The sequence below is a fragment of the Equus quagga genome, chromosome 4 (assembly GCF_021613505.1).
Source record: "Equus quagga isolate Etosha38 chromosome 4, UCLA_HA_Equagga_1.0, whole genome shotgun sequence".
NCBI classification, from domain to species: Eukaryota; Metazoa; Chordata; class Mammalia; order Perissodactyla; family Equidae; genus Equus; species Equus quagga.
In genome coordinates, this window is record NC_060270.1 from 49,733,880 (window position 1) to 49,878,058 (window position 144,179).

At 40.6% G+C, this 144,179-nt stretch overlaps 5 protein-coding genes and 1 non-coding gene across 10 annotated transcripts; 3 read left to right on the forward strand and 3 right to left on the reverse strand.

The window, feature by feature from the left end:
* Window positions 1-5,671: 5,671 nt before the first annotated feature.
* On the forward strand, window positions 5,672-36,446 carry LRRC31 (leucine rich repeat containing 31). Of its 2 annotated transcripts, XM_046659431.1 has the most exons (10): window positions 5,672-5,760; window positions 7,309-7,562; window positions 12,724-12,867; window positions 20,998-21,165; window positions 23,599-23,766; window positions 23,992-24,159; window positions 24,960-25,127; window positions 27,779-27,946; window positions 31,755-31,922; window positions 35,383-36,446. In XM_046659431.1, exons 2-10 carry the CDS (start codon window positions 7,373-7,375, stop codon window positions 35,727-35,729), a joined length of 1,689 nt encoding a protein of 562 aa, XP_046515387.1. In that variant the 5' UTR covers window positions 5,672-5,760; window positions 7,309-7,372; the 3' UTR covers window positions 35,730-36,446. The 2 variants fall into 2 exon arrangements, with proteins under 2 accessions (XP_046515387.1, XP_046515388.1); XM_046659432.1 differs by lacking the exon at window positions 27,779-27,946.
* Window positions 36,447-38,147: 1,701 nt separating this feature from the next.
* Window positions 38,148-47,533, reverse strand: LRRIQ4 (leucine rich repeats and IQ motif containing 4). The gene is made up of 5 exons (XM_046658110.1): window positions 46,511-47,533; window positions 44,114-44,287; window positions 43,519-43,657; window positions 42,285-42,481; window positions 38,148-38,300 (listed from the first exon to the last, which is right to left on the reverse strand). The coding sequence occupies exons 1-5, from the start codon at window positions 47,531-47,533 to the stop codon at window positions 38,148-38,150; spliced, it is 1,686 nt and encodes a 561-aa protein (XP_046514066.1).
* A 7,187-nt stretch (window positions 47,534-54,720) lies between these two features.
* Window positions 54,721-76,778, forward strand: LRRC34 (leucine rich repeat containing 34). Of its 3 annotated transcripts, none has more exons than XM_046657650.1 (11): window positions 54,721-54,822; window positions 58,291-58,411; window positions 59,539-59,657; window positions 59,756-59,820; window positions 60,816-60,899; window positions 64,069-64,197; window positions 66,441-66,536; window positions 69,795-69,949; window positions 70,557-70,712; window positions 71,341-71,467; window positions 72,817-76,778. In XM_046657650.1, the coding sequence occupies exons 1-11, from the start codon at window positions 54,732-54,734 to the stop codon at window positions 73,018-73,020; spliced, it is 1,347 nt and encodes a 448-aa protein (XP_046513606.1). In that variant the 5' UTR covers window positions 54,721-54,731; the 3' UTR covers window positions 73,021-76,778. The 3 variants fall into 3 exon arrangements, with proteins under 3 accessions (XP_046513606.1, XP_046513607.1, XP_046513609.1); XM_046657653.1 differs by lacking the exon at window positions 54,721-54,822 and adding an exon at window positions 54,835-54,982; XM_046657651.1 differs by lacking the exon at window positions 66,441-66,536.
* Window positions 76,779-80,521: 3,743 nt separating this feature from the next.
* MYNN (myoneurin) lies at window positions 80,522-95,808 on the reverse strand. 2 transcript variants are annotated; one of them, XM_046659141.1, is made up of 8 exons: window positions 94,920-95,808; window positions 93,768-94,064; window positions 88,090-88,883; window positions 87,188-87,347; window positions 85,875-86,053; window positions 84,904-84,987; window positions 83,775-83,861; window positions 80,522-82,106 (listed from the first exon to the last, which is right to left on the reverse strand). In XM_046659141.1, the coding sequence occupies exons 1-8, from the start codon at window positions 95,135-95,137 to the stop codon at window positions 81,844-81,846; spliced, it is 2,082 nt and encodes a 693-aa protein (XP_046515097.1). In that variant the 5' UTR covers window positions 95,138-95,808; the 3' UTR covers window positions 80,522-81,843. The 2 variants fall into 2 exon arrangements, with proteins under 2 accessions (XP_046515097.1, XP_046515098.1); XM_046659142.1 differs by lacking the exon at window positions 84,904-84,987.
* Window positions 95,809-96,868: 1,060 nt separating this feature from the next.
* On the reverse strand, window positions 96,869-96,941 carry TRNAV-AAC (transfer RNA valine (anticodon AAC)). The gene has a single exon. It is a non-coding gene; the product is annotated as a tRNA-Val (tRNA).
* Window positions 96,942-98,170: 1,229 nt separating this feature from the next.
* On the forward strand, window positions 98,171-100,182 carry ACTRT3 (actin related protein T3). Its single transcript, XM_046659376.1, has 2 exons — window positions 98,171-98,527; window positions 99,100-100,182. The coding sequence occupies exons 1-2, from the start codon at window positions 98,328-98,330 to the stop codon at window positions 100,016-100,018; spliced, it is 1,119 nt and encodes a 372-aa protein (XP_046515332.1). The 5' UTR covers window positions 98,171-98,327; the 3' UTR covers window positions 100,019-100,182.
* Window positions 100,183-144,179: the final 43,997 nt, after the last annotated feature.

Here is a 144,179-nt window from a genome sequence, read left to right on the forward strand (position 1 = left end):
TCTGAGTAGATGGTCTAATTATAGTTATAAGCCAATGTCTAAAATGGATAATTTTATTTTGTAACACTGCATGGCCACAATATTCTTTAAACTCCAGAGGAAAAAATGGCCAAATAATAAATCCTTAAGTTAGAAAATTTTTAGAGAGCTCTTGTCATAAACAGCTGTTTTATTGGTACCTATGAAAAGACCAAATTCAAAGGAAAATACAATGACTAGTCTTAAAAAACTTAATCGAACTTGGGGTCTCAGCTTCTTCTTGTGGTTTTACAGATGCTAATGAAAACATTAAGTTAACAAAGAGAAATCAGAAAGAGAAGAGTCACAGGACTCATCCCAATGGGATGAAAATCTTTAACTAGTTATTAAAAAGGAAAATGGGATGAATAGAACAGACACAAGTTAAAACAAAGGTTTTAATAAAACACTGCCTAAGGTTAAATGGGCTAAAGGGAGCTCTTTATTGGCCCCTCAACATTAAAGGACATCAGACAAACTTGTTCTATTCATCTATTTGAAAAAATTTTTAAAAATCAGGAGGCAAAAATCACAGTGAGAAACCTGATTAGCAATTGTTTGGGGCAACAGTTAGGCTGTCGGGTTAATAAAACTATAAAGATTCAAGTGTTTTAAGCTAATATCATGTGAAGAGGTTACATCAATTTTGCTTGTATTTTTGGGGGGAATAATGTTATGTCTAACTGGGAATGCTTCCCCTACACAACATTGTAATGCCAAAACCTGTTAATGGAATTCTAATATAAGTTATAATTAGGAGTATAAGAGTTGGAAAAATTAAGATAAAGGTTTTTAAAAATTGGTATATTTAAATGGGGCAATTTTAGTTTACCCAAACTGGTGTATTTACACATGGAATTGGAAAAAGCCAGCTACAACAACAGGAAGCCTGTTTTAATCTTTTGAGCCTTCTAAATAAAATCGGAAATACTTTAGTACCTCTTTAAGAGAAAACAATTAAATAATTAAACATGCCAGCGGCCGAAGCCAAATCTGCTGCTTCTCTCGTTGAGATGCACCACTTCAGCTCCCCCGAAACTCCTGATCTAAAATTAAACAAGTGAAAATAAGTAAACCTTTGAGACAATTTGGAATTGTAATGGCCATTGTGGGGAGCCTCTGTTTCAGATGAGTCCACCTTAGGGGTTAGCCTTAAAAGAGAGGATTCAAAATCTCTCAGAATGCAGTCTTTGATTAATATACAAAAGCTTATAAAAGACAAAGTTATTTAACATGATATAAAATGATCTTTGGTAAATAAAAGCCTGTTTAAGTTTACCGGTTTGATTTAAAATAGACATGTCCTCTGAATTATCAGCATTGGATATGATGCAGACAAACAGCCTGGGTTTACTGGTCAAATGAGCTCATATTATCTCTGTTACAAAATTTATTAGCAAAACTAATAACTCAGTATAATAGCTGATTTTATTTAATGTCTCATGAGGTTTTTATAGACGATATAAATATAACTGTTGAGAACAGGTAAACTAATTAAATGTAAAAGGATAAATGTTTGAGGAGAAATTTTTTAACAATAATTATGTGTTATGATGTATGTACTTAAAACAACTTAAGATAATGGCTAAGTGATTTAATGTCATGAAGTTTTTGTGAGTAATCTAAACCTAATTCTTGGGAACAAATAATTTAGGTAAATAAAAATGGGCAAAAGTTTTTAAGTACAGTAATTGTGTTTTATGGTTTGTATACTTAAAAAACAGCTTCCAAAATCTTTTTGGTAACTTTAAACTTTAGAGTTTTACTAAGTTAAGCTAAGTAACAAAATCTGTTGAGTATCTAGGTCATTTTTGGATAGGATGAAACACTGAAACATTATTGCTAAACATGTCTAAGTTTATTTACTTTTGGCTTATTACAGAGAAACTAAAAGGTGTTTGGGTCTGTTAATAAACACATCTTGTGTTTTATTACTATAAAGTAACATGTTTCTAAAAATTATAGAAGGTATTTGAAAATTTGTCAATCCACAGAATGCTCATGTAAAGAAGGGTTTACAATTGCTTACTTGGTTTTTACTTAGAAATTAAGGTTTCTAAGGGTTAAAGATTCTAATTAACACAAGTAATCAAAGCTACTAAAAATTAATAATGAAATGTCTTTGTATACAAGGAAAATAAAGTATATGTTTTAAGTAAAAAGGTCTAAAAAATTTTTTTACTTGTTTTGTTAAAAAATAAATAAATAAATAAATAAATAAATAAATTTGTCCTAAAGTACTAAAAGGGAAAAAACAAAACCTGGGACAAATTCTAAATGTAAAAAATAAGTGACAAAAAGTTTATAAAAGTAAACCCCTGATGAGTTTTATGTATGGTCAAGTTGGCTGAGATTAAAATAAATTTACTTAAGTAAATAAGTTTTAATGTCAAAAGTAAACTGTTACAAAATTAAAACTTGGTTTCCTCTTTCATAAAAAGATAATTTTCCTAAACTTTTAGTCTACCCTTGATAAAAAAGATTACAAAAGGTTTTTTTCTTTGAGTAGTCTACCAGAAGGATAAGGGTTTTATGTTTTAGCAAAATAAATTTCCTACATTGTTTTTATCAGGTCCTTAATCACAGATGCTAAGGTTTTTCTTGCAACTATTGAATTCTCTGCATTTTCCTAAAATTCTTTAACTGTCATCATGGTTAAAGGGATAAATAAACATTGTTTCATAGGGATCTATGATATTATATGGGTAAATGTCATTGATATAAATGTTTTAAAAATTGTATAATGTTAGGGTCCGGCCCAGTGGCGCAGCAGTTAAGTTCGCACGTTCCGCTTCTCTGTGGCCCAGAGTTCAAAACCCATGCTGTGGCAGGCGTCCCACGTATAAAGTAGAGGAAAATGGGCATGGATGTTAGCTTAGGGCCAGTCGTCCTCAGCAAAAAGAGGAGGATTGGCAGCAGTTAGCTCCGGGCTAATCTTCCTAAAAAAAAAAAAAATTGTATAATGTTACTAAAATTCTGATCTGTCCTGGGTATCAGTCATAATTCTGGTTAGTTTAAAGTATTATATGTCACAAAAATGGTCAAGTGTCTTTGTTAATTTTAAATGTTTATTATTTACCGACAGTTCTTATTTTACTCTGATGTTTTTGCAATTATGTTTCATCTTCAGATAAATTCAAGATTTTACTGAACCTCCCTTTCCAATAAGGTACTCAAGACATAAGCAGTGTCTCTGAGTCTAGATCCTTATGTTTCAACCTGTCCCCAAATAAACTTTCTATCTTTTGCCAGGATGGGGAAGAGACAGTCTCCAGCCTGCCCTGGGTTCTCCAGGGAATCCAAAGACCTATTTAAGTAAGGACTTCAAATCTATGACAATGAAAAATGAAAGAAATGGGAAAGAGGAGAAGAAGCAACAGAAGAAGGAAGGAGATGGGGAGAGAAAAGGAGAGAGACAGAGAAAGGAAAGAAGGAAAGGAAGAAGTGAGGGAGTAAGTTAAATTTAGAATGATTTCAAGATTTGATCTAAAAACTAATTTAATGGTTTAACTTCTTACAAATTTTTAACTAATCATCCTGTTTTCAGCCCCCCGCCCCCTATACCCCTCTCTTCCTTCACAGTCAGCTGGTACCGTTACTGGTTCACTTACTGAGCCTTTTGGGATTCTGATATTGGAAAAATTTGTCCCCCAACCCTTACAGGTAGTCAACTGTGAAGTCAGTCAAACTCATCCTCATGCTCTCCAGATTCCAAAATTTTCTTGGCATCTATCCAGTTCTCTTGATCTTTATAGATTTATGAAGCGCTTTTTTAAAAAAATCCCTTAATTCTTGTTTAAATGAAGTTCAAAAGGAGTGGAGATAAACACATGTTTACCTCTACCATGCTTTTTAATAGAAGTTCTGTCATCCTTTTGATAAATTCCTTTTCTGCTTAAATTAACGGAGAATAGTAGTATCAACTAAAATGCTAGAAATATATCTACAGTAATGCATTTTCAAGACAAGAGTTTTGAATAGGGCTGAATTAAGCCCATCAGACGCATAACTCAAGACACTGCCTGCCACCCGGTTACTTTAGAACTGAGTGACTGAGGTAAGGTTTTAAAAATTACCTAAGGTTTTTACTTTATACTTATTAACCTATTCAGACATATTTAGGCAAGGATTTTAAAAAATAATATCATACTTGTATATACATAAGAAGGAAAGTAGAAACAGAAATTGATTAAGGTATTCTTCCTACAACTTCTTTACATTTAGAGTCCTAGTCCTCCGGATCACATTTTTTAATATATATATTCTTTATTTTCAATTGTGGTAAAAAAACTCTCACATGACATAAAATTTACCATCCATCATTTTTAGATGTACAGTACAAGAGTGTTAAATATACTCACGTTGCTGTGCAACAGATCTCCAGAACTTTTTCATTTTGCAAAACTGAAACTCTGTCCCCATTGAACCTCAGCTCCTCCGCCCCCGCCCCCGTCCCGCCCCCTCCCCGCCCCCGCCCCCGCCCCGGCCCCCACCACGCTCCTTTCTGTTCCTGTCAGTTTGACTACTTTAGATACCTCCTGTCGGTGGAGTCATGCAGTATTCGTCTTTTGTGACTGGCTTATTTCACTCAGCGTCATGTCCTCAAGGTTTATTCATGTTGTAGCATGTGTCAGAATTTCCTTCCTTTTTAAGGAAGTAAGTTTTGTGGAGAAAGGAAAGTGCATCTCCCTTTAACAAGCAACGCTGGAAATATATTCGCTCTGAAACGCTGGATCAAAAACTTTAACGCTGTTGAAAGCATTCCTCAAAAATTTTAAATATATGTTAAACCCAAACCTAAGGACAGAAAAGAAAGGAAGGGTATTCCTCACTTTTGTAAAAATAAATAAATACAAGGGAAATACGATATCAAATATATATTATCCTTGTGGTTTCACGGCAAATAACCTCACCCACAGATAATGTGGTAACTATCAGAAGTAACTGCTTAACTAGCATTGTTAAGTGGAACTGAAATGCCAGCCCTTAGTTTTCCCAAAGGGCTATTAGTGCCTCTGAGCCTGGAAGGAGAGACAAAGCCCAGCGTTTAGCTGCTGTCGCCTGGTCGTTCTGTTGTGATCTGCAGATTTCCTCAAAGTCGGTTTCCAGGGTTGACTGTCACAGAGTAAAACCGAGTCCAGAGACATGGTGCAAACGGAAATTTTGTGTGAGCCGTGTTAGAGCTTGAATTGGCACGGGAAGCCTGGGCACTTGTTAGAGTTTGTATATAAAGAGGAATTGCCCAAACACATAAAAAAATATATACATATTCTCCCGGCGAGAGCATTAGACTCCTGTGTATTAAGACATATGCAGCTGCTTGGCCCTTTACACTCACACGGCTGCTCCTTTTCGGGGTCCCTGGGAGCCTCCTGGCTCTTTGCTCCTCTTGCATTTCTTTCCTTCCTGCCCTCCCTGGTTCTGCCACAGTTCTTTTCTTTTCTGTTCTGTTTCTTGGGGCCTGTATTGTTTCCTGCCACCCCTGGCTCCCTGGCCCTTCCCCTTCTGCCCGCAGTGGATTCCTCTGCACAGAAAACTCAGCGGCCTCCCAAGCTGGGTGGGGTTCACTTGAGTAAATCACCACATCCTGGAGCTCCATCCAGCAGTGTTTTCTTAAGACCTGGAAGCTGGAGTCAGCGCATTAGGGGGGAAAAAAGTGAAACCATTTACTGGGATGGCTTTCCAGAGAATGTTTCTGTATAAATCTGCAAAAGGTGAATTTGACTGAAAATGGCCATGGAGGTAAGTCTTGGGTGGGGACCAGAAAACCAGTGAAAGGAAAATAGCCCACGGGGTGAAGGTGGAATCCAGGTGGGGCAGCCAGGCCTGCAGGTTGTGGCTGGATTCGTGAACTAATGGTCTTTCTTTCTTTCCCATCTAACCCACTGAGTCTCGGTCCGCTGTGGGGCTGTGGCCTAGGACAACTGTCTGGTTCCATTGCTGTCTATTCTTGGGTAAACCTGGGCTGGAATCTGCTCTAATTTGAAAAGGATATTAAAAAAAGAAAGAAAAAGAAAAGGATGCCCAATTGTGACTTCTAAAATAGTACTCCAGGTGTATGGAAGTTTCTCCCCAGGGGTGGAGGCCGCTCTGCAAGGTCATTTTCAGGAGCCCCTGTGCAAATGTTTCTCAGCCATTCTGCAACATAGCGTTACAGAAAGACCTATTTTATAGGGAGGAAGCCATGAACATTGTAATTTCAAGAATACCTATTAAGCCCTGGCCCAAAGACAGGATCTAAATTTTGTTAACAGAATCTGAAGTTCCATTACACTTTTATCCCTTTAGTTTAAATCTTTAACTCTCCCTTAAAAGGTAAGCAAATCCCAGGAGGGATAACAGATTGACCCTTAGGAATCAGACCAGACCACGCCCCCAACCTCTGTCCCCCACACCCCTTGCTCCGGGCAAACCAGAATTCACTCCTGGAGCCAAACCCAGGCTCTTTTAGTTCTTCATGCCTGGGAGCTTTTGAGCCTGTTTTTTCTGCCTGGAACACTTTCCCTTCTCTTCTCCTTTTAGCTAACTCCCAGTTCTTCAAAACCCAGGCAATGTCAGTCACTGCTCAAAGTCTGTTCTCCAGGCAGCCTTAGTCCAACCGTGTGTTCCCTGACTACTTGGGTCTCTCCTTCCTGACAGCCCTTATCCCCATGTCATCACTGACATAGAGGTCCATCTTCCCACCAGGTTAAGACTCCATCAGAGATATGAGCTGTGTCTTGTTCATCATGGAATCTCTTGCATCTGCCCACAGTATGTTCTGTTTCTGGAGTGAATGAAATCTTGATCGCCAATGTGTTTTCAATGGTGGGGGAGAGGGTTGCAGGGGGGTGCAAGGCTGGAGTAGAGAAAGTGAAAATGCCTGGAGAAAAGGAAGCAGCATGCAAAGAGAGGAGGCTGGGGTCACTGAAGGCAAACTCCTCTGGGTGACAGTTTTGCAAAGGGCCAGACAGCTTAGAGAACATGCTAAACCCTCTTTTACTACCGTCTCTTAGAAGGTAACTCTCATGGCTGAAATTTAAAATGTATTGGCACATCCGATGCATTTGCCAAAGTGGTGTTTAATGACTTGTATCTCATGCAATAAAATAGGGCAAAGTTAAAAACTCAAATTTGCTTTAGATCTCTATCTGCCACCATCTGTTGGTTCCCGGATCCTTGGTTACATCGTTCTTATTTTTACGTTAAACATTACCAGTAATAAAAACACAAAGAAAAGGGGGAAATAAAAACTCACATAGGGAAGTTCTGATTTCACACGGGCCTGACAGAGTCTTACTTTCTTCTCAGAAATCCTAGAGAGCAAAAAACAACAGGAAGATGTCCTATTGAGAAACACCCCCTCAACTTGACCATGAGTCAGACAAGCAAGAAAACTCCCTCAGATGGAGAAAGTAAATCCGAGACTTCATTTGTCAACAGATTCCTCAGGGGCTCAAACCTCGGGTCCTCCAAAGCTGACAGCAGGAAAGAGAACAATGACCCTACAACAGCTGATTTCCAGCCCAGCGACGAGACACGGAAGACAGCCGCCTTAGACACTGGTAAACTCCTGACTGCTATTTCTTTGTTTTTTAGAATAATGTTTTCCCCTAAAGAGATCATATGGGTTAAACCAAACCTAATATGAGTCTCTGTTCTAAACATTTATTATATTACATAAATGCTTTAAATAGTTCACTAATTTTACTTTTGAATTATCAAAAGTAGTATACTACTACAGAAAGGTTTAGAGAAAATATCTTATTTCCTTTCATTCTAACATGAATGCCCATTTCTTTCAGCTTCTTTTCAATCTTTTGTTCGTATGCATGCATTTATGATCAGTCAGTCAGTCAAGAAACATTGATTGAGTAGCTACTATGTCCCAGCCACTGCTGTGTTAAAAATATAGCCATGAAAAACAGGACCTCTAGTACACAAAGAACCAAATGCAGACATAATTTCAGTGTGATGAGTGACATGAAGGAAAATAAAGCAGGCTCAGGAGATGGAGGGTGACGGGAAGGGGTGCTCTTTTAGATGGTGTTGGAGGAAAGGAGTCTGATTTGTTGGCATTTGAGCAGAGATCTGAATAAAGTCAGCCGTGGAGAGTGAATGAAACCAGCCACATAGATATCTGTGGGCATAGCTTTCCAGGCAAAGGGAACTGAAAATGCAAAGGCCCAGGGTAGGACTGAGCATGGAGTACCTGAGAGCCAGCCCGGAGGTCAGGGATGCTGGAGCAGGATGAGAGATGGGGAGAGGACCAGGGTAGTAGGAAACAAGCCAGAGAGGCAGCTGGGGCCAGAACGGGCATCTTTTGCACAGTTATTACAGCTTACAAATCCCTCTTGAGCTTACATGCAGCTGTGATCCTACTCCTGGAACGAATTATTATACTGCTAAGTTCCCACGTTGCTACATGATGTTTGTATTCCTAATTTTATCAGCTGCAAAATACTCCATTGCACGCATCTGCCATAAGTACTTTAGCTCCTTCTTGCCCTTCGTGACCATCTTTCCCTCTCCCCTATTTCCTGCTTACTGTAATTCACCTATGTTTTTTAGTATAAATTCCTAGAACAGAGATTACAAATCCAAGGATTATGAAAATAAATATTGCCAAATCTCTAGTTATGTCATGCACAATGCCATCAATATATTTTCTGTTAGCTTAAATATATTTTTAAAACATGTTAAACTTTCTATGCAAACATATGCAACAGTAGAGAGAACAGCATGAGGAGTCCCCATGATCACCCCCCTCGAACATTATCAACCCAGGGCCAATCTTGTTTCATTTATACCCACCCTCATTTCCATCACATTATTTCCATCAAATACCGAAAATAATGTCATTTTACCTGTAAGGAGATTAAATATATTTTAGGAAATAGAAAGCTAAAGTCTACCTTTAAAAGAAAATCTCTATCAGAAAATTGTTGTTTTCTGGTCCAGAGTAGGATTTGGAGCTTCAGGCACGTGGTTAATGAATACCCAGAACCATGATTAAAGTAACAGTGCCCGCCCAGGCAGCGGGTTATTCTGGCTGGGCAGCACCAGCCACTCAAGCTGTGCGTGGCATTTCTATTTCCATTTCTCCCAAAATTCAGTGGCTCCTGGAGTCACATTAATTCTGGTTCCTCCTCTCCGCTGCTGTTCTGCTCTCACTGCCTTTGCCCGGACCACTGCACCAGCTCCCCAACTGGTTTCTCTGCTTCTTGTCTTGCTCTTTAGCCAAGCTGTCCTCCACACCGCTATGGGAAGTCTTTCTAAAGCACAGATACGATGGCGTCTCTCACCTGCTTGACATCCTTCACTGAGTCTTTCTTGCCTTAAAGAGAAAGACTACACTCCCAAGCTCGGTCTTCAAGGTGCTGGCATTCAGTTGGCTGCCTCTTCATGACCTCTGCATTCCTCCAACCTCACGTTCATAGTTTGCTCCTGACCTTCTGATTTACTTGCAGTTTCCTGAACTGGCCACGTTTCCCCAAGTGGTTCCCTCTGCCCAGGAAGACCTCCCCTTCCCGGTTTATCCCTCCCTCACATCCACCTACCTGGCTGACTCCCACTCACCCTTTGAGGTGCAATTCATGCCCCGATTTCTCTTGGAAGCTTGCCAAGACCCACCCACTGGACCTGAGGTGCTTACTGTCGCCTGCCTGTGCTTCCATGCACTGGTGCATGCCTCCACCATTGCACGTCGCCTCTGTATGGTGACTGTGGCTTTCTTGTCTGTCTCCTCCATAAGACAGGTAGCTCCTTGAAAACAGGAACTTGTTGTCTTGGTTCCCTGTACAGCAGCACCCATGTTACAGGCATGTAATAATGTTTTATGAAAGCACTGAGATTCTTGGTCGTAAACAGCAGAAACCAACCTTATACGTTTAAGTTGGAAGAAAACTTAATGAGAAGATACTGCTTAGCTCCCAGAATCATCCGGAGAAGAAGAGCTTGGTTCAGCGGTAAAGCAGCCAGGAAAAGACCCCGAATTACCCCACAGAACTGCTCATGTGTGATCACCTTGTACCCTCCACTGAGCACCGGCCCTCCCACCTCAGCTGGCCTGTAACAGCTCTGCCTCATCTGTTTTATATATTTAGTGACATAAGATATCTTTTGAAGAAAGAGTTTCATAGATTAAAAGAAAAAAAATGTATACACACACACACACACACACACACACACACACACACAGTCTGTAAGGAGATGTGTAGTTGGTACTCACATTTATACTTAGGTGTTTTGATAAAGGTTCATGATGTTGATTTATTTTGGTAGTTGAGGAAGGAACTGTAAAGCTAATATTCATTCACTCATTCAGTGATTTATTCACTCAATTATTTGTTCATTCAACAAATATTTACAAAGTACCTCTCATGTATAAGGCAATGCAGAGTTCCATCTCCCTGGGAGGCCCCAGTAAATTTAAGTCACTACACTCCTGAGAAATGAACCAGGCAGGAATTATAGTCTCCATTTCGCACATGAGTAAACCAAGGCTCAGAGAAGTTCAGTGACTTGCTCACCCGCTGGACCCACGATTTGAACCAGGTCTCCCGTTGTGCTGTCCTGGACTTTCCAATCATATCAGACATTACAGAGCAACCAAGTAGGATGTGGTCTGAGAAGAGATTTCTGAGTGGGTCAATTGCTAGGGCATTGTTGGTGACCTTTGAGAAACAATTTATTTGGATAGGTGAGTGTGGCAGCCAGAATGCAGAGTATTGGTAAATGCGGTGAAGAAGCGGGGCCAGCAAGTACAAACCATCTTTCCAAACATTTGACAGTGAAGGAAGTTATTGACAGAACAGTGACTTGAGGAGAAAACAAAGAAAAAGAAGGTGTGGTGGGGCTAGAACATGAGCATGATTGTAGGTTGAGCCCATAGAGATAAAAAGCTTAAAAACAAAAGAGAGAAAGCAATAAGATAACATGCAGAGAAGTGTTTTGAAACACAAAAATTTTAAACAACACCCACACTTAATGGGCTTTGGTACAGACTGTTCTGGGTTCAAATTCTGGTTCTGCTACTCACTGATTAAGAGTCTCTCTGAGTCTCAGTTTCCAAATTTATGAAATAGTGTAATTGTGACTTCTTGCATTGCGTTTACACAAAATGTCCTGTACTCTCTGGCATGTGAGAGGCAGTCCCTCCCCGTCCCCCATCCCTACTCTCGTCTGCTCCACTCAAATGAGGGTTGCCAGATGAAATACATGCACTATTTGGGATATACTTTTACTAAACAATGATTCCTTGATTAGCTGAAGCTTAAATTTAATTGGACGTGCTGTTTTTGTTTTTCCTAAATCTGGCAACCCTCCCCAAAATAAAATACCTTGTGTCCAGTGTGCCGTGATGAGAATGGAAGGCCGGGGGGAAGATGTCAAATGGTGGATGCTGCTGCCTCCTACTGGTGGAATGTGGCAACACCAACCACCCCTGCAAAGATGTGCACTCTGCAGGCGGACAGTACACGCTGTGGAGGAGAGGTGGAGTTTTTATTATCCTGCTAATATTTTGGTCTAGATTTATTACTACTGTAATCCTACTATCTTTTAATTTTCACGACTACCAATATATTTCTTTTTAGCTACGTCGTTTTACATTTTTTGGTCAGGGTTAGTAGATTAATCACTGCACCTTCAGAACTATACTCTTTGTATGTGTTTTAAATTGTACGTTTTCACTTTCAGACCCTCTTCAAAGTCACTATCAGCACATGCACATTCATTTTTCCTTACCGCGGGATAATGTGTTTTATATGTGATATAAATGCTGGCACATGAAGGAGGTGAGGCGCTTGTGCATAACAGGTGCTCAAGAAAGTTATAGCTGGGGCCGGCCAGTGGCAGAGCTGTTAAGTTTGTGCTCTGCTTTGGTGGCTGGGGTTCTCCAGTTTGGATCCTGGGTGTGGACCTACGCACCGTTGGCACGCTATGCTGTGGTAGGCGTCCCACATATAAAGCAGAGGAAGATGGGCACGGATGTTAGCTCGGGGCCAGTCTTCCTCCAAAAAAGGAGAAAATTATAGCTTTTGTTCTTATAGTGATGTCATGCTAATGTAGCATTATTACAGAGGAACTTGGTGAGGGTGCCGTGTCAGTGGTCCCTAATAAAAAGCAGGGCAAATGAGGCTTTCTGAATGTATTCTTTGGCAAGAGTTGAGGAAATGCAAAAGCTCTTCCTCGCACTGCTCTCTCTGGATTTGTCACCTGAATGCTCTAAGAAATGGGCCTCAAGTGCTCCACCCGCTGCCTGTAGCCATCTCAAGCTCGTGGGCATGACTGCACTGCTTCCCCTCCTTCCTCTGTTTGGTCAGGAGGCAAATTCCTGTGCTGCCCCCCAGCAGCTGCATTCACCAAGGATGTCTGTGCAACGATAGCCAGCAGCGCTCGTCTTGAATGCTGTGCTAACATGTACACCTCTTCAGCCAGGAACACAACTCCGTCTACACCCTGAGGAGCCCAGGCCAGGCCATGAAAGAAAAGCCATTGAGCTCCTCAGGCTGCTTTGTACGAAAAGGGTCCCTGGAGAGGTCAGTGTCGAGCACCTGGCAGCAGGAGCAGAGGTGAAGTTTGTCCCTGGTAAAAGCTTCTTCTTCCTCTTTGAGCTTTCACAAGGGGCCAGTTCAGGGTTGTCGTCCGTCATTCCACTTGTCTTCTTGTGCTTGTTATGCATCTGTCATTAACTGCAAATTCTTTTTTATTCTTGTAATACAGCTAAGCTTCTCACCTCAGAAATGGACTTGGGATCCAGAATGGAGAAAAATGAGCAGTTCCTGCAGAAGCTGGGCAAAAAGGCTGTTGACAAGTGTCTCGATCTGAATAACTGCAGATTAACAACAGCGGACATGAGGGAAATGGGTCTGTATGCAGCTGACTTCACACAGAGGAACATGGGGTCTCTAGGTCAAGATGAGCAGGGAAAACACGCTCATTACTCACTTGGTATCCCGAGGTCTGCAGGGGGCACTAGACAACTCAGGAATAGTGGCTGCACCACTATTTGTGTGTGAGTGTTTATTGAGGTTATGATAGTTTACAACTTTTGACACTACTTTTTTTTTTAAAACAAGTTAATTAATCCTTCCTCAATCTTCAAAGATTTGAGCTGGGTCCGGCCCAGTGGCACAGCAGCTAAGTTTACACGTTCCACTTCTCAGTGGCCTGGGGTTCACCGGTTCAGATCCCAGGTGTAGACATGGTACCGCTTGGCAAAGCCCTACTGTGGTAGGCCTCCCACATATAAAGTGGAGGAAGATGGGCATGGATGTTAGCTCAGGGCCAGTCTTCCTCAGCAAAAAGGGGAGGATTGGCAGTAGTTAGCTCAGGGCTAATCTTCCTAAAAAAAAAAGTTTGAGCTGAGTTTAGGAGGAAGCATTGTTTGTTTGTTTGCTTTTTCTGAGCAATTTTACCTCCCTACTAATTGCCTCTTGCTCCCTGAAAAACATCTGTTCTCGTATATGATATGAATTCATGAAACTCATCCATAAAATTGAGCCCTGCTGGGAATATAAAGGGCTTTTGTGTTGTTTAGTTATCTGTGAAATGAAAAGTATACCGGCAATTATTGCTTACACCTTTTGTGCACAAAAGTGTAATTACTATTTGTTAAAGCTGTGCAGGAGTTTGGTTGTGAAGAAATCCTTTCTTACGCCACCATCACCACCTTTTTTCCCCCTCTTTTTCTCAGATACCTTAAATCAAGCCTTTAATCAAATTAGATGTGTTTACCAACAGACAGGTACCAAACGAGCTTTGTTTTGAGTGTATGTGTGTGTGTGGGGGGGTCCCTCGACTATTTTAATTGAAATCCATGCCACTATATTTGGAACACATGTCTTAAAAGGGGACCCTAACTGTGCCTGTGGTTCCCAAATCCCTGTGTGTCTCAGAATCACTCACAGAACTTGTGGAAATGCAGGCACTTGAGTCCACCCCAAACCCACTGAATCAGAATCCCTGAGAGTGAGCCCCAGGAATTTTGGGTGTTTTTTTCCTTCTTAATGTGTTCAATGGACTTTTATACTTTAGAAAGTTAGGATCATGGTGAACAAGACGAAATTGCTTAAGTGCTTTGAATGCTGGTAAAAAGAAAACAATTTTTCACTTGTAAGTGTGGCTTTAGGATGTTGGAAAGGCTGGAGGAGCTGCAGCTGTAACTATGGAGGCTCCCCATGCTCCGACTGCTGTCACCATTGTAACGTCCAAGACACCGTTTAAAAGCAAGCAAGCAAGATGTTTACCCCTCTGCTTGGGCATTTCCGCTCTCAAGTCTTGTTGCTTCAGGAGATGAAAGTGGCCTTTGAGAATCTTTTTTCACAGAGAGTGACTTCACTTTTAACGAGCAATGGCAGACATTCAGACGGTTCCAATCAGGCTTTATGCCTGTCTAAACCTCCACATGTTGGTCCCTTTAAGTATAATGGGAGCTTTTTAAGGTGGTGATAGCTGGGTAATCAAGATTAAAAAGAAAAGTTAACAGGCACCCTCACTTTCAGCAGTCCTGGCCAACAGAGTGTGCCCCAGGCCTCCAGCCTGAAGATCCATAAGATGACAGGGTGATGGACATCAGAGGGTTTGCAAAATAAAAGGACTCGTACATGCATTACAGTGACAGTGGTAGTAGAGTTGCAGCAGTAGTATGACCACTTCCAATGCAATAAAGGAGGTCCTATGAAATCTTATGGAGACACTGCTGCATTTTCAGAGTGCAGTTACTTGCAGAAATAGAAAACATCCTGAGGAGGTGACATCAGCATCATAGCAGAGTAAGTTCTCCCAGTAATCTCTCCCCTCCGACATACAACAAAAAGGACATTCATACTCCAACAGAGGACATCCAGGCAGAACACAAAAGATGCCTGAGAGACCCACGCAGCTGTATGATGGAGGGTGGAGGGGCTGGAGCATCCCTTGGAGGAGGTAGAACAGGGTAAGATGAAACTTCCCTCCCTCCCCTAAAGACTTTGATCTGGACCGCAGGAGGCCTCTGAGAGGGAAGGAATGGGGGAGGGGACGTTTGTTCATGGAAACATCAAGGATTCCCTGAGGGCCCTTGCAGCCTAGAGGGAAGCCCTCTACCCAGGCGAAAGATTTTGCAGGGGGTGACCTCATCAAGCCAACACCCCAGGAAAACGGATAGTGAGAGCAGACCAAGAAAACCCGAGAGCATGAAAGAGAAAGTACCCCTCTCCCTCCCCCCCCCCACCAGCACCTGGGATCTCGCTGAAGGCAGAGGGCTCAGAATATGCAGCTCTTGACCCCCTGGCAGTGACAATAGGCAATAACTGCAACCAAACAACACCAGGATGTGAAAAAACAGAGCCACTCCCTCTAGCAATATCAAACATTTTATCGGATATCCAGACCAGAGAGAAAATAACAAGTACCCAGAAATACGTCCTGAGGACACAGAAATATGTAATCTAAATGACAAAGAATTCAAAATAGCTATCATCAAAAACCAGTAATACGTCCTGAGGACACAGAAATATGTAATCTAAATGACAAAGAATTCAAAATAGCTATCATCAAAAACCTCAACAAATTAAAAGAGGATGTAGAGAAACAACTCAATGACTTCAGGAGCTACTTCACAAAAGAGATCAAAACTATAAAGAAGAATCAATCAGAAATATTAGAGAGGAAAGACACAATGGAATAAATAAAACAAAATATGGATTCCCTGAACACTCAAGTGGACATCATAGAGGAGCATATCAGCATAATCGAAGATAGACATGTTGAAATGCTCCAGATAGAGGAGGAGAGAGAATTAAGACTAAAAAGAAATGAAGAAAGTCTCTGAGAAATAGCTGACTCAATTAGGAAATGCAACATAAGAATTATAGGTATTAAAGAAGAGAAGAGAAGGAGAATGGAGCAGGAAGCTTGTTCAAAGAAGTGATAGCAGAGAACTTCCCAAACCTAGGGAAGGAGATGGAAGTCCATGTGGAAGAACCTATCAGATCTCCAAAATATGTCAGTGTAAAAAGACTTACTGCAAGGCGTATAGTAGTGAAACTGGCAAAAGTGAATGACAAAGAAAGAATACTAAGGGCAGCAAGACAGAAGAAAATAACCTACAAAAGAACCCCTATCAGGCTTTCAGTGGATTTATCTGAAGGGACCTTACAGGCTAGGAGAGACTGGAATGACATATTCAAATCTTTGAAGGACAAAAACTTTCAGCCAAGAATACTCTATCCAGTGAAAATATCCTCCTATATGATAGAGAGATAAAAACTTTCCCAGACAAACATAAGCTAAGGGAGTTTGTAGCCATGAGACCCACTCCCTCAACAAGAACTCCTCAAGAAGGCCTTCATACCTGGAAAAAAAAAAGGGAGAAAGGGGTTGCAAAGCATGGAGGAAGGAGATAAGTAGGTAGACAGAATCAGAACAGGATAGCAAATACTCAAGCATAGCATTAAAGACAAAGGGAAGGAAAACACAAAAAACAAAGATAATCTTGTCATTTTAACCACAAACTCATAACACAAGATGGAATAAGATGTGAGAAAAACAACTTAGGAGGAGAAGAGGAAAGGGACTGACTCGGTTTGGTCTAAGGAAATAAGAGGCCATCAGAAAAGGGACTTTTCTTATCCACGAGATTTTGAATACAAACTTCATGGTAACCACCAAACAAAAAAGCAGAACAGAGATGCAAATAATAAATAAGGAGAAAACAAGGAAACACAACATAAAAATCTACATAACTCGACTGGTAGACCAAAATACGCATGATGAGAAACAAAGGAAATGCAAGAGAAGTAGAAAATGAGTGATAAAATGGCAGCATCAAGCCCTCATACATCGATAATCACCCTAAATGTAAATGGATTGAATTCTCCAATAAAAAGACACAGAGTGGTAAGATGGATTAAAGAACAAGACCCAAAAATATGCTGCCTCCAGGAAACACATCTCAGCTCCAATGACAAACACAGGCTCAGAGTTAAGGCATGGGAGATGATACTGCAAGCTAATGGCAAACAAAAGAAAGCAGGTGTTGCAATACTTGTATCAGACAAAGTAGACTTCAAGATAAGACAGGTAAAGAGAGACAAAGAGGGGCAGTATATAATGATCAAAGGGACTTTCTATCAAGAAGAAATAACTTATAAATATCTATGCACCCAACACAGGAGCACCAAAGTACGTAAAAGTAACTATTAGCAAACCTAAAAGAAGTTATTAATAATAACACAATAATACTAGGGGACCTCAACACTCCACTCACATCAATGGACAGATCATCCAGACAGAGAATCAACAAGGAAACAGTGGAATTAAATGAAAAGCTAGACCAATTGGACTTAATAGACGTATATAGAACACTCCATGCAAAAACAGCAGAATACACATTCCTCTCAAGTGCACATGGAACATTCTCAAGGGTAGACCATATGTTGGGAAACAAGGCAAGCCTCAATAAATTTAAGAAGATTGAAATAATAACAAGCATCTTTTCTGATCACAATGCTGTAAAGCTAGAAATTAATTATGAGAAAAAAGCTGAGAAAGGGACAAAGATGTGGAGACTAAACAACATGCTATTGAACAAGCAATGGATCATTGAAGAAATTAAAGGCAAAATAAAAAACTATCTGGAGACAAATGAAAATGAAAACATACCATACCAACTCATGTGGGATGCAGCAAAAGCCGTATTAGGAGGGAAATTCAATGCAATACAGGCTCACCTTAACAAACAAGAAAAATCCCAAATAAGCAATCTCAAACTACACTCAAGTGAATTAGAAAAAGAAGAACAAACAAAGCCCAAAGTCAATAGAAGGAGAGAAATAAAAAAATCAGAACAGAAATAAATGCTATGGAAACAAAGAAGTCAGTAGAAAGGATCAATGAAACAAAGAGCTGGTTCTTTGAGAAGATAAATAAAATTGACAAACCTCTAGCTGGACTTACAAAGAAAAAAAGAGAGAAAGCTCAGATAAATAAAATTGGAAACGAAAGAGGAGAAATAACAATGGATACCACAGAAATACAACGGATTATAAGAGAGTACTACAAAAAACTATATGCCAACAAAATGGACAATCTAGAGGAAATGGATAAATTCTTAGACTCTTACAACCTCCCAAAGCTGAATCAAGAAGAAATAGAGAATCTGAATAGACCAATTACAAGTAAAGATATTGAAACAGTAATCAAAAGCATCCCAAAGAATAAAAGCCCAGGACCAGATGGCTTCCCTAGGAATTCTACCAAACTTTCAGAGAGGATTTAATACCTATCCTTCTCAAGCTATTCCAAAAAATTAGGGAAGATGGAATGCTTCCTAACACATTCTACAAGGCCAACATCACTCTGATACCAAAGCCTGACAAGGACAACACAAAAAAGGAAAACTACAGGCCAATACCACTGATGAACATAGAGACAAAAATCCTCAACAAAATATTGGCAACCCGAATACAGCAATACATCAAAAAGATCATACATCGTGATCAAGTGGGATTTACACCAGGGACACAGGGATGGTCCAACATCCGCAAATCAATCAATATGATACACCACATTAACAAAATGAGGAATAAAAACCACATGATCATCTCAACAGATGCAGAAAAGGCATTTGACAAGATCCAACAGCCATTTATGATAAAAAACTCTTAACAAAATGAAGATAGAAGGAAATTACCTCAACATAATAAAGGCCATATATGACAAACCCACAGCCAACCTCATACTCAATGGGGAAAAACTGAATGCCATCCCCCTGAGAACAGGAACAAGACAAGGATGCTCACTATCACCACTCTTATTCAACATAGTACTGGAGGTTTTGGCCAGAGCAATTAGGCAAGAGAAAGGAATAAAAGGAATGCAAATAGGGAGTGAAGAAGTGAAACTCTCACTGTTTGCAGATGACACGATCTTATATGTAGAAAACCCTAAAGAATCCATTGGAAAACTATTAGAAATAATTAACAACTACAGTAAAGTTGTGGGGTACAAAATCAACTTACAAAACTCAGTTGCAGTTCTGTACTCTAATCACGAACTTACAGAAAGAGAACTCAAGAATACAATTCCATTTACAATCACAGCAAAAAGAATAAAGTACCTAGGAATAAATTTAACTAAGGAGGTGAAAGACTTATACAGTGAAAACTATAGGACATTATTGCAAGAAATAGATAATGACATAAAGAGATGGAAAGAGATTCCATGCACATGGATTGGAAGAATAAACATAGTTAAAATGTCCATACTACCCAAAGTAATCTACAGATTCAACGCAATCCCAATCAGAATTCCAATGACATTCTTCACGGAAATAGAACAAAGAATCCTAAGATTCATATGGTGCAACCAAAGACCCTGAATTGCTAAAGAAATCCTGAGAAAAAAGAACAAAGCTGGAGGCATCACAATCCCTGACTTCAAAATGTACTACAAAGCCATAGTGATCAAAATAGCATGGTACTGGCACAAAAACAGGCATACAGATCAACGGAACAGAACTGAAAGCCCAGAAATAAAACCACACATATATGGACAGCTAACCTTTGACAAAGGTGCCAAGAACATACAATGGAGAAAGACAATCTCTTCAATAAGGGGTGTTGGGAAAACTGGACAGCCACATGCAAAAGAATGAATGTAGACCATTATCTCACACCATACACAAAAATAAACTCAAAATGGATTAAAGACTGGAAGATAAGTGCTGAAACCATAAAACTCCTGGAAGATAATATAGGTAGTACACTCTTTGACAATGAACTTAAAAGAATCTTTTTGAATACCATGTCTTCTCAGACAAGGGAAAGAAAGAAAAAATAAACAAGTGGGAGTTCATCAGACTAAAGAGCTTCTGCAGAGCAAAAGAAACAAGCATCAAAACAAAAAGGCAACCCACCAATTGAGAGAAAATATTTGCAAATCACATATCCGATAAGGGGTTCATCTCCATAAAATATAAGGAGCCCACACAACTAAACAACAAAAAACAAACAGCCTGATCAAAAAATGGGCAGAGGATATGAACAGACATTTTTCCAAAGAAGACATACAGATGGCCAATAGACACATGAAAAGATGTTCAACATCACTAATCATCAAGGAAATGCAAATCAAAACTACACTAAGATATTACCTTACGCCTGTTAAATTGGCTATAATCACTAAGACTAAAAATAACATGTTGGAGAGGGTGTGGAGAGAAGGGAACCCTCATACACTACTGGTGAGAATGCAAACTGGTGCAACCACTATGGAAAACAGTATGAAGATTCCTCAAAAAACTAAAAATAGAACTATGATATGACCCAGCTATTTCACTACTGGGTATCTACCCAAACAACTTGAAATCAACAATCCAAAGTAACATACGTGCCCCTATGTTCACTGCAGCACTATTCACAATAGCCAAGACATGGAAGCAATCCGAGCACCCATCAAGTGATGATTGGATAAAGAAGATGTGGTATATATACAATGGAATACTACTCAGCCATAATAAAAGAAAAAATCATCCTATTTGCAACAACATGGATGGACCTGGAGGGTATTATGCTAAGTGAAATAAACCAGACTAAGAAAGACAAAGACCTGATGATTTCACTCATATATGGAATATAAACAAACACATGGACAAAGGAAACAGTTGAGTGGTTACCAGGGGAAGTGGGGGGCTGGGCACAGGAGGTGAAGGGGAGTGCTTATGTGGTGACAGTCAAGAAATAATGTACAAATGAAATCTCACAATGATGTAAACTATTATGAACTCAAATTAAAAAAAAAAGAAAGCATCCCAAGAAATAGGAAATGTAAATGTCACAATTTCCACAATTGCACTGCCGAGAGATCCCTGCTTTGTTGAAAGTCAACATGCCTACCCCTGCTCTATTCTCTTTCAGCGCAAAACTGTATCTTGTGCATATAGGCATGGAATCCTATTTACTACAAATCACGAATTACAGATGCAAATATGTGTTTTCTTTTCTTCACTTCTAGTTGCTTTGCTGCCTTTTCTCCCAGACTTGGAAGAACTGGATATTTCCTGGAATGATTTCATAGGAGGAACCCTCCATTTAATCACCCAGCAAATGCATCTTGTCAGCAAGTTAAAAATCCTAAGGCTGGGTAGTTGCAGACTTACCACTGATGATGTTCGAGCACTGGGTATGATGAATGCTTCCCTTAAAAGACGGCTTCACTTGAAGCATCTTTGCAGCCTGACCCCCAGCTGCCCCTATGGGTGCTCAGAGAGAAGAGCACTGTGCATGATGCAATGCTATGCTGAGCACTTGCATAACTTGTAAGGTGCTCTGTAACCTGTACCTGCCATTGTGCTAAGTCCTGGGACAGAGAAGAGAATAAGGCTGACCAGCTGCCTGCTCTGATAGAGTTTAAGTGGAGATAATTGTAAAACTTGCTCACTCGGGATCTGTTACCTCATCTGCAAAATAGAGGAGTTGGGGTAGATAATAGTTAAGTTCTTTTCCAATTCCAAAATAATCTTTTCTATCTTCCACTTCCATTTTAAAAAATTTATCAAAACAAGATTTTCAATTAAAAGCAATGGTTTAAGTAGAACTAGAATCTCAAGTTAGTTTATATACTGAACATAGAATAACATAGAACATAGGGTAAGATGGGTCATGCTACCAGCCCAACTGCTTTACTAAAAGGCTTGCTGGTTTTTAGATGTCATTAATGTTTTTTTAATTCTCTTTTTGGTATGAAGTTTTTTATTTCAATGACGTATTTTGATCATTTACATCCTTGCAAAGATTTCTGCAAAAACAACATAATTCATGCCAAATGTCTTCTCTCTAGTCCCTCCCTAGGAGACGGGGGCCAGCTGATGGCTCCTGGCCCTCCCTTCCTATAGTTGAGGAAAAACATCATACATCTCAGAGCTGGCCAGATCCTAGTCCCACTTCTAACTAGCTTTGTGACCACGGACAAATGATTTAACCTTTCTGAGCATCAGTTTTCTTATCTCTGAAATGGGGGTGAATTCATGGGGTGGTTAAATAATTTCTGTGAAGTACCCACTATATGCCTGGCACTTAGTAGGTGCTCAATCATTGGTAGTTCTTCCTTTCACTATTCCCTTATCCAAAATTCCCTTTCTGTGGTTTCACATGATTGATTTAGGCCCCCCGGTTAGCAGCTGGTTATTGTGTAGCAGAGTCACAAATTTAACATACTGTTACTCGGGCATGAAAAGAAAATGTCATTTATTTTCTATGGTTAATCTTTTTCATGATCCTCCACTCTTAAGAAACCAGGAAATGGACTTTCTGCCCTGCGCCCCACTCCACACTTCTCTGGTCCAGGAGAGAGTCTGCACCTTTGTCGCTCTCATGTTTTTTGCTCTCTCCCCTCTCCCAGAGTCTTTCTCTTCTCTGGAAGGACTTCTGCATCCTCTCCCATCAGAAGGGGCTTTCGTTAGCCTGACTGGCAGATGGAGTACAGGGAGGATAAATGGTTTTCTGATAAGAGAACATAAATCAGGAGGCGTTTCAACATTATTACACCTGTTACAGTTGCTTAGTGCGGGTGGGCAAATGCCTGGCACTCCAGGACCGTGTGCCCTGCAGTCATAGCTAAGCAATCATGCACTCTTTCACCCCGATCCTGGGGGACACTTCAGGGCTATAGAAAGCCACCTGCAACTGACTGGTGATGGCGCACAAAATAACACCTGTGCCGGGAAAACATGCATTTTCACATGGGGCTCCTGGACTCTCAAAACCTTAATCTGTACAACGAATAACCAATGGGAGAAGTCTAAGCCCAGTAGTAGACTGTGGAAGAGAGGCTTCTGGACACAGGGGACTTTCCAGCACTCTTAATTGTTTGGTGTTAATACTGACTGCACATCGAGAAGTGCGTCCTCCACGTGTGTGGCCCTCCACCCTCTTCTGCTCAAGGCAGTGAAATCATTCCTAAGGCTGACCTCTCTGTCACTTCCCCTCTCCTCTCCCAGCCTCCACTCCGTAGCCCTTGGCTGCTTTGCTTTGTGAAATGGACTCAGAAATGTCATTTCACCTCTCTCCCTGCACCCTCATCTACCCACAAAGGCTCTGTGTCTGTTAGGAGCTGCTGGGGCCTGATGCCTTATTATTAGTTCCCCTCAGCAATGGTTGTTCAGTTGTCTGTGATATTCTTGGTGTCCACGTGAGCTTTACCCCTGTGGTGGCCAGGGCCCTGCCTGGCCTCACTGCTATCTCTGGCCGAGCTTCCCAGCAGTGCTGATCCCAGACAGGTGGATGCCAGGAAATAGATGGACTAGTCCAAATATTTTCTACCACAAAAACAACTCAGGAAAACCACCCTGCTGACAGGTGGATTTTGTTAACAGTAATTTTTGCTCATAGGCGTGGCTTCAGAACTTCAGAGAGATTAGAACTGCTGTGTCTGTAAATAGGGAAACTCACCCTGTGGGGGGTGGGCCGGAACTGGACCCTTTTCTCGTGTCTGTTCCTTGGCATCTAACCAGCCCCAGCTTCAATATTCCATAATTGATGGTGGGACTGATTTTGAAACCAATTCCCTGCTTTGTGAACTAGCGATCAACCTGATCTTTGGGCCCTTTTACAACAGGAGACGCAATTAAAGTGATACCTCAACTTGAAGAGCTGAATTTGTCCTGGAATGGTAAAGTGGGAGGAAACTTGCCTCTCCTCCTTCAGAATTTCCAAGAAGGGAGCAAGATACAAACGCTTGAGCTTGTGGATTGTGCCCTCACGTCAGAAGATGGGGCGTTTGTGGGTAAGTGGAATTTGGAAGAGTCCTTCCCAGAAAAGAAAAAAGTGAACTGCCCATCATTGGATAGGTGAGGAGTCTAAGCGGCTGTTGTCTCTCACCCTGGATTCTAAGAGCGGCTCACTACATCCTTGGGTCACTGGAAGCTGCACCCCCCTCCTGCCTGCCTCGACTTTCACACCTTGCATTCTTACTGAGTTGCTCTCCTTGCTTGGATTCCCTTCCTTCCAGGTCGGTTGCTGCCTGTGCTGCAAAATCTTGAAGTCCTTGATCTTTCCATTAACGGAAACATCGGCGGCAGTGTAAACAGTATTGCTCAGGGATTAAAGAGCACCTCAAATCTGAAAGTACTCAAGTTACATTCATGTGGATTATCACAAAAGAGCGTCAAGCTGTTGGGTGAGTTAGCTATATGTGTGTAAGCATATATATGTATACAGATATTTAATTTTAGTTTTAAGCTGTTAGGAAATAAAATATAAACAGTGGTTGTATTGGAGAATGAGATTATAGGTAATTAAAATCTTCACGTTTTATTTATTTTCTACATCTTTTACAGTGAGCATATACTTTCATGATTACAATAATAACCTTTTAAAACAGCTGACTCTGAAAAGGCCAGGATATTTTAGGTTTGAGATAGACTCTGGGCCAAATAAAAGTTTCTGTGCTCCTAAAGCTCTCTATTTTTCTCTTGCTTTTGAAAACATCAGCATTATTTTCTGCTCAGTGGTAGGAAGGAATTGGTACTGATAAAAAGAATGGCTTCAGAGGCATCTGTAGTTAAAACTTGCTCCTCTAGATAAAGCAACCCTATTAAGGGAGTATATGAAGTGAAATTGTGTTTTTCCCTTCAACTTACAGAGCCTGGAAAGTCCTTCTCACTGGCAGTTTGAGTAAGTCTAGAATTCTGTGAAAATAAATGCCAGTGCTCAAGAGTAGCTGGAGGAGAACCAGACTTGCAGGATTCCATTCAAAACCGTTGCCCATCAGTGCAGATCACAGGGAACACGCATTTGAGGCCGTGGTCAGGCCCAAAGAGGGCTAGATGGTAGGAAGTCTAGAGTTATTCCTCCATCTTGGCTTTTGTCAACCGCATGTGTTTTCTCAGTCTTCCTTCTGCATGCTGCCGCCTCCCCTGCTCCCCTCCCGCCTACCACCTTGTAATTGTCAGAATGGGATTTTGACTTTCTTTGTAGATGCTGCTTTTGGACACTTGGGTGAGCTGAGAAAATTAGACCTCTCCTGCAACAAGGAGCTGGGGGGAGGCTTTGAGGACTCGGCAGCTCAGTTGGCCACGTTGGAGCGTCTGGAAGCCCTGGATCTTCACCAGTGCTCGCTAACGGAGGATGACGTGGTGTCACTGAGTAAGCACGAGCCTCAGGGCCAAGGGAGGACTTTTGGAGCCTTGGCTTATGTTTGGAAACTTGGAAAACTTGAGACGTACCCTTAAACTTACTGTTTATGAAGTTATGGGAGGATCAAACCACAAAAGTTGTGTGAATGCCCCAATGTAGCGTTTGTCATGTGTTAAGTGCCCAGGCAATGTTAGCGAATCTACATTCCTCCTATACACGTCTGCAAATGAGAGATGTGGCACTTGAAGGAGGGAATTTTGCATTTATGTTGCTGTTTGGAAATGAATCTGTTAGTGTCACAAAGTTTATTACAAACAGGGATGTAGAGAGAAAGCTAAAACGAAGGGTGTTGAGGCTTTCAGACTAACAAGAGAAGTCAAGTCACTTAAGTACAAATGAAGTTACAGAAAAAGTCAGTGGGGTGGTGCGTAATGGGTGTACATTACAACTTCAGGTAACTACACTTACTCTCCTGCCGCAGACACAGCCCTGTAATTACAACGTGTAATGGACAAATGCGGTTTCCCGTAACAAACAGCAAGCCTAGCCTTGAGATTGAGGGTTTTGTTCCATTTGCGGCCACAGAAAACCTTCAAAATACATCCAGAATCTGACTGTGGCTCACCATGTAGACTCCACTACCCTGGTCTAGGCCACTGTCATCTCATGCTTAGATTTTTGTGAGAGTCCAAATGGACTCCCTCTTCCTCTGTCACTCTGACTTCATTCTCTCTACTCCTTCCCCTCATTGACTCTGCTCCAGCCACACTGTCTGTGCTGATCCTCATGTACACCAGCCATGCTCTGTCCCTGGGGCCTTTGCCCTTGCAATCTCCAGAGAATGAGCTCCCCTCGGGTAGGGGTGTGTCTTCTCCAGCATCTCTCCATTGCTCAAGCACAAGGTCTGGCACATAATTGGCACCCAGTAAATGCTTGTTGAATTTCAGATCGATTGAATGAATGACTCAATGAAGAACAAGAATGAAAAGAATTTTTTAGTACAATTTGGGGAGGAAAACACTAAAGTAGATTTTTAGGTCTAATATCTATCTTTTAGACCTGGTGAGTTATTTCCTAGACTCTTATCCCTCAATTTGGGAAAATGAGAAGTGTTCAAGACTTTCGTGAAGATTTTAAAGTAACAAAATCCCTTTTTGGGCTCCAGGTGGAGCGTTATGGGGTATAACCATCCCCTTTACTTATGAGGGTCAGACCTGAGGAGGCACTCCTGAGTTATCAGTCCACCACATCCGAATAATGAATTTCCCTTGGTACAACTGAACAACGCAAATACCACATCTCATTTCTCAGAGGAAGATTAAAGTGTTGGAAGACCTCAATTGTTACCGCTAGTACGACAGAGGGATGAGCCTCTCTTATCTAGATTCGCAGCCACCAACATGGGTGAACAGCCCTGGAACGCCAGCAGTTCTTTAATAACTGTAGAAAATTGCATTTTTCTCCTTCTGTTTAATTTTTTAAAGATGGCAATGAAAATGCATCCTGCTTATACCTCTGATGTTAAATAATTTAACATTCTTTCACCTGATCATTCTAGATATATCTCCAAAGAAATGGAATTATAGATCATTTAGCCAACAACTTTTGATTGATCTTCTAATTGTATGAGGCACTCTGCTGTGGACTGAGGGGAATTCACAGTCGAGGAGCTTCCATCTGGTCAGGGTAGGACTCAACCAAGGACACGGTGAAATATGAAGTGCTGTGGGTGTTAGAAGAGGGAGAAATCCTTCCCTCTTGAGATCACAGTGCCTGCCTGCCTTCCCTTCCCCTCTCCTTCTGTGTCCTCCTTCCTTCCTCATGTAAACGCTTGTGCCTCCGATGTCCCAGGTTTCGATGCACACACAGCTCACCTTCAGTGAGGGAGGACAGAAAACCGACACACACACAAACAAAAAGATCACAAAATGCCGTGCTGTGAGAAAAATAAAATTGGGTGACGTGATAGGGACGATGGGGTAACTGTGGCTTCAATGGCCCTGGGAGGCTCTGAGGGGGTGAGCCAGCCCCCCAAAGGCCCCAGGATACTGCATTTCCCACCTTGGGAAGAACTGGGGCAAAGCCCTGGAGGCAGGAAAGGTAGTGGAGAGAGCGAAGGAGGGTCACACCTGGCATAGCGGGGGCCCTCCACACCCCTTCTAGTGCTGTCACCAGCACTGTCCTGATTGCTCAGTTCACTGCCTTCCTGGTACTTAGCAATCATCTTCTGAGAAACGAATGATAAGAGCGAACAGTTACTCAGCAGTTAGTGTCCCACACACTGTACCCAGCCCTTTCCATATACCAAGTGGTTTTATCTTCCCTATGACTCTGAAGTAGTATTGTTATTAAAAACTGCGGTTCAGAAAAGTTAAATAACTTGTCCAAAATCACACAGTTCTTTGGTGGCAGAGCCAGGATTAGAAGCCAGTCCTCTCTGTCTCCAGCGTCTTTGCTCTGAACTTCCAGTCCGAAGAGGCTTGAAGTAGGAGAGCCCAGGCTGCATACCGGGCAGAGTGACTGCTGTGTGTAGTGTGGGAGGTGGGCGGGGCTCAGACTGGGGAGGGGTGTGCCTGTCAATCAAGATTGTGGGAACTTACCGCCCAGAAGACCCTTGGCGAGATGGCGCCCAAAACCTGTCGCGGGTGGTGTTTTCACAGCTCAGGTCATCCCCTTACTCTCGAGTCTTCAAGAACTGGATTTATCCTCCAACAAAAAGATGGGCAGCTCTTCTGAACACCTCCTCAGCAGGCTCCGATTTTTACCGACACTGAAGTCGTTGCTAGTCAACAACTGTGCTTTGCAAAGTGAGACCTTCAGCGCCCTGGGTAAGAGAGGTCCCCAGGTCCCGCGGGCCTGGGGCAAGGGCAGCTGCCGCGGAGGCCGCTCTGCCCCACAGAGGAATTTCAGCCCGAGGCTCAGCCACAGACAACTTTGGGAAGTACTGATTTGTCTTCTTTTCAGGAAGTATGCTCTTAAAGGTGACCTCCTGAAGGCCACATGAATGACTCTGGCATTTGCAAATTTTATACTTAAAATTTAAAGTGTATATAGCCAACTCTGGAGGTCCATGGTCATAGTAACTTGTAAATTCTCTGAGGCGCCAATATAAACGGGGATTGCTGTGAGTCTGATGGGGAAAGGGAGGCAATTTGAGTGCATGAGCCTTGCCCACTGCCTTGCATCGGCTTCCCGACAAGGTTTCTTGTCCTCTCTCAGGAATCTGGGCGCGCCTGAAAGTCATGGATTCAGCCCAGCCCACATCAAGGGTTTACTAAATCTGACATTTCTGGGGCAAGAGCATCACCAGGAAAGAGAGGGGGATGTTTTGAGACAAAGAGACTTTGCAGCATTTTCCCAAACATACACCCAAGCAACCAGCCCTTCGGACACAAGGGGCCTGCAGGGGTCCCCACCACCACCTCCAGGTTCAGTGATTCGCTGGAAGGACTCACGGCTCTCAGCATACACTTGTGCTCACTGTTAGATTTATTACAATGGAAGGGTACAAAGCAAAATCAGCAAAGGGAAAGGCGCGTTGGGCAGAGGCCAGAGGGAACCAGGCACAGCTTCCAAGAGTCCTCTCCCAGTGGAGTCACACAGGACGCGCTTCCTTCCTCCAGCAAGTTGTGATGACACCTATGAAATGATGTCTACAGGGGAGGCCCACGTGAACCTTCCAGTCCAGGGTGTTTACTGGGGTTAGTCATGAGGCACCCTCTACCTAGTACGTACCAAAATTCCAGGCTCAAAGGAAGGCTGGTGTGCAGCACAAATCATACTATTTGCACACAAATGCTTTAGCCACCATGAGCCACCCTTATCAGTTGGGGGTAGGGGGGTGCGGTGAGGGTGGGTGGGAACACTTCCGAATTCCAAGTTCCCCGGATGTCAGCCGGGGGCCAAACTCGCAGGAGGCCCCCCCTAGGGATCGCAGCCTCAGGCCTGCTGGCCTAACTCTGTTTTGCACACGTGCTCGAGATCAGAGTGGTTGGATTCTGGTGCTTCCTGGATGACGATGAAACTGAGTCCTTCTCTCTGACCTCCTCAGTGTTATGTCAGTTAACACTTCCTTAAAAATGAACTCCAGGGGGCCGGCCTGCTAGCGCAGCGGTTAAGTGGGCATGTTCTGTTCTGCGGCCTAGGGTTCGATGGTTCGGATCCCGGGTGCGGACATGACACCGCACGGCAAGCCATGCTGTGGCAGGCGTCCCACCTATAAAGTGGAGGAAGATGGGCCTGGATGTTAGCTCAGGGTCAGTCTTCCTCAGCAAAAAGAGGAGGATTGGCCACAGATGTTGGCTCAGGGCTAATCTTCCTCAAAAAAAAAAAAAAAAAAGAACTCTACTATGGACAAGGCCTGTTATTAATGAAATAAATGTATTCTGTTTAAAAAAAAGCTATTTACTAATATCTATTACTAAAAATAAATGCATACCATTTACCCAAAATTCCAAGTATTAGGGTACCCCAAATACCCCAATACTTTCTATTTAGGGTATGCTTGCCCTCCTTTTCAGCCCAAGTATTTTGTTCAACCCTCATGGACTTGGTCCTTGCTGTGTACTGCTCCCAACTTCCCCCAGCATTGCTCATCTTATGGTCCATGTGTCTGGATGGAGAAAAGTAGCAGAATGCATGCCTTTCAGACCTGGAGTTCTTAATCTGGAGGCCACAGCCCCCCTTTAAGAGAGTCGTCTATAGTTATAGCTGGGGGAGAGGGCTGTGACCACCCTAAAATTGATTGCAGTGTTTTTGTGGGCAGAGTGTATGGTACATTTTCTGGCTCTAACGCATCTGCGATCAGACTGCCTGAATTAAATCCTGGCTCCGGCTCTCGTGACCTGAGGTTCTTAATGTCTCTGTGCTGTGGTTTCCTCGTCTGTAAGACATAAAATGGAATAATAGTATCATAGCTCATAGGATTGTAAGAACTACCTGGGTTAATACAGGTAAAGTTCTTGGAAAGGTGTCTGGCACGTAGTAAATGCCCAATAAATGTTAGTTGTTAATATTATTATGGGGAGAGAGTCTATAAATGTCATTTAAAAAGTAAATTGGATCTTATCACTACCCAGTTTAAAAAGAGTCAATGGCTGCCTGTAACACCTCCAGTAAATCCAGATTCCTTCATGTGGCCAGATGATGTGGCCCTGCTACCTCCCGGCCACTCCCCCTTTGCTCCCTGAATCCAGCCTCAGCTGGCCTCTCTCGGTTCCTTCCTGTCACCGGGCTCTCTTCTGGCTGCAGGCCTCCTGGTCTCTGGAATTCCCCACCCCATTCTTTCCGGAGAGCTCAGACTTCAGGCCCCCGTGTAAACGGCCCCTGTTAAGACATCCCATCTCTATCCAAATCAGTAGCTCTGTATCTTCTTTACAGCTTTTATGGGAATTTATAATTATGTCTTTATTTGTGTGATCTTTTTAATGTCCATTTTTCTCCCAGATTCTAACCTCCTTGAGGGCAAGGATTGTGTTTATTCTTCACTGAATGTCCAGAGGACATTTTAGGTATTTCTACATATTAGTTAAGTAAGTAAATAGGTAGTAGGTAGACAGACAGGCAGGCAAACTTCTCAAAGAGGTCTGTAATCCCCCAAATGGTTAGGTAAACACACACGCAACATATTCTATGTTCAGACTAATGTTCAGTTAGGAAAGTTCCACAAAAAATAAATTTGGGCACACCATGATGTTTTATAAATATGCTTCCTAGTTGGAAAAGGTTGAATTTTTTAAAGAAAATTTTGTTCTTAATTTTGTGTCTTCTGCCATCAGAAGACACGGCTCTTTCCAATTACAGCTGCTCAATCAATGAATCATAATCAAGGAGATATGTTAAATTACATCATCTGACATAAATCTATCATTTAATTTGAATTAAGAAGTAAATCAAGTAAACATATATTTCTCTACATCGCTTTTAGAAGAAAAATTTCCATTTCTTATTAATAGCTTTCTGTAGCATATGAGTGGGAGGGGTTTACTTATTAGATAGTATAAAAGAATATATATTTGTCCCTTGAACATATATTATTTTTTAGAAAGAAGCTGGAATAGTTTAAAGGGTAGCTAACTACCATAGCTTGTGAATAAAATCATTCTGGTTAATTTTAATGTTAGAGGAAACTGAGAATTAAGCATAAAAATTTTAAATTTCCTTTAAAAATGTTTCCCAAATACATTATTTCCCCTCCTTGTCTCTGGAACTGCAGTTGAGTAAACACAAATGCATTTTGGGGTTTCACAGTCCTAGGGAGGTTTGGCCCCATCTCTGAATTTCAGCAGTGACTGTACAGTGGCTATATAGACCAGGACACCCTCGGGAAATCTTGACTAGCTGTCCAGACTCTTTGCCTCTTTCTCCTTCTTAAATGTGAGCTGAAGGAAAAAAATCCCCGTCAATAGCGAATTCCGCTTAATCATCTTTTACTTTACTGAAGTTTCCAACATTTCTCCCAAATAAAAATAGACAACATAAATTGAGGCCATGAATTTAATGCACGAGAAAACGGTCTCTACAATGTTCTTAACCTCAGTTATATTAACATGTTGCCCCAGCTTAGGTTCCTCAAACTGAAGGCTCATGACCTTTAGAAACCTAAATTATTGCTATTCTTATCTCTCTTAATTTTAGCTGAAGCCTCCATTCACCTCCCTGCTCTGGAGATATTCGACCTTTCTTGGAATAAGTGTGTTGGTGGCAACCTGAGTCTGCTTCTGGAAACACTAAAGCTCTCCACGTCCCTTCAAGTGCTGAGGCTGAGCAGCTGTTCCCTGTTGACAGAGGACGTGGCTCTCTTGGGTTCGTATCTCCTGGGTCCGTGCGGTCCAGGCACTTGGGGCCCAGTGTGCCTGCCCTGCAAGCCCAGGGGGGAGAGAGGTGGAAGAGGCTACGTGAGCCTTCAGCGTTCTCCAGCCAGCCCAGTGTAATTAGATTTCAGTCATCTGCCGTCTACCTTCATGAATTTTACCCTGTCCACGTGATACCTGCACCTTTTCTTAATTTTTTCTTTATATTGACTCTTTAACTTAAATGCTTTTATTAAGCAGGAAACTGATCGTCACGGTAACTGAGATACAGGGATCCCTTCTCATCTGGAGGCCCCTGGGATAAATCCACTGTCAGGCTCACTCTTGTAGTTGGCAGAATTCAGTTGCTTGCAGCTGTAGGACTGAGGTTCCTGTTTTCTTGCTAGCTCAGTTTGGGGCTTCTCTCAGCTACTAGAGGCTGCTCACGTTCCTCGATACATGGCCCCCTCATTTTCATGGAGCAACAAGGGGGTCAGTGCTTCTGTCGCTTCAAACCTTTCTGTCTTCTTCGTCTTTGACCTACTTCCTTTTCTGCCACCAGCTAGAGAAAATTCTCTGCTTTCAAAGGGCTCATGTGATTAGGTTTAACCCCACTTGGATTTTCTGTGTTTCTTAAAGTCAACTATGCCATATAATATAACCTAATCATGGGAGTAAAATTCATTGTATTCACAGTCCTGGGGATTAATTAGGGTGGAAATATGGGGGCCACCTTAGAATTCCAAACTACCCCAAGAGGTTTCTCAACGTTATCAATCTTCTCAAAGAATCAGCTTTTGGTTTATTTTTTTTTCCTGAATTGGACACCATTAAACATATCTAAGTTATTTCATTTAAAGTCTGTAATTAAAATTTACTTCTTCAACTTTTTTTAATCTGTATCAAATTGTATTAATCATGGCTTGAGCCCTTATATATTTTTTCTTAATTTTTACTACTTGGTTTTTTCCTTAGGTCAAATCTATACTTTTACATTTTTGTCAAGGATATTTTTTCCTTCTTTCAATTTTTAGTCAATAACAGGTATTACTATGTGTGATTGTAACTGTTGCCACTTTTGTATTGCTTTGATTGTTTATAACAGAAACAGTCTTTAAGGGGCCGGCCTGGTGGTGCAGTGGTTAAGTCCACATATTTTGCTTCGGCAGCCCGGGGTCCGCTGGTTCAGATCTCAGGTGCGGACATGGCACCACTCAGCAAGCCATGCTGTGGTAGGCATCCCACAAATAAAGTAGAGGAAGATGGGCATGGATGTTAGCTCAAGGCTCATCTTGCTCAGCAAAAAGAGGAGGATTGGCAGCAGATGTTAGCTCAGGGCTAATCTTCCTCAAAGAAAAAGAAGCAGTCTTTAAGAATTTGTTAATCACTAGTACTTATGTTTTATTCTTTTATAAATAACAGCATTTCTTTTTCGTATACTAAGCTACAAAAAAAGTATTTCCATGGCCTGTGCGCTATTACCCAGGTTTTTTTTTTTTCGTGAGGAAGATTGTCCTTGAGCTAACATCTGTGCCCATCTTCCTCTATTTTATATGTGGGACTCCTGCCACAGCATGTCTTGATGAGCAGCGTGTAGGTCTGTGTCCAGGATCCGAACAAGTGAATCCTGGGCTGCGGAAGTGGGCCACATGAATTTAACTGGTACGCCACAGGGCCAGCCCCTCTATTACCCAGATTTAAAAATATACAATGAATAGGGGCTGGCCCTGTGGCCGAGTGGTTAGGTTCACGCGCTCCCCTGCAGGCGGCCCAGTGTTTCGTTAGTTCGAATCCTGGGTGCGGACATGGTGCTGCTCATCGGACCACACTGGGGCAGCGTCCCACATGCCACAACTAGAAGAACCCACAACAAAGAATACACAACTATGTACTGGGGGGCTTTGGGGAGAAAAAGGAAAAAATAAAATCTTTAAAAAAATATATACAATGAATAGAAAGTAGTAAAATATTATAAAGTACTCACATGATTGGAAAATTCAAACAGTATAGGAAAAGTAAAAGGATGTCTGGGATTTGCTTTAATATACTAAAAAGCAAGAAAAAATAGAGGGGAAGGAACCAGATGAGCCAGGATTGGTTCATGAAGACAAACGTTGAAGCTGAGTGACCAGGACATGGAGGTTCACTCTCCTAGTCTGTCTACTTTTTGTGTGTTTGGAAATTTCCATAATAAAAAATGTTCTAAAGAGAAAAAGCATGCACATTGTCTTAACACTTAGTTGGGTCTTGAGACCATGGTGAATAATGTTGTGAGAGGAAAGACAGGAAGGAAGAGGACACCCAGGGACGAGTGCAGCTGTTGAGTGTATGGACTGCGAAGCTCTCTAACAAACGGTGGAGTCAAACTGCCGCCAGTGAAGCGATGGGGATGGAGCATCATCCCGCTTGGTCTAGAAGCCACGATGTGGAGGGAATGATTGAAAGACCAGGGCACATTTTGTCCTACAGAGGAGAATTTGAGGGGACCTGACTGTTGTCCAACACTGCAGGACTGGCATAAGGAAGGATCTGAGGTTTCTAGCAGGCTCGGGGGGCAATGAGGGAGAGGCACTGAAGGCAGATTGGCACCCAGAGGAAGGGCTTCCTCCTGCCAAGAGCTGCTTCACTCTTGGGGGCAACCTGAAAGGATGCTTCAGGCAGAATAAGGATGGGTACCAATAGAGAAGCTGTGAAAGGGATCCCTCTCTGCTCATCGATCTGGAGGTTGGATGAGGAGACCTCCAAGGTCCCTGCCAACTCCAAGCTTCTACGCTCCTCATCTATCTCTGTAATCTAGTCCTGCTTGTGGCTGACACAGGAAGCACCTGCTCTTTGACTTGGCTGTCTCTCCTACTTCTCCTTACAGAAGTAATTATCTTTTCTTAGCTTCAGCATTAACTATTATTTATTAAGTGCCATCTTAGGCAGTACTGTGACATGTGCTATTCAAAGGGAAAATTGTCCTGTGCATTAGAGGTCTTTAAGGTGAATTAGAAATTAGCCAGGTATATTTTGTACATGGAAAGTGTTCAATTAAATAATTGTTGAATGAAGAATGACTGAGTGAATAATGAACAGTTAAACAGCATTAAACAGCAAGAAGACTATTTACAAATGGTCCTCTGTTAAAGCCAACATGCCATCACTCCTCACATTTAATTAGAGAAAGTCTGCGGGAAGAGCTGGGACTCCAGTGGAGCAGAGAGCAGGAGCCAGACAAAAAAGAAATTCTTTGGGTTGCGAATTGGAAAGGGAGAAAAATCCATTTCAAGCTGTACTTGGGATACACAGAGAGGAAGTTTGTTACTAATGTAATTTCAGACGCCTTGAATAAAGCTGTCAGCTAATCATTAATCAATACAGTCTCATCGTTACTAATCCTGGAGCTACTGTGTTGTGTTATTGGAAGTGGGAAACAAGCATGGTAGAAAGTATTCCTGTATTTTGGCATTTAGAGTGATTTTGTTTTTCAGCATCAGTAATACAGACAGGTCATCTGGCCAAGCTAAGGAAGCTCGATCTGAGCTACAATGACAGCATCTGTGACGCAGGATGGACCATTTTCTGCCAGAACGTGTGGCTCCTCAAAGAGTTGACTGAGTTGGATATTAGTCTTCGGCCATCAACTTTCCGAAACTGTGGACAATGGTTTAGGCACTTGTTATGTGCTGTGACCAAACTTCCCGAGATCACCGAGATAGGAATGAAAAGATGGCTCCTGCTGGCTTCACAGGAGGAAGAACTCGAACGCTTTGACCAAGATTCCAGAAGCAGCATCCACTTTGACCATGGTGGGTTTCAGCAGGCTGATTTCCCTTAACTCAGCCACCGACCATTCTCCAGAGGAGGAAAAGAACACAAATGAATCCCAGTGTAACTAAAGGACTATCAGTTTCTGGGCCATTTAATGGGATTTATGTTACAAGAGCTTTGTAAAAGCATGTATATAATAATAGGAACATGTCTTTATCTTATGAAACAAGGATGACTTTTTTTGATGGATTTTCAATTGTTTTCCATATATAATTAGTTTACTTACTGTTTAGAAGGCCTACCAGAAATGTTTAGATTCTGGTAATACATCTCCTTTTTTCTTGCCCTGGAATTTTCTGCCTCGTCTTTTCCTGTGTGTTAAATGTCCTAAATATAAGGGGGTGTGTGTGTGTGAAATTCTAACATGAAAGGCACTAGCTTTGTAAATTTGTAATCTTTAGTTTCATGTTATCTTTACTATTCTTTTATGTACCTCAATGTAGTCTATTTACATTTTTTATCAGAAAGTATACCCTTCTGTGGTTTATTATTTTATGTTTTGGTACCTTTTATTCCAGATATGAACCAAAAAACTAATAATGATCACTGACATAAATATTAGTAAAAAATGGTCAAAAATTCAAAACCCTGTATCAAAAACACATCTTCTTGGGCCGGCCCGATGGCGCAGTGGTTAAGTTCGCACATTCTGCTTCTCAGTGGCCCGGGGTTCGCCGGTTCGGATCCCGGGTGCAGACATGGCACCGCTTGGCAAAAACCATGCTGTCGCAGGCGTCCCACGTATAAAGTAGAGGAGGATGGGCATGGATGTTAGCTCAGGGCCAGGCTCCTCAACAAAAAGAGGAGGATTGACAGTAGTTAGCTCTGGGCTAATCTTCCTCAAAAAAAAAGCAAAACAAAAAAAACCCCACACATCGTGTTAAAATAAAATCTTTTATTGTTAAAATAAGCAAATTAACATATTACCTCTGTGCATTTCTTTGGCATGGAATTTGCTAAATAAAACCTATTTAATTCATTAATTAAAATTTTTTGTTGCTCTAAGTGATTTTTGAGATTTTTGGTTTTCTTTTACTAGAGTGTGAAACTCATTGCACAGCATAGGTGTCTGCTCACACATTTCTACTCTAATATACTCTAATCAAGTTATGTTTTATTTTCTTCTTACTATACTCATAATTAGTATTGCAATCATTGCTTGAAAGACGTAGGATTTGAAAGCAATACTACTCCAAAAGAAAAAGTTATCAGGATGAGGAGGTGTTGAGCGGCGTAAATGAGGATGTTTTAGGTAGTGTGGTACTCTTCATTTTTCTGGCCATTCCCATGAATTCCCTGAAGACCTCTGCTCATGCAAAAACCTATGAACAAGTGTTCAAAGAAGCTTTATTTGTAGTAGCCAGAAACTGGAAACAGACCAATGTTCTTCAGGGGGTGAATGGTCAAACAAACTATGGTACCAGGCAATACTACCCAGCAATAGAAAGGAAGAAACTATTGATAATGCAACAACTTGTATGCACTTCAAGTGAATTATGCTGAGTGAAAAAAGCCAATCCCAAATGTTACATACTATGTGATTCCATTTATATGACATTCTTTTTTCTTTTTTTAAAGATTGGCACCTGGGCTAACAACTGTTGCCAATCTTCCTTTTTTATTTCTTTTTCTTTTTTTTTTTAAAGATTGGCACCTGGGCTAACAACTGTTGCCAATCTTTTTTTTTTTTTTTTCTGCTTTATCTCCCCAAACCGCCCCATACATAGTTGTATATCTTAGTTGCAGGTCCTTCTAGTTGTGGGTGACATTCTTGAAATAATAAAATTACAGAGATGGAGAACGGGTTAGGCATTAGGAGAGGGGTAAGTGGTAGGTGTGACCGAAAGCAGTAGCACAAGGGAGACACGGTGGTGGGACGATTCTGTTTTTTGTTGTGCTGGTGGCTACAGGAAGCTACATGCAACAAAATTGCATTGAGACACACACACAGATGAGTGCCTGTATATCTGTGGAGGGTACTGATGTATATTTTCTGGTTTTGTTGTTGTACTATAGTTCTGCAAGATGTCAACACTGAGGGAGGGGGAAGGGTGCATGGACCTCCCTGTACATTTCTTTGGAACTTCCTGTGAATCTACAATTATTTCAAAATTAAAAGTTTTTAAAGTAGACAAGATAGTATAATGAACCTCCCTGTACCTATTATATGCTTCTCTTATTATCAGCTTATGGCTGATCTCGTTTCATTTGGATCCCCCGCGCCCACCTCTCCTTGATGATTCTGGAGCAAATCCCAGGCATCATATCATTTTATCCATAAATATTTCAGTAAAAGTAAGAATGTTTATTTTTATACATAACCGTAATTCTGTGAATAATTTGAGTGTGGTAGGCATCCAATTCTTAGATATTTTGCCTTCTTAATCCATCAGAGTTCATTACCTCAATTCAGTAATCTATAGAATTACTTTTTATTTCCCTTTACAGGTTTTCCTTTTACGTCCTTCTTTCCTTTCTTATCTTTTGGAGAATTCTTTCCTTTCTTTTGCAATTTTACCAGTTCTTCAAATACCCCAAGTCCTTTCCGTACCATCGTTCCACGCCACCATGCCTGAATCTGAAAACAAGATAAATGCAGACAGCATCAGCTAGTATCGCTATGGACTGGGGAGGGTTACAACTCTTTGTTCTGGTACATGGTTTTAAAGATGTGGAGAATGGAATGTGATTAGAAATCTAAACCATATGTTCTCTCTTTCTCAACTGGTCAGTCATCCAGGCAAATTTTGAAAAAAGTATCTGGTGCTTTTTATGTGCCAGGCGCTGTTCTAGATCTTTGGGCAACAGCAGCTAAATACAAATGTCACTGACTTTGTGGAGCTCAGTTCCAGTGAGGGGAAGAGACAATGAACAATGAACATGGCAATGTATACTTTGACAGATGTGATAAGTGACATGGAGATGACAGTGCACAGTAAGGAGAATCGGGAGTGCTTATACTCAGCCTTCCCTCGAGTTCCCGGACTGTCTGTGCTCCTACCTACAGCCAGCTCCTAATCCCCCAGCATCTTGCTGCCTCCCACCTACTCAGGAACAGCCCTCCTCCAGGAGTAGATTCTGAATTCCAGTTGTTCGCCATTCCTCCCAGAATAAAGGCTCAAGTTCTTACAGTGGCTTACAAGGCCCTGTCTGATCTGCCCCCTCCCTCCTGTCTCCCCTTCGCTCCCTCTGCTCCAGCCACGCGGGCCTCCTCACTGCTCAGACCAACAGGCACAGCTCAGGGACAGCATTCACTGCTCCCTTGGCCTGGAACACTCTTCCCAGTCTTCAGATGGCTCGCCCCTCCACTTCTTAAAGTATTTATTCAATTGTCATTGCCGTGGACTGAATTGTGTCCTGTCCTCCTAACTCAAATTCCTGTGTTGAAAGCCCTAACCCCCAGCATGATGGCATTTGGAAACAGGGCCTTGGTAGGTAATTAGGGTTAGATGAGGTCATGAGGGTAGGGCCCTCGTGACGGGATTGGTGCCCTTATAAGAAGAGACACCAGAGAGCTTGCTCTCCTTCTCCTGTCATGTGAGGGCACAGGGAGAAGGCAGCAGTCTGCAAGGCAGGAAGAGAGCTCCCACCAGAAACTGACCCTGCTGGCACCCTGATCTCAGATTCTAGCCTCAGAACTGTGAGAAGATACATTTCTGTTGTTTAAACCACAGTCTATGGGATCTTGTTGTGGCAGCCTGAGCTGATGAAGGCAGTCACCTTTCCAATGAGGCCTACCCTGACCACCGCATTTAAACTGAAACACCCACAACACACACACCCACACACTACTTCTGGGAAACTCAGTTCCTCTTAGCTTAAACTTTTTCCCAATACCACTTATCACTTTCTAACACAGGATGTAATTTTATGTTTTACATTTCATGTTTTCATTCCTTTCCCACTAGATGTTAAGCAACATGAGAATAGAAATATGTGTCTGCTTTGTTCCCTGATGTCTCTCCAGTGCCTAGAACAGTGCCTGGCACACAGTAGAAGCTCAACAAATATTTGTGGGATGAATGAATGAATGAGGTGGGTAGGGGTATGCTGTTTTATAAGGTGGATCAAGGGCAGGCATGAGGATACTGAGCGGAGACTGAACTAAGTGAGGGCTGGAGGCTTGTCCATATCTGGGGGAAGCGTCTCCGGGAGACGGAGGAGCCAGTGTTCGCTCTGAGGCAGGAGTATGCTTGGGCCCGGGAAAAACACCAAGGATTGCATTTGTGACTGAAGGAAAGTGAAGATGGGAAAGACGAGATGGGGAGTGAGAGCAGCAGATCAGTTAGGGTGGTGATTTTCCAGGGGGACAGTATTGTCCTCTAGAGCATTCTGGAAATGTTCAGGGCTTTTTGTTGTCTTAAGGTTTAAAGTCTTCAACCGTGTGACATGCACCCTGGTCAGCAAAGATTTTCTGAGGGTTGCGCAGTGTTGGATAGTCTGGAGGCAATCTGTTTCCAGAGCTTCAGCTTCCACGTGTACCCCAGTTCTGAAATGTACTTACCTAGGAACACAGATGCTGATCCTCCACTCCCACCCACCCCTTCCCACCTGCCCCCCGGCACACCTCTCACCCACCTGCATCAGACTAGAGTGTGTTGCCCTGGACTCCACAAAGCTCTGGGACACCAAAAAAAGGGGCAATTCAAAATAGCAGTATTGATGTTGGCCCTAAGGACTGGGTAACCAATCCTTCTGCAAGACGGGTGGTTTCCAACTCTTGGCTTCCAAGAAAATGGAAGGAAGACCAGTTGGTTTGCCAGCTTAGAGCCTATTGTCTGATTTTTTGGGATACAAATCTAGAAGAAGTTCAGAGATGTGGGAGGCATTGTCATTTAGAACAAAATAATATCGATAAAAAAGGGGAAAAAAGCTTCTTCCATTCTTGTTAACTTTTCTATGGGAACAAGGTTTCTTAGTGCTTCATCTGTAAAAGGAAAAATAGGAGTAGAACCGATGCCAAACCCTGTCTCGTTCCAGCAATAAGTAATATTTATGCAAGGACACACAAACTGTGGGAAGAAAGTCTCTCTCATTTGTTTCTGTATTTCCCCCAAATCCTATAGGTCAAATAATTAAATTCCAAAATTTGTAATAGATTTTATATTGTTTTGGTCAATTTTATACTACTAATGACTGTAACATGGCTCAACCCAGAGTATCAAAAACCCTATAGTCACAGAAAAAGTTTTTTAATTTTAGAATTTAATTTGTATAAATATTTTTGTTGCCTGAAAGTATGAAAGGTGATGTGACTTAAAAATTATATATGTAAATAAAACATTAAGGTCAATTCTGAGGGGAGAGCCGAATGGAAATACATGTTCTAGAAGAAAAAGAAGTGACAAAATTTCTGCTTGTTCAAGTATTTTGTAAACTGATGTTGACCGACATATCAAATCATAATATGTATTTAGATTCCATTGGATACATTTAAAATATTGAACTAATAGCTCTATTTTAAAATATCAATATTTAAATTCACTAGAAAGTAAATCCTTTGCAATGATTTAAATTTAGTGGCAAAAAAGTGTAAAATGTGCAAAGAGACTACATGATTTTTCAAAATGCTTTTAGGAAATCTCCAAAAAGTATTATTTCCGTTCTTGCAGTGTAGTCATTCTTGAGTATATCCATCTTAAAATAAATGTTTTAATATAAATTACTCTTCTTTTTCCTTTATGTTGCAGCTAAGACATTAATTTATTAAAAGTATGCGAATTTGGTAGGTTATATTATCTATGAGTTTAATTTCAGAAGAGTAAAGGAGGTTCACATAATATTTATCACAAAAGGGAAGCGTGAGGTCTGACATGGTTGAGGGCCATTGATAGGCGGTCTTGCAGACCAAAGACTAACTTACTGCAGGTAAAATGGAGAAGCGTTGATTTCAGCAGAGGAGGGGCAAGATCTGAGCCATGTTTTAATAGCGTCAGTCTGACTGCTGAGTGGAAGGTGCTATTGTAGGGGGAGTAGATGTGGAAGTAGGGACACTAGTCAGAGGACAAATGCAGCCAGTACCACTGGCTTGGGCCAACTGAATAAAGAATATTGAATACTGGCTGAAGTGGAGACGTTCCTGGTCTGTCTGGGGTTTCCTGATGTCTCCATGGGCCTGGTGGGCAAGAGGAGAGGGCCAAGTCTCTTAGCCGTTTGATTCGAGTTAGTGGCAGGGCAGAGCTCTGCTCTCTAGAACACTGTTCCAGAAATGCTTTCAGTTCTAATATTTCAGCCTTATCTTACTGACTTTGTTAATATAACCTTTTCACTCCAGGGAACGGTCCAGGAATTTTAGAGCATTTGGGGACTTGAGGTTTTGGTTTCTTTTGCCTGTTTGTTGGCTTCTTATCTGACAAAGAGATAAGAGACATAAAAGACAAAAATGCTAGGATGATGTTCAAAAATTCACTTAGCCCTGGGGGACACAAAAGGAAACAAGAGTCTACTCCACAGGGAGCCAAAGGATAGACGTGTGGAGAGCAGCCCCATAATGTATTTAACGCTGCTAAGCCCTCTCCAAAGCAAGCACAAATGTGACAGCCAGAATTTTCACTGATTTTACCTTTGTTGCCATAATTTTCTCCTTTCTTTTTTTCCGGAGGTAGGCCCGTATGGCCTCAGTGCCTTCAGCGTACACTTCTTTTGGGGGGTCTTCCATGGGATTGTCCGTCAGTGTCAGGGTCTTTAGATTCGCCAGACTATCCAAATTCTCCGGAATGCAGGTGAGCAAGTTGTCCTCCAGCAGTAATTCTTTCAAAGCTGAAACGATTTTTTTTTTTTAAATGGATTTATCTTTAAGACAAGCAAAATTAAAATGTGCCTTCTTTAGTTCAGTCCCTTTGAAATGTTTGCTTCCTGCTGTGCCGTGTAACTATAGACATCAGATTTAACGAGGCAAACCAAGTTCTCTTTATAACAACTCAGAGTTGTTGGAGCCAGTGTAAATAAGTATTAGAGACAAGAAAAGAGCAAACACTAAAAAGTGCTGAGATCGTTTTCCTCCCAGGGACCAAGGACAGGATCAAAATGTACGGTCGGAGCATCACATAGGAGTACCGTGTACCCACCCCTAGCTTCTAATCATTGAATGTCTTGTGCGTAGGCAGCAGCTTCCACTTATATTCCTTCATCCTCCTTTCATTAAAGAAGAATAGTCATAGTTTGAAAACAGGTCTATAAACTCGAAAATTCAGCATGCTATGGCAAAAAAATTTTTCTTAATCTGGCCCCAGTAGGAGCTCAGCAAAAACTTGTTAAGTGGATGAAGGGACTGATGGATGTACAAATAAAGAATGGTTTAGCCTAGTGGAAAATGTTTTGGTGTTTAAATATGAATCATATATGATTTATCATGTCAATCATGTAGCTCCAGAAAGTGCCCCCTCCTGATTTCACCACTCTGGGTCAATATGTTTTTTTATTCAAGTGACTTAGTGACCTAACGCAAATTTACTGCAAGACCCTCAACTCCAGATTCTTGCATATAGTAGGTATTCAGTTAATTATTGTTGGTGGTGTAATGACTATATAGATGAATGCTAATTTTCTTCGCAGTTGCTATTTACTTTTGTTTTCAGTTCCCAATAAACAATCTTACTGCCTTTGTGAGGCTCTTAGCTGTATTAAGCAGGTACCTGGCCTTTCCCACATTGCTGGTGAGCCCTGCAAGGAGGTAATGGGGTAGGTGTAAGCTCTCTAAACACTGAGACTGGCCTTTAGTAAGGCAAAGAAGCCTTCATCACAGGAAATGCTGGCCTCACACTCTACTAGGCTACGGATCTACTGAGATTCCTCACCTTGTGCTTGGCAAATGGCATCTGGAAGTTGCTTAAGCAGATTGTGGCGGCAATCCAGAATTTCCAAGTTAGGCATTGATCCCAAGGACACAGGCAGGTACTGCAGATGATTGTTCTCTATATGCAGCTCTTTCAGACTCTGAATAACATGAGAGTACACCACAATGATCCTTACATCGAGAAATGAAATTATAATAACCAGACCCACCTGTGAGTTCCCACGCTCTTTCAATGGGGGCCATTAGCCACTGGGATAAAGGGGAAAACCTATCTAAAGGACATGATCAAAAAATAAAATTATTTTTGAGTTAAGCTGTTAGACGTGGTTCTCATTTATGCAGGGAAAAGAGAGCATGGGAACCTAGTGTTTATTTGTTTCATGAGAACTTTATGGAAAAACTATTGGCCCCGGGGGTTGGTCAGGAAGGCAGGGGAAGCCTCTAAGTGTAACGAGGACTGCTTACTTGCAGCTGGACTTCCAGCATGGATGAGTCCACATGCAGCCCGGGGGGACACTGCCATGCTTTCTCAGTGTCAGCCAACTGAAGGAATCAGTGGTGTGTACATCTTTGCCTGCTCATTTGGGGAGGCTTACCTGTAGTCTCCTGATGGATTCTGGCATGGAGGTGAGCTTGGTTCCCTGATCTTGCCCAATGTATAATTTCTCTAAAGACTCTAAAGAAAGGATTTCTTCTGGAAATGAAAAGAACTGATTTCCGGTTAGTCCAAGCATCTTCAATTTTGAAAGTGAGCTGAAGTCTGGAGGTAACTAAAAGTATTCCAAAAAGATAGGTTTCAGGTCAAGGTTATTTTTAATAGCAAGAAAATAAATTGGGCTTTTAGTTTAGTTTTTTTTTCACTTTTTTTTTTCTTGCTGTGGAAGATTGGCCCTGAGCTAACATCTGTGCCCATCTTCCTATATTTTATATGTGGGATGCTGACACAGCATGGCTTGATAAGCGGTGCATAGTCTGCATCCAGGATCTGAACTGGCGAACCCTGGGCCTCTGAAGTGGGACGTGCAAACTTACCATTGAGCCACTGGGCTTGCCCCAGGCTTTTAGTTTTGAGGCAGATTATTAAACAAAAAGTAGAGCAATTTTAGCAATTCCTACTGATGAAAACTTTGCATATATATTTGCATATATTGTATTCATACTTGCAGATCTAAAGTCTGGAGTTCCACTTTTTCCCTGAGCCTCTCTGCTCTTCTCTTTTATGCACTCCTTTAAATTGGAGCAATTTCTAACCTACTTTATTGCAAATTTTTGAACTGTAGTGTAGCAAATGCTTGACACTATTGAAAGAAAAAAGTACTGAAGTTATCAGTGTAATATTGCAATTAAAATATTCATAATGAATTTGGTTATTGGAACTGATCAATTTAGTGACATGACCTCTTATCCTAAAAGGCTTTAATTCAGAAACTGTGAAACTTCAGTTGAAATCTCAGTTGGAAGAAAACACCGAAGGCTATCATGGTTATATCTTGTCACACCGTACCCTCCAGTGAACACCGAGGCTGAGTGCCCGTGCAGGTATCATCCACAGACTCCAGGCTTGCAGAGTCGGAAGGCCTTAAAAAGGTCCTCTAATCTAACGCTCTAATATGGTGGTTGAATACGTTCCATAGCTAGCCATCCAGGCCAAATTTAAACATCGCCTCCTGGAATGAAAAGCTCCTTACTCTGGAGGGAGACCTCTAATCATGTTATTTCCTTCCTTTGTCAAGCCAAAATCTGCATCACTATTGTGTCCACCTATTGCTCTCTTTCTGGCTCTCTTAAACCACATGAAAAAAATCTCATTTTTAAAATAATGTCATAATCACCTTATTGATTATGTTAGAGATATCTATTTTCTTGTAGAAGAGAAAGCCCAGCCATATATCTCAACAGCTTCTTACCTCCCTCTGAACCACCGTTCCTTCATCTGGCTTTATTCCTAACTGGGAAACCCTTCCTCACAGGTGCCTTAGGCTGGGTGGAAGGGACGGGTGGAATAGATAAATAATTAGTGAATAGGTCAAAAGAAGGCCCACTACAGGCAGGCACGATTCAGAATTTAGTGAGTTTTTTTCCAGTACATATTTTTATATTTTTATGACATATATGAATATCCATAAAATGTGTTGTGTGTATGCGTATAGGTAGTTTTGTGTGATTAAAAATTTATAAGTGGTATAAGGTTCTGCAATTTGGTGGTTTGCTTTTTAATAAACACCATGATTTTGAGATCCATCCACGTTGGCACAGATAGCTCCAATTCACTTAAATTATTGTATAGTATTCCATTTCACAAATATGCACAAAATTTATTTGCGCATTCCTCTACCACCTGACATTTAGATTGTCTCCCATATTTCATGATTATCAACAAGGTCATGATGAACATTTTTGAACCCGCTACCCTGCACACATGTGGGAGAGTTTCCCTGAGACAACTCTGTTCTGTTTGTCTAGAGACAAATCTGTTGCATTTCTCCCATGAGCGGAACATTAAGGCCTAAGGCTGTATGTGTCAGAAAAGGGTGCTGTTAAGCAAACCCTGCTAGGAGGTGGTCTTTGTTAGGAATATAGACCCTGGAGCCCCGCAGCTCTGGGTTGGAACTTGACCCTGTCAGGTACGGGTGTGGCCTTGACAAGTTAGGGAAGCTCGCTGTGCCTCATTTTCCTCATCTGTTATCGAGGATCGTATCACCCACATCAGAAAGTCATTGTGAGGATTAAAGGAGATAATTCATGTAAAACACAGCCTTGTGACTGGCACATACACAATGCAAATAAACATTAGCTACTATTTATGATTCCTGTTGTTATTTAGGGAGAAAAAAGTAATATAAATGATCATCTTTTGGATATATTTGTTAAACCTGGACTTTTGCCCATAAAGTCAGTTGGAATTTGCTAATGTTTAGACAGAGAACCACATCAACTTAGGGCAGAAAAAGCCCGTGAGAGCATAGTGACGTAGCCAGGAGGGGAGTCAGTACCTGCCATATTTTATTATCATCCAGTGCCAAGATCTCCAGGTCCTTCAGCGCACAGATCGGCAACGGACAGTGTACTAGATGGTTCTGGCTGAGATCCAGGAAGCGCAGGTGCACCAGCCTCCGGAAGGAGCGCGGCAGCGAGCGCAGGCCGGTGCAGCGCAGGTAGAGCAGCAGCAGCGAGGTCCACTTGCAGAGGAGGCGCGGCACCTTCTCCAGGTGGTTCCCGCTCAGCGCCACCTCCGTCATCCCCGGGAGCTGGGCGAGGGCGCGCGGGATGGTGTGGAGGCGGTTGTGGGATAAATCCAGCACTGACAGTTGTCTGCACTGGCACAGCGACTCGGGTAGGCAGGGCAGGCTGTTATAAGCCACAAAGAACTTTTGCAGCCTCTCCAGGTTCCTGATCTCTTCTGGGATGACACTTAGTTTGTTCTCATCCAGGTCAATGATCTCCAGGTTGTAGAGAAGACACAGCTCAGGAGGGAACACTTCAAATTTGTTTTGCTTCAGGTAGATCTCCCTGAGTTTGGTCTCGTTCACTATTTCTTTGGGCAGAGATTTCAGGTGGTTTCCGGCCAGTCCCAGCAGCTCGAGATGGTGAAGGAGTTTAAAGATGACGACGGGGATCTCCTCCAGGTCGGTGTGGTAGAGGCGAAGCTCGCGCAGCGTGCGGATGCCGCTGAGGACGGGAAGGGAGGACGGCAGCAGAGGGTTGTCGCTCAGGTCCAGGCCCTCCAGGCTGCTCAGCTCCCCCAGCTCGGGGCACAGCGTCCTCAGCTTGTTTTTGTTCAGGTAAAGGATTCTCATGTTCTTTAAACGCTGAATATCCCTGGGGATTTCTTCAATCTGGTTGTTTTCCAGATGCACTTCTTCTAATTCTTGTAATTCTAAGATCTCTGATGGAATGGTAGCCAAGCTCTGATTCGAAGCATCCATGAAAAATGTTCTATCAGAGGCCTGTTGTGGATCATTTTTCTGAGGAATTTTAGATGAATGTTCTACTGATTTTATGATGTCATTTGCCATTATTTTGATAGTAGGTTCAAATATTCAAAATCTGAAACGTGTATTGTCAAAAGAAAAAGAAATTCGAGTTTACCTGCCACTAGACTTGGTATCCTTAAGAGAAAAAATTAAAATTTAGTTGATTAAATGCAGTGCTTGACATTATGACACAACGTAAAACGCAGGTTTTTGTGTTTCATGTTGGCAGAAGTATTGAAGCATAGATTCCTCTTTCTCCTAAAAGGTTGACTCATGACCAACAACAACAAAAAAAAAAGGATTGTCTATTTTCAGCTTTTAAAAATGCCTATCTTGATTCTATTTCCAGGTAGGATGTAGAAGTTTGCAAAAGATCATTGCTCTTACCGTAAACTAGGAAAAAGCAATATTTTAAAATATCGTATTTTTCCTTAAAGCCACCAGAGTTGTGCATGCAAAGAAGGCCAAAAAAATTAAATTCTGGAGATGGACTAGCCTCTCCTAAACAAGCAGAGACCAGAGGGCACTTTCACGCCTGGCGGCATTTTCAAGTTTGGGGACTGGCAGTTAGGAAGCGAGCTGTCCACAGGCATAGGCAAAGGAACTTCTGGGACACGGAGAAACCAGCCCAACTTGTAACCGCCACGTGTGAGCCAGCGTGGTGGATGAGAATCTGGAACAGCCTCAAATGCAGGGCCAGGTCTCCCCACCTTAGACTGGGGTTGACTCAGTGGCCTTGGGGAAAGTTGTCGGCTGGACTAAAAAGCAGAGACAGACCCTGTCCTCTCACGGTCTCAGATCCCTGAGCCTGGCTGCAGGGAGGGGCTTAAATCCCTAAGCAGGACCTTTGCAATTGCAGTGAATCAAAATGCACTAAAGCTGCAACCCAGAAAGAAATTAAATGAAGAGAGAAATCATGCCCAGGGATTAGAATATTCAATAATGTTAAGATGTCGGTACTATCCAAATGGATCTATTGTTTCAATGCAATCCCAATCAAAATCTCAGCAAACTTTTTTTTTCCTTTTTGGTAGAAGTTAACAAGCTGATTCTAAAATCTATATGAAAATGCAAAGGACCTAGAATTGTGAAAGGCAATCTTGAGTAATAAGAACAAAATTGGGAGATTTACATTACTAGATTTATAAATCTTATAAATCTAAGATGTTAATATTGTATTACAGAAGACCACATCCTTTGTCACTAATACACACCTACATGTACACCCAAAGCCTAAGGGGGCAGGGGGAGAAGACTATGACATGATGGTGGCCAGGCTGATTGTAGCATCTTTGACTTGCCTTCTAGGATGGGGGCTTTCCTGCTGGAGTGCTGGGCCTCTCATTCGGCACAGAGGCCCGGTCCCTAGATGGAGGGGGTGTGTTTCCAGCCCCTCACTTAATATTACTGCTCCTTGCAGCACAACAGTTCAGATCCTTGTTACTCTATTCCTAGCCTCAAAAAGAGCTCTGGGACAGTGTTGGTCTCTATTATTTAAAGAAAGCAAAATATTTATCGTTGATTAAATTATGTCTAGAACGAGCTGTCTCCAACATTTTTGTCATTTGGTCATCAGACAGATTAAATTAATCTAATACTGTTCAGTCCTGTGGGATAAAAATCTCCAGTTTCCTATACACAAACTCCTGACAATGCTGAAGGCTCCTAGATCATCCACAGTATCCAGACTGAGGCGATGATACAGACAAAATGGAACACCCAACACATTTATTACGTGCTCTAGGCTTTACTTAAGTTATTCAATCTTCCCAAGAACCCGAGGAAGGTGGCACCGTTATGAGCCCTGTTTTACAGATAAAGAAACTAAATTCGAGAAGGGCTCCTCTCAGAAGATAGGAGGAGGTGGGAGGAGGAGCGGAGATTTGACTTAACCTCACTGAGGTTTTTAACATCATTTGTTCACAGGAAGCCTGGTTTTTATTACAATCATTCTTCTTGGGTGTGAGGTTTCAGCCTTGATTTTCTTTTTCAGCCTTCCAGTGGTCATCGGGGGAAATTTGTGTGGACCGGCCATCCTGATTAGGGTTAACACAAGTGCGTCTGGGCTTCCAGACACATAGAAGAACTTATTTCTCCAAACGTTCATCTTGCTGCCTGATGAGACCTGCCTAGGATTGAAGGGAGAACTAAGGAGTTACACAATCTTCCGTGGAGCAAAAACGTTAAGATAAGCTGTGTTCACTACAGCTGTGCATATTCAACAGGATCAACTGTTCAAAACTAACCAGGCCTTTCTGTCCCTCCTTAGTATATGAGTGAGCTGTCTTTCCAGGAAGTCAAGGTCCAGATGTCAAGATTTAGCCTCGCAAGGCCAAACGCAGGCCGAAGATAAAAACTAACCAGAAAAGTCCAGAGAGTCAAGGAAAAAGAAATTCAGTCTTCAAGGCCAGACGCATGCTGGTGGGAAGGCGCCAACCAGCAAGGCCGCATGCTCCCTCTCCCCTCCCTAAAACCCCAGCACATGCTCTCCCTCCCCTCCCTAAAACCCCAGATTAAAACCCCTACCTTTTTCCCTTCAAGGAGGTGGATCTGAGTTCTAACTCCCATCCCCTTGTCTGGCTGCCTTTTGATAGTAAACCTCTTTCCTTGCTACAAGCCTGACGTTTCAGTTATTGGCCCTACTTTGTGGCGGATAAACGAACCTGTGTTTGTGTGTGGTAACAGAATGTCTGAAAGTGTGTGTACATATATTGTTTCTCCTTAATGATATATCCCACATGTGTCCCGAACCAATTTGGCCCTCTAAAAGCTATATATAGTATATCTATTAGCAGACTCAATGAAAGGAGGTTGTAAAGCCAGGATTTGCAATAGTTATACCAGTAATTCAGCCACAGTAAATAAGAATGGGGAAGATTGATTTCTTATTGGCATTTTTTCCTAGAGATTGCCACCTGAATGTGGTCAAATTACCTTATTACAAACCAATATTACTGTGGAGTTTCTGTTGCATTGGAATAACTGTTTCATCATCATTAAAAGGAGCCAGGGTTGGGTAGTTTAATAACTAGCCCTTCTTTGTGTACCTTTAATGTCTGAGAAAACCATTTAGGAAAATAGTCAATCCTCTCAAATTGACATCAAGTGTTGATACTTTTGTTTCCAAGTCTGATTACAACTGGCTAGATAAGATTAGGGTCCCGAGGTTAATATGGTGTGTGACTCTCTCTGATAGCATAAATAACCATTTATGATTGACCTAGGACTGGAGAATCATGTAATGGTGACACTACCCTTTGCTTTGATAAAAATTTCTGGGAAACTATCAGATCCCATGGAAAAATTTTAAGTCTCCACTCAGTACTGAGGTGAATTCCCATATAAGCTTCGGACTTGAGTAGAAAACTTTTATAAGTAAGAAACTTTAGATTTTCGGCAGGGGCAAGAGGGAATCTAAATGGCTTAGCCAATTATAAAGGCAGGATTCTGGGTATGATATTACGATATAATAAGAAATATATATTTGGTCTTTGTTCTCACATTCCTGACACGAGCTTCTAAAACGCTTGGAATTTTCTGAGTGAAAGGAGCATCTTTTGTTATTCATAATAAGCCCCCTTCAAACCTACCTGAGTTTATGCTAAGGAGGTAACTCTTGCTGGCCCCCTGATAGCTTCAGGATAGCGGCTTGTTGGCAGAGGAACCAACCATGTGATTAGAGTGTTGAAACTTTCAGGCCCCCCTACCCAACTCCAGGGAGGGAAGAGGGGCTGGAGATTGAGTTAATCACCCATGGCCAATGATTTAGTCAATTGTCAATCATGCCTATGTAATGGAACCTCCATAAAACCCCTCAACAATGGGGTTTGGAGAGCTTCCGGGTTGGTAAACACATCAAGGTGCCGGGAGCGTGGTGTGCCCCTTCCCCATACCTTGCCCTATGCATCTCCTCCATTTGGTTGTTCCTGAGTTGTGTCCTCCATGATAAACCAGTTATAGTAAGTAAAGTGTTTCCCTGGGTTCTGTGAACCATTAAAGCAAATTATTGAACCTGAGGAGGGGGTCGTGGGAACCCCTGATTTGTAGCCCATTGGTGGAAGTACAGGTGACAACCTGGGACTTGTGACTGGCATCTGAAGTGGGAAGCAGTCTTGTGTGACTGAGTCCTCGACCAGTGGGGTCTGTTCTAACTCTGGGTAGTTAGAGTCACAATTAAATTGTAGGACACCTAGTTGGTGTCCAGAGAGAACTGGAGAATTGCTTGTTATGGAAAACCCACACGTTTGGTCTTACAAGTGTTCTGTGAGTAGAAACTGATCATGGTTAGTACTGGGCTATTGACATGCTTGATATGTTTTCTTCTTATGAGAAACGGTAGAAGGGAAAAAAACGCTATAATCTTGTAATGAGCTCTGAAAGTTTTGTAGAGCAAAGAGTTCTCCCAAGCTGGGATTCAGTAACTGTGTCCTTTTGAAAATCTCTGATCAGTCATCTGAAGGTGAAAAAGGCCTTAGAGGAACGTTCTTTAGCCAGAATTGTTGGCTCGTGCTGAGCAGTGTGCGCCCATCCCCATCGTCGCCAAATTATTGATCTGAAATAACTTCTCACACTTGTTTCCTTTCAATAGATCCCAAAGTGGTATTTTATCCCTTTTCAAAAATGTATCTTCCCCTCATTCTTCTGCCCACACCGCTAGACAAAACCTTTTCTTTTTCTTTGGAATTTGGTTTTTCAAACTGTCATCTTGCCTAATGAGCATGAAGGTTTTGGGCACTATTCCACTACTAAGCACTGAGAAAGTTTCTCATCTCATCAGATAATGAGAAGGTAAATTTTTCATACAATTCAGTCATCTTTTATCCATGGGCCAAACCATTTGTAATAACAGAACACTCATTTTGCCATCTGCATACTCAGTACCTAAACAACACGTATGCAGGAACAGCACCGGAAGTCAGCACTTCAGATGCTCAGCAGAAAATTCAACCAGAAATTTCCTCTGTTCCGGCATTTGTTGAGTCATCTGATAGTTGGGAAAAATAGCTAATGGATATGTTAGCTACTAACTCCCCTAGATCTTTCAGTTCTACTTCCATATTATCAGGAAACAACGTAGCACATTATCTGTGTTTCCTTCCCTAAGTCATAAGTAAATACCATGTTGTTGGCTTTTCAAACAGAGTTGCTATAAAAGAAACAATCATTTGAAAAATATTTCTGGATCTCCTACAAAACTGTAGTCAAAGATAGCCTGTTAAGTTACTAATATAAAGATCTACCTACTCAACCTTCCTACTACAAGGGGCCAGAGGAATGTAAATGCTGCCTTTTATTGAAGCACGGGGATTCCACACCCTCATATATTCTCTTTGGTTTTGACTTCTAGTAAAGCTCAGATTGAAGTCAGACCTCCACTCTGGGTTCTGGACACATAAGCACCTAATGAATCAACTTAAGTTTCCTTAAAGCCCCTCAGCAACATTTCTCTCCCCTACCCCGCTACCCCCAAACAGTGGTTCTCAAGGGGAGGGTTTTTTTCAAACGGCATCCCTTCTCTGTCTGGAAATCATTGGGGATAATGAGAAGTGTACCGATGGAAATGAGTTTTACAGTTGATCACCCTATTTGTTGTACATTTTGACATTGCAGGCTGTAGTTCTGTGTAAATACTTTTGTTTTTGTCTTGCTAAGGCAGAACAGTGCTGTGGGTGCTGTTGGTCTGATTACAGCAGCTCTTTTCTGTTTGTTCTGTTCTGACCCTGTTTATGAGTCACTCTCTAGAACAAAAGTCTGATTTTGCACTTCTTGCTCCCTTGGAAGAGTCTCTCTCCCTTCTCCTGGAGTAGTAATTAATTAACCCTCAACCTCTCTTTACTTTCCTCCACCTTCTTAACCCAGAATACTTTAAAGGAGGCATGGGGAAGAGCAGACGCTGAATTGTACCTGCACTCACACTTTAGTATTTAAACCACCTTTCAACATTGTTGGTAGCACATGGAGAAACGAACACATAAGTGTCTGTTTTCTACCATCATCATGTTTAACTTGAAGAAATGTTATTTTGAGTGATGTTTAAAATATGTGGGGCACACAGGGTTTCAAGAGACCCCCGACTTGCCCAGGACAACAATTTCTTAGCAGTGGCGCACTGGTCTGGAATTGCCTGTGGGGAGCATGAGGGAGAGAGGACCGGGACGCTTTATTTGTCACCTTTGAACTGTGTTCATAAACGGTCTGGTTTCACCTTCTCACAGGCAAGCAGTCTCTGGCTGGCTCCAGAGTCCTCTACAGGGCCTTTGGACTTCCTTCTCTTTGATCTATGGCAACCCCAGACAAAAGGCTTTTCCTTCTCTCCTGCCTCTTCTTCTCCCTCTCACATCCAAGTACCAAATCCTGACCACGTTACTATGTAACTATCCTGGGTTCTGTCCCCTTCTCCTTGTCCCAAGTCCAGCCTTAGCTGAAGCCTTATTACCTCTCCTGGGCTCCTGCAGCTACTTCAGATTTCGTCTCCCCTCGGCCATATCAAACCCATCCTCCATCAGCTGACCCCGATATGAGGGCTCCCAGCGCCCTCCCTCATCGCAGTTGTGCTTCTCAGAGGACGCACAGGACTCCACGTGGATCTGGCCTTGCCTGCTGCCGTGCCCCCCGCCCCGTATTCATCTGGGCAGCCCCAAGCACCTGCGCTTCTCCAGCACGCACCAAGCCGTTCTGCCCTCAGGCAGGTTCACTCGACCAGTCAGGATGTTACCTCCTCCCAGAAGTCCTCTTCGATGCCCCTGCCCTTCCACAAGACTGATCTACATGGCCCTTTATGCTGCCTAGCTCCGCGCCCTATCCATGCAGGTGCTCTATCTGCTTTTGCACTTGGCCCCCGCCGGTCTGTGCGCACTTTGGGGAGGGGACTGTGTCATAATCGTTTTTGCAGCCCCGGCCTCTAGCCCATCAACCGTGCTCCCTAAACCTCGAGAACTCCTCCTTGAAAAGGAGCCGGGGCGGCCTCCCTCAGTGTGTCTTTAAACCAGGGCGGGGTGACCTGGACCCAGACGTGGTGACCAGGGAGCCTCCATCGCATCTGCGGTCACTGCCTACCCACTCTGGCCTCAGGACTCAAGCGGATAATGGCAGGGGACCGCGCAGCCGGCTCGATGCCGCGCTCGGGGTTTTGCAGACCGCGGGCACCCCCACGCGGCACGCCGGCGGCCTGGGCGAGGCAGGCGCATGCGCGCGGCCGTCATGACAACGCCGCCGCCGCGGCCCGCAGGGTGAGAGAGACATGTGGACCGGCGGCGAGGAGGCTCCCTGGACGGAGTCCCAGTCTCCCCCTCCCGCCCCCGCTGCGACCCCTGCCTCGGCCGACGGCCGCGGTAAGCTGCAGGGTGTCCTTCGGCGCCGGGGCGAGCTCGGGCCCGTTCCCCCGAGCAGGCTGCGGCCGGAACTTTGGGGCGCCCCCAAACGCGGGCGGAAGGGGAGCCCAAGTCCCAGCCGCGGGGCCGCCCTTCGCGCTATAGGTTGTCCTGACGGAAGGTGTGTCTGTCGCTTTGCTCTTACGGTCTCCAGGAAGGGTGTCTGGATGCTCTTCTCGGGCCCTTTTCTGGGGAAGCTCCAGCGGGGCCCAGTGGGCAGGAGGGTCTCGAGAACATTCAGACTGTGCATCTCTGTGCCGCTCCATTTTAAATATGTCTGCGTCCGAGGATTCTCTCTAGCAAAGGAAGCACAGCTGCACTACCTTCGTCCCCCACCTTTGCAGTTTGGATGCTTGTTTTAAGTCTGTGAATATGGCACTGTACCAGGAGCCTGACGTACTCCTCAGTGCACCCGCGGGATGGGCATAGTTATGCTCTGCCTTCAGCATCAGAGGAGATTTAAGATCGGAGAATTTAAGTCACGTGTGTTCAAAGTCACACAGCCGATTCTGGATAGGCACCCAAGTCTGACCCTCGACGCTTTGCTTTCCCAGTACTTGCTGTTCCCGTATAGGAGGGCGTAGGGAACCACCTCCAAAATGAGCCCTGTCCCTAGAAATTTTAAAACGTGCTTCTAGGTGAAAATTATTTGAAATTCAAGACACAGGTGTGGATGAAAAATGAAGTTTGGGTTATACGTTCTTAACATTTTCCTGTGTAACTGGTTATTCCTAGTTTTTGCTTTACAAATTGTAGACTGATTTATGATGTTTCTCCTAATACGAATACAGTATAGGGAATCAATTATTGGTGCCATAAAATCCTGACATACAATATTTAGGTGAATTTTAAATAAAAGAGAGAGTAGCTGAAAAACAGAGCAGAAACTTTTAAATACTCTAAATCCAATGCCAGATAATTAAATAGGTAAATTCTTGTAACTTTCTTTGGCTACTTGTAGTCTAAGATTACTTCGTGCCTTCACAGAGTCTTGAGTTGTAAGGCTGACACATTTCTGCTTGTCCTGGGTGTGGCAGGCACCCGCTCTCAGTGATTTTCTCGGGGCGTCTGTCTTATTTTTAATACCGAGGAAGGCAGTTGGCAGAAGGGAGGAAAGAAGCCCAGTGGGAGCCCAGCTCCAACAAGTGAATCTGTTTGAGATCTACTTGCTTTGTTTCCCGTTGAGGACACTAACGTAGCGTTTTCTAGATTGCATTCTGTGTGAACCGTGGTCACGTAAGTCTGGGAAATGGAGCGTTTTTATCTTCCCTCCCCTCCAGGCTCAACGATTTGAAGAGTTTTTGTGCACCTGAGTGTTTTAAATGTCCTGAGAAGTGTTGTAGATAGAGAGGTCTGTCTAGCCTTGTTTAGTTCAGCACTTCTCGAACTTATTTGACAATAAAACCCATTCTATTTAGAACATCTTTGGTCATCTTGCAGATTAGTATTCCACAGAACACAGTTTGGGAAATATTGTGCTAAAAGATTTTTTAAGCACATGAAAATTTCCGAAAATAAGTGAAGGATTTCTTATGTCCATCATCCGTGAGACAGAAATTATGCTAACATTAAACATTTTCAGAGAATATCTGATGACATGGAAGATTGCTCACAATATAATGTTAATTGAAAAAAGATATAGAACTATACTGAAATATTCCAGTTTTGTTTAAAAATGCTTATATGTGCATATAAAAGAAAAGCAACAGGGAGGAAATACCCCAACCTCAATTGTAGTGGTTCTTTGGCAGTGGGATTAGCTGATGAATGTTTATTTTGTTTTTGATATTGAAATTTCAAAGTTGTCTAGAATAAGTGTGGGTTAAATTTATTTTTAAAAAGCTTATTTTATAAGCCAGACAGAGAAAGACAAACTCTGTATGATTCCACTCACATGTGCAAGATAAACACATGGACAAAGAGAACAGTTAGTGGTTACCAGGAGGAAGTGGGATGGGGGTTCGGCACAAAGGGTAAAGTGGTGCACCTGTAATATGACTTACGAATAATAATATACAACTGAAATTTCACAACGTTGTAAACTATCATAACTTCAATTAAAAAACCCAAATATATAAAAAAGTTTATTTTAAAAAACTGTAAGAAAAGTTTATTTGCTTTCATTTTTAATATAATGTTGCTCATCTTTAATCTTGTTTGCAAATTTTTAAGCAAACTGATTAGTTCATATAGTGCAGAAATCCACTCAGCAAAGAACATCTCTGAGATGTAGAGACTTGCAGAGGCTGGCTCCTAGAGACACCAGGCTGGTTCAGTAGTGAGATCTCTGAGCACAGATTTTCCAAGAGACGTACACAAAAGGTAGGACAGAAAGCAAAGACAGTGGTATGTGCTCCTAGGAAAGTGACAGTGTTGTTTCCACCCCAGAAATTCTGGGCCTTGAAAAATGCTTTTAAAGTAATATTGAGGGGGCCGGCCCCGTGGCCAAGTGGTTGAGTTCGTGTGCTCCACTTCCTCGGCCCAGGGTTTCGATGGTTTGGATCCTAGGCGCCGACATGGCACCACTCATTAGGCCATGCTGAGGCAGCGTCCCACATGCCACAACTAGAAGGACCCACAACTAAAAATATACAGCTATGTACCAGGGGGCTTTGGGGAGAAAAAGGAAAAATAACACCTTTAAGGTAATATTGAAAACATAAGACGATTAGGGAAAGCTGCAGGTATAACAGAGGAAGCAGATCTCTTCTGCTTTGTTTGCCTCTTCTTTATTAAGGACTGAACAGGGAGAAAATCACCTTTAAAAAGAGGAAGTGGAAGGCCAGGGTAGGTGAAGAGCTTCTCTGAGCCAGACCTCCACTTGGTGTTAGGAAGAACTGACAGCTATATTCAAAAATGCCTTCCACTTGCACGGTGGAGAGGGTATCCAAGAAGCCCACGGAGCTTGGTGGCTTTTCAGATCCCTATTGAGTTTAGATTCTCTGATAAAATTGTCTTTTTATGAAGCCATTAAAGAAACCTTGAGTCACCGTAACCCAGAGCGGCAGAGCAGAAAGAGGCTTTGGAGTCAGTTGATTCTGTACTCTGCACTTATTAGCTGGATGATTTTGGATGAAATATGTAATTTCTGTGGATATCATTTTCCTCGCTACCAGGCCTGTTACATAACTGAGGTTAGTTCTCCCTTCATGTCACTTCCAAGTTAGTGTCTGCCCACCCTCAGTGGTGCTCCTGTGGCTCTAGTTCTCCAAACAGCATTTTTATTCTCTCACGTTCCTTCCTTCTTTTTCTCTAGTCTTCATCCTGTCTCCCTTTCTTCCCCACCCCCGAATCTCTACACACACACAGTCATATCTTTGAAATAAGTGTAATATATCTATATCTGTATCTATATTTATTTTTTTTTGGAAAAAAAGCTCCTGGGATAACTTATATGTAATGAAGGATAACGCATTTATTTTTCAAAAGCTCCAGAACCGTTTGACAGTCTCCAGGAACATTATAATAATCTATGTATGGAAAAGTCCCAGAAAATTAATCCTTTTATATTGCACATACTCCAAGAAGTGGATGAAGAAATTAAAAATGGGTAAGGAAGACAAATCCTTGATTACATGTGTAATATTCACTGATACAGATTTGTGTGAAAATCCTGGAATACTGAGTGATTTTATACTTGCAAATCCTTGGTGAGACAGACCTCTTTTTTGATTCAGAGCAGTAGATGACTGACACTGTCAGAAGGGCTTGGTGGTAGTGCAGGATTCTGGGAATGTAACTGTGGGCCCTCCAGGACCAAGTCCACTGTCCCCATCCCTTAGAACAGAGTGATTAAGAATTGCCTTTCAGAAAATTTGCAAAGTCACAGAGCCAGAGCATGCACAGAAGAAGAAGTCTTGACTTGAAATGACCACGGAACCAAAGGTTCTCCTCCCCATGGAAACAAAGGACCAGGACATGACCGGAACGTAAAAGTCAGACTCTTATGAGAAGTGAGAGGGTCCCTCATTCAGGAAGATCCAACGTTAAAATTCCTTCCCCATCTCAACATAAGTGTTTAGAATCCTATCATAAGAGTTTAGAGCCTCATCATAAAAGTTTAGAACCTCACCATAAACATTTAAAACCCTGTCATAAATGTTTAGAAGCCCAGCAATCAAAATCTGTCCTGCCAGCGTTTCCGCATGCCAGCCTGCTCTCTCTAATCTCTTAAATTTCACTCCAAATCCTGAATGAGGGAGACACATCTGAGGGCACGTGCCCCCTGTCTCCTTGTGGATCGATCTTGCAGAATAAAGCTGATTTCTCCCCCAAAAGCTGATGCTGTGATTAATTGGGCTCTTCATGTGCATTGGGTAAGAGAACCCCAATTTTGTGCAGGAACAGGAAGATCCCTAGATCAGCAGTCTCCAAGTCTGGACTCCGGATTTGTCCTTAACTCCTGTGAGCTGCGGTTATTTAGGCAAATTATTGAAGTCTTCAGTGTCATTATCTACCAAGTGGGATACTTTTTGTGTGTGTGTGTGTGTGCAAAATTATATAGCGTATATTAAATTGCTTTGCAAAATCTAGAATATTCAGTAAAGTTACTTGGTTTAAATCTATATTGTGGTATGTACTTGGTTCCAGTAAATGCTATCCGTGATGTTACTTTTCACACATGAAGAAAAAATACTTTTCTTTCTTTACTGGGTTTCTTTTTTTGTATTTTAACAGGTTGGAAAGAATCACATTAAACATTGCTGGTAACAGTCGCTTAACGCCAGTAGAAAGAGTAACAGGTGAAGATTTTTGGATTCTTTACAGAATTTTAAAGAAGAATCCATATATTACTGGTATGTCTCCTTAAGAACCATTACCTCCTGTTTTCATTGTCCTGATTTTAAGTATTCATTACAAGAAGTATCAGCTTCTATTCGTCTGTGTTCTTCAGGTTTGGATGTTAGATATAACCTCCTAAGTGATGTTGGCGCATACTATGCTGCAAGACTGCTTCAGGTATTAATTTAGAACAAAATGTTCTTCGTTCTGTTTTGTTTTTCTCCCAGGAGCCAGTTAAGAATGAGTCTGTTCTTTCGAACGTGCAGGGTGTGAGCACCCCACGCTTGCTAAGTTAACCTGTATTGCAGACTTCACTTTGGAGACCCCCGAGCTGAAATGCTGCATTATGGTTGCATTCTATTTAAGAACGACTGTGGTCTGCCAATCAGACTAGGTGTACTTAAAGAAAAGGCCCTGTTTCAACCTTAGAAGATTGACAAATGTGTTTATCTGTGCTTTCAGTTACAATGTTTAAAGCAGCATATATCATTGTTTTGATTCCTCCCTTGAATTGGCTTTTTAATTTCCTAACTTCTTGTCCCAATCTCATCTGCTAAAAGTGCTTCTAATAGCTTAAAATGATCTTAAAATTCTCATCCATAAAATGGCATACAACATAACGACAGAGTGAAGATATAAAAAAATAGGAAGTAGACAAGTTATTCTTAGCAATCACAAATAAAAATGCTGCAAAAATCATCATCATCAAAATGGTCTTAGTTCTGTTTACCATGAAGCCACCTAGTCAATGGCACACACACAAAACACTCGTCTTGCAAAATGTCTACGGTCCTGACCCTGTGCTGTATTTATAACACTTGAAATACACTGAAAGCCTGTTTATGTATTTAGTCTCAGTAGAGCTGGTACCTAGAGTTCCTGAGTCATCTTTTGCAAACTTGTTGTACACTATGCTTAAATACATAAAGTACATCCATACTTTGAATCATTGGTCAAAACTGAATATAGTATTTTTCTTTCATTTATATTGCAATTATGTTTAAATGAGAATGGTGATTTTTTCCTTAAAGGTAGTTTCTTTTGCTGGACTTTCAGATTTTCTGGGTTATAAAGATTTTCTTTGGAGGTAAACACTTAAAGCAGCTCTTGTATATTGTTGATTGGTTTCTAATAATACATGTGTAAAGCCTTCTTTTCTTTCCTTATTTTAGAAACAACCTTATCTCATTTACTTAAACCTTATGTTCAATGATATTGGCCCAGAAGGTGGAGAATTGATTGCTAAAGCACTGCATGTAAGCATTTCTGTACCTTACACGAACATTATTTTATGTGGGAATTTTAATTTTGGATAGCTTGGAACCAGCAGAATAAAATGTTAATGTGTATAAATGTAAATTGTATAATGTAACATATTATTTTAATATTGTGGGAATGTCTATTTTTATTGCACTTCAATTTATTAAAATGTGGACATTATATGAGCAGTTTTGAAATAACTTTTAAAAATAAAAAGCTTCATTAACATATAATTCACAGACATAAAATTTACCTTTTTAAAGTGTTCAAGTGAGTGGATTTTTTAGTATATTCACAGAGTTGTGCGACCATCAGCACTATCACTGTTTTTAGAACATTTTCACCCCAAAAAGAAGCCTTGTACTCAGTAGCAATCCCTCTCATGCTTTTCTCCCCCACTCCCCAGCCCCTGACAGTCACTAATCTACTTTCTGTCTATAGATTGCCTATTTTGGACATATAAATGGAATCACACATGTGGCCTTTTGTGACTAGCTTAATGCTTTCAAGGCTCATCCATGTTGTAACATACTTCGTTCCTCTTTATTGCCGAATAATATTCCATTGTATGGATATATCACATTTCGTTCGTCCATCAATTAATGGACATTTGGGTTTCCACTTTGTAATGAACAACGCTACTATGAATATTTGCACACATTTTTGGGTGCACATGTTTTCAGTTTTCTTGGGTATATACCTAGGAGTGGAATTGCTGGGTTGTTTGGTAACTGTTTAACCTTTTGAGGTACTGCCAAACTTTTCCAAAGTGGCTGTCCCTTTTTACAATTCTACCAACAATGTATGAGTGTTCCAATTTCTCCACATCCTCACTGGCGCTTGTTATTGTCTATTTTGATTTTAGCCATTCCTATTGGTATGAAGAGGTTTTGTGCTTTTAATCTGCAATTCCCTAATGAATAATCATGCTGAGCATCTTTCCACCTGCTTATTAGCCACTTGTGTATTTTCTTTGGAGAAATGTCTATTCAAATCCTTTGTGCGTTTTTAAATTTGATTATTTGTCTTTTGAGTTGTAAGAGTTCTTTATATATTCTGGATACAAGTCCCTTATCAGATATATGATTTGCAGATATTTTCTCTCATTCTGTAGGTTGCCTTTTCACTTCCTTAATAGTGTCCTTTGAAGCACAAAATTTTTTTTTTTTAAAGATTGGCACCTGAGCTAACAACTGTTACCAATCTTTTTTTTTTTTTTCCTTCTGCTTTATCTCCCCAAACCACCCCCCACACATAGTTGTATATCTTAGTTGCAGGTCCTTCTAGTTGTGGCATGTGGGATGCCGCCTCAATGAGGCCTGATGAGTGGTGCCATGTCCGCGCCCAGGATCCGAGCTGGTGAAACCCTGGGCTGCCGCAGCAGAGCATGCAAACTTACCCACTTGGCCACGGGGCCGGCCCCTGAAGCACAAGAATTTTTAATTTTGATAAAGTTCAATTTATCTATTTTTTCTGTTGCTGTTTGTGCTTTTGGTGTTATATCTAAGAAGGCTTTGCTTAACCCAAGTCATGAAAATTTACACTTACATTTTCTTCCAGTGGTTTTTTGTTTTAGCTTTTTCATTTAGTTCTTTGATCCATTTTGAGTTAATTTTTGTATATGATGTAAGGTAGGAGTCTAATTTCATACTTTTGCATGTGGATATCCAGTTGTCCCCATACCATTTGTTAAGACTATTCTTCCCCCATTAAATTTTCTTGACACCCTTTTTGAAAATCAATTGATTATAAATGTGAGGGTTTATTTCTGTACTCTTCATTCTAGTCTATTAATCCATATGTCTATCCTTATGCCAGTCCCACACTATCTTGATTACTGTTGTTTCATAGTAAGCTTTGAAGTTGAGAAGTGGGAATCATCTTTGTTCGTTTTTCAGGATTGTATTGGCTCTTCTGGGACCCTTGCATTTCCATCTGAATTGATCAGTTGAAAAGATCAGTTCATTGATTTCTGCAAGAAAAGCAGCTGGGATTTTGAGAGGAATTGCTTAAATCTTTAGACCAATTTGGAGAGTATTGCCATCTTAACAAAACTAAGCCTTCTGACCCATGAATGTGGGCTGTTTCCATTTATTTAGATCTTCTTTAATTCCTTTCAGTGATGCTTTGTAGTTTTTAGTGTGCAAGTCTTGTCTTTCTTTTGTTAAATTTATTCCTATGTTGTATTCTTTTTGATGCTGTTGTAAATGGAATTTCTTTAATTTTATTTTTGGATTGTTCATTGCTGGTGAATAGAAATACAATTGATTTTTATATACTGATCTTGTGTCCTGCGGTCTTAGTTCTAACAGCTTTTTTTGGTGGATTCCTTAGGAGTTTCCCTATATAAGATTATGTCATATGCAAACAGAGACAGTTTTACTTCTTTTCCAACCTGGATGCCTTTTGTTTCTTTTCTTGCCTAATTGCCCTGTCTAGAACCTCCAGTACAATGTTAAACAGAAGTGGTGAGAGTGGACATCCCTGATTTCTTCTTGCTGCCACGGGGAGTTTGAGTTAATTTTAAAGATAATTTTTTGCACTTATACGTCCTAATATTTATTCATTAGATCAATGAAATGTCTGTAAATTTTCTTTGGGAAAGATTTATCAAAAGTATGGAAAAAGAGGAATTAAGCTTTGCAAATGTCTGAGAAATTGTATCACTTTAAAAGTGAAACGGGGGAACGTGGAGTGGTTGCTTAATGGGTACAGGGTCTCCTTTGGGGGTGATGAAAACGTTTTGGAACTAGCTAGGAGTGATGGCTGTACAGCATTATGAATGCACTAAAAGCCAGTGAATTGTACACTTTCAAATGGTCAATTTTGTGTTATGTGAATTTCACCTCAATAAAAAAAGTGGTATAATTTCTTAGAAGATAAATGTATAGCTTTTCCAATGAAAGGAATGTTTATTAAAATCTGCTTCATTTACTGGTCATTGTTTGGACATCTGTTTTCTGGGCATTCTTTCTACTAAACTATTAAATTAGATTTTTATCTACTATGGGACACTGAATGTTACCTTTAAGGAATATATTCCATTCTATCTCCATGAAAAATTGATGAGTCTACAAATAGTAATACAGTCTCCTAACTCATGTAATCTAAAGAGAACTCTGTGGGTTAAAAACTTAACCAAATTTTGGTTCTTTTCCTTTTCAGAAGAATAAAATTCTGAAACACCTAAAAATGACCGGAAACAAGATTGAAAATAAAGGTGGAATGTGTTTTGCTGCAATGCTACAAATTAATTCATCCTTAGAGAAATTAGATCTGGGTGACTGTGATCTGGTGAGTAAACTGGTTATGAGAAAATCACCCAGATATTGGATCATTCTCCCTGGAAACCAGTATAGAGAATCGTTAGGGAGACCAGCTAAATGACAGTCTTATGAATGATTAAGCTTGCCCCTAATGTCTAATATGAGAGAAAATGCTTTTTTTTTTTTTTACCTAGCCATAATAGTGCTGTTAATAAAATCAGATTGTAGTAAATACTACTATAAAGAACACTCACAGTATAATAAAAATCTTCCTAAACTTCCATCCATAACCCTTCTTAACCTGTATGGGATTTTTAAAGAAAAAGATTGTGTTCATTTTAATTAAATACTACTTCATCAGTATAATATAAATTTTTTACTTTAGGAAACATTTTGCAGTGAGTAGTTATGTTGTAGTGTAAAAAACTAAAATGATGATGCCAAAAGCTGCTCTGGGCCTTAATCTGGCCTGATAATGAGAAATGTGTGTTTTTTGCATGTCTTCAAATTCCAGGCTTCATTTTCTCAAACATGCTTTCACACCTTGAGGCCTACTGTTGGGAACCCATTGTAAAGCCTCAGATTAATACAAAAGCACTGGGACACACAAACAATAAGACAGCCCAGGAAACTCTTTTGGGTAACAGGTTCTGAAGCTTAAAAAGGTTGTAGAAGCAGCCAGTACAGTTCTGGGAAAGCATTAATTCAATATATATTATCTACTCATACCAAGTCTAGATTCTAAGGATACAAGAGTCTAAGGATACAATAATGCATTGGATATGGTCTCTGCTCTTATAAAGCTTATATTTTAGTTGGGAAGACATCTATGAACAAGTAAAGAAAAGTGCTACAAAGATGGCCAAGTACTCTGATAATAGGGAGGAGGTAATCTGCATGATAGGATGGTTGTATAAGAGCTGAGGAAGTAATACTTAGGAGTCATGAAGGATGTGAAAAAACTGCCTTGGAGAGGGTCCATGGCAGAACATCCCAGGCGGGGGTCCAGCACACAGACTCTAAGACACTGCTTCCCCAAAAGTGGTATCGGTAGCAGTACTGATACACACTAAGGTAATTTTAATACTTGTGTATTTATTTTTTACAGATGCTTTCTATTTATTTCAAGGGATTATGGTTTTCCATTTATGGTAATGATACAGTTTTAAAATATAAGTGAAAAAGTGAGTTGATTTAATGGAAAAGTATTAGATAAATAGTAAACTGAATTCAGAGATGGCAAAAATCATGAGGGAGGTACATGAATAATGAAATTTTGAATCTAGTGGGTTTTAAGAACTGAAAAGTCAGAGTGGCTGGGCGGAGGGAGTTAAAAGGGTGCCTCAAAGTGAAGGTGGAGAAGTTCACAGAGGCCAGATCCAGCAGTTTGTGTGGGTTGTGGTTGTGGTTGTGGGTCACGGGTCAAGGGCCACAGGAAGAAGAGGGGATTGTATTATAAATGCAAATCAAGGAAAGGCTTTGAGGGGTGTCATGATCTGACTGGTACTTTCAAAAGATCATTCTGGTTTCTCTGTGGGGAATTAAGAGGGTGGCAAGAGGAAGCCCATTGACCACTGAGGAAGTTACTACAGTAGTCCAGGTGGGTGATGAGGACTGGGGGTGGGGTGGTGGCCATAGAGATGGACTAATTTGAGACATCTTTTGGAGGCAGAATCTGTAAGACTTACTGATCACCTGGGTGGGAGGGCACGACGAGGGGTGGAGTGTGAGGAGGCCCAGGTTTTCTGGCAGACAGCTGGGTGTGTGTGGTGGTGTCTGTCACAGAGATAGGGGAGGATTAGGCCTTTCCAATAAGGTAGAGAGGGAGGCCTGTGGGAGCCATGAAAAATGTGGTTAGTATCCCTTTCCCGTCCTGCCACACACAACGAGTATGAATAAAAGAATGCTGGGCAAGGAAATGTGCTCTAAGCAGCCTAGAGCCCTAGCTGTGATCCATGTGAGTCTGTGTGTCTGAGATCTGCATCCAGAACCTTGGGGAGCAAACCTAGAGGCAAACACGCTAGGAAATGGATACTGCAACTTTAAGAAACTCCCCATGCCAGTTGTAGATAGATTTTAGGGCAGGAAGAACACAATAACAATTCATTTCTGAATTTGATCAACCTACAATTTAAGGAGGAGGAAATGCTCAAACTTTTTAAAAACACAATTTGATTTATCAGAATCCAGATTACTGATCTTGAAATATTTATTTAGGGAGATTAATTTATATACTCCGTCAGTTTCCTTAATGTATTTACCTGTTTTTAGGGAATGCAAAGTGTGATAGCATTTGCTACAGTCCTAACTCAGAACCAAACAATTAAGGGAATAAACCTAAACCGACCTTTACTGTATGGTGAACAGGTATGTATTCAAAGTGATGGCAATTAATACTGCTACATGCCAAGAAAACGAAGGTACTGCTTACTTCAGGTTATGTCAAGATACATGAATGCATTGTATTTTTATAATTGTAAACCACTGTTTACAAAGAAAAACTTTTTCCCCCTAAAGATTGGCACCTGAGCTAACAACTGTTGCCAATATTTTTTTTTTTTTCTGCTTTTTCTCCCCAAATCCCCCCAGTACACAGTTGTATATTTTCATTGTGGGTCCTTCTGCTTGTGGGATGTGGGACGCTGCCTCAGCGTGGCCTGATGAGTGGTGCCATGTCCGCGCCCAGGATCTGAACCCGTGAAACCCTGGGCCGCTGCAGCGGAGCATGCGAACTTAACCACTGGGCCATGGGGCCGGCCCCAGAAAAACTTTTATTTAAAGGAAAATTATTAATTCTTGCTAAGAGTTTAACTAAATATGATTTTACATGTTGCTTACTTAAGCAGTAAACATATCTTTTTTCTCATAAACGCAAATTCTCAGTGAGTAAACCTGTGAGGGGGAAAGTAGTTAGGATGAAAGCATAAATGACTCAAGTTTTAAAGACTGGATTAGAAGAGCCCAGTGTGAACTATCTTATTGCTTGTTTGTTGTATTGATGTGACTGAAGCATTACGTCTTTGAAATCATGAAATGATGGCAAAGTGTGTGTGAACAGCAGTCGGGCAAGCCTGGACTTGACCTGATGGGTAAGCTGCATGCTGGGGACGGAAAGAGTAAAAACGTGGTTCTTACTTTGAAGAAGGCTTCTCCTTGCTCCCTACCGTTCTTGTAGGTGGCTTTTCTTTCTTATCAGTTGTAAAAAGCGAGGGAATAGGAACTCATTTTATTATTGATCTAAACAAAAACAGAATATCTCCTAAAAAGAAATGTCCAAAGCACTTTATATATATATATAAAGACTTTATATAGTCTTTAAATTATCTACTTCACTGTTCGCCATTAATGAGCAATTGAGAACTAGCCATATTTTAAAGGATTTTACATATTCATAAGTGTATTTTGCATTCTTTGCCTACATAGATCTCTCCCTTTAAATTATTACTGCACTTTTCTGTACTAAAATTTTTGGAATTTTACATGTTAATTGATTAATGTACATAAATCTAGTCTGTTCAACAACACACCCGGAATCCTCAAATACAAGAATGCTACTTAAAGACCAGCAAAATACCCGGCTCAAAGTAAGCATCTAGTGAATTGCTTCATTCATGCTTCATTCACTCAGGAAGTATTTGAATGGAGCCCTAACCCAAATGCAGTGCTGGGCGCTAGAGATATCAGCCCTTGTCTTCAAGGAGCTTTCAGTCCACGTGGAGGGAACCGACAACTCTGGAGACTGCTATGTTCAGGATGCCTTTGGGAGCATGAGGAAGGAGATCGAAATCAACACAAGGGGACAACAGGTGGCAGGGAAGGTTCTCAGATTGAGGACGTGACAGGAGATTTGAAGGCTAAATCAAACTTTTCTGGGTTAAAGCCCTGAGAAAATATGTTAAACTATATGAAATCACATTAGAAGCACAATTCCTCTTTTAAGTATGAGTGGTGTCATTAGTCCTAAACCCATCTGAGACTAGTTATTAAATTTAAGCCCAGGGCCCTTTCTCAGGCCCAGGCCCTTGCTGTCAGCTTAACTATAGCAGCTTTCTACTCCTTTCCAAGGCAGCCACCATCCTCTCCATCCTGAGAGTACTATTCTCCTGTTAAATGGCTGTGGAGTGAAATCCTCCTGTGTTTCTTGATATTTGCTGTTTGCAAATATAAGCCTGCAAACCTATTCCATTTAAGGGTTTTACTGTTCATTATTTAGGGAGCTTGAAAAAATACCGGTGCCAGTTGCCAACCTAGGCAAATGATTAAGTCACAAACTCTGTGAATAGAGCTAAAACCCTCTTACTATTTCTGACACTGGTTCCCTCCCTTAATAAGGGTGGTCGCTCTTTCAAACTTCATCACCTAAAAATGCAATCAAAGCATAAAACATGAATATGTATTGAGTATGTTCTCCGTTCCAGGCACCATGCAGAGCAATACTGGACCCCCTAATTGATCAGTTTGCATTTGTTAAGATCTCAAACCACGGCTTCCCGTTGGTTCTATCTTTTCAGTGTCAAAGCAACAATTTAAACAGATCAGATACAGGATTATAGAATACTGAACAATAATAAATGCTTTGCAGTTTTCTATAGAACACTTATTTTGTGCCAGGTACTTTTTGTTAACTAATTCTTTGAGGGAACTATAATTTCACCTATTGTAAAGAAAAGGAAACTGAGCCTGAGATGAAAGGTAATGCCAGCATTTGGACAGTTTTATTATAAACCTCATGTACTATCTGCTATTACTATGTGGCTTCATTTAACTTCTAAAGTTTTTCTCACAGTACTTTTACTTAATTAGAGCATATATAGTTATCCATGTTTGTGATCAGCATTTCCAGTGACTATAAAACTTATTACAAGTACAGCAATCATGTGAGAGGACTCCTCCTGACCATAAAATACTCTGGCACACTCATTTTAAGACATGCTTTGATTTTGTTAAAAATTTAAAGTGCTTGGTATTCAAATCCTCACTGAGGTTATATACCTTTTGCCTGGAAGCAGCTAGATTTTGGAATTAAAAAAAAAAGTCTTCCAGTAAGACTGGAGAAAAGACTGACCAGAAAACAAAAGTAAAACATATTTAGAAATTTGGGATGATTATAAAAGGGGGGAACTGGATATATCCCAGGGTTAACACGTCTATTTTTAAGACAGAATCGAGATTGGGGAAGGTCTTTGTATTTGTCTAGAAACTATTAAGAGTGGAGATGAAGAGTGCAGTTCAGGAACATATGGAGGGTGCAAGAAAGGTTTAGACTCTTGAGAGAACAGCAAAAGAGAGCTCATATGCTCAATCCATCATGGGACCAATTGTTTTGATTTTTTCCCTTCTGGAATGATTTTTAAAAGATGATTATTATGTTTTTTTTTAACCAGTCTCTTTTGCATCACTTACTCACTGCATTTTACAAATGCAGGTGCCTCTTTTTAAGTTAACAAATCATTTGTGGGAAAAATGTTTTTTTTAAAAAGCCTGGCCAAACAAATGCAAATTGTAGACTAACAGTCTTAACTGATATAATCTTTTCAGAAAGCTAATTTAAATAACAGCATATGTTTGGAATAAAAATATACAGCTTCAAAATTATATTTTAGAAAAAAGATTTTATCCTTTTAGGAAGAGTCTACAGTTCATCTAGGCCACATGTTGAAAGAAAATCACTGCCTTGTTGAACTACACATGTGTAAGCATCAGATAAAAACTGATGGCATAAGACAGTTATGTGACGCCCTGTATCTCAACAGGAGCCTCCGCTACCTTGATGTCAGCTGGTAAGTGATCATTTATACAGTATGTAATTCGGAAGTTAAGTTGTGGGAATAATCTATATAAATGTTCAAAGTACATAGGATAATTTGTTAGACACTAATTCCAAAGATTAGAAAATGCAACCATTGTTGTGGCCTTTTTATCCTAAGCCTTAGCATTTGTTTAGTTTATACTGATACTATATCTCCTAATAGACTGCACAATTATGTGCAGTCATGTGCTGCATAACGACATTTTGGTCAACAACAGAGTGCATATATGATGCTGGTCCCACAAAATTAGTACCATATAGCCTGGGGGAGTAGTCAGTATACTATCTAGATTTGTCTAAGTACGCTCTATGCTGTTTGCACAACAATGAAATCACCTAATGACGCATTTCTCAGAACATATCCCAGTCGTTAAGTGAAGCACGACTTAAACCAGAATGGAAACAATATTTTACGGCGTATTTTCATTAACTCTTTTGGAAATTGAGTGATTAAAATAAATCTTTATTAAATTAGAAAGTACAGTTTATTACTCTATAACAGTTTTCAAGCATGTTATCTCTACGAATAAAAGAACAATACTTCATCTTTTCAAATATACATATTTTTCCTTTTCCAGCAATAAAATAACTCATGATGGAATGGTGTATTTGGCTGATGTGCTGAAAAGCAATACTACCCTGGAAGTAATAGATCTTTCTTTTAACAGAATAGAAAATGCAGGAGCAAACTATCTCAGTGAAACTCTTGCTTCACACAACAGGAGTCTTAAAGCGTTAGTATGGTTTTATATTTAATCAAAATAACAGAAAACCTTAAATTTTTAGAAGACTAACCTCAAACCCCTTAAAGCTGTTAAGATTCATGGTAAAGAATGAACAGTTTCTGATGTATTAAGTTGCAGTAAACATTTCAATTTCTATTTTTTTAAAGTCATGCCTTTTAAAAATTAGACTGACTCCAATTATGACTGCTTAAGATTAATGAGAAAATTCTTACTGCTTATATTATTTATCCTGAATTCTAATAGAAAAATCATAATCATTCAATGTGATCAAGACTTAAAAATCAGAATGAATCAAAGAAGAAAATATTATTTGGATGACTTTATCCTGAAAAATATATCTGTAATCCACCCAAACATTTACTGAATAATATAAAACAGACTGTCATTTCCAAAATGTAGGTAGTTTTACTGGGTGCATGAAGCATCTAGTTAGAAAACTATGTTTCTTGGATTTTAGGAATTCTATTGTCAATATTTTGACTACTACATTAAATATATTTAAGAGTAATGCCAAGACTTTACACAATAAAATGTTTGTAATGTTGTTCCTACCTTATGCATTCTCTCTTTGTGGAACTATTAGTTTCCAGGGTGGTTACTTCTCGGTTTTCCATAGATTGTCGGTGGTCAGCAACAACATAGAGGGAGAAGGACTTGTTGCTCTTTCACAATCAATGAAAACAAATCCCACTTTCTCTAATATCTACATTTGGGGAAACAAATTTGATGAGGCTACATGCGTGGTAAGTTTTTTCCTTCACTGAAGGCTTTTTCTTGGGTCTTCTCTATAACGTCAGACATTTACAGGTACCTTAGAAATGACTACAAAGTATAATGAGACACTGCAGTTTTGATAAATTTTAACATAAGTCCTAAAAATTAGCTCCTGGAAAGTTTTGTGGTTGAAATAGCAAAAGATAGCAAATACTACATAAAAGTATAAAGATCACTGAATTACACAGTCCCAATTCCTTCAAAGTTAAAAAATTTTAAAAATCACAATTGTTGATTTATTCTAAATTTGATGTGGCACAATCCCCAATCTGCTACCACTAATTAAACCAAGACATGGAATTTGGAAAGATATAAGTTGCCAAAATATTTGGTATGTTGCTTAGGTAAATACAGAGAGCACTTGCTACTTACTTTCAAAACAAACAAAAAGTGTAGTAACAAATAGTTTTCATTTGGAAAGAATGAAGAAAATTAGATGTTAAAATTCTCAAAATCTGCAAAAGGAGTAATCAAAATTCCACCACTAAAAAGAGTAATAAAATGTACGCTGTTTTTCTTTTTACAAAATCCCTTAACTTTAGCAAAACATCATATCCATATTCTACTCATTAGAAGCTGAGTAAGCTGAGTTTGGAAGTACTAGTGACAAGCTGAAGCAGAAAGCAACTAGACTTTTACATCTTTTATTGGCTAAATTTCTGCCTATAATCACCACCTTATTGACAAACCAGTTTAACATATTTGTATGACATGCTCACATAGGTACCAATGTTCCATAAGAGATATCCAAAGAAAATTCTGCAATGAAGAAATAATTAGGTGGCCAGCCAGGCCAGCATCTAATACTATGGGAAGTGTCCTTCTCAAACGAAATCTGTAGATTAGCTTCAGAGGGTTCATGAACTCCACAGAGTTGTATGCCAAAATCTGTGATTGTTTATTTTTCGGAGAAATGGGTCCCTGGCTACCATCAGATCTTCAACGGCATATACAACAGCTCTCCTCTCTCATTTAAGAACCCCTGCGGGACTTGAAAATTTTGACCATGGGACCTGTGGTCCACAAAATTGGTAATACAGACAATTATTAACTCTGTGAGTCATACAACAACAAAACGTACCCAATACATTAATACTTATAAATAAGTTTTGCAAGATTATAATTTCATGGTGTGGAATTAAATCAATAAAGGTCTACAATAAATGGAAAATATTAAAATTCAGCAGTTATTCAGAATATTTTATTTTAAACTGCAAGTTAGCATAGCTAATTTGAATACTGAAATTTGTTTAAGCACTGTAATATGAATAAATTATTTTCTTAATGATAATAGTTTTTCTTTTCTTGAAAATCATAGGCATATTCAGACTTAATTCAAACGGGCCGTCTAAAACCAGACAATACAGATGTGGAGCCATTTGTGGTGGACGGACGTGTGTATCTTGCAGAGGTCTCCAATGGCCTTAAAAAGCATTATTACTGGACACCAACTTATGGAGGAGCTTGCAGCGACTCGTCTAACGCAGGTTTTACTCTTGTGCCAGTAGGTCAACATCTATGAAAAACAAGCTCTAAAATGATTTTCACATATTTGTCTTACTACTTTCACAGAGGTTAATATTTTACTTATTAAATTTTTTTTTCATAAATTAGGACAAGTTACTTTTGTCAGATGTGTTAAAAGATATGATGACTATATTAAATGTTGTATAACTGTCCATTGTGAAAAACTGAGTAATTTTTTAAAAGAAATTTTACAAAATGGAGACTAAAATTTCAACCCTGGAGAAAGAAATCAAGGAACTAAACTTATTTCTTTTTATAAGGAAAATATAATCAAGTAGTAAAAATAGCATACAAGAATCATAGGTACATAGGTATCCTAACTGAAAATTGTCATGAAGTGGTCAAGTGGTTTCAGGTGGCAGATTCCCAAGGCATCTCAAGGGGTTTAGAGGCTGAAAAAGTACTTTATGTATCTTATTGAGATATTACAGATGGGTGTTGATACAATTTCACAAACACAGGCAAATATATATAAACATACACATATACAAATACGTATCAATCAACGTATACTTTCCAAACAAGTCAGTGCTGCCAGTGAACTTTTTAAGATAGTTCTCTTTTAGAGGATGCCAGTAACGTTTTAATGATTTGATAGCAAATAATTACTAGTGTCTGTGGCCAATCTTGTTTTCAAATTAAGATTCCTATAAAGAGGCAATTGACACGATGATCCTTTGATTACAGACCTATATTCACAAATGTATTAATTCATACGTACCAAGAAGAGGCTGCTTGATCTGAATGATTTATTACTGCTGAGCCCAGGCAAAGTGTGAAAAAAATATGTAGATAGTTTTAAAAGGTAACTTTGAGGTTCTACAATCTAAAAGAAAATAGCATTTATCTCTAAATGTTGAGAGTGAGATGGCGGAATAAAGGGGGCGGTCAGCTTCACAGTTGTCTAAGTACTGGCCTTCACTTAAAGTATTGTGAATTCCTCAAATCACTGCTGCGTTTATTACAAAAATTTAACACTGCAAAAAAAAAAAAAGTCACAGCTGACACTGCCCATTCCTTTAGATTAAACAAGATAAATATCCCCTACACACTATTTAATGACTTCTGAAGTTTAACAGATCGTTCCTTATATTCAGCACCTAACACCACCTTTCCGTACTCTCGGGGAAAGTGGGCACAGATGGTGGTGGTGGTTATGAAATGGAAAGAGCATCTGGATAAATTGTATGAGGCATTATTTTCACTTAACGTTATAGTTATTGAGCCAGAAAAGACCTAAATGCCTTACCAAATCCATTCTCACGCTTTCAGAGAGATGAATTTGAATCATCCAGGACAGACGGTTGCTATCAGGTTGAGTCTGTGCTGAAAAACAAAATCTTAAAACATCTGGAATTGGTTGAAAAATACACAAGAATTCATGTTAATAATAACAAAACATGTGAAATGGATTTCAGGGTTTTTTTTTTAAAAGACGTTGTCTATGTTTTATTAAAGAATACCACAATCTGGTGATGGAATTATAGAAATATGACCTTTCATTGATGCAAAAAACACTTATTGAAGATTTGCTGTCAACAAATATTTACATTGGAACTGACAAAACTAGACAGACCACAGAATTCTACAAGTGCCTTTATGTAGCTTGACACTTACACTGATTAGTTTTAGTAGTTACTGATTTTACTCTTAGTTATTGGGTTTTATCCAACCTTATTCTACAATGTTCTTCTCTACATGTTCCAAATCTTATTTTCTTTCCATTTTAAGATCTCTCCTCTGCAGACAGGTTTTTTACAAAGTTCTTTTACATTATTACATGCTGACTATATCTGGAACTAAATATCTGTATCTAAAAAAGCTATTACGTACCAGGAAAGTCAAATGTCTCTGTATTGTTAAAAATGCAATAGGAAATGAATAAAATTTTTTCTTTTAATCAAATTTGAAAAAGTGCAGAATTCAATAGATGTAATAAAACCACACTATAAGGATAAATATAAACATTTTACACTCTCATTACATTTGGAAAACATTAAGCTGGTAAGGAAATGCCCCTTCTAGCAGTTGGAGAGCCAGTAAACTTAAACTTGAATTTAAACTGACAAACTTCTTACACTCGAACCGACAGGTGCTAAATCAGCATTTTTTAAAGTGCGAACGAAGCATCAGAATTACCTGGGGCAAAGGTTAAAAATACAGATTCTTAGAGTCAGATCTACTGAATCAAAATTTCTGAGGATAGCCTGGGGAATCTGCATTTTCACAATCCAGGTAATCTTTAATCTCATTAAAGCTGAAGAACAAATGTTCTAGTATTCTTATTCTTCAAATTAGATTTTGTACTTTTAAATGGAAGTATAGCAATCATACAGAAAAGTACACAAATCTTAAGTGAACAGCTAGATGAATTATCACAAAGCTAACTTGTGTTAACTATGACCCAGATAAAGATAGTAAATGCCAGAAGCTTCCCAGAAGCTCCTCCAATCCTCTGCCAATAGATAACTGCTATACTAACTTCTAACACCCGAGTAGTTTTGCCTGTTTTTGAATTTTATATAAATGGAATCATACAGTATATACTCTTTCTGTACCTGAATTTTTTGCTCAACATTTTATTAGTGTGATTCATTCATGTTGTTTAATATAGCAGTAGTCCACTCATCTTTTATTGCTTTGAAGTATTCCATAATATACTGGGTGGCAGAGGAGTCTACATGATTCTGGAAAGAGAGAGCCTCTCAGGCTAGGACACAGCCACCATCAAAGCAAGCCTTAGTAAAGCGGTTTGCTTTTCTAGGCTACTCTTTGTTCCTGTATGCTATGCAAGAGACCCACAAACTCCTATATTCCCCCAGGGGAGACTCAGAAGGTAGCTGAATAGGAAGCACATAGGCTTATCTCGAGCCTGCAGTGGGGTGGCATGTACTAAACCTGCATCCTGACCTCTGCACAGGACTGCCTGAGACAGAATTAGAAATCTCCAAGTTTTCCACACCCAAGAGAACTAAGGGGAGGCCAGTTGAGCCAAGAACTACTGGGCTCTGACCAGGCTAGGAACAACTTGATCACATATTTTATAACCATTGCCTGTTGCATCAGATGCCAGTAAGATGCCCAGAAGATGGAAGAGATGAAGACACTGTCTTCACTAATGTTATTATGTCATGTAAGCCTCTTCCTCCATATATCTGGACACCATTTTAGAGAGAAGACAAAGGGCAGAGACAAGATGGCAATTTTCCAAAAGTTTCAGCATTACCTTATGATATTATAAATTATATTCCCTTTATATCAGACTATGTTTTAAACTGGCTAGGACTAAAAGTTAATTTTTTCCAGACTTCCCACGGGGTGGGAAGGACATGTAAGTTCTTGTAGGAAAATTCCACTTCCTCTGCACATCTGAATTGCAATGAGTAAATCTGCAACCATATATCTAAGTTTCTTTCCATTTTCTTCTTAGCAATCATCCTTTAAGATCCAGCTCAAATACAGTCTTGTATTTCAGTGTTGCAGATCATCTGCTCATCATTTTACAAGGTTTCAAATTTGAAAGCAAAATAGCAAGAAATACAGTGGTTTATACTTTTCTCCCTATACATACACACCTATGATACAGTTTAATTTACAAACTGGCATAGTTAGAGATCAACAATAACTAATAGTAAAAATAAAAATTATAACAATATGCTGTAATAAAGGTTACTGTAGGTCTTAGCCACCTTAGCATACGATTTTTTTTCCTTATAAAGTCAAGAACTTTTACCTTTTCACTTAAAGGAAGCACTTTATGGCTTCTCTCTGGCATATCCAAATTGCCAACATCACTACTTTCACACTTTGGGGCCATTATTAAGTAAAACAAGGGTTACTTGAATACAAGCACTGCAATACCATGACAATCAATCTTAAAACTGAGACAGCTACTAACCAGCGGGTAGCATATACGATGTGGACACAGTGGACAAAGGGATGATTTGAGGGACAGAGTGGGACAGTGACAGACTTAATCATACTACTCAGTACACAATTTAAAACATGAATTATTTCTAGATTTTTCCATTTAATATTTTTGGACCACAGTTGACGTGGGTAACTGAAACTGCAGAGAGTAAAAGCACAGATAAGGGGGAACTACCGTATGTCTTATCTACTACTTAAACCATATCCACCTGGCTTCTACTCCCACTATTATTACTGCAGCTGCCTTCTCAAAAGATCATCGTGCTCCAATTAACCAATCCAGTGTAGTCTTTGATATCATCCTGTGTACCATGTGACCAGTACCAAGCCACTTTTGTCTTCATGAAACTTGTACCACCCAGGTTTTCTTCCTGTTATCACTCTCCATCTTTTTATTTGTCTTTTGCTCATTCTTTAAATACATTTCCCCCAAGATTTGTCCTCATTTTTTGTCCTTCTGTACCATGTCCCAGGGCTGCTTAATTATTTCTATGACAATGATAATGCTGCAAGATCTTCATCTCTAGCTTTAATCTCTCCTGGGTTTCAGGCCCCATTTTCAACTACTGCTAGATGTTTTCACATGGGTATCTCACCACCAATCAAATTCATTACATCCAATGTAAAGTCTTCTCTTCCATAAACCTCCTTATTTTCCCTATCACAGTTAATGGCATCACCATCTTCTCAATTGCTAAGGATCAACATTTAGGTGTCTACATCAGGGCTGCCTAACTGCAAGGAGCACAAACTCAAGTCTGTTTAAGAAAAAGGGAATTAACTGTAAGCATGTAACAGGCAAAAATCACTGGTATCCAATGACAGGAAATGAAGTATAGCTGTGCCACCTCAAGAATGGGACTACAAAGCCAGCAACCATGGCCACTCCTATGTCTCATAGGGCCTCAAGTGCTTGTTCTGCAAACCTACTTCATCCCTTTGCTCTGCTCTATAAATCAGCTTTCTCTGCTTATTCATAATTTCCTTTAGACTTGGACTTGCTCCACTGCCTCTGGACCAGTTCTAAATTACCTTTTCATTTATGTGTATACCAATACCTAAGTTTCTGAATGTCACAGCTCAGATTCTTTAGGAAGAATCTAACTAGCTCAGTCTGGCTTAAGAACCATTTCTCCCTACTAAGAACTGTTCAGCTCGCTGTGGTCGCAAGTATGGAATCGTGTTACAAATGTGGCTGTCTAATCCCTGTCTTCAGCAGTCCACCGTGGTTAGGTGTGTGAGATCACGGGTTATAACCTGGCTATGTAATCCACGCCTTCAGCACAGGCTAAGGATAGAGGACTATTTCAAGTAACATGGTATACGTATATTGCTAAACATGTCTTTAACTCCTATCTCCTCTCCATTTCATACTTCCTCTCCATTCTGCCTATCTCGGTCAACTGTGTGAAAATTCCTCCCATCAGCCATCTCTTGTCTGCCCATCCAGGGGAGCAATGGCCCTTTCTCTGTCCAGTCAACTCCTGTTGACTGCTCAGCATTTCCTTTCCTGCCTTCTGCCACTGTAACACTCGACACTCTGGCTTGCTTTATTGCTAGTTATATTCAGACTTGTCTTTCCCGTTTGACTGTAAACTTAAGGGTGGAGTTTATCTTACTCATCTTTGTAGCTTTATGTATTCTGATTTCAATAATTTTCCAGCATTTGAAATACTGGCCAGATATTTTAATCCAAGTATCTGTTCACATCCACAATGTTTATTTTAGTAATTCTTCTTGAAATTAAACACCCTATTTCTGGATGGTTACTATATTTACGTGCTAATTACCTAATTCCTTAAACAAATATACCAAATCTCTCTTGAATGAATGGGGGCAGAGGTTGCAGAGAGAACAGAAGACCACATCATGGTCTTACGAAATTAATGCTCCAATAAGTAAATCTCGATATTGTTCATAAATAATGAGTAAAAATGTAGAACTGACAGAAATTGCATTAAAATACAATTTCTTTTTACTTGGTGGTATTTCTGTCCAAGTTCTAAAGACTCAAAATCTCTGGGTATAAGATGGAAAGTTATATCAAGAGCTTCATTTTTAAATGCTTCCCAAAGGAAGAACACTAAGAAATGGTTAGGATAATAGTTCTCAATGTTTGGTCTACCTTAAAATCACCTGTGGGGCTTTTCCAGTATGTACGTCCCAGAGACTGTCTGATTCAGTAGGCCTAATGTAGAGTGGGGTTTGGATGTCATTATTTTTTAAATATGTTTCTGATATGCATCAAATGTTAGAACTATTATTCTAGGGTATTTTAAAAACAAGTACATGTACATTGTCTTTATATAAGTACATTTCAACTACTCTCATTTGCACAATCTCTGTAGAATTGAAACATAAAGAACAGTGATAAACTGTTGCAATAGAACTGATAGAATCTTTTCTTTTGAAAAAATAAAACAATTTTCTAAAATTTGTCTATCAAAATCATCCTATGAAATTAAACATAAAATAAATACTATTTAAAACAGCAAAAATCACTTATATATAATCTCCTGGTTTCTTTTTAAAAAGTCTAAAATCTAACAATACGGTAGGAATAATCTAATATATAAATACAAAACAAAATTAATTTAGAAAATAGTTTGTTTCTCAGTAAGATCATCAGCATCCTAAACAGACATTCAGAAAACTTAGTAATACTTGAATAATTAAGAATAAATCTTTCCCAAAACACTGCATTGTAACAAATATACATAACAATGGACTTAACTAAAATGATAATTATGAGAGTTAGAATGATACCAGATAACAACTAAAATATATGCATATTATTATAAAAGACTAGTAGTACTATGAGAAGAATGAAAACACAGGATGGTCAGTCTTCAAGCTTTCTTTACACGTCATTCTGGAAAAGCATCAAGCCATGTCAATTTAAAATAAAATTATTTTAGCTACGAAGCAGATAATGTGATGAAGAAAAAGCACTAATAAATCAACCTTAGCTACTCCAATCCACTAACACTAAAAATAATAATTTGAAGGCTAATCTATGCAAAGGCAAAGTGCTAATTACCATATTAGAACAACTTTGGTAACTACTGCCCTCATAGAATTATGACATCACTGTAGCAGTTTTAAAAAGAAACTTTGTTCATTAGATGCTTGGATTAATGAAGGTGTGAATTAAATATAACCTCTCCATTTCAGCAGACTTCTTAAAGAGGCTGTCTTTTAATTTTCCTTAATTTCTTCACATTCCAATAAATTCCTATTGAATTTAAACCAGAATAGATTAGTTGAACATTTTATAACTTTATAAATTGTATTTAAACCCAGTATATGAAGTTAGTACACATGCAGAATTAGATTTCTTAGATAAATAAATACTAAGTTTGATGTACATTATACAAAGGCAATATTTCACTCTATTCAAGTCAGTCAATCCCACTGGTGGCAACTTATTGTGAAAATGCTGAGTGTGCTGTGAAATGGTGATGGTCGCTACAGTTTACAAGAATTAAGTAATTTTATTATGCCCTCTAGTTGCTTCCTACGACTAGGACCCAGAGAAAATATGATTAAAGAAATCAATACCAATAGAAAATACATTAACTTTATTACAGGTGTAGTTTAAAACCAGAAAACAAATAAGCAACAATTAACGCACAGCAGAAATAAGAAATAATGTCACCACAGTGTTTAATTAGCAGTATAGGAACTGACTTTGTGGAACTGGTAATTTAACGTCCAGAGATCAGGCAGCAAAATAAATCAATATGTGGGAAAAGTGGGGTGGGGAAGAATGGTAGTAAATATCAGAATAATCTGGAATTTTCTACATTCATTAGGAAGGAAGAGGACTACTGTGAAACTACAATAACAATCAAATGTGATTTAACTTATAAAATTTTAAAACAAAACTTACAGAAAACTCAAATATAAAATGTTTAATAAACAGGCTTTCCAATGTTTACTTATAATTGAAGTTAATTTCTTAACTCTTTATGTAATATAATGTATCAAATTCAGAAGCCAAGTGACTTATACTATGCATTAATTTTATATTTAAAAAATTCTTTTTAGAATTTAATATTTTAAAAAGTGCGTAACAGGTATAAGAGAGGCTTATCAAAATTTTCAAAACTCAGTATATTTTCCTTCTTTCCAGTAATCTAGAAACCTATTAAAAACATAACCTAAATTCTGAAACTGTCTTTTAAGAAGATAAAAATGCCAAATATCTATTTAAAATTCATTTTTAAAAAGTAGTCTGATAACTCAAAAGTACTGACCATTGGTTTTCTCCAGAATACTAAGTTCTAAATTAACAAAAATTTATATACAGTTTTCCAGCTTTTAAGAGAAACACTTTTTGTTTCATTAGAAAAGTGACCTCCAATGGACTATATTAACAGAGAAACAGCACAATTCTTATTCAGTACTTAGATTTTCTGAGGCAGAAATGAAATTTTATTTTTTCCTCCATAGTTTATGTGTTGGTCTATAGGGCTTAGTAACAACAACACTCTTGGGCTGAGACTATCATGGATTTTGCTTAAATTTTGAGAGGAAGAAAATTTAAAAGTCCCACAGGTCAAAATTGAATCATATAAACTGACAGATTCCACTTCAGTAAATGAAAGGCAATTCTAAAATGCAAAATAAAAATGGAATTAAGGCAGCTCTAAAAAATAATAAAACTTATCCACCCAAAATAGTGCTATTGTAGTATATTCCTTAAAAAGCTGTGTGTATAATCTAGACATAAAGGCCAAATATCAAAACAAGCATTGCACAGTTATGATGCAGCATCAGGTCACAGCTCCAATGAACGGTAATTTAATGCGAACATATGCACCTTACCAGAGAGGTTTATGTTTGCTACCAGAGACGTCTTAGCAATTCCATAATCCTCACAAAGTCAGTATAATTGCTGTAAAAAAATCAATTGTGGTTCTGAATACCCATTCACAGTTGACCTCAACAACGTATCCGATGTGGGAGACTGATTATCTGTGACAGGCAGAAGCATGTGGTGGTCCTCAGTCCCAAGTGGAAGAGCTAGTGGTAAAGTCATATCAGAAGGCTTCACATCCAAAGTTTCTGATAATGGACTTTTTTGTATGGAATCTTGTTCACTCAAGGGATGATCCTCTATACTAGAATCTAGAATTTTATCTGCACCTGAAATGGAAAGGAAAAAAATTTACACCAAATTTAAAACCAGAACAAAAACCCTGAGGTAGACTAAATCCACTTACCATTCCCAGAACTTGCGTTCCAACCTCCACACCTTTACTCACGCTGTTTCTCTTCTGATCTGCCATCCTCATTATCTACACAAATCCAGTATGGGACTCAAGACTAGGTTTGAGCACCAACTCCACTATAAAAATGGAGCTAACTGTCCTCAACTATGGTGAACTGCTGATCTATTTTATCACCCATTTGTCAATGTTTTACATAGTGCCATATGACATCCACCTGTCTTATTACTATTTCACATTCGATTTAGGTATGCCTTGAATCTTCAACTAGACTGTAAATTCCTTGAGGGTAAATGTCAAGTTATACTTCTCTAATTCCCTCAAAGTACCTAACAGTGCTATACACATAATATAAACTCTATTTGTTCATTCAATGTATTAATGAGTAGTTCATACCATTCTGTAAGTTCAAGTTCAGAGGTATGGCACTTTCAATACTTTCAGAAGTCAGTAATTCTGCTCTACAGAAGGGAGTAATTATCACACTAACGTGTAAAGATACACTTTTGCTTTCAAATTTTCCACTAGCTTCACCATGCTCTTGTCATTCCAAAGTACTGACAGGATTTCAATTTCATTATCCTCATTAGACAAAATTGTACATTTGTTTTGATAAAATTCTAACTCTCTGTTCTTGCCAGACTGCTCTTCAGTTCAACCAGCCAAGAATATAGCCTGTGCCTTCTTATCCCAGTTACTCTCTTCTTAATGTTTGCTCTGCCTGGGATGAACCCTCCCTTTCCCATCTCTGTCCTTTGAACTCATCTCCACCCTTCAAGTTCCTAAAATTAAGCCTTTCCAATCTCTCCACAGAAGGACTTAATCTCTTCTTCAGCACTTTTATGTCTTTACGATATCACACATTTTGTTCTGTGATCAGTTCTTTAGATTTCTGGTCTCCCACGCCAGACTGTAAGCTCCTCGAGGACTAGGACTACACCGTGTTCAACTTCATATACCCTGCACAGTTATGTGGACTTGAGGTATTGAACAAATGTTTGTTGAATTAATGACTACAGTTTTCTGATGTTACTAATTTAATCCTGACAATGTTTATGTTTACTATCAAAGACTATCACCTCTACACAGTTAGAGACCCAGTGTTTTGTTTCTAATCATGACAGAATATAACAGTAAGCACAGTAACTTTTCAAGGATTCATTTTAAGCAACAGACTTAAAATTCTGTAGTCTGGGTTTCCATTTTTATACATGAATGACAACAATCTGGGGCTCCCTATTTCCTCTCATATATTTCTGGATTAGTGTTCATGGTGCCCCTTTCTCCACATAACTACAGTAAACTCTACGTAACCCAGACTCTAGTATGGGAAACAGAGATAAATAGTTTGCTTATGTATTCCTTCATTCTTGAAATTATTTATAAATTAGGTTTTTAGAAGGTCAATATGGAAAGAAATTCCGAGTGAACTTATCTGCAAATTATAAAGCTACCTTCCTCATATGTGTATATCTAGTTTTTAAAAATATATATCTAATTTAAACTGTTATAATGTGCATCTCAACATTTTAAGGAATAGCACCAATATGAGAGCACTAAATTTTTCAAAAACAAAAGCATTTACCGGAATGGACTTTTGTTTTGTGCTTCTTTAAGTTTTTAATATCTGTGTAAGAATTTCCACATAATTCGCAGATAAATGGTCTTTCTCCTGAAAAACAAGTTAAAAAGTTTAAAACCTCAATATCTCAGAAGCTGCTAAGACAAAAACAGCAATGTTCATGAACGCAATGCAAACATTATTATACTGTTTAAATTTAGTTTCAAATTACCAATTTAATCACTTGATTCTAATATAGTAAAATGGAAACCTCTATACACATAGGCACTCTGTAGCATCACCATTTCAGGGAAAATTGAGCATCTTCATTAACAGAAATTTTAAACTAAAAAAAACTTACTCTTTTATTTCTATCAGTCATTTAGTGAGTGCCGATTATATGCCAGACCCTGAATAAGAGATATAGCTAGGGGGAAAAAATACATAACCATAGTTTCTGCTCTCAGGTAGCTTACAAGTTAGAAAATCCTTAAAAAATACTCACAAGATAAAATGCTACATAATTATAATTCTTCCGAAATAAGAACTGTTCAATGTTTTATAATGTAAATTAAGGAGCAGGAGAATATAGCAGTTGCCAATAAATTTATTAAATGTCTACTAGGTGCTGCTCACACTACTCTAGATAGGAATTATGAGGAATAAACTTTAAAAAGAAAAAGTCAGAACAGTACATTTTCAAAGTGGTGTTTTCCTATGTTTTAAAAATTTTTGTACATTTAATATTTTCTTCATACTACTTACATGCTTTTACAATAAACATGTATTAAAATTTATTCCTAAAACTTGCATACTGAACACTGTTTAATAAGAAAATCTGATATTGTCTTGGTATTATCTATTCTTTTTCATTTCTTGGTTTATCTGTGCAATTTAATCAAAATCATTGAAAAACTACTGATCTGGCATATTTCTTAGAAAATCTACACAATTCTTGACCAAATTTAATTCACACTCCAAACAACTAAGAAAATGAAATAAGCGAATAAAAAGTTGATATTTAAACATTAAAATACTGCTATAGGTAGAATATGACTAGATACCATATAGTCCATAATGGTTTAAAAGTCAAGGTTTACATAAGAAGAAATTAGAGAGAACAAAAAATAATACGTTCTCCCTAAACACAGACCTGTATGGGATCGAAAGTGTTTGTTGAGCTCTCCTGAGGAAATAAAACTTTTCCCACAAATACCACATATGTATGGTTTTTCACCTAGATGGAAAATAAAAGATAGCGAAGTGGTGTACTATACCAATATAATATTTATCAATTACAATAATCTAAAGTAATCTGTTCTAAAATATTTAAAGTAAAACCTCTTTATATTGTATTTTAGAGGTATTTTCAGTGTAATCCAACTTCAATGAATACTGGTAATTATTTTACATGTCATGTAACCTGATGCTTTTCATATAATCAAACTTTATTTCTGCAAATGTCCTCCTGGTGCACTAGAGTTGGGCGAGAAGTTTGATTTTTATATGATTAAAAACCTGAAAATTCATCAATCCATATTTCAATTCTTGCTATCCTCTATATTATGAAAGGGGAATAAAATCATTTAGGAAAGATCTATGAAAAAATGAACCCTACAAAAAATGAACATCTTTGAACAATGGAATTTGCTTCAAAATTGATGCTCTGCATTTGAAGTATGTTTAATTTGCAAATCTTAGAATGCCTGTGTAGGAAAAGTCCTAAGAAGTTATAAAATCAATGTTCTACCCAAACCCAGCCCCACCCCTTAACTTCACTCTATAGTTTTATCTAGGGAAAACGAAGCTTCAAGAGGCTAAGGAGTTTTTCTGAGGTCATAAAATAGGTCTCAACTCAAGTTTATAGAGTGTCAAAATTATCTGACTTTTGTATGTAAGTGACATGATAAAAAATTTCATCTACCGTGTATTATTCTAGAAAATGTCTGCTTTTATATCTAATATTTATGTGAAAATCATAAATATAAAAAGCTTCAAGAAGCACAAACACAACGTATATAACTACAAAGTCTATAATGTACTTTCTATAAAGGCTCAATTTCCCTTCTTCTTTTATTTCTAACTGCCCTCATTTTAAGCAGTCTCTCTGTGTCAAATTCTTACCTGTATGTTTTCGAGAATGAGTGATAAGAGAACTAGAGACAGCAAATGCCTTCCCACAGGTATCACACACGTAAGGCTTTTCTCCAGTATGCCTTCGAACATGATAGGTCAATGTGCTGGCTTGGGCAAATCTCTGTCCACACCTATCACAGACATATGGTTTCTCTCCACTATGCTTCCTATTAGTAAATAAATATAAAGTTATGCTGGTAAGTAAAACAATTTGGGGGTCAACCTATATAGCAAGCATTTTTCATACAATTTTTGATAAAGTATTTTATTTTATTTCATGTTAACAGACCCAGAATGTGTATTTAAACAGTTTCAATGTATACTGTCAAAAATAAATGCTTTGATTGTTATCAAAACATTAGTTCTGAGATCAGTTTAAAAAGTTTTGTCCTCATCTTTATATGGTTCTCAACTGCACCCCTAATACTGCAGGCAATTATTTTCGCTTTTTTTTTTTCTCTTCTATCCACATTCATTCTCTTGGTGACCTCATCCAATGTTAACACTTTAAATTCTATCTATATGACTGATAACTCCCAAATGTCTATCTTCAGCTCAAACCAGTTCACTGAACTCCAGACTTAGAACCACCTGTCTATTCCACATCTCCATTCAGATGTCTAACAGTCATCTCAAATTTAACAAGATCAGAACTCTATTCCTAAACTCCTGTACTCCAGCTTAAACCGCTCTATCCACAAATCTTCTCCATTTCAGTTAATGGTTATTCCATCTTTTCAGGCGCTCAGGCTCAAAACCTCAGAATCATCTTTGATTCTATGCTTGCTTGCTTTCATACTCCACATGCAATCTGTACAAAATTCTGTTTGTTCTTCCTTCAAAATATGTCTAGAATCTGACTACTACTTCTCTCTTCCACAGCTACCACTCTGGCCTGAACAATCATCACTCTCATTTGGGTTTTATCTATAGCTTCCTAAATGCAAACGATTTCCACTCCTGCAGTCCTATAATCTTTTCCTAAAATAGTAGCCAGAGTGATCCCCTTTAAATGCAAGCAAGATCACATCATTTGTTTCTCAATCTCAAGAATAAACTTTATAATGGCCTACAAAGCTTACACCATCCGGATGCCCTATCACCCTTCTGATCTTATTTCCCTCCCTCGCTTATTCCCCTCTAGCCACCATGGCTTCCTTGTGGTTCCTTGACTGTGCTACAGATAGTGTACGGTGGAACCACAACCAGAACGCTACTGTCCTGCGTTCTAAAACAGTAGTCTATTTAAGACTATGGTGAACTGCAGACTCTAAGATCAAACAACTCTTTTTGTTTTTTACCTTGCATGAATCTTGAGATTGCTAGAAGTTGCAAATTGTAAATTGCATACATCACATTTATAGGGTTTCTCCTCACCATGATGCATGCGACTATGGAAGACCAGCTGGCATTTTTGAGCAAATCCTTTATCACACAATTCACATTTGTATGGCTTCTCACCTAAAAAAACAAGTAAATAAAATTTATATTTAGAAGGAAATATTCTGTTTTAGTTGCTTAAGCCATATAAGTTTTCAAGAGTTCATCAATGGTACTAATTTTGGTATTCAGAAAATGTTAACTGCTATAAGTAAAAAGGCAAATACGATCTCTTTTTCCAGAAGGACTACTGGAAACACTGGTAGAGTTTAAAGAAATTAGGGCTTCTCAATTCACAACGGTAAAAGAGGATCAATGAGAGATATACAGATTGCATCTTAAAAAGTATAACTCTAAGTGTACCAATAAAGGTAAATATAGAGGCTGAGGAAGGAATGTATGTGCAATTGTAATAAATGTGTTCAAAAGTTGACAAAGTCTAGGAAGCAGGTGGTGAGATGGGCTGGCAAATCTGAGAAGTGGCCTGAGTTATAATTACTTTTTCTCTTGATCAGTTTTACTATCTCTGTTAAATACTTAGCAAGTTAGAACCAAGTTTGTGCTTATTTTAACTATGAGGGAAAATGGTATAAAGAGCTCATGTATTGGGACCTCAAAATATCAGTTATAATAAAACAGCATTAAATACTTGGTCCCAATTACAAAGAAATTTTCAAGTCTAATATGCTAAATACTTCTATGAATACAAGTGTTAAGCAAATTTTGGTCACAAATAGTCAACACTGTATATTAATATGTTCTCTATAAAAAATATTTCAGTCACAGTAGAAAAACAATTATATCTCCTACAAACCAGTCTTACCTGTATGAGTTCTTACATGTGTTTTCAGCTGGTTACACTGGGTAAATGCCTTCCCACACAAGTGGCAGACATAAGGTTTGACTCCTTTATGTATTCTCATGTGCCTTCTCAAGCTGCTGGCTTCTGAAAACACTTTCCCACATGTGTTACACATTGGCTTGGCTTTGGAATATCTCTGATCCAGCTCTTCCCCAGAGCTCTCCAGCTCATAAGAGTTCTTGACACTGGCGATATTAGACATAGAGTGTTCTTTGAGAGCACAGTTTGGCTGTGATTTTCCACGCTTCCGTTTTACTGTAACAGTTTGCACACTATCTTGTGTTGGAAAAGTATTTTCCACAACTGATGTCAACTCAAGTTCTGAATTATCATTTCTTGGTGCAACTTGTTCTATTCCAGGTGTAGACAATTTATTTGCATCTAGGAATAATTCAACTGATGCATTTTCTAAAATGTCACTGGGATATTGCACTGTTTTGTTCTGTCCTGTTTTCTGGGAGTTGAAGGCCTTCTTCTTTTTTTTAGTTTGAGATGACCTCTTTGCTAAAGCTCCTTGTTTAGGATTTGCCTGAACTAAATCTGAAGACGCTTCTGATTTCTCCCGACTATTATAATCTCGTAGAGTAAGAAGACAAGTCTGTTGATTCAATTCAATGTTTCCAGTAATACTAGATATCTCTGTAGAAGAGGGATTAGCAATAAAAGCAAAATCTTCCATCTTTATTTTACATTTAGTGACCACCTCTTCCACTTTGAGATAGTCAGCAGCCTGATGAATTTCTTTAACATTCCAACTGTAAGGAAACAAGGCTAAATGACAATATTCTGATCAAAGAAAAACTGTTTTTGAAACAGAGCTGCACACATATTTCAATGTCTTTTAAAGACCAAATGAAACAGAACGATGAAAAACATATAACTAAGAGAATAAATTTACAAAATTCATTCACTCAGAACAATGTTTAGGCAAAAATCTCCAGTTTTACAGAACTTGAAAAGATGAAAAATAGTGGTTATTCATAGCTACCCACATACCACTACAGAAAAATAAAATGATAAAATTTCTGCCTGTTTTAAAAAACACTTGGAACACAAAAGTAGCTGCTGGCAACTTACTGTCTCCTCCCATTCATCCCGGGGCCTCTTCGGATAGCAACCAACTTTTCTGGATTGGCAACAGGAGGAGTCTAAAAAAAGTGTTTCCTATTATCTTCCTCTGCTTCCCTGTGAGGGACTTTAACTATGCTTCTCAAACTTTCCTGTGCACGTGAATCACCCAGGGACCGTGTTAAATGCAGACTCAGATGCAGTAGGTCTTTGGTGAGGCCTGAGACTCTACATTTCTAACAGACTTGCTGGTGTTGCCAGTGCTGCTGGTGCATCACTCACACTTGGAGGAACAAGGTTTTAGAATGCGCTAAGTTCCTTCTAGCAACCCTCCCATTGTTTTGTACGTGATACTCAATCCAAGTTAGCTGGAGAGTTTGTCATGTTAGATTTATATAGAAAGACTCAAGTAACCTTGTTCAACATTTAATATTTACTGGGCATCTGCCATGTGTGGTACTAAGAGGGATATTAAGAAATATCAAATAGTCCCTGCTGTCCAGACGTTCACAATGTAGGGAAAGGTGGTCTGATTACTCTAGCAGTGGCTCTGGCATTACCAGCTGAATTAATTAGGGTAAAGCAGCATTTTGGCTGCTTCAATTTTCTTAGCTGTAAAATCAGAGTTCAGTTGGTATTAACACTAAAAATATAACCCTTTTATTTATTTAAGAATGGATACACACACACAACACACCCATACACTCCCTCAAGTAACTTTCCTACTTGCCATTTTACCCAAGTTTTAATTCTTCAGGAAAAAAAAATCTCTCTTTCCCCTCTTGATTATATGTATGAGCCAGAAAAAGGTTTTAATCATAGCTGATAATATAAACATAGTGCTATTAATACATTTTTATTAAAAAAAGAGAGTAAAATTTGAAAGAAAATTAAAAATAACTAGGGGCCGGCTCCGTGGCCGAGTGGTTAAGTTCGCGCGCTCTGCTGCGGCGCCCCAGGGTTCAGATCCTGGGCGCAGACATGGTACTGCTTGTCAGGCCATGTTGGGGCGGCGTCCCACATCCCACAACTAGAAGGACCTGCAACTAAGATATACAACTGTGTACAGGGGGGGTTTGGGGAGATAAAGCAGGAAAAAAAAAAAAGATTGGCAGCAGTTGTTAGCCCAGGTGCCAATCTTTAAAAAAAAAATAAAAAAAAATAACTAGTGTTCTGAACCTCTCAGATCTTTGAGAGTATATTACAGAATCTACAAATCTCTACCCATTTTCTCATCATCTAATTAAACCTGCTTGCCTCAAGTGCCACCTGTATGTTTCCTTTTTTAAAATTTAGCATTACAATGGCTTTTTAAAAATTGTCTTTTATTATACACATAATCATTTTTCAGCGATTAAGTAGATGTACAGGTTAGTTTGGAAACCTAATCACATGTTATGGGAACATTTTATTCTCTGGGAAAAGCTCCTAAACACACTACAAATAAACTTTTGGAACATAATCTGTTTGCAAATTGAGTCTTTCCCCTAGATAAGAAAACATACTTAAGATATTCTTTTCTTACGGTCTTTGGCTATAATTTTGGAATATATCACGAATGATTTTTTAATCAACTTAATTCTCCATTTGCAAAGATATAGAACAAATGCCCCAAATATAAATACAATCTTATTCATCTTTTATACAAAATGTTTTCTGCATGTATATAGCTTTGTCACACTCTCAAAATATGTTTCTTCTTAAGCATTTTTAATTTTCTTACAGAATCTACTATTAAATTACAATAAATGAGAGACACGACTACAACAAAAACCAAATTTACTCTATCACTTATTATACTTAGGTCTCAAATTATAATTGCGCTTAGTACTCCATGAAATGAACCACCAAACAGATAACAAGGTCAGGCAGCCTTTAAGAGCAATACAAACTTGCACTGAGTCACACACTAATTGCTCAACACAGAAACAGTAATTCATAGCAATTATTTATCTATCTCATAGACAGCCTGTAATCTCAGTTACAGCTAAGAGAACCAATCAGCATTTGTTTCTGTCAATAAGTCATTGGCCTCTGTTTGCAAGCATGAAGTTACAGTGCTTGCAAACTGCTTTCACCTTTTGAACAGTCACTGAAAGTCATTTAATTACAGATTGCCAGGTAGACGGTTATATGCTTTATATAAGACGGTCTTTTAATCCTCAGGACATGCCTATGAAATCTATTATATCCTCATTTTACATACAAACGAAGGAGCAGAGGTCCAAAGAAATTAAGTATCTTGTCCAAGATCAGAGTGTTAGAACTAAGATTTGAGCAAGGTAACCTGGCTCCTGAGTCCATTTAATTCTCTATTATTCCATTTTCTTAATCACTAAGTGGTAAAGGCTTTCTAGTTTTGGTATAAAACTTCTCTTACACTTTTGAGTGGGCTCAAAAAATTAGCTCCCCAGCAAAGATAAGTACCAAAAAAGATGAGCAAGGGCCAGCCCAGTGGCACAGGGGTTAAGTGCGTATGCTCTGCTTCTTGGCGGCCTGGGGTTCGCCAGTTTGGATCCTGGGTGCAGACATGGCACTGCTTGGCACACCATGCCGTGGGAGGCATCCCACATATAAAGTAGAGGAAGATGGGCACGGATGTTAGCTCAGAGCCAGTCTTCCTCAGCAAAAAGAGGAGGAGTGGCGGCAGTTAGCTCAGGGTTAATCTTACTCAAAAAAAAAAAAAAAGATTGAGCAAAATGTCTGGCTCCTTCACATTGGTTCTTTGCATGAAGGCTCCAAATAAGGTGCTCTTCAGTGTGTTCAAATCAATTCAAGATTTTTCTGGCAAAATTAATTGAGAAAGGGAGACCACTAAATTGAAGATCAACCAAAATACACTGGTTTTGTTGTTACTTTATATAATGTATTTTAAATCTTTAGCTGAGAGGCACTTGTATAATCAACTCGTCAGTAAATTTATCATGTGAAATTAATCTACGATACTGCTTTGTTCCTTTAACTGACTTATACAGAACTGACTCAAAGATTTCATTACAGCAAAATTTAAAAATAATTCCAAAATAGCATGAATGTTTCCTGTTCAACAGGATTAAGGAACATCCTGATTCTAGGTTGTTAAAGACGTATGTTTCCATGATAAGCTGCAATGTAAAAGAGAAGGAAGAACTGTGCTTAATGTGGAGGTGCATTACCTATAGAGAGCATCTGGAAAAGAACGGAAGAGCATTTATCAAAATGTTAGTAGTTATCAGTGGGTGGCAGAATTTCAGGTGTTTCCTTTTCGTTTTTTCCTAATTTTTCTCCAAGAAATGCGGAATTAAAGGGGGAAAGGAGGATAGAGAGGAGAAAATAAAGGAAGGAAACTAATGTTCATTAGGAGGTGGGCCTTCAAGTAAATCCTCTATCTTCACAATAACACCAGGGTAGTTGTTATCATCTCATTTTTACAGATGGGGAAACTGAGGCCCAGAGGGGTTGCATCTTGCTCAAAGAGACACAGTGACTGACAGGCAAGATCTAATTCTAAGCCCATAATCTTTCCATGTCAGAAGATTAAGATCTATGTATGTTCACACTCTCATAAAAGCTGGAAGAAAGAAGACAGGAGTAATTTGATTGGTTCCTCTTTCCTTTTATCCTCTCCACTATTCCGCCCACAACTAATAAACGCATTGGTATTAATCTCATTACACAGTTCATTATGTATGGGAGACACGGTGCCTACACTATCAGGTTCCTCAGAACCTACTTTTTCCCCCTTCCCAAAGCCCCAGTACATAGTTATATATCCCAGTTGTAAGTTCTTCTGGTTCTTCTATGTGAGCTACCACCACAGAATGGCAACTGACAAGTGGTGTGGTTCTGCAACCAGGAAGCGAACTCAGACCGCCAAAGCAGTGAGAATACCAAACTTTAACCACTAGACCATCAGGGGTGGCTCAGAACCTACTTCTTGTTAGTGCAGTGAGAGCATTAAGCATCTTAGAGAGGCATTCTAGCACCTTGAACCTGACTTAAGCATTAGTACTCATAGCTTTACAGACATAACAGGAGTCACTGCCATCTACATTCCAAAGAAAGTTCTTTTCCTGGATCAAGATCAGGAAGAGGTCTTTCACACTGCTATCTATCGTTGGAAATGGGAGCACTATTAAATGAACACAGAGGTTCTTCCTTCTTTCTCCATCTACACTCACCCACCCCAAAGATCTTAAGAGGCAGGGAATAGAGGGTGAGGGGAAGAGAAGATCAGAGGAACATAAAGACCAAAAAGCAAGGGGAAACTGGAATTCACTTAGAACTCATTGTGTTTGATCTTCAAGTTTACATAGCTGAAATCCCAGGCTTTGTTTCAGCAGATAAATCAAATGTGTCAGAAACAAGGCTTTAATCCTATTAACATCTGTGTTTTTTGTGCTTAAAAAAACGTAGTCTGTTCATTCCAAATCAGTGATACTGACTTCTTTATTGAAACAAAACAAAAATATTGTGTGCATCAACATTCGAAGACTCTGAGTTCAGGGACTGACTGGAAAAAACACAAATCTACTTTAGCTCTAAAGACTATTGACTAGCTTTTATAAGTGAAAATAAAATGTGTACTTTACCTGTCAAGATTTAAAGTTCCTGTGTATATAAATTCCAACAGTTTCTGAAATCCATCAGCCTTCACCTGACTCTGATCAAGAAAGACATTGTTCTCAGAAGTGCTTCTGTAGATCGCACCAAAATACTCACTGAACGAGGCAAGCACATTCCTATGAGCTTTAAACTGGAATTCCCCAATCACTACGGTGCAGTCACAAAGAAAACCTGCTTCCCGTTGTTTGTTCAGTCTCTCTAAAAGGTGCTCACAGTGGTGCGAATACTGCATTTTGATATCAGAATGGAATTTTACCCTTGTTCTAAATAAAAGACAAAAAGAAATAGTAAGTCAGTTTAACCCTAAGTTTTCATCAAACATTTCACTCAAGCAATTGGTGAGGGGAGAAGGGACACAGAACAGAACACGAACAAGTCTAAAATCAGTTCTCATCTTATCCCCCACAAAAATTCCTATCAAACAGATATGGCTAAAAATGCCGACGGGGTAAGTGCTTTTCTATCTTCGATTCATCTAGGCCAACTAACACAATCCTTTGGATAGGTCAATAAATGGCGAGGACTAAAAACATTTCATGAGCTGGAAAAAAAGGACCGCAAAATTTCACGCTTTTGCATCAGCTGAATCTTCAAATTTTCAAGCTCAGGAGGCATGCATATGTTAAGGAAAAAATTAACAAACCACTAAGACATGATTCCCTGGGACAGATGGGGAAAGAACACGGTACGAGTCTTTAAAAGTGCTTTCAAGTCACTGAAACCTGTTAGCTTCCGCGGTGCACAGCTGCTTCCAAACGCGAGGCGGGTGGCCAGGGGGCGGAGAAAGAGCACGGCCAAGAGTTGTCAAACGTTCTGTCACTCGCCCCGAGGAGGCCACACCCTCCTTCCCCCGCTCCACTTGAGGTGGCATCGAAGAGTGACAACCAAAGCCGGTCTCTCCCGGCTTCGGCCGCTCTGCCCTTCGCCCAGCTCCCACTCCTGCGAATTCCCACAGCGCAGGTTGCGGCCAAGGCCAGCACCGGGGGCTGCCTCACCCGAGCTTCCCACGTTAACACCTTCGCCCCGACCTGAGCTCGAACCCCAAGGAGCCTGCGCCGCAGTGGCCCGGGGTACGGAGAGAGCGGGGATGGCGGGCGCGGGGTGAAGATAGAACTCACCTATAACAACCCAAAGGGGTACACAGTTTCTTCACTCTCTCTCCGCCATCTTGGAAGGACGTCACCGCGCCACGCTCCGCCTCTCCCTTCTTCCTCCACGGCGACGTCACCTCCGGCTCCGGGCGTCCCGTGGCAACGCAGGAGGCTCTAGGACCGTGAAGGTCCGACGCGGGCCTGGGCGAAACAGCCTGGCCCATGGAGACCCCCCGCGCTGGCATGCCTGGGGCCCACGGAAACAGCAGGCATCATGGGCGCGAGGGCTAAGGGCTCACTCACAGCGCCCCTTCTGTCTTCCTCCTTCTGAGCATTCGGCTCGGCCGACAGTCAGCATCTCTCACTCGGCCCGCGCTGAACCGCGGACCTCTTCCCAGGAGCCCAGTTTTGCACTGCATGCTGGGGCTTGTAGTTGCTCGTCTTCTCCCGTCATCCTCCCCTTCTTCAGGGCCCCACGAGTGGGAGCAGCTGCTTTGTGTTCTCCAGCTCTCGATCATGGGGAATTTTTGAGCTGAAGCTGATCACCCCTTCTTAGTTGACGAACCCGAAAGCTCTTGGGACCCCCCTGGGTTTTGTCTGCATTAGCCAACAGTAGCCCAGTTTCCAGGATACCCTTACCTGGAGATAGAAGTCTGAGACGCACAAAAGCGGAGCAAAGCAGCAGCGCACACTGAGCACGCGCAAGGTTGGAGGAAGGTGGGCTTTATACCGGAAAAGGTTCTCCTGCGTCTGGACCAGAAAAATTTTAATACAATTATTTACATCGAGTTCAGATTTTGTGCAGTGAAAGAAGATGTCAGTTATCCGCATAATGTACAAAAGGCGCAGAAATAGTAAGATCAGTCGTGCTGATATATTAGGGTGGATTCTTTACTAGTACCCGCACAGTATAAATCACAGAAAACCAAAACTTCAACGTTTTTTCTTGTTAAAAGTTGTGTCAGGACCATAGGAAATTTACTCGCGACTTTATTTTAAAGGACAGTCTCAACTTGAATTTATTCTTTTCTTTTCTCCTGAGATTTTTCCACCAGATTCTGTTTGCTCTCTTTATAACTTCTTTCCTCTCAGCAAGAATCCTATTTGTGAATAAAACCACAAACTGTTGTTTATCAGAAAAACAATTAAAAAATTTGAGGCTGGTTCTTTCTTGATTTCATCTTTCTAATTTTCTTTTTGATCTCACTTTTATTTTTGTTGGAACCCTTTTCGGTAATTCATTAATTCAGAAATATGAGTCTGTACCAGGTGTCAAGCATGACGCAAGTATATAGAATAAGAATAAAACATGGTCTCTGGCGTTTAGAGAAATCTGCAATCTCAAGGGGAAAACAAATGGAAAACCAAATGACTTGCAATACAAAGTGCTCAGGAGGCGACAGGGCTATTTTTATAGTGTTTGGTCTCCCTTTCTGGGGTGTACGTTACATTATTTTTTCAGTATCAGGTTGTGAGTTGAATAAAAAAAAAATTCTTTTGAAGTCTCGGGCACTTCCACGTGGCAAGCCGTCAATAAAAACATTTGGGAAACAGATGAAATGACACCCAAGTTTAAAGTTCAAATCCCCAAGGTTCTGCAAGTTACTATCAAGCTTATGTCTTTTATGAAATCTTGCCGTTTGGGATAACATGGATGGACCTTGAGGGTATTATGCTAAGCAAAATAAGTCAGGTGAGAAGGGCAATTACCATATGACTTCACTCGTATGTGGCAGGTAAACATAGATGTGGAGAACACATTGGTGGCTACTGTAGGGGAAGGGGGCGGGGGAGGGCAAAAGGGGTAAAGAGGCAAGCGTGTACGGTGTCGGATAGCAACTAGATTTTGGTGGTACATGATGCAGTCTATATGTGTCAAGATATGATGTACACCTGAAACTAAAAAAAACGATTGTGTCTTTACTTAAACAGCCAGCGTGATTGATGAATATCCCATCATCCAGCTAGGAAAACGTTGTTTCCGCCCGGTTTCGAACCGGGGACCTTTCGCGTGTTAGGCGAACGTGATAACCACTACACTACGGAAACCCAGCTGGTTGTAAACCCTTAGAAAGTTCTGATATCGATACTGTAAGTGAAGTTCACAAGCTCTTCATGTCGAGTTAAACAAGGTTAATGTAGTTTTTAACAGAAAGAAAACAGAAAAGGGAAAAGAACCATTTGTCCAATTGAACATTGCTACTATTTCAAAAGTTGGAATGTGTGCACTTTTTTTTAAAGCCTCTTGGGTACCACTGTAGAAATCAAGCGCCCGCTAGTTGCCCTTCCTTCGGGTACCCATTCTTTTATGGGAAAGAAGTCTTACGTATCTTTTCCCCGCGTCGGGATGCAGAGAGTCCCCGGCGAGTTGCGGGGTGTCGGCGGGCCGCGCAGCACCAAACCCCGGAGCTGTTACTCGGTTAGCGAGAAAGCGGCTCTTTCAGCCTCTGGTGGAGAGAGACGTGTAAATAGCTTTTGAATTTCCTCCCTGCTTCTGTAGACCAGCCAGAGGTTCTAACTTGCGTGTTTGTTTTAAAATCCTCAGAGTGTGCAAATTGAGGGGGTAAAAAAAATCAGACACCTAGATGCAGTTTTTGGCACACGATGTACTTAAATTTTTCTAAGCCTGAACTTCATTTAACCGAAGGACTATCACTTTGCCTGCAGAGGCAGACACGTTCTTATGTCGAGACCAAGAATTTTTAGAGAAAGAGAATGAGCTTCCGTATTACACGGGGGGATATCCCGATGAGATTGCTAAAAAAATTAAAAAGCGAGATGCTGCCCTTTTGGTTTTGAGTACATTTTGCTTAGAAACCACAGAAAAGAAACACAACAAAGTATTGCCCAGTATATAGAGACAATAATAAAAGTATTTAAAATCAATTTAAATCCTAGCATTTTTTTCCTTTCTCTTTTTAGAAGTTGACGAGGGTTTCAGAAGCACAACTTTTCTTGTCAAATCTTTCCACCTTTTCCCGGTTTTAAGGGAGCATTCCAGAGCTTCTCTCAGGCCCCAGAACAAACATCTATTAACCAGAATTCAAAGGCCTTGGGAAATAAAACTGTTTTTATGGCTCATCGAGCTGTTAGAGAAAGCCTCTTGTGAAGGGTTAGGTTTGTATCTTTGGGGAGGAAAATCAGTGTTGTTGATAGTGGTATTCCCGGCTTCCCAGGGGTGGGGAGAGGCCCAGCCCCCACGAGCACGTCGCGCCCGCAGAGTCCAAGGTGCCTGGGCTCCCTGGCCCCCGGCCCGCACCAGCCAGGCTCGGCGGGGCCCCGCCAGGGCCTTTGTGACGCGGCGTTCCAGGTGGTGGGCCCCGCGCATCCCTGGGGCCTGGCAACACCGCCGGGGGCTGCGCCGAGCGCTGTCCGCTCTCCCCGCGCGGCCTGCAGCCGGGGCGGCCGCAGCGGCCGGGCTCCGGAGGCGGCGGCATGAGCTACTACCAGCTACCGGTGGTGATCGATAATGGCTCGGGAGTGATCAAGGCGGGCCTGGCCGGCTCCCGGGAGCCCCAGTTTGTCTACCCGAACATTATCGGCCGCGCCAAAGGCCACAGCGGGTCGGCCGAGGGCGCGCTGGAGGTGTGCGTGGGCGACCAGGCGCAGGACCGCAGAAGCTCGCTGTCCATCAGGTACCGCCGTGCCCCCGCAGGCAGGGCCGGGGTGCAGCGGAAGGAGCGAGAGCCCAAGGGAGGGGCGCAAGGATGAGAGACAGCACCAGGGGCGACCAGCAGGAAGGTCACAGCCAGCCTGCGTTAGTGCAAACGCGCGGACCCCAAATCTCAGAGGGTACCAAACATCTAAAGAGGGAACATTGCTTGCTCTCTGCGTCTACACAAATGTATCCAAACGTGTAAAGTTATCGTTCATAAAATACGAGTTCATTTAATAATGTTACTTAATTCAAGGTACCTTTGTCATTAGGGTTATTTTCTTCAATTAATTGATGCTAAAACTGCACTATTGTGTGAAGATTTCCCTTTTTTTTTTTTTTTTAAAGTCAAAAGGGTCTTCGGAAGGGGGTAAATGGAAAGCAAGGAAAATTGCAGAGGAAGGTAGTTGTGCTAACTATTCTCTGAGAGAGTGTGGTAGTCCCTCCCTATAAAGGGATACTGGTAATAAACATGGGGATTAACTCAGGTTTGAGCAGAGTAGAAACTAGAAGAGTTAAAAGTTGCTATTTATCTTATTGCTCTTCCTACAGCTACCCAGTGGAGCGTGGTCTCATTACTTCCTGGGGAGACATGGAGATCATGTGGAATCACATGTATGACAATAACCTGAAGCTAAAGCCCAGTGAGGGCCCAGTCTTGATTACAGAGCCAGCCCTGAACCCACTGGCCAAGCGGCAACAGATCACTGAAGTGTTTTTTGAGCAACTGAGGGTTCCTGCCTTCTATATGTCCATCCAGGGGGTGCTGGCTCTCTTTGCTGCTGGCCTCACAACTGGCTTTGTGCTGAATTCAGGTGCTGGGGTTACCCAGTGTGTACCCATCTTTGAGGGTTACTGTCTGCCTCACGGTGTCCAGCAGCTATTCCTGGCAGGCCTTGACCTCACCAACTACCTCATGATGCTGTTGAAGGACCATGGCATCATGCTGCTTAGTGCTGCGGACAGAAAGATTGTTGCAGATATTAAGGAAACCTCTTGTTACGTGGCGATGAACTTTGAAGAGGAAATGGCCAAGAAACCTGATTCTATAGAGAGAGTCTATCAACTACCTGATGGGAAGATGATCAAGCTCCATGACCAGCTCTTTCGTTGTCCAGAGGCCCTCTTCTCTCCACGTCTCATGAACCTTGAGAGCCCTGGCATCGATAAGATGTGCTTCAGCAGCATAATGAGATGTGACACAGATCTGAGGAATTCCTTTTTTTCCAATATTATCCTTGCTGGGGGATCAACTTCTTTCCCTGGTTTAGACAAGCGGCTAGTGAAGGATATAGCAAAGATGGTGCCTGCCAACACCCCTGTGCAGGTGATAGCTCCCCCAGAAAGGAAAATATCCGTGTGGATGGGAGGCTCTATTCTTGCATCCCTGTCTGCCTTCCAGGACATGTGGATCACTGATGCAGAATTTAAAGAAGTTGGACCCAACATAGTACACCAAAGATGCTTCTGAATACACATAAAATGGCTAGAGGAAAATGTTTTGAGTATATGTGACAGAAAACTTTTGGGAATTAAATGTTTCTGGGAGAACAAAGTATTTCAATTGTTGGAATGTTCATGTCTCTAGTGCATTTCTATAATGGGAGAAAATTATGGTGAAGCAGTCAAACAACATGTTTATTGGGTAGAACCAAATTAAACGCTAGAGGAAACATTATTCTTGACCTCGGAGATCTTACATTTCCCTTGGAGAGACAGCAATTTGTAGTACGAAATAATATGTGCCAAATGGGTGATATAGATTTAATTTTGTCGGAGTTTATGGAAACAAGGTTGCTATGAGGAAAGATTTCGTAGCTGAGGTGTGCCATCATGGATGATAGATGGGGGTGGGGGGGGAGGGGAATCCAGAAAAGCATAATGGAAATAAGCAAGGGACTAGAGTTGAGAATGAACAAAGCATATTCAAGGCGTGTTTAATACACCAGTTTTGCTAAAATGAAGACTTATATAGAGCAGACTAAGCAATGACTAGGAAGGCAAATTAAGGTTTTGTTCAGTGTCCTAAGGCAAAGGGGAACAAGTAAGGACTTCAAAGCAGGAGACATAAGGAAATTAAGTTAAGATGAATGTGGCGGTAGTTTGGAGGATAAGCTGGACTGGGAAGGCCCTGGAGATGTGGTGATCAGTTAAAAAGTTACTGCTCTAGATATAAAGCAGTCAAGTCTTACACTCAAGATTATAAGCAGAAGGAATTAAGAAATTATGAAAAACTGACAAGTCTTGGTGCTTAATTAGATAGATATGAAAGAGAAAGAAGGGTCTGAAATGACCTGGGTAGCTGAGAGAATGATGGCAGGACTGACATAACTCAAAATATTTAGTATCTGCTCTATGCAAAGCACTGTGCTAAGTGAGATTACTAAATCCGGAGACAGATCCTGTCCTTGAGAAGCCAGCAGTTAAGTCTAAGAGGTGAAACTCATACCTTAATTACAATGATACAAAGTAGAAAGTGATTTAGTATCCTAAGACAAGTACAAAATGCTCTGGGGCTTCCTAGGAGGGAAAATACCTCGAGGGCAAGGAGACTTTCTGGTATGTAGATTTAGCTTTGAGGCTGGGCTTGAAGGACAGCTGGAGTTTAAATCGAATGGAGGGCCCTTCCCTCTGAATTTAGGGGCAGCATATGTGGGTTTAGGTCCAGGCCCTGCCACCTACTAGCTGTCTGACTTAAGCAAATTGTTTAAACGATTGTTTGAAGATCAATTTCCTCCTCCATAAGTGGGGCTGCTAATCCCTATCTGTCTCACAGGGTCATGAAGTTCAAATGAGACGATGTCCCTACAGGCACTTTTAAAATACAAAAAATATGTTATTTTTAGCTTATCGAATTAGATAATTTATAGGTCCAGCTCATGCTGCTCCCTCCACGGAGTCAAAATTGGTTGTTTCCTGCAGCACATTGTATTTCTTGTACTGATATTGACCATTTAATTTATGCAGTCTTCTCTCTCTTGATAAGGTCTGCTTGTCTTTCTCCCTCACTAGATCTGTTCCTAGAAGACAGGGATTGTGGGCTTTCTCTTTTCATCTCTGTCCCTTCCTTGATGCCTTCTATGGTGCACTCCCAGTAGGTATGTAGATATATATTGACCATGAGCACAGTGCTGGCAGAGGGAACATTAGGGAAAAGCTTCTAAGGTGCAAAAATGATGGACATGTACAAGCAGCAGGACGTAACTCAGTTTGACCTGAATCAAACATTTGTGAAGTGATTGTAAGCAACACTACTCGATTGGATAGGGTGTAGAATATGATTATCTGAGGGCACTTTGCACAGTTGATGGTGCCCTACTAGATTCACAAGCACTGTAGAGAGAAGGATCCCAAGCTCCTCACTTAAGAATTCTTAAAGAGCTTTTTTCTAAAAGAAAATAGGGCTAACCATACATTTATCTAATTTAAACTTCGACATCCCAGAGAGATGGGCAAGACAAGTATTCTTCCCATTTTACAAATTAAATTAAGATTTAAAGAGGTTAAGAGATTTAAATGTAAAGCAATCCCAAAGTAGCTTGCTAGGTTAGGTGGGTGCATAATCTTTAATCTTGGTCTTTTAGGCAGTTAAACCAAAAACTAGTCTGGATTATTCTGTATAGACTGTAGCCTCTTCCACAAGGTCATAGATGATTCTTTTCAGGTAATCCAGGGAAAGGGCACACAATGTGAAAATTCCTTTCAGTTGTATTTTCCCTGATCTGAAACCGTCTCAAATCAACCCCTCTAACGTTTTACTTTTCTCTCAGATTGGGGTGCCAGTAACTCCGACTCCACGGAGTTCACCCAACTGAACACACAAGTCTAACTTTTAAGATCAGCCAGTTAAATGAAAAACAGCCTTAGACCGGCCATTATAAAAACCCGGTACAATTTATGGTGGACCGTTCCTCTTAAAAATGGAGGTTAAAAAACCTGATTATGAGACAACAGTAAAGCAAAGTCAATGAATGAAAGCCTTTATTTCCTATTAAAGGGAGATGCGGTTAATGTTAAGATTAAGAATGAAGTAGTTACACCTAATAAAACCCATCCTCTGCTCAAAAAGTTGAAGAAGAGAAGGCCTTCTAAGAAGAAGGGAGCAGGACAGGAACACGTAGGCAGCCGAAGCGTCTGGTTTAGTCAGTGCTGCTCAGGTACGTATATTCCTAAAGCTCCCTAACAAACGTGATGATCAGAATTGAGAATCACTGTTTTTGTCTCCCCAGCCCTAAGATTTTTCCACGAATCCCATTTTCTTAATACAGTAGCGTGCACCGCGCCTGATCTGTAAGGGAGAAAAACACCACTCGGAAGCACTGAAGGTAGTTTTCACCTTTAAAGAAGGTCGGAAGAAACGACCCGAATCTTCTCCCGAATACCGTGGGGGAGGGGCGACGACCGTCCTCATGGCCGGAAATAGAACTTTTGAAAAAAAGTTCGCGAGGGCGGCTCTCGCGATAGTTCCGGCAGGCGGGCCTCGGCCAATGGGCGCGGGCGGCGGTGCTCCCTTTATAAGGAGGTGCGGCCAGGCACGCGGCGGGTGGGGGAGAGTGGGTCTGGGCGGGGCGGCGGTCACGTTTTGTCTAACCCTAACTGAGCTGGGCGGAGGCGCCGCGCTTTTGCTCCCCGCGCGCTGTTTTTCTCGCTGACTTTCAGCGGGCGGAAAAGCCTCGGTCTACCGCCACTTACCATCCAGTCTGGAGCAAACAAAAAATGTCAGCCGCTGGCTCGCTCGCCCCTCCCGGGACCCTGCGACGGCTCGCCCGCCCAGCCCCCGCGCCCCGCCTGGAGGCCGCGGTCGGCCCGGGGCTTCTCCGGAGGCGCCCAATGCCGCCGCGAAGAGTTGGGCTCTGTCAGCCGCGGGTGCCTCGGGGGCCAGGGACGAGGCTCTGGCCGCAGGGAGAGGAACGGAGCGGGTCCCCGCGCGCGGTGCGCTTCCCTGAGCTGTGGGACGTGCACCCGGGACTCGGCTCAAACACGTGCAGCCTGCTGGGGGGCTGCGGAGGCGCGGGTCCGCCTTCCTCCTGGAAGGGAGACTCTGATCGTGCGCCACCCCCCTCCCTTCGCCGCCGCTGGTGGGCCTCTGGACCTCGGATCTGCAGATTGGACCTGGGTGCATGCAGATTGGCAGGACTCGTCAAGCCACCTCCAGAACTGGCCCAAATGAATGGGCAATGAGCCGAGTAGCCAGCTAGCCGTTCGTGCCTGCGGTTTTGTATCCTATTAACCCTCCTCTGGTTTTGTTACCGTTTCTTGTATCAGATCGTAGTTCTTGCAGTGCGGTTTCTGTTGAGGTTTTTGCCTCTCCCAAAGGAGATCTCGACCAGTTCCTTCAATCGGGTGTGAAAGAGCAGTGATTTTTTTTGCGAGATGGTTAAACGTTTCGTTAAGTATTTGTTAACTAGAAGATGTATGTTCTCAAAACAATGAAAGATGTTCTTTCACGGTCGTTGATTTTCATCTTATTTGCCTCTGCCTTTGGATGCAAAGTATTAAGTGGTGACAGACGGAAAAGAAATTTACAAGGAAAGCTGTAACCCCTACTTTCCAAAGAATTGGGTTTGGTTTTCTTTCAGAAAAGAAAATAAGCTGAAGGCCCACTGGGTTAAAGGAAACAACCGTCGGGCTGTTCTGCCCACGCACCCCCAAAACCTAATTCCAGGCTTGCGTGTGGATTCGTGCCAAGTCAGTGCCGCCTCCTTAGAACAGCGATTCTGGCAGCGGTTGCTGGCAGAGGCCAGCGGCCTGCGTTATAAAGGCAAATTTTCAGGGTGGTACCCAGCCCACTCCTGAGGGGTCAGTTAGGAGTACCTAGTCAGTAAATTTGTGAAAGTGTAGTCTACAGCATCTCAGCCTATTACCTAAAGTATAGTCCCTCAATGTTGTCTAACAAATAAAATTCCTACCCCTGTTATAGTTAAGAAATGTGAAAAAACTGAACTGCGCTGTTGCTAGTCACGTTGTCTAAGTAAGAGGGGAAAAGTTTTTTCCCCAGTCGGCGTGGGTTTGTGGAAAGAACACAGGGTAAGTAACTGAATGAAGCTCTAGTTCTGATTGTGCTGAGGATTTTTCTAGATTCTTGAAGTAACTCAGCTAGCTTCACTAAGCTTCCATTTACTCAGAAGGTGATCTTTCAAGACTTCTTGAAGGCTGCTGGGGTTCCTTGAACTACGAAGACGGTGAATGGATGTCTTTTGTTCCTGCTCCATCTAGCGGTGCGTTTGCTTCTTCACATGTACAAAATTGGGGCCCGAGGCAAGGATGGCTGTCTACTGGGAGTGCTTTTTTCTCTTTTTCACTTTGAAAAAGAAGATAGTGATTTAATAAACACAGTTTAAAAATAAGCCTTCAGCTGTTGTCTAGTTCTTATATTTGAAATCCCCTCTCTGACTAATGTAGACATTCCAGAGGAAAATTCTCAGTATTGTAAACACTTGATATTATTTTTTCTGTTTTGGCGGAGCAGTTCTCTTTCTTAAGTTATATAATTTTGGAGTAAGAAGCTGCCATAGAGGTTATCCAATGAGATAATTTCTCTGAAAACCTTTTGTAGATAATAATTATGGCAAACGTGACTTCTTGCTACAAGATTTACGTCCCTCCGGCAGATGAAGAAACTCCCTTGCCTAAGTTAATTTTTTGCAGAGTTGAGACCAGCAACTAGGTCCCCCCACTTCCAGTCCAGTGTTCTGTCTACCGTGCGGCGACTTACTGATGCATTGGCTTACCTCGGAAAGATGACTAGCGTTAACTCCTCTGTTATTTTCTAGTTTAAAATAAAACCCTTAAACAGTTTCTTGCCTGTGAGCTTAGTTTCAGTCCCCCGCCTCCTCTTCTGCCACAGCCTTCTTTGATGTGATTTTGTGCTGGAAAGTCCAATGTGTGTTTCACTATTTTACAAGTACGGTTGATTCTTGTTATTTGTGGTAGTTATGTTCTAGAAAGTCACGGTAAACACTGAATTACTAAGTACTGAACCATTTGTCATAGGGGAAATACAGGATTAGGTTCTTGTGAGCCTCTAGTTTCAACGTTTTCATCGACAGGTCAATGTGTAGTCTTATGTGTTTTTCTGTTTAAAGACACCTTATTTAATATATATTATTGATCTGTTAATATGAAACTCATGTCCAACAGCACTATAACTCATGCCTGTACAGAGCTTATCTACACAATGTATTTTCTCTCTAAGGCGCATCATGGCCTTTTTGCCCGTAGGAACACAAGACAGAACTTCAGCACTGTGCTTGGAGGTCATTTTAAACTGCAAAATCACCCCCCAAAAAAGCACAAAAATAAAAAATGTCATTAAATAGACCACAAAAAGGGCACTTATTTTCAGTGTTGTTTTGGGAACAAGAAGGAAGAGCGTCACTTGTTTGACCTCAGCTGGGAACTTTAGTGTCAGATGCCTCAAGCTTTTCACTGCACGTGTCCACAAATGACTATGAAAACACTGCAGGTATTGATTTTGAGGTTACAAATAAATTTTAGTGAGTAGGCAAATTTACAAATGCAGAATCTGAGAATTTTGAGGATTGACTGTCTATGTGACACCTGCACCTGAGAGAGACTAGAGGTGTCCACATGGCCCTTGAAGTACTTGGGGCATGTTTCATGCCTTTTATATGATTTAAACAAGTGATTTGCAAAGGGGTACAATGAGAGAAGGGGTATATGGAGTTTGAAAATAACAGTACTTGTTCCATTTATTTGTTACTTATGTTGAATTTCAAGTAATAAAGGAGGATGTGAGAATTTTATGCTCATAAAGGAAGTTTGACTTTAAAAATACTGAGAAACGTAGGTTTGGTTTTTTCTTTAGAATGAGAGGCTTCTTTGCTAAGGTCCGTGGTTGGCTACAGGTTTTGACTCTGAAGATGACGTGAGTTTTAATACAGCTTGTCCTGGTTCTGCTGTCAAAAATTCCATATTAGCCTGGCTTAAGACTTAAGAGACAAATAGATGGCGCAGGCCCGTATGTGCACACACGTGCACCCACGCTCTTACAAAGTGTAGAGGAAGAGTAGTTTTAAACTAAGATGAGGATGAAATGACGAAAGGTAATTGTCATTCCTTCCCCGTTTATTCTTTTAAGGTAATAATGTGTGATGGAAGTAAAAACAGCAAAATTAACTAAAGCTTAGGCCAGGGTTTGTAAATTTAAATGTGTGCAATGGACCTAGGACTGAATCATGCCAAGAATAAGAAAATGGAGACTATGGAGATGGCGGGGAGAATGAGTTCCCTTTTAAAGGGGGCGGCAGCCTGTGGGAATGGAGGACTAAAATTGCCAATGCTTCAGGGGAGGACAGAAAATTTAGATTTTTCTGTGAACACTGATTTTTTAATGTTGGTAGCTACTTTGAAATAAAATTTAAATATTGTGTGGGTATATAATAAAGAATTCAGCTAGCCTTGGTCCCTGGGTCCTGGGAAGGAGGTTCTATATCCTTGGAATTTTCTGAGCAGCAAGAATACTTTTCTTATTCATGATGGGCCCCCCAGACTACACCTAATAGTTTATGAGATGATGTGGTTCAACCAATCAAGCTGACATGATGAAGCCCCAATAAAAACTGTACACACTTCAGCTTGGATGAACTTCCCTGATTGGCAACGCTCTGTATGGTCACACATCAATGTGTTGGGAGGATAATATGTCTCTGAAGACACAGGAGAGAACGATGGAAGCTTCACATTTGGGGCCCTCCCAGACGTCACCTATGTATCTCTCCCTCTGGTTGGTTCTGATTTGAATCCTTTTGCTATAATAAAACTGTAATCGTAAGTATTGCACTTTCCTGAGTTCTGTGAGTGATCATTCTAGTAAGTCATCAAACCTGAGGGGGTAGTGGGAACCCTTGAATGTGTAGCCAGCTGGTCAGAAGTGCAGGTGGCCTGGGGAGCCCTGAACTTGTGGCTGGTGTTTGAAGTAAGGGCAGTCTAGTGGAGGACTGTGCCCTTAACCTGTGAAGTTTGGTCTAACTCGGGTTGTTAGTGTCAGAAGTCATTGCAATGGGTCAATCAACAAACCTTTTGAGATAAAATCTGGCCCATTACAGGCTACTAATTTATGACCTTTGGCCTACGCAAATTCAATGATAGAAATCAGGAATGCCTTCCCTAGAAGTGGGGGAGTTTGGGCCATCCCAACAGATGAAGGGCTGCCAAAGAGTATCGTATTTGAGAAGAGGCTAGGCTGCTGGGCTCTTGTAGGCTCCTGGGAATATCTCTAAAGACAGACATTTCAAAATTAAACTTCAGGAATATTCTGAAAATAGTAGTGCTACTCCTTCCCCACCTATAGGGCTGGGGACATTTGTTCCCGTGGTTCTGCCTGAGGGATGGGCCTGTCCCTCAGGCTCCATTCTGTCAAATCCTGGGGGGCTGTGCGGAGGCTTCTACCGCCACCTGGAGGAATTGAGGCCATTTCCTCATGCCCTATAGGTATAATTATACCCATAATTATAGCCATCCTGGTTTAGAGCTCCCCTCCTAGAATCAGTGTGCAGTGTCTTCCTCGTGAGCCTCAAATTCTCATTTCTTCCTTGAGAGAAAAAGGAAACAAGAAGAAATGGGAATAATAATATCCTTGTGGTCAAACGTTTTTAGCCTGTGTTCCCACCTAGCTAGGGGATCTCATGCAAGTCACCCACCTTCAGATTCCACATCTGTCAAGTGGATATACTAAGACTTATCTGGAAGTGTGTTCTTTTTTTAAAGATTGGTCCTGAGCTAACATCTGTTGCCAATCTTTTGTTTTTCTTCTTCTCCCCAAAGCCCCCCAGTACATAGTTGTATATTCTAGTTGTAGGTCCTTTTGGTTCTGCTATGTGGGATGCCACCTCAGCGTGGCTTGATGAGCAGTGCTAGGTCCACACCCAGGATCCAAACAAGCGAAACCCTGGGCCAAAAGCGGAGTGCGCGAACTTCACCACTTGGCCACTGGGCTGGCCCCTGGAAGAGTGTTCTTAAAGAGAGGAGAGGGAGGTCTTATTCTCTTATTTGCAAGGAATGATTTTATAGCACTCTGATGGCAGTGCTATAGCTACTCAGGCAGGAAGAGTTTTGATTTGTGTCGGGTATATAGGTAAGAGATGTGTGGATAAGGATGAAAGTGCTAATGTTTATGAGGTTTTTTCATATAACACTAATTATGAACTCGATGTACGTCTGCAGTAAGAAGTGTTATTCTAGATGTTGTTTACTACCCTGTATTTGATCTTAAGGGCTGTAGGTTTTTACTTTGGTGATATTTATGTGTCTACTATGGCTGTCTATATTAGAAACGTTAAAATGCTATTAAAATCAATTTTAGGAAAACTCATCAGAAAAAAAATACATCGATGAGGAAATAAAAATACTGAATTTTTCATATCAATTTTTTAATGAGGATATTACAGCTAAAGTGAAAAACATTTATCCATATCATTTGGAAAAAATAGTTATATTCGCCTCACAATCATATTTTAGAATGCAAGTAGCTCACTAAAGTAAACCACGTGACTTATTTTCAACAGTGGAAGAAAAACTCAATTAAAGCTGCAATTGAACGGTAATGGCACCAAGGAGTTCAACTTGACCTCATATGCCAGATGATAATCATCTTTCAAGTGTACAAACAAGGAAGCATAGTTATCAAAGAATGAGAAACGCATTTGTTCAAAGACGATTTACTGCTTTAACCAGAGGTGAAAGCTTGCCAGAAATGTATAAACACCTACCACGGTGCTATTCATAGGCTTAACATGTTCAAAGACTTGGGGGGCAATTTAAAAATATCTTTGAAGTTGTGGGTATTCATCATCATATCTAATAATGCTTACTTTCTAGAGCCCCTCTCCAAGGAGGGCAAAGCAATTTATCTGACTTATTTTCATGACATCCTGGTGAGATAAGGCAACTACCATTATCTCCCTTTTGCAAATGGAGAAGCTGAAACACTGGGAGCTAAAACCACTTGAAGAAGGTCAGTAGCAGGCCCAAGAATTTAAACACACACATTAATGCTTTTAACTGGCATTTTAGTTTACAGAAAACTAAACAAACAAAGGATTAAAAAATAAGAATCTCATACTTTTTCTTTCTCTTTGTAAGTTAAAGAATAATTGATGGTCAATCAATTTTTCCTTGTCTGCCTTGGTAAGGAATACTGTCTAAAATTAGGCTTTTCACAATAACTAGAATCCTATTACACTGGAATGAATGAAATATTTGCAAAACTGTGACATTCATTTAACAAATACTTGCTAAATGACTAGTCTGTAAGATGTTGCATTATTCAGGATGTTGGGATTTAAAAGGTGAAAAACATATTCCCTATCCTTAAAGATCTTCCTGGACAGAAAGATTATGTAAGAAGATTATATATTGCAGTTCAGTGTTATTTAAATTTAACTGAATTCTTCATTTTATCCCCCAAATCTATGTTTTCCTTGCTTTACGGAGTGGCACTCCATAAGTGCCACTGCTGTATACCCAATTGCTCAAACCAGTAATCCTGCAAAGACCTTCTTGACTAGTCTCTGTTTCTTATCTTGCCCCCTACTCACCATCAAATCATTCTTCACAATGCAGCCTGGATGACATTATTAAGATGCAAACTGAACCATGTTTCTTCTTTATATAACCCTTCAGTGATTTCACATTGCACTTGGAATAAAATCCAAAATTCTTATCAAGGTTTTGCATAATCTGGCCGCTGCTTGCCTCTCCAACCTCATTGTAACCCTTTTCCCTTGCACTGCGCTCCAGCCACATTGTCCTCTTCCTTTCAGTTACCAGGACGTGCCAAGCTCTTTCTCACCTTAGGTGCTCTGCTTGAATGTCTCTGCGCCGGCCCTTGCAGTTCCTGGCAACTTCTTATCCTTGTCGAAACTTAGATACCATCTCCTTGGAAGCTCTCTGACCCCCTTTTCAAGCAGGTTCCCCCTCCTATGATATTATGTTGGTTACATTCATACCACGTTTTACTGATTGGTAGAGAATTCTTTGCTTGTGCTTATTGTATGTCCACGGGGCTGTAAGGATAGGGAAGGGACCAAGACATTCATCTCATTGATACATTCCCTGGTGCCTGGTATATAACAGGTGCCCAATAACTATTTGTTGAATAAACAAATGAGTGCTGTTGGGACAGAGGACAGACCACCTAATTGTAACTGCTCTTCCACCAGCACCAAGGCAAACTGCTAAGTAGATATCTGTCAAGTAATAATGCCTTCTAATTTTTTTCAGTTATAAAATTAATGTAACAGTATCACAAAAAAGTTGAGAAGTAGAAAACAATCACATTTCAGTAAAACTCAAGTATCTTTGGTGTATTTCTTTGTAGTCTCTTTTTACATATATATTTTACATAATTGTATCTGATATGTACATTTTACATAATTATATTTCAAATTTTCTGCTTTCTTCACTTAAAAGTAAATCATAAGCATTATTTTGTGATATTACAGAGCCTTCAGAACCATTACTTAATATTGTTGCCTAATGTTCCATTGAATGGAGGTACTATAATCTACGTAACACTTTGCCTACTGATGGATATTTAAGTTGCTTTCAAATCTTTTTCTGCTATTGTGAATAATCATCGTGCACAACATTTGCCATATTTTTAGATTATTCTTTTATTTAATTACTAAAAGCGCATGACTAACACAATGGGTAGTAATTAGTTTGAAGGAGAATTGTCCAGACTTGTATAATACCTCTGGGTAATCTACCTATTTTGTTTTCTCTTCTAAAATTTCCCGAAGTAGAATTTTCTTAATCACCACATACATCTGCTTATCCAGAGCACTAGCCCTGGCCACAGCTGCAGACTTTGGATGACCGTGCAGATTGAATCACTGAGTCTTCTCCAGAGTCCTTCTACTAAAATGAGGGACACTTTCTACCTTCCCTGTTTTATCTTCCTTCATCCTCTTTCCTACCTTGCTTCCACTGTCAATCAGTTCTAATAGAGCAGGAAACAAAGACAGCAGGGAGGATGAGAGAGAGAGAGAGAGAGAAAGAGAAAGAGAAAGAACGGCTAAAAACACTGAGTGAGTCTATTTCTCAGACACCTGTGTTTGTGGTTCTAAGTTACAGGGACCAAGAAAATCAATGCAAAGACGGATATGGACATGATGCCTCTCCTACATCTCACCCTCGTCCTCCATCCAGTTGCAGCCGTGCGTTGTAGTTAGGATGGATTGACCCTTGCCTATATCTGCGATGCTTCTAATCCCATCTCCCTTGCTGTCATGATTGGTTCTGCGATGGACCAATTCAAACAAGTCTGGCACTTCAGTTTAATGGTTGAGTGAAGTAAGGGTCTCTCTCCTCAGATGGTAATGAAGAAGCAAGAAACCAATGTTGCTGTCTGAGGTCAGAGTCAACACGTGAAGAAAGGCAGAGTCCAGAGAAACACAGAGAAAGCGAGGTGGAGCGCTTAATGGACTGTACTTAAAAGCTTGGTCTACTTCTGGACTTTTCAAATACACAAGTTGATAAATCACCCTGATTGTTTAAGCCAGTCAGAGTTGGGGGTTTTGTGCTTCCACTCAAAAGTACCTTAACTGATGAAGGAAGATTGACATGACCACAATTTGATTGCTATCTTGCCAAATGATCATATTGTGGCACTGTCCTAGAAGAGGGGGTAAGGTGGCTTCTGTCCTAGAAGGAAGTGTTCTCTACAACACAGGGGGCCTGCCTCAGAGAGTTCTGGGACCCGCTCTTCTCCCATTTTGTACTCGCAGGCCCTGGACACAATGATAGGTGACATTACCGTTTCTAAAGACAGGATTTGGCGACTTTCAGACACTATATTTGCAAGTAAATTTCCTCCTATTAGGGATGTTTTGTAGCTACCAAATACCATAGACGTGGTTTGTGGTTATTTATAACATATAATAGCAGAGGCACCCGAGCTGTAATGCTGAGGCACAAGCAATCTTGACAACAGCTCTACGCCATTCAGGGACGCAGACCCAACGGCTAGGAAGTTGGAACCACAGAGTGTACTCGGAATGTTTATCCTTGGAGCTGAAAGAATCTTTTCTTGTGTATGTGCGTCCAACGTGTAGCTTTTCAATAGTGAGATATACAGTAATGAAAACTCACGGTGCTCCTGCCTGCTCCATCACCCACTCCTAGTCTTTCCTTTTCCCAGTACTAGCTCTCACCTTATTTAGTTGATCGCTTATTCCAGAGATTCATATGAGTGATGCTATAACTGAAGTGAGAAAATCGGTCTGGTTTAATTTTTGTCTTAAAGTTAACGTTTAAAAAGAATTAATACGTATTTTTGGTTGACTGTCCAATGTGTTATTCCTGTAATGGAATAAGTCTTCCTTTGGTATTTGCAACATACCTTTGCAACAATCTGACTCAAGTGAAACAAAGCACTGATGATGGTAATGCTTCTGAATGGTTGACTTCCATATTAACAGGTCCCCTCTTTTCTGTCAGACAGAATGGTGTTTCTTAGTTAGAAAGCTTGTTTTTACCTGTTCATTAATGTATTTTCTCTGCTAGTACAAGATATGGGATTAAAACAGAGTTATACGGAGAGCAAAGGCAAGGAATAGAGGAAACGGTTTGAATTCACAAGTTCTCTCTACTTTTCTCCACTCCCGTCTTCATTCTTTTTTCCAGTGCTTTCTCTGACTTTACTTGTTTGTTTGATTTTTATCTCAGAGATTCAGATGCTGATTTTTTCATAGGGCACAAAGACCCAGCTGTATTATTCTCAATTTCACACTATTTATACCAGTATTTCCCAAAGGTGTTCTGTAGGATGTTTGTTTATTTTCTCTATCTGTTTATTCATGTATTCATTCATTCAATAAACATTTACTGAGTACTGCTATATGCTAGCACTATGTTAGGTGCTAGGAATGCCAGGCATTGAGTGATCAAATCTCAAGGTCCCTGGCAGTAAACTAGAGAAGACAGACAGTGACAAATAAACTGCAAATAGATAATTACGGTCATGAGTCACTTAATGAGGGCGATATATTCTGAGAAATGCGTCATTAGGCGATTTTGTTGTTGTGTGAACATCAGAGTGCACTTACACAAACCTAGATGGTACAGCCTACTGCACCTAGGCTAGATGGTACTATTAATAATGTTCCCTTTCATTCTCAAAACCCTGGTTTGTACAATACCTCATACAGTCATCCTATGTGTTGGTAAGAATAGTTTTGGTGGATTGGAGTGGTGTGATGTTGTTATTTACAACAAGAAATATATGTTTGCCCATTTCTGACACAAAGCTCCTAAAATCCTTGGAATTCCTAGGTAATAGGAGAGATAAAGATGTCTTGATATTCATAACAAACCCCTTTCAGCCACACCTGAGTTTATGTTCATAAGCTGACTTTTGGAAAACACCTAAGGATGGGGGCTGCTTGCTAGCGGAATCAACCAGGACATCAGGGGGTTGGGACTTCCAGTCCTCCCCACCTCCACCATGTGATGTTAGAGCCTAGGTCATGTGCAAGGATTCCTTCCGTCTTCTAATACTCAGATAACCCTTTGTTGAATATTTTAAATTGATTTGTTTTGTTTTGTTTTGTTTTTGCTGAGGAAGATTCTCCCTGAGCTAACATCTGCTGCCAATCCTCCTCTCTTTCTGCTTGAGGAAGATAAGCCCTGAGCTGAAATCTATGCCCATCTTCCTCTATTTTGTATGTGGGTTGCTGCCACAGCATGGCTGGCAAGTGGTATCGGTCCATGCTTGGGGTCCAAACCTGCGAACCCAGGCTGCCAAAGTAGAGTGTGCGGAACTTTAACCACTAGGCCATGGGGCCGGCCCATAAAATGATTATCTTATTTTATTAGTACAAAAACACTGTATTATAGCTACTATTATCTGAATTTTATATAGGATAAAATTGAGGGTGAGCAAAGTCTGTAATCCCCTCCCTTAAGTAATACATCCTCTGTACTTCCAACCTCCTCATACCCCAGGTTACTTATTCAACTGTTCTCCTTTCCATTCTTTAGTGGGTAGAGTGGAAGGCAATGAGAGATAGCCATCCTTTCACTGCACTGAACTTTAGAATATTCGTTTGAGTGTCTGACCTGATTCTCCCCTGGGAGCCCTCCCACAGTTTTGATTATAGTGCTTGTGCATTCTTCTTCTTCTTCTTCTTCTTCTTTTTTCTCTTGCTGAGGAAGATTAGCCCTGAGCTAATGTCTGTGCCAATCTTCCTCTATTTTGTGTGTGGGTCACTGCCACAGCATGGCTGACAAGTGGTGTAGGTCCACGCCCAGGATCCAAACCCATGAATCTGGGCTCCCGAAGCAGAGTGTGTTGAACTTAACCAGTATGCCACGGGGCCAGCCTCCAGTGCCTGTGTATTCTTAACTTTAAAAGCAACTGTTATGTTCCAACAATTATGAATGTAGTAATGGGAAGACTGTGACTTCACATGTGGAATCTGGACTGGCCTAGAGAAATCAGACTTATTGTCTCTGAAGGTAGAAAGAGTGTTGAATTGAGAGAGAGAATATCTGGGCTTAAATCTCAAGTTTGCAGTGTAGTTTCTCGGTGACATTGGGCAATTCACTCAAACTTGAGCCTCTGTTTCATCATCTCTAAAATAGGCTTATGAGTATCTACTCTAACTCACAAAGATTTGTAAAGATTAGATTAGACAAACGATGTGAAAGTACATTTCTATGCAAATTTGAGTTATACAACTTGCTTCTTTAAAAGAAATATTTTGAGTCATCTTTCATGTCCTCAGAATGAGAATAAAGAAAATTCATCTAAACCATGAGGGTGGCCTGATCCTGATGTTAGAGAAACATCTTGGGCAAAACATAAAATACAAAGAATAATCTAAGGAAGAATTTCAATCAGTTAGAATTCAACTAACAAAAGCCTTCAATTAATGAGGATTAATTTTTAAATTTTCTGACTCTGAATCCCTGAAAGAAATTTCTTGGATTTACCCTGGGATTAATACATTGTCTACCCATCTACAGTTTGTGGCCGCAAAGGGTATGTATGAGGATGATGGCAGAGAGAAATATGGAATGGATGGAGGCCTTGATGACATTATTGTGCTGTTATTTTGACTTGCTCTGGAATCCCCTGCCCCTGGACTTTGTTATATGGCATTATAAATTTCTTAACTTTTTGAGGCTCCTTCAGTTGGGTTTAACTATTATTTGCAACCAAAAGCATCCTAATACATCTGCCTCTGCTAATTTTACAGGAGGTAATCTCAATCCTTTATTCTCATCAAAGATGGCCTTTTTCTGGCTGGTCTTTGATCTCTTCCTGCCTATAACTAACACGCAAAGGCACAGGGCTTCACAGACGCAACACACAGCAGAAAGTAGATAAAAAGCAAAAGTTTGTGTTCTAGAATCAGAAATTCATCCCACCCCACTTGCTTCATCTATTCTGCTGAGCTCCTGATAGTCAACTCTGGTTGCCCGGACTTGGGTATATTCCTAACTTCCGTTGCCTCTGCTGGCCTCCTTGAACTTGGTCATATATTGTCTACACTTCTGCATCTGTTTGACCCTTCCTGCTTGTCTAGACTCCCACCTAGAGCTGGCTTCTCTTAAAAGACTGTGTCCCAATGCCATCCCACCCCAACATGATACACCCTTATTTTTGAGCTTAGCCTTAAACCACATATGGAGCATGAGTCATAATATTTGCTGAACTGATTGTATAAATGTTTTATATTTCCCTCTGCTTCCACTCCTGAACCCTTCACAACACCTGTAGCTACAAAACCACCAGCAACAGAACCCTGCTGTTCTGAGAGTCCTTTATCAAATCACACATCCCATTTTTCTCCTGTGTGAGCCTTGACACTGGCTCATTCTAGATTTTCCTCCAGTTGCACAGTTATAAACCTTAGCCAACTCCTCATTCTCCTCTCTCGTCTCAGTCTCCAGCACACTCTCTGCCCATCTTAACCTAAGTATAAACTGCCTCATCTCCTCCTACGTTCTTAGTTCTAGTCAGCCCAGCTTCTCCTTTCCTTACTTGATAACTGGCATAAATATACATTTCATACCTAGGAATCCTACCTGTCCTATATTCAAGTAAAGCAGGAAATTATCATTCTGGCGCTGTTCTGAAGCCATCGAAAGATTAGGAATCTACACGTGAGAGAAAAGGGCACAGAAGTAAAGCAGAGTTAATTAATTTACCCAGTCTCACTGTTGATGATGGCATGCCAGATTCAGTCCCAAGTTTAGTTGTCTCCAAAGCATGGGCTGCTAGTCACCATGCTTCTCATTTCTTACTTTCAAGATGGTAATAAAATCATACTTAGCTTGAAAAATAAGCCTTAAAAAACCAAACATACACTTACAATAAATCCCAGCAATCACACTCGTGGACATTTATCCCAGAGAAACAAAAACGTGTTTTTACAAAAACCTGTACGTCAGTATTCACAGCAGCTTTATTTTTAATAGGCCCAAAACGGAAATAACCAAAATGTCCTTCAGTGGATGAATGGTTAAATAAACTGTGGTACATCCACACTGTGGAATATTACTCAGCAGTAAAAAGGAACAGACCATTGATACTTGCAACAACTTGGATACACCTCAGGTATTATGCTGGGTGAAACAAGCCAGTACCACAAGGTCAGATACTGTATAATTCCATTTACATGACATTCTCCAAATGACAAAATTGGAGAGTTGGAGATTAGTGGCTGCCAGAAATAGGGATGGTGGAGGGAAGCGGGGGGAGGGGGTGTATTTATGAAGGGCTAGCATGGCGGAGAGCCTTGTGAAATCATTTCATGTCTTGATTGCATTGATAGCTAACCAAATCACATTTGATAAAATGACAAAAAACTGTACACATCCATTGTACCAATGTCCTTTTCCTGGTTTTGATATTGTGCTATATCTATGTAAGGTGGGCCCATTAGGGGAAACTGGGTGCAGGGTATATGGGACTTCTCTGTATTGTTTACAACTTCTTGTGAATCTGTAATTATTTCAAAATAAAAGTTCAGAAATAGCCTTATGGTCTCTTGTCTCCCTCCCTGTTCTCCTGCAATCCAGCTTGTCACCCAGACAGAGATCAGGTAATATTAGACTCTGTTCTTCCCCCCCCCCCCCCCCCCCCAAATCTAACCAGTCTTGAAGTCCTGTCTGTTCCACCCATGAGTGTGTAGCTCTCCTCTGGCCATCCTCCCCACCCCCTCTGCCTCTGCCCTGTGGCAGACCCTCTAGCCTGACCTTCAGCAGTAGCACCCTAGCTGGCCTTCTGTCCCCCACCTATCTTTTACAATGCTGGTGACTTTAAAATACAAATCAGATGCTATTACTTCCCTGCTCAAGAACGCACAGCATCAAATCAACTCGGTATGGCAAGTAAGAGCCTTCAGTCCTGTTTTCCTCTTAGGAGCAAGAAATCTGCATGTTCTGGAGGCTTGTCTCCTTCCCAATTTTGGTAGGTTAGTAGACAGTGGCTCAGCAAGTCAGATCAGCACACCAGAAGAGCAAGCTGATACCAGCCCATGGGCTCCAGAGGCCCTCCCTTTCTATCAAGGCCACTTCCCTGACTGGGGAGCAACCAGGGCACATAGACGTTTCTTGTTCCCTAGAGTGTTATGGGGTCTACTACTGGGATGTTAGTCTTGGGACATGTGGACTATCTATGCAGCCTCTAAACTGTAGGATAATGAGAGTTCAGGGAATTGTAGACTCCACTATTTCTCTGCTTATAACCTTTATCTTATAACTTCCCTGCATATATGACACTAGGTGTATCTGCCTACGACACTTCCTTATCACACTCACCTGCTGACAGCTGCTGAGCATGTGGTATCCAACAATGGCCTGTGATTCTCAGGAAGTGTCCTCTCTGCTGGCTCATGTGCTAGTCAGTTTTCTATCACCTACACCTTCCTGATTCCTGCTGCATCTCCCAAGCAGAAACAGATCTGCTATCTTTCATTTTTACGTAGCGCCACTTCATTCCTCTGTTAGGAAACTCCTAACATGGTTTTGTAAACCCAGCTGTGAGGTTGCTTCTTTCTCACCTCACCTGGACTGTGAAGCTCTTTGAAGGGTGGGATGCTTTCTATTTTAGCTTTCTATTTCTTCCTTCCTTCTTTTCTTTCTTTTTGGTGAGGAAGACTGGCCCTGAGCTAACATCTGTTGCCAATCTTCTTCTTTTTGCATGAAGAAGATTGTCCCTGAACTAACATCCGTGCTATTCTTCCTCTGCTTTGTATGTAGGATGCCACCACAGCATGGCTTGATGAGTGGTGTGTAGGTCCACGCTGGGGATCCAAATCCGCAAACTCTGGGCCGCCGGAGCGGAGTGTGTGAACCCAACCAGTACACCACTAGGCTTCCCCTAAGTTTGTATTTCTTACGCTTGTGAGAGCCTTGTACATGGCTGGTGTTCAGTACACATTTGTTAAATGAGCAAATAAATTGTGACGTGTGAGGGCACCTGATAAACAGTAAATGCCATACCAGTGTTAGTTATGATGAAAATACCTTAATGAAGCCAGCAAAATAAGCCATAATCGTTGGAACAGAATTGTTGATATGGCAAAATCAGTTACCAATTTTTAAAAACATTAACTCCTCTACAGACACAGACACACACACGTATGTGCCATACACAGTGCATCATGTATAATCAGCTTTCGTACTTGGACTAACACACTGCAAGATTACAGGTGTCTTTTCTTTCTCTCCATTGACAGTCACATTGGGGGCTGACTTGGCACCATCTGCACATCACGTTTCACCTCTGCTGCTCTCGACTGCGAGACAGCTGACACAGGACATGGCGGGTGCGAGGCTGTTGACAGAGTTAAATAAATACTCTTTAAAGGGGAAAATACTTCTTTATGTACAAAAACAACTTAATTTCAGCCACCAAATCATTTCCTCCAGTTCAACACCAGCCACCAGAATAAAGACAGGTCGTTCTTCACAGTGATGGATCTGGAGACACAGAGCTGTGTCTCCCCTTTCTTGGAGGAGAGTTTCAACGTGGCTGGATTTTCTGACTCAGATGCCTTGCTTTTGTGGTAGCTTTTTGCCCTAAAGGGGCTTGCTCTAAATTTGAGCTTAAGGATGTACTATTAGAGGCCTAAAGAAGTTAAGTGTTGGGGCCAGTCCGGTGGCGCAGCGGTTAAGTTTGCACATTCCGCCTCGGCGGCCCGGGTTTCATGGGTTTGGATCCTGGGTGCGGACATGGCACTGCTTGGCAAGCCATGCTGTGGTAGGCATCCCACATAAAAAGTAGAGGAAGATGGGCACGGATGTTAGCTCAGGGCCAGTCTTCCTCAGCAAAAAGAAGAGGATTGGCAGCAGTTAGCTCAGGGCTAATCTTCCTCAAAAAAAAAAAAAAAAAAAAGAAGCTAAATGTTAACTACCTTATTCCTTTTTCTAAAGAAAATTTATTTGTAACTAAATCTAAAGTTAGTAAACGGACTTTTTCCTATGCACTTCTAGTGGCTTTATGAGAAAACAAAGAAAATAATCTATACCTTAAGTTAAATTTTGAAATGGAGTTAAGATAATTTAAAAGGGATAATTTACTTACATTTCTTCATTGTGGTGTCTAAAATGGTGGGCCAAACGGAAACTGACAAAACAATGACTCGCTTTCGATCTCTAATCAAAAGTAAGAATGATTACATGTAGCAATTTTTCTGATGTTAGGGAAGAAAGTTTTCTCATTTGTTATATTTTCTATTCTCATTAGTTTTCAAACTACTTTATGAATACCAAATAGCTGTATAAGTGAGGAGAAACTGACTACTTTCATAAAACCATTTTTTTCCATTTTAAATCTGTGGGATGTCAAAACCTTAATAAGGCTGAAAACTTTGGCTTCACCATTTTATTTTTTCTCAACAGTAGATGGCAATATCTCTTCACCTGTAGCAAAAACCTCCATCACAGTAATCACTATAGACTTAGATTTTTTTTCTCCCACCCTGTGGAGTGAAATCAGTCTATTTAAAATTATAAAACTGAAGACAGAAACAGTTTGCATGGCAGTGCAATCTTAATTTTAAAATTTTGGTTGTGGGGGTCATATGCATAGATGAAAACTACTCCTCCTCTCGCTGCAGGGCAGAGAGGCTGGCGGCTCTGGAGAGGGCTGCGGGCGCAGTGAACAAAGAGAACCGAGAGGCAGACAGTCTGAGGCGAGAACGACAGAGGTTAAGCTAACAATTTTTAGCGAGTTCTGTTAAAATTTATGCTCAGATCTTGTTACAGACCCATAGAGGTTTTTTGCTTATTTTTTTAAATTCCGAAGCATGGTTTTGCCTAGAAATCTTGAAACTTCATGCATTTTTATTTTCGAGAAATAAAATAAGAAATAAAGAAATTAAACAATGCCAGGTTTGTACCCAAGGCTCACGTTTATTCTTTCCTTCTCAAGGAGGCAGGGGGCAGGGTCTCGACTCGGATTTGGGAGAGGTTTCCTTTAGGTCTGACCCGCCTTCTGATCCCCTCAGCCGGAGCAGTTACATTTCGTATAAAGTGGATTCCTAGCGTTTGAAGAAATGGCTCCATAGCTTCAAAAATTTCAAAAATGACAGCTAATGGCCTAACAAAATAGCCACTCCGCAGGTTATTCAGCTTTACTTCTGTGATAAAACAAGAAACAAGCATTTTTTTTTAAAAAAAGGATACTATATAGTTGTACCCCCTTAAACATCTAACATCATCTATGCCTCTGAAAACTCTAATGTATAGTATTGTGCACTGTGAGGAGAGAAACGTACTGACATACCATAACTCTCGACCTTTTACTGTAGGAATTTCCATAATGAGAGTTATCTTCATTAAAATCTATGTTTAATATGTAACACTTGGTGCTAATTTGATTTCTTATTGGCTTTAACTTTCTGTTTTGTATTTTAAAATAAGTCATCCTTTTGTCAAAATGGTTCCATTGGTAACTTGCTCATTGGAGGACTGAGGGTGGGAAAATGCCTGTTTTCAGACAGAGCTGCTGGGCAGCGTGGCAAGAGTTTGCTACTGCGTCGCCAAGCATCAAGTCACAAAGAAGAAGAAAAAGCGGGTCATCCTCGGTGGTATCAAATAGGTCTAGCTTCCATGACATCATATTGATCAAGACTTCAACAGTTTTTATGGCCCACATTAATAGAGGGCCAATTTTCATGAAAAAATGATTCTTTCTTTGTTCCTGAAGTTGATCATCAGCTCTCAGAATTACTGTATCTGATTATAGGCCTTCTGGATTCTTTTTCTAAAGTAGTTCACTTTAAGTAGCTGGATTTTAAAGAAAAATGTTTTGAGGAGCCAAGAAAGAATAAGATCTAATCTATTTCTAGGTCAGTCTGTGTTGGTGACTGTTGATTTCAGTAGAAAATTCCTTAGGATTCTGGAGATTTACACTGATACTTGAATTCCTATCACAGAACAGGTCCCGCGGCAGTCTATCTGTCTGTCTCTCTCATTATTTAAGAAGGCTACTGCATGTGTGGTTAACTGAACACAGTTACTGCATAAATAAAGTAACCACATTCCATGAAGTTTTGATGGGTTTATGGTCAAATGAAGGAAATTATCTTGGCTACTTCTTGGTGGATCTTTTCCACAGAGCGCGGCTGTGTTTCTCTCATTATTTCCTGTGAAGTGATGGGTTTCACAGCGGAAGCTTACCTATTTTTAGGATCACTGGACATTTGGCCAGTTTTACTATTTATGACAAGTCTTCCTTCAGGCAAAGAACCAAATTTTATAATTTCTTTTATTATATTAATATGCCTTTGAACTAATGCCTTATAGGATCTATTATCCTTCGCTGAGGAATATCTACAGTGTGTATGTATATCTGTGTATTTTTCATCGTAGGAAGCAGCTTGAATTTCTTTATAACACATGGAACTCTCATTTATCTTGTTTCACAACAGCCTTTTGCTGTTCACCTGGTTTTATGGCCCCTACTATGTACAAAGATAAGCGTCTAGGAACAGGCCTTATGATTGTAAGCTCCCTCACATCAGAATACATTAAAGGTTCAGTTTAATATTATGCATCTGTAGGCAGCTTTGAACAAACAGAGCGTGATGGTTCTGAGTGTGAACTGGTAAAGCCTGCTAATTTCTCTTCCTTTCCATTCACTCTTATCTCGAATTCTCCAAGGTGGGACTTTTATCTGCATGTTTCCAAGAAGGTGTTCAATTAATAACAGAGAAGAATTAAGGCTGATATGATCGTTTCATGTCTTAATTTAACTCTTTTAAATAGACTGCCAGGAAGAAAAAGTACCATTTTCATATTTTTTTCTTTTGTTATTCCAGGGTTTTTTTTCCCCATTGTTTTTGTCATGTTACAGATTTAATATTTTCCTCTCAGTAACTTATCCCAGGTAATCTGGTATTTGATCACTTACCCACGTGGCATATACCAAATTTAACTTTAGGTGAATAATATTTAAAATATTAATGTGTAATCAGTGCAGGGCTTGCTCAAGCTGTGGGCGCCCCTCCTTATTCAGAACAGCTATCTCCTGTTAAGGTGTCTGCATTTGACGCCCCCTATGCATCATCCCTCCCAAGCTTTCTCCTCTAACTCCAAACTGTGTTACCTTTCTCCCTCCTGTCAGCCCTGGGTTCTAGGCCCTCTGGGTCCTGCTTTTCACCTTTCCCTGGCTGTTAGACAGCTGGCATGAAAGAGAGTACCACCAACACGCAGCCAGGTCACTTCACCCTTTGAGACTTAATTAAATGGACTCAACCCTTCCTCCCATATGTGGTGGGGAAGGAGGCGTCCCTGGCCCCCACCCCCATCCCCAGTACATCTGAGGATTCTTGCGGGAGCCTATGCTCCAGACCAAGGCCCTTTGGTTCTGCCTTTCCGCTTCTGGAAGTCTCCTCCACTGTGCACGTATCCTGCTCTGTATTATCTGCCTGCTTTTGCATGTGTCTTCTCTGTGAACATTACTCAAATCCTCTCACTGCCCAAAGTCCTGACAATTTAGGGCTATGCGTGAGACCTTACAAAGGCCTTGGGGCCAGGGAGCCGTGCACACCAATCACAATTAAATTTCAGATACTAGCAAATGCTCCCAAACCCCACAAATCCCTGTTCTTTTCTTAGGAGGAACAGTTTCACTCCCTTTGTCATGTTCCTGCCTCATTCCAGCTGTGCCTAAAGACTCTTTCCATGGCCCAAATGGCACATCAGGATTCTGTACCTCACCAGAGGCTGTTTTCTAAGAGGAATTCTGCTACCAGCTGTTAAAGTGCCATTTGTTTAATGTGCTACGCTAAACAATCCTAGTTAATGGATCAGTCTCCTTCTAGAGATGGTGCGTATTCGCAGGAGACTAGCCTGATGAAGCAGCTGACTTCTCAAATGGAGTTTCTGGACTCCTTGTGGCCCCTTTGGTGAGATGTGTCTGTCTAGGAGAGCCTTTTTCAAACCCTGCAAATTGTATCCTAGAGGCCACTGATTTCTCCATTTTTCTACCTGTTTTGTGTTCTTCTTATTTTTTTCCTCTGCAAACGTGTACATCTACAGGAATACGGAGACATTTAAAGGACAGAGCATTCATAACGATGATAAGAGTTTAAGTAGACGTCTGTGCTAAACCACTTACACGCATTATTTTATTTAGTGAACAACCTTAGGAGGAATCTAATGTGTGATAGGAAGCAGTTTGCTGTGAAGTAACTCACTCAAGGTCACATAGGCAGTGGATTCGATCTTGATGGGTCTTACTCCGAAATCCCGTGCCCTTCACCAGTAGGCACGATAGAACTTTTTCCCATAGACAAGTTCATTACATTTCTTCAAGGGCAGAAGTCCATTGACTTCAGTGTGCTATTTTTTTTTTCTAGTCAGTAAATACAGCACTGTTTAAACACACACTATTTCTTTATATGTGAACAAGAATCAATTTGTTGTGGAATATGTTGGTTGCGTGACAAGTTTAAACCAATGATAAGGGATTGAGATAGTGCAATATAATCTAAAAATTAACCTCAGTTCCTTTATTAACATGTATTGTGTATGATACACAATATAATATAAAATCTGTTTTCCCCTTTATCTTCCTGCACCTGCCTCAATATCAAGAGATTTTGGTATGTTCAAGGTATTTGAAAATTGTTTGTTAAATTATAGTAATGTGATACACTTTATGTTAAAGTTAAATATGAGAAAGCAATGTATATTTCTAATTGAAATATAATTGCCTGTCCATGGTTCTACTAAAAAAAAAAGAGATTGTCACAAATACATTTACAAAGTCATTTCATGGTGTAAAAAGGTTTATTTGCAAATAATTCATAGAGGAGAAAATGTGCCGTTAAAATTTTTTCAGTAGATAATGCATTCACATTGTTCAAAAATCCAAAGTTATGAAAAGGTATAAAGTGAAAATTCTCCTTCCCACCTCTGGTTTTCTCTTGTATTTCCTACAACCCACTCCCCTTTTTCCAAGTAACCATTGTTATATTCTTATGCATTTGAATATATATTGATATTTCCCCCTCTTGTACATAAACATTAGCATATTTAAACACTCTCATGTACTTTGCTTTCTTTACTTAATATCATAACATGGAACTTTTTTCATATAGCTACAAAAAGCATTTTTTCCTTTTCTTTTCAGCTGAGTGATGGTCAGTTGTATGGATGTACCATGCTTTATTCAATCAGTCCCCAGTCAAAGGGCATTTGGCTGTTTGCTATCTTTTACTATTTTAAACAGCATTTCAATGATTAACTTTGTGTCACTTTCCACATATGTAAGTATATCCGTAGGAAGTGGAATTGTTGGATCAATGAATACATGCTTTTATAATTTCAATAGATATTATGCAATTACCCTCCATAGAAAGGTAACTAACTCATAATATACAAGTAATATAATAATATTCAACCAATGTACAAGAGTTCCTGTCTACCCAGAGCTATACTTATAGAGTGTTATCAGACTTTGGTTTTTGCCCATTTGGTAAGTGAAAAATGGTACCTTAGATGTGTATTAATTTACACTTTTCCTATTATGAATGAGGCTAAGCTTCTTTTCACATATTTAAGACCAACTTATATTTCCTCCTCTGTGACTTATTTGTCATGTATTTTGTCCATTTTTTTGTATTGTTTTTCTTTAATCAACTGCTATTTGGGAGATTTGTCTGTCACATGTAATGCAAATATTTACCCCATCCCCACCCCTCAGACATAACCACTATTAACAGTTTGAGATTGGAATGAACGTACAGGTTAGTTTGGTATTATTTAAAAAGTTTTCACAATTGCTGTTTCTTCTCCAGAAATAAGGTCTGTCTCAGGTTTTCCAAACTTCATTTGTTGTTTTTGTTTGTTTGTTTTATTGTTCCGTTTATAGCTGTCTTGAACATTTCTTATGTTTGTTTCTAGCTTTTTATGGATTTTTGTTGTGACTCTTTTCTTTCTGGTACGGAAATTCCTATCATCTTTCTTTAGTTCAATGTCCTTGTGTTCTGGCATGTAGGTCCATCACTCTGAAACTGCTCTGAACTTTTTTCAGGGCAGAATATCCTGATGTCCACATAGCCATTGGTGCTGAAGAAGAACAAAAGAGAAAGGCCAGCCTGGTCCTTATTTATTACTGTCAAGTTGAGGAATTTTATTCTCTTGTAACATTATGTGATTAGGAAGGAAATGTTCCAATTTTAGAAGTATCTTTCCTTAATATGAAAGGACTAATTAACGCCTTAAGTGAAAATGCTGTACAGGGAAGTGTTCCGGTTTCCTTCAAATGGGTTAATCTGTAGATACTGGTTTCGAAGTGTTTCCTTGGATTAATGTAGACTGTAAAATAGAATTATTTTAATGGAATCAAGGTTTTCTCTTAAGTGGTTAAGTTTGCATGCTCTGCTTCGGTGGCCCAGGGTTTCACTGGTTCAGATCCTGGGTGTGGACATGGCACCACTCATCAGGCCATGCTGAGGCAGCATTCCACATAGCACAACCAGAAGGACCTACAACTAGAAGATAAAACTATGTACTGGGGGGTTTTTGAGAGAAGAAGAAAAATAAAAGATTGACAACAGATGTTAGCTCAGGTGCCAATCTTTAAAAAAAAGATTTTCTTTAATGATCACATTTCTAAAAAGTCTACCCCTTATTCAAAGAAATGTAAGCCTTACTTTTACTGTAAAAGCCAGCTGTTTTGGAAGCAAAAGCTTAGACAAAGTTAGCTCTGTGCACTGAGACATTCTCCATTCTGAGAACTAGTAGAAAACCCTTGACATTAAGATTTTCAATTGGTCAATGATCACAGTTAATGCAATTCCTTATTCCCTGGGAACTCCTATTCATTAAAAACAAATAACAAAAACAACAATACACCTTGGGTGAACATCTCAACCCCCTTGGTCTGGAAAATTCTTAACATTTGTCAATACCTATTCACCCTAATTTATCAACTCATAATGTACAACATTTGTGTTTATTTAAGCAGCTATGAATTGTTAAGGATTATGCCATACCTTTTAGCTTATATTAAATAGTAGTCTCCAAAAAACTTTTATTTTTTATTTAAAAAATCACCTGTGAGGGGCCAGCCCGGTGGTTAAGTTCGCATGTTCCACTTTGGTGGCCTGGGGTTCGACGGTTCAGATCCCAGGTGCAGACCTATGCATTGCTTGTCAGGCCATGCTGTGGCAGATGTCCCACATAAAATAGAGGAAGATGGGCATGGATGTTAGCTCAGGGCTAATCTTCCACACACACAAGAAGATCACCCATGATAGTGTGAATTACGAATAAGTTGTCCTTTTATTGTTGCCTTTTCCTTCTTCTTTTGAATTGTTTATACTGGGAATTTGTAACCAACGCCAGTTTCCATATGGTCTATTGGGCATGCCCCTTTGCTCACAATGTTTAGAATGTGTTTTTCAGCAAGTGAATGATTAGGTGGCAAGGATGTGGCTTCTGTGCATCAGAACATAGTCGCTGGTTTAGTGATTTATCTGATGGGAAATTTTCTCTGGAGGAGCAAGGTGGATGATGCCCCTCTAATTCAGCTCCCTCTGCTTCACTGAACACAGTTCAACCAGATTTGAAAGCAAATGGGAGACAATGTGGTAAACCACAGGCAGAAAGACAGCTCTTGAGTATTCCTGATCAAATAAAGGCCGGACAAGGAAGAATGTGTGTTGACAGCATTTCTTAGGACATGCTTCAAGGATCACATTAAAACATTTCCACAGGGTACAGGCTTCAATCAGCAGAAGATGTTCTTGTATCCCAAGTACCACAGGGTCGAGTTTTCCGATGACCCCAGCGCAGCAGCCAATATAGGGGCCACTGGAGTAATTAAACAGATTTCACTAAGTGTCAGCAAAAGCTTGTGGCCAGCTATTAGACAAACTTTTATGTATGATTATAGTCAGGTCCTTCCAAAAACATCCAGGCTAATTGAATTGAATTGGATATTGAAGTAAGGATACACTTATTAAAAGGGAAGCTTTGTTCCTCTGCCTTAGGTGACAATGTTTTAAGAGATCCTTCTCCTTTATTCAATTTATAAAATATATAAGTGGCTGGGATAAATTCTCCCAAGGACACTTTTCAGACAGATGCGTATAGTTTCTTCCAGAAGTTTTACTGACTTTGGATTTGTGTTCACCTAATGTTAATTATCAGTGTATTAGGGATTGACTTCTAACAAACTACAACATAACTACTGTTCTCCCAATTTTATGGTTGAGGAAAGGGGGACTCAGAGAGGTTAAATAATTTATTCAAGATCACACAGCCAATAAATGGGAATGAACCCAGGTTGACTTTTGCAAGCTAATTATATTTCTTTCTTACATCACTTTTATTATACATTTTTAAAAAGCAGTTGCTATTACATCAGATGCTTATTATGCTCATCTCATTAGTGAAGCCTCATTCTATTTGATGTAAAAAATGTTTCTGCTAATCACACTTACTAGAAATTTGTTCATAGAACAATAAAATTATTTTCCTATCCCAGTTAGCTCACTATGTTTTTTTCCCATTGACTGTACCAGTGTGGAAAAAATGGGAACAATGTGAATATAAAGCATTTCCCCAAAGACAACAAGATGGGATATTTGGACTGTGGCCATTAGCTTACTTCTCAGAGATCATGGCTTTGGTTCGCCCTTCAAAACTTGTGGGGTTCTGGGGAGAAGCATGAGAAGTAGGAATGTGTATAATTGCAATAGTATGAAAGGGCTAAAATTTGAGAGATAATAGCTTATAAATAATGTGGTTTCTCTCAGAGCTTCTTTGGGTTTGTTTGATGGTATGTCCTTGTTATTCCAGTCTTGAGAGTTCACTGAATTCAGAACATTGAGAGGAGACTACCCATTCCCCACCTTAAACCATCTTCCAGTTAGACAAGTAACTGTCTTAAAAACTCCAGAGAAATAAATTCTCCCATTTCTCTGGTAACCTATGCATTCCAGTGTCAGGTAGTTATTTTTTTAGATGAACAGTGTCCAGAACAGTACCTAGCACATGATAGGCACTTGATAAATACTTGGTGAAGGAAAGAATCAAACATAAATCCATTATCCTCAGAGAAGATGGAAAAGCAAGAAGGCTTTTTGCGAAAGTGAGCTAAATTGAGACTAAAAGAGAAAATTAGCTTAAAATTAGGCTAAGGTGAGGAAGAATGTTTTTCATCTGTCTTGGCTTTTGATACTAAAAAACAAACAAAATTTTGAAACAAAATTCTTTTAACAACTGTGAGAAGAAGATCAATTTTAGTAGTTTTGTGATTCAAATATAAATCACAATTAAGTTGAAATGGTAGGAGAGTAACAACAAGTGGCATAAGGAACAGTAGTAGAAAAAATACTTTATGACTGTATTATAGCATCCATCTTGCACTTGAGGGAAAGAAATGCAATATTGGAATCTTATGTCTCAAGTCTGAACTTTGTATGTACAAAAAAAGATCCAAAGAAGGAAAACAAAGGTATTGCAAAGTGGTCTGTGACATAAATTACTGCCAATTCAAGACTGCTCCTTAAGAAGCACATGTGTGGTATAGAACAAAGCTGCATAGCAAAAGACTTGAAAACAGAACTGACATTGAAACCAATTGACCAAAGAAGGAGAAACAGAACTTACACTCTGAATCTAACCATGTTATTTTCCTCTTAAAAATTTAAAAAGTCAACATTCTAGAGAGGCTTTTAATAGGATATGGAGTTTCCTAATATAATATATATTCAAAATGTCCAGAATATAATCCAAAATTACTCAACACACAGACAAGCAGTAAAATATGACCAATTCTCAAGTGAAAATACAATCAACAGATGCCACCTCTGAGATGATCCAGGTGTTGGAATTATTGGATGGACTTTAAAGATTTTATTTTTTTTTCCTTTTTCTCCCCAAAGCCCCCCAGTACATAGTTGTATATTCTTCCTTGTGGGTCCTTCTAGTTGTGGCATGTGGGATGCTGCCTCACCGTGGTTTGATGAGCAGTGCCATGTCCATGCCCCGGATTCGAACCAACAAAACACTGGGCTGCCTGCAGTGGAGCGCGCGATGTTAACCACTCGGCCACGGGGCCAGCCCCTGGATGGACTTTAAAGCAGCTATTGTGATGATCCTCTGTGAAGTGAAATTGAACACATTTGAAATGAGTGAAAGACAGAAATTTTGAGGAGAGAAATAGAAATTATACACAAAAGAGCTAAAGGGAGATTTTAGAACTGAAAAATACAATGTGTGAAATAACAAAAATATTCACTGGGGCCAGCCCAGTGGTGTAACGGTTAATTTCATGTGCTCTACTTCGGTGGCCCGGGGTTTGTGGGTTCAGATCCTGGGCACGGACCTACACACCACTCATCAAACCATACTGTGGTTGTGTCCCACCTACAAAATAGAGGGAGATTGGCATGGATGCTAGCTCAGCGACAATCTTTCTCAAGCAAAAAGAGGAAGATTGGCAACAGGTGTTATCTCAGGGCCAATCTGCCTCACCAAAACAAACAAACAAACAAACAAACAAACAAACAATTCACTACACAGGCTCAATAGCAGAATTGAGATAATGGAGAAAGTAGTCAGTGAGTTTGAAGATTAATCAATAGAAATCATCCAATGTAAAGAACTGAGAGAGAAAAGATTTTTATTTATTCATTAATTTTTTTGAGGAAGATTAGCCCTGAGCTAACATCTGCTGCCAATCCTCCTCTCTTTGGCAAGGAAGACTGGCCCTGAGCTAACATCCATGCCCGTCTTCCTCCACTTTATATGTGGGACGCCTGCCACAGCATGTCTTGATGAGTGGCACCCGGAATCCGATCTGGGGAACCCAGGGCTGCCAAAGCAGAATGTGTAAACCTAACTGCTGCACGACCGACCAGCTGGAGAAAAGATTTTTTGAAAAATGAGCAGATTATCAGGTACCTGTGGGACAATATTTTAAGATCTAACATATATGTCATTGCAGCCCCAGAAAGAGAGGCAAGAAATGGGTGCAGAAAAAAAATCTTTGGAGGCCGGTGGCTGCACAGCGGTTAAATTCACACGTTCCGCTTCTCGGTGGCCTGGGTTCACCAGTTTGGATCCCGGGTGCAGACATGGCACTGCTTGGCCCGCCATGCTGTGGTAGGTGTCCCACGTATAAAGTGGAGGAAGATGGGCACGGATGTTAGCTCAGGGCCAGTCTTCCTCAGCAAAAAGAGGAGGATTGGCAGCAGATGTTAGCTCAGGGCTAATCTTCCTCAAAAAATAAATAAAAAAATATTTGAAGAGATAATGGCTGAAAACTTTCCAATTTAGTGAAATACATAAGGTTACAAAATAATTTCAATGAAAACCACACCTGACACTTTATAATCAAACTGCTAAAAACCAAAGGTAAGGAAAAAAATCTTGAAAGCAGCCATAGAAAAATAAAACATTACATTGAGCCTAAAAGACAGTGGAACAACACCTTTAAAGTGCTTAAAAAAAGAACTATTAACTGAGAATTCTACATCGATGAAACTATCCTTCAGAAATGACGAGGAAAGAAAGATATCCTCAGAGGAAGAGAACTAAAGAAAATTCATTGCCAGCAGACCTGCTCTAAAAGAAAGATACAGGAAGTTCTTCAAGCTAAAGGGAGATGATACGAGAGGGAAAATGGGAACATCAGGAAGGAAGGAAGAACACACACGTTTGGGCAAATGTAGTAGAATATTTTTTCCTCATAAATTCTTTAAAATTCTGTAAGCTGTTTACAGCAAAAACACAAGATTGGTCAGGGTTTCAACAGACGTAGATGTAAATAAATGGCAAGCACAACATAAAAGGAGGAAGGCTAGAGAGACTCGGATAATTGTAAGCCTTCCCCTGCATTTTACTTAAGTGCTAATATTAACTCTGAGTAGACGATTAAAGATTAGGTAGGTATATTGTACTCTCTATAGATTGTATACCAAAAAGAATGAATTTTAATGTATGTAAATTCAAAACCAAGAGTACTTTAAGGAATTTTATAAATAATTGAACTTAAAAGGAAAATAAGAGATTAAGATTTTGGAGCTTGGTAGCATTTGTTGAGAGGGAGAAGCTTCATTAACTGAAGCATAAGAAGGACACAAGCTCTTCCTCTGAAATCAGTGACTTATCCTCATGTTCTCAGCGCAGTCTGCATGGTTTCGGTGTTCTTTAAGTTCAGCTCGGTGAAAGTGTCTGGCAGTTGGCCTCACATACCTGGCCAGATAATTAAGCAGTGCTACTTCCCGTTATCACAGCCTTGAGAAAGTCTGAATTTAAGCATTTGATAATAGCTTTTTTCTTTTTGACTTTGATTTCTGATGACTTTTATTCCTCAGTTTTCCTGAGGATTGAAAAGTTACTGATTGAGAAGACATTTGAAAAAGATGATGTTGGATTAATATCTTAAACCATATAATAGGATAAACTCCAAGTGGATCAAAGATTTAAATGTAAAAAATGAAATTATGCTAATACAAGAAAAAACATGGTGGGCCCTTTACAAACATTGAATGGGGAAAGCCTTTCTCTCTCTGAGTCAAAATTCAGAAGCCATAAAAGAAAAGCTTGACAAATTCATCTACATATATGAAAAATTTCTTTGTAGCAAAAATAATAAGAAGTCAAAAGACAGTGAAAAACTGGGAAAGATATTTGCTGCTCATGTCACATAAAAAGGGCTAAACTCCCTAAGAACTTCTAGAAATTGAGAGAAGTCCAGCAACACAAGAGAAAAATAGGCAAAGAATACGAACAGACAGTTCACAGAAAAGGAATTACAAATTTCCCTTCACTTTATATTGTTACTTAACCTCCCCCACAAAAAGACAATCACAAATTAAATCTATAGTGGGATATCTTGAAGAAAGGGGAGCAAAATAGTATCATCTCTATATAGGGAATTTGGCAATATCTAGCAAAATTTCTTTGACCAGAAAAAAGACTATGCAAAGCTTTTCACTGCAGCACTATTTGTAATAGCAAAAGAAATACTGGAAACAACTCAAATGGCCATCAGTTAGAGAATGGTTGAATAAAATATGGTATATGGTATATACACAAAAGGAAGCGCTAAGCCGTTTAAAAAAGTATGAGGACTGTCTCTGTATGTACGTTGTTATGAAATGGGCTCCAGATATACCATTAAGTGCAAAAAACAAGATGGAGAAAAGTGTATATTACATACCACTATTTATCTATGGAGGAGATGTGTGTGTGTGTGTGTGTGCATTTTTGCTTTTCTTATGCAAAAAAAACCCCAAACACCTCAACAACAATGGAAGCTGTGATAGGCAGAATTCTAGGATGGCTCGTAGTATTCTGTCCTCCTAGTATATATGCCTTATATCATCTCCTTCTCTTGGGTAGGATGGGTGGGTGCGATGATCTCCTGCTGGCCTAGGAGAAAGACAACAGCCATGTTGTGAACTGCATATGGAGGGAGCCATGTTGCTAGGATCCGAGGGAGGCCTCTAGGAGCTGAGAGCGACCCCAGGTCACAGCTTGGGAGAAAACAGGGACCACAGCCCTACAACCGTAAGGAACTGAATGAGCTTGGAAGATGACCCTGAGCTCTAGATGAACTGCAATCCTGGCCAACACCTTGATTTCAGCTTTGAGAAGCTTTGAACAGAAAACTCTGCTATACCCCTGCTCAGTCTTTTGGCTCACAGAAACTATCAGATTATAAATATGCTTTGTTTTAAGCCTCTAAGTTTGTGATAATTTGTTACACAGCAATAGACAACAAATACAGAAGTATAAATAGAAAACTTGATGGAAAAGGTGGAGGGCTGGGGGAGTGAAACTTTTATATCTGTATTTATCTTTTTATTTTGTTTTATATTGACCTAATATAAACATTAAATAAAAAAGAAAATAAACAGAAAAACAACCCAACAACAGAGCACTAAAGAGTTTCTTAGCACAGTTAAGGGCTGTCAATGTAAACAATTCTGCTCCCTCCTAAGTCCTCTGAACTCTGCAGAATCTATTACACAGAATGGTACAGCTCCTATTCTGCTCACCTTTGTGTGCCACAAAACAATTCCTCAGGAAGAGCAGGATGTAATGACTGCCAGAGAAAGGGTGAGCGTGGAGTGTGGAGCTGAAATCTCAGCATCTTTGAGGAACATGCAGAAGAGGACATGGAAGGATAGGGATTGTGCCATTGAGAAAATTTCTCCTTCCATCCTTTGGGATAACCCTCCTCTGCCTACCTGCAAGACAGGTCGCTTTCAGAAAGCCATGTTCTTACACCTTCAGAAATGCCTTCTGGCTGTTCTCATTAAAGACTACACTTTTTTTGTGTGTGTGTGAGGGAGAGTGCCCCTGAGCTAACACCTGTTGCCAGTCTTCCTCTTTTTTGCTTGAGGAAGATTGTCCCTGAGCTAACATCTGTGCCAATCTTCCTCTATTTTATATGTGGGATGCCATCATAGCATGGCTTGATGAGTGGTGTGTAGGTCTGTGCCCAGGATCTGAACCCATGAACCCTGGGCTGCTGAAGCAGAGGGCACAAACTTAACCACTACTCCACTGGTCTGGCCCCTACAGACTACACTTTTGATGTAGTTGGGTAATATTTATTCAGCCAATACCAGTTAGGAATATGGGCAATGGAGAAGAAGTCAATGGAGAAGGGAAACTGATAAAGTAAGGTCCTAAAGAAAAATAAGGCATAGCAGGAAAACTAGGCAAACAAGAATCGTACCTCTATTAGAGATAGAAGTCAGAACAGTAAAGATATAAACAAATTTGGAGATTGAGAAGAGGCTGTAGGTCAAGACTGTTGGTTGCAAGTACAAAGACGTGATTCAAATTGGCTTAAGTAAAAAAGAGAATTCATTGGATCATATAACTGAAAAGTACCGTGGTATGATGACTTGAAGACAGGTGGATCTAGGAGTTCTAGGATGCCACCAGGACCAGATCTTCTTTCCTTCAGCATTTTTTTAGCCAGGCTCTTCCCTTGTGGGGCAAGATGGGGGCTTACAGTACCAGGCTTATTTTTTTACAGATTAGCAATCCCCAAAGCAAAAGAAAGATTTTTTTCCCCCCAAAATAGTCTGACAAGGATTTCATTGGTCTGGCTTGGTTCACATGCCCGTCCCTGATTCGTTTGCTGCACGCTGGCCCGCCAGGCCTGAGTCACATGCCCCATTCTGGGAGCCAGCCCACTGGAGCTGCATGGATCGGGAACGGGAGAGGCGCCGTTCCTCCAAAGAAGACTGGCGTGTAATGGATCTGGGTAGGTGAAAGCAACAGAGGCCCACTCTAATGGGGACATTCAGGGACTACAAACCTGATCAACACAAAAAGAAGAAGGTTCACAATTCATCCTCAAGGTTCAAGGAGAAATTAGGAACAGGGGACATTAGGGAGTAGAGAGAAGAAAACATTTGACATCAACGCAGTGGGAGTCTACAGAGATTAGTAAAATAATCACTGAGCAGCCCTGAGGACCCAGTTCAAGTTAGATGGTGTAGATTTGTCATTAGGTCATTAAACCCAGTCTTCAGGTTTTCAGTGGACTCGCAGCAGGAGAGAAGAAAGAACGTTCTGCTGTAGGTCTCCCAGGGCTGGGGATTGGCCTAAAGGTGGAGAGAAATGAGGTGCTAGCAAAGTCATGGTTGAGATGGGGTCCAGGCTGAGGCAAGATGAAAGGAAATGAGGTGTTGGCTGGTGGACTAAGAGTGGAGGAGGGTCGAAGGACTGAAGGTCAGGAGGCAGCTAAAAAGCAGTGTTAGCAGGAGAGGTGGAGTGTAGACGACGAAGGACAGGTTTTCCGGAGGTGCAAGATACATGGGAAGAGTAGAGATGGAAGATGTAGGTAGAGTCACAGCTATCAGGGTGCTGTTGCAGGCTGTGTTCTCTGGGGATCAAGTGCTGAACTGGAGTTGGGAGTACAAAAGGCTTATTGAGTTAACATAAGTCAAAGAAAAGGTGAAGAAGTAGGACTGGCCAGGGGGAGCCATCAGACCATGATGCAGACCCGACAAACTATTTCTCTTTCCCACTAGGAGCTCCAGGACAAGGAATGGCCATTAGAGCAGTCTTGTGTTGACTGGAATGGCTAGGGCCTTGAACCACCATCCTGCTTAGTCATTGGCTTAGGGCCATGCAGAAAGGAGCGTGAACTCCCCTTGACGGCCGAGGCAGACGCTGAAGGAGCAAACAGCTGGAGGCTGTCAGCTAATTGCAGTCCCCACAGCTGGAGAGCTAGTCCTTTCTTGAAGGAGAATCTAAGCAGGCCCACAGCAGGTACCTTTGTGCAAGTTAGAAAAAGGCACCTCTAGAAGTTTGCAGCCCTGTGGGTACATGGCTTGGTGGACATGGGAGACTGACTGTATTTAGAGGTGAGGGGCGGCACCCCCGCCTCTGGGCAGACACAGCTCTGCACCAGGGTGCACAGCTTGGTGAGCAGAGCAGCCCTTGTTCACTCCTTCATCTAGGCACCTTGGACAATGAACAAACTGCAAAACTATACGCAGTGACCCTGATGGACAAACTGTGACATCGTGATTATTGCAGCCATCCCCCTTTCCTTCTCAGCAGAATCCAGATGTCCTCCTCTTCCCAGTGCAGGGGAAAGTGATCTCCTCCCAGGTCCTGAATAATCTAAATCAATCATAGTAATCCCATCATTTTTGCCAGGGATTGGCTCAGGAATTTGGGTTTAAACCAATCACTGTGTTTGTTCCCCTGTTCTTGGTCCAGACTTGGGCATATGACCTAAATGACCTAAATTGGTCCAATCAGACATGACTGGAGGAGAGTTCCCACCCCTACTCCTCACCCACACTGGGACAAGAGAAAGGGAGCATGTGGTGCTGGTTGCTCCTGGCAGCCCTGCTAAACATTGAGGGGAGCCTTTGGATTAGGTTTACAGAGTGGGGAGATGAAAGAACCTTGATTCTTGGATCCTTGGTGGCATTGTTGAGCTGCTCAATCCTGCAGCCCTGAAGTCTGATCCATCCTTAACAATTCCTATTATGTAAGATAAATATCCTAACCAGTTAAGCCAGCCTGAATTGGTGGTATAAATTCTTGAAACCCGAAGTATCCTAATGGACACAACGGTATGAGAGGAGTTATCATAAAGTAAAGCTGGAGAAGTCCCAGAATGCTGGCAGAGGGAAAGGTGGAGGGGAAGCTTTGGTTAATATCACAGAGGAAGGCAGAAAACTGTCCCAGAGGTTGGTAGATAATAGTGATCTGGGCAAGGGGTAGTGTAAAGAGGGGGCAAGAAATTTTAAAAGAGGGGTGCTGCTAGGGGTTGAGAAACAATATACAGTGTAATTAAAAGCATGGGTTCTGGGCTTCGAATGCTTAAGCTCAAATTCTGGCTCTACCACTTGATAGCTGGATCATCTTTGGCACAATTTCTGGACCACGATTTCTTCATCCACAAAAGGGTGGTTGTAAGGACTGAACAGGACGGTATTTATCAGGTACCTAGTACATAGCAAAGCTCAATAATTATTACTTTAAAACATTCTATTAGATGAATGGAGACTGTTTCTCAACTAAAATCACACTGTTGATCATAAACTCTAAACTAACTGTTTTGTATCCAGGAAAATGCCTGAGGAATTGGGAAAGAAGAGCTGGAAATGCTGTTCCTGTGGAGGTGAGAACTGGGTAAGAGAGTGAATTTATGGGGTTTGATTTTTGTCTCTCCTGTCTGCGGATTAGAAGTCTAGAAACATGGGCTCAGAGCTGTGTGAGTTGTGGAGGAGCTGACCCCTTCCTTTGAGTGCAGGAGTGGGTGTAACTGAGGTGCGTGGGTGTGAGAACCTCAGAGGGGCTACTGCGGTGTGGGGGAACGAGGCACAGTTGTGGGAAGTGGGTTGGAAGCTCATGCAAGTGGGAAGTAGAGGGTGGGGTGATAAACCAGGAGGCTGAGTGTTGGAAGTCTCTACAGACTGACCACATCCAGAGTTCCAAAGGGGTCAAAATGACAGCCAGGGCCTTGGCTCAGGAACTGGTGGAGAACACCCACCCTAATGTTAGTGACTAGCAACAACCTACAGAGGAGGATCACATCTCCCATTTAAAGGGAATGTATTTTGTTTGTCTAACTTCATTCAGGCTGTGCTAATTTGCATGGCAGAAACCTTCAGTGTCAGAAGAAGGGCCACTCTGGGGCATCTACCTCCGGAGTCTGCGGGGCCTTGGGGCCAAAAATCAGGAAGGAAGCCTCGCTCTCCTTTCTCGTGGGGCTTGTGGTTAATGCACTGCCAGGTCACTAGCAGTTTGTAATTGTGTTTGTGTCCACTGTGGTAAGTTCCCCAGGGAGATATAGGAATTCCAGAGACAGTGGTGCTGCCAAGCTGTGTGTGTCCAGAGGTCACTCTGCTGCTCTGCTGGGGGTCAGAGAAGTAGGAGAAGAGTTGGGTGGATACGGAGTGCCGGCATGAGAGCATTTGCCAAGATCAAAATGTTCCCCATTGCTGCAAGAAGATGAGATCTTGGAACCTGGAATCACACAGTCACAGCTCCAGCAGGGCCTCTGGCAACAGCCCCAGTGTCTTCAGCTACAGACACCACCTCTGTGAGTGCCAAGAAAAGCAAACATAGGCCCCAGATCTCCTGTTGCACCAACTGGAAAGAAGCCCACAGCAGAGGAGCTGAGCTGTGCAGACAGTCTTCCCATAGCTCTTGATTTTCCACCATCCTACCCCCTTCTGAATCCAACAAACAAACAACATACTTGCAATAAAATTTGCAGGTGTGGCTGGTTTATATTCTGGGATTCTCTTTTGATCAAATTCCCTATAAGACACTGGGATAAAATGGTGAGTAAAACTGGATAATGTGGTATGTCCCAGACGTTTGAGGCTAAATAGGAGGGGAGGAATCCTGGAAAAGCAGAGATTTCATTTCACCCCTGGGAGCTGGTTCTTTTTAGTGGCCCAGGATGGTGTCACTCAAAAACCCTCCAGCCAGCCTTTGGCAAACTGATTCCAAGTTTCTCTTCTTAGGGATGGAGGTGGGGGTGGAGGTGGAGATGGTTCTGTAAAGCTTAAGGAGCAAGACAATAAAGTAGCATCTTAAAAATCCTGGCTATTCAAGACTGGCAGTAATATCAGAAATCCACTTGAGGAAAAAGTTTTTCTCAGCATTAAGAGAAGAAAAGTAGAATTAATAATATCAAGAGGGGAAGGTGACATCAACATCATGGCAGAGTGAGTTGTTCCCTTTGTTTCTCCTCTCTAAGTTACAACCAGTAGTACATCCATAGACCAACAAAGGACTCTCTGCACAGCACACCAGAACACGCAGAAGGTCCACATTTATACATCTGAAGGTGAGTGAATTGGACCTTCTGGAAGCAGTGGAGCCAGGGGAATGGCGGTGGCAGCTCCTGAGACTGGAGGGTCCGGGAAGTGAGGTTATGCCCATGAACAGAGGCTCCAGATATCCAGGCAGCCCATGCTCCCAGAGGCATCAGGAATCACTGTGGCCTGAGACCAGAGGCTCTAGGAACCGCGACGATACCTGTGACCCATCATCCCCCTTCCTGAGTGGTGGTGCCTTCAACCTGGCCCTCCCAGCAGCAGGGGCTGCATCCAAGACTCCAGTACCCCTGGCAGTGGCAGTACCCATGACCTGAGGTTCTAAGAATTGTGCCAGCCCTGGAGACCAGAGGCTGCAGGAACCGCAGTGGCACTTGTGGCTTAGCTCCTCCCCCTCCCTCAGCATTAGTGGGTGGGGCCTGCAACCTGAGGCTTCAGGAACTGCAGTGGTATTAAAGACCCAGCCACCTCCACCTCCCCCAGGAGTGGCACCTGTGACACCAGCCCTTCCAGCAGCAGGAGACGTATCCAAGATCTCATTATCTTGGCAGTGGTGATGGTGCCCATGACCTGAGGTTCCAGGAACCATGCAGACACCAGAGACCAGAGGCTTCAGGAACCCCAGTGGCGCTTGTGACCCAGGTACTCCTCCCCCTGTAGTGGTGGTGGTGCTGCCCACAACCCTGGCCCACCTGGCAGTGCTAGTGACACCTGTGAACCCAGCACCTCTGAGAGTGATGTTGCCAGTACCCCCAGATAACCCAGGAGTAACAGCACAGGCAGTGCACGTGGCAGCAGCTCCCAAGCCTGTGGGGACCCTGTGAGGAACCACGTAACAGCAACAGTGGAGCCATGACCATGGTCCTCCTTAGCTGCAGGGGCACTCACAACTTCAGCTCCACCCTCTATAGCAGCAGAACCTTCAGACCCAACAAACCCAGACATGGCAGAGGTGCCTATGACCCTGGTTCCCACCCTACTCTCCTCCTCTTCCCCACTGCAGTGGGGGAACCTGCAACCCAGGTGATCCCAGAAGCAGAAGAAGTGTTCACCAGCCAGGTGACCATGATAGTGACACCTGTGACTGCAGCCACTTCATAAGTAGCAAAGCACCAGCAACCTCAGAGGCACAAGCAGCACAACAAGGGCACTGATGACTCCTCTGGCAGAGGGGGTGGAAGGTGGAAAGTGTAGGCTCTCAATTATAACCAGAAGCATTTCAGAATCAAAGCAAATAAAGCCTTACCCAAATAAGAAAGGTGTTTGCTACCACAAATGTGCTGGGAAAGGAACAACTCATCAAGCACCATGAAGAGCTACAGTAAGACAGTGTCATTAAAAAGAAAATGACAACTCTCCAGAAACCAAACTTGAAGTCATGGAAGATTGTGATCTAATTGACAGAGAATTCAAAATAGCTATCATGAGAAACTCAGTGAGTTATAAGAAAATTCAGAAAGACAGTTCAATGATCAGGAATAAAATTAATGAACAGAAGGAGTACTTCACCAAAGAGATTGAAACGCTAAAAAAAAGAACCAAACAAAAATTCTACAGCTGAAGAATGCAATAAGTGAGAAGAAAAATAAAGTTGAAAGGATTGGAAATAGAGCAGATCATATGGAAGAGAGAAATGGTGAGCTCCAAGATAGAAATCTAGAAATGATTCAGGTGCAAGAGGAGAGAGAATTAAGACTAAAAAAAATAAAATAAAATAAAATGGAGATGGGGCCAGCCCTGTGGCCAAGTGGTTAAGTTTGCACGCTCTGCTTTGGCAGCCCAGGGCTTCATTGGTTCAGATCCTGGGTGCAGACCTAGTATTGCTCACTGGGCCATACTGAGGCAGTGTCCCACATAGCAGAACCAGAAGGACCTACAACTAGGATATACAACTATGTACTGGGGGGCTTTGGGGAGAAGGAGAAAAAAAAAAAGAAGATTGGGAAAAGGTGTTCCCTCAGGTGCTAATATTTAAAAATTTTTTTTTAAAAATGGAGAAATGCTATAGGAAATATCCGACTCAGTTAAGAAAAGCAACACAAGGATAATGGATATCCCAGAAGGAGAAGAGAGGGACAAAGGAGCAGAGAGCTTATTTAAGGAAATAATAGCTGAGAACTTCACAAACCTGGGGAAAGAACTTGATATACATGTACACGAAGTTAATAGAAAATCCAATTCTCTCAATGCAAAAAGACCTTCTCCAAGGCACATTATATTAAAACTGTCAAACGTCAATGACAAATAAAGAATATTAAGGGTGGCCAGAGAGAAGAAAATAATAACTTACAAAAGAACCCTCATTGGGCTGTCAGTGGATTTCTCAGCAGAAACTCTACAGGCCAGGAGAGAGTGGGATGATACATTCAAAATATTGAAAGATAAGAACTGTCATCCAAGAATACTCTGTCCAGCAAAGTTATTCTTTGTATGTGAAGGAGAAATAAAGGCTTTCCCAGACAAACAAAAGCTAAGGGAGTTCATTGCCAATAGATGTGCCTTACAAAAAATGTTGAAAGAAGCTGTTCTACCTGAAACAGAAAGGCAAGGGTGTACAAAGCTTTGAGCAAGGTGATAGACAGAATTAGAAAATTTCATCTCTATATCAGAATAGGTTAGTAAACCCTTAATGATAACATAAAGGCTAAAGAGAAAGAAAGCATTAAAAATAACTATAACTACTTCAATTTGGTAACAAACTCACAATACAAAAAGGGATAACTTGTGACAACAAAAATATAAAAGGGGAAGAGAGAAAGAATAGAACCTGCATGGGCAAGTGGAGATAAGATGTTATTAGCAGAAAAAGGACTATCTCATCTATGATATCTTTTATACAAATCTCATGGTAACCACAAAACAAAAATTCAGAGCAGAGTCAAAAACAGAAAAAAAGAGGAAACTGAGAAACACATCACAGAAAATCACCAAACTGAAATGACAGACAGAAACACAAAGAAAAAGAAACAATGGAAATAGAGAATGGTCAGAAAACAAAAGGGCAGTATAAAGCTTGTGTATATCAATAATCACCCTAAATGTAAAAGGATTGAATTCACCAAGCAAAAGACATGGAGTGGCTAGATGGATCAAAAAACAAGAACTAACAATATGCTGCCTCCAGGAGACTGATCCCAGCCCTAAAGACAAATGTAGGCTCAGAATGAATGGATGGAAGATCATACTCCAAGCAAATGGCAACCAAAAGAAAGCAGGAGTAGTACCCATGCTTACATCATACAAAATAGACTTTAAGCCAAAAAAAGATACCAAGAGATAAAGATGGACATTATAAAATGATCAAGGGGACAATCGACCAAGAAGACATAAAATTTATTAATATATATGCACCTAACATAGGGGCACCAAAGTAAATAAAGCAACTATTAATAGACCTAAAGGGAGAAATTGACAGCAGCACAATAGTAATGGAGGACTTATATACCCCACTAACATCAATGGATAGATCATCCAGTCAACAAAGAAACATTGGCCTTAACTGAAACACTAGACCAGATGGATTTAACAGATATATATATATAGAACATTCCATCCCAAAGCAGCAGAATATACATTCTTCTCAAGTGCACATGGAACATTCTCAAAGATAATCCATAAATTGGGAAACAAAATGTCTCAATAAATTTAACAGGATTGAGATCTTACCAAGCACCTTTTCTGACCATAATGGTATGAAATTAGAAATCAACTACAAGAAGAAAGCTGGAAAAGTCACAAATATGTCAAGGCTAAACAACATGCTGCTAAACAATTATTGGATCAATGAAGAAATCAAAGGAGAAATAAAATATACCTGGAGAAAAATGAAAATGGAAACACAACATATCAAATTCTATGGGATGCAGCAAAAGTGGTACTAAGAGGGAAGTTTATAGCAATACCGGCCTACTTCAAGAAACGAACAAACCAAATCTCAAACAATCTAACACTACACCTAAAAGAACAAGAAAAAGAAGAACAAACAAAACTCAAAGTCAGTAGAAGGAAAGAGATAATTAAAATCAGAGCAGAAATAAATGAGCCAGAGACTAAAAAGACAGTGGAAAAGATCAATGAAACAAAGAGCTGGTTCTTTGAAAAGATAAACAAAATTGACAAACCCCTAGCTCAACTCACTAAGAAAAAAAAGAGAGAAACATCAAATAAATAAAACGAGAAATAAAGAGGAGAAAATGCCACAGAAATGTAAAGGATTATAAGAGGATACTATGAAAAGCTATACTTCAACAGATTGGATAACCAGGAAGAAATGGATAAATTCTTAGAATCATACAACCTCCCAAAACTGAATCAAGAAGAAATAGAGAATAGTAAGGAGGTTGAAACAGCAATCAGAAACCTCCCAAAAAGCAAAAGTCCAGGACCAGATGGTTTCTCTGGTGAATTCTACCAAACATCTAAAGAAGATTTAATACCTATTCTTCTTGAACTCTTCCAAAAAATTGAAGAGAATGAAACACTTTCTAACTCATTTTATGAGGCCAATATTATCCTAACACCAAAACCAGACAAGGACAACACAAAAAAGGAAAATTAAAGGCTAATATCATTGGTGAACATGGATGCAAAAATCCTTAACAAAATATTAGCAAATTGAATACAGCAATACATTAAAAGGATCATACACCATGATCAAGTGGGATTTATTCTAGGGGCACAGGGATGGTTCAATATCTGAAAATCAATCAATGTTATAGATCATATTAAAAAATGAAGAATAAAACTTACATGATCAGGGGCTGCCCTGTGGTGTAGTGGTTAAGTCTGGTGTGTTCCACTTCAGTTGTCTGGGTTTGTAGGTTTTGATCCCAGGCATGGACCTATACC

Excerpts from the sequence above, each read along its gene's own strand:
- LRRC31 (XM_046659431.1), top strand. The coding sequence starts at position 7,373 with ATGAGTCAGACAAGCAAGAAAACTCCCTCAGATGGAGAAAGTAAATCC. Across the intron at positions 23,767-23,991 it reads AGAAGATGGGGCGTTTGTGG|GTCGGTTGCTGCCTGTGCTG; the intron begins GTAAGTGGAATT and ends CCTTCCTTCCAG. Across the intron at positions 25,128-27,778 it reads GGATGACGTGGTGTCACTGA|CTCAGGTCATCCCCTTACTC; the intron begins GTAAGCACGAGC and ends GTGTTTTCACAG.
- LRRIQ4 (XM_046658110.1), bottom strand. The coding sequence starts at position 47,533 with ATGGCAAATGACATCATAAAATCAGTAGAACATTCATCTAAAATTCCT. Across the intron at positions 44,288-46,510 it reads ATGATAATAAAATATGGCAG|TTACCTCCAGACTTCAGCTC; the intron begins GTACTGACTCCC and ends GAATACTTTTAG. Across the intron at positions 43,658-44,113 it reads AATCCATCAGGAGACTACAG|AGTCTGAAAGAGCTGCATAT; the intron begins GTAAGCCTCCCC and ends CATGTTATTCAG.
- LRRC34 (XM_046657650.1), top strand. The coding sequence starts at position 54,732 with ATGTGGACCGGCGGCGAGGAGGCTCCCTGGACGGAGTCCCAGTCTCCC. Across the intron at positions 59,658-59,755 it reads GAAGAATCCATATATTACTG|GTTTGGATGTTAGATATAAC; the intron begins GTATGTCTCCTT and ends TGTGTTCTTCAG. Across the intron at positions 71,468-72,816 it reads TTGATGAGGCTACATGCGTG|GCATATTCAGACTTAATTCA; the intron begins GTAAGTTTTTTC and ends TGAAAATCATAG.
- MYNN (XM_046659141.1), bottom strand. The coding sequence starts at position 95,137 with ATGCCAGCGCGGGGGGTCTCCATGGGCCAGGCTGTTTCGCCCAGGCCC. Across the intron at positions 87,348-88,089 it reads ACATGTAAGAACTCATACAG|GTGAGAAGCCATACAAATGT; the intron begins GTAAGACTGGTT and ends TTGTTTTTTTAG. Across the intron at positions 82,107-83,774 it reads CAAAACAAAAGTCCATTCCG|GTGCAGATAAAATTCTAGAT; the intron begins GTAAATGCTTTT and ends TTTCCATTTCAG.
- ACTRT3 (XM_046659376.1), top strand. The coding sequence starts at position 98,328 with ATGAGCTACTACCAGCTACCGGTGGTGATCGATAATGGCTCGGGAGTG. Across the intron at positions 98,528-99,099 it reads AGAAGCTCGCTGTCCATCAG|CTACCCAGTGGAGCGTGGTC; the intron begins GTACCGCCGTGC and ends CTCTTCCTACAG.